Below are 144,179 nucleotides of genomic sequence, written 5' to 3'. Positions count from 1 at the left end.
AACAGCGAATGATTGAATCATGCCTCCTAAATTACGTTGTAATCTCACGTATTGATGACATTCTAACACTTGTAAGTCCCAAGCTAGGTCTGTGCCGTTAAAATAGAGGGTTGGAATCAAAATTCAATCATATATCATCTGATCGTAATGTCTGCTTCGCGCACACGTATACAGTCAAGGAGAAATGGACATCGTCAAATGGTTTCTTGACAACGGACGTAACCTGCATCAGGCCAAGAGAGTTTTCCTTATCCAGGAAAATGGTACGTCAATGGGACCAGGATTTTGAACACTTACTAGGCAATGGCAGGGGTACCGATTCTAGGAAGAAGAGTCTATTCCATTAGATAATGCCGTGTTTGAGTGGGTTTTGGACGAACTTGTCGAGGGACGAGCCGTTCCAACTATCAACTCAAGCCCAAGGGGAGAGAACTCGCAAGTCAGCTCCGGGTAGAGAACTTCATGGCATCGGATTGGTGGTTTCGACGATGGAAGCGACGATTCAACATTGGAATCCGCAGAGGGACCAATGACAAGTCAGAAGCTCCCTGCCGACTACAAGGAGAAAATCACAGCTTTCCTGCAAGGCCTAACGACGCCGTCATACCTATACCACGTATAACATCGCCAACATGGACCAGGCAATGGTACGTTTTGACTCCATCAACATCTCGACAAATGCCATGGTTAGGGAGAAAACGGTCCGCATCACCAACACTGGAGGGACAACAAACGTTGCACGGTGGCTTTGTGTGGTACGACATCAGGCCATAAGCATATTTTAAGGTATGTACAGTAGGTAAAACATCAGAAGAAACACACATTTCATTTTTATCGTTGTGCATTATGGAATCAAAACAATAAATCATGTAGTAATAATTGTATTAATTTCATCGTTAACGAAGTATTTCAAATAATTATTTAAAATACACACATAATAACTTTATTCTGAATTTTTCAGGCGTTTACTTTTTTATAATTGATCAAGTAAATATGATATAACTAAATCGTTGAAAAAAACCCAGTGTGTTTTTATTCATAAATTATATATGTGTATTTTATTTTGTTTCTCTGGTGAACCTAGCACTAGCATACGATCATCGGTGACTTTTTCGTCCAATGTCAGGATTTCAGCCACGCCGAACGGATGGATGACAACTGCCGAGGTATAGAAGTGGGTCACTTGTGGTTGGAGTCCTATCAACGATGATGTCCGTCGACAACTGACACTGGAACGCTACAGATTGCACACTTGTCGTTGTACGATGGATATGTTCCATCAGAGAGAGACAGACATTGTGAAAATTCCCGGAGGTAAATATATAACTTCAAATAATCTGTATTATCGTAACTATTTCATCTCTATGTTTACCGTGTGTAATTTAAACATCTTAACTAATTTTGTATTCATCGAATACTGGTCAAAGATAAATGACGTAATATTTACATATTTACCGAAACAGCGTGTAGATCTACTATTGATAATTGATCCAGTGTGATATTTAGATATATTTTTATGTTTGTGTGTGCCGATTTCTAATGTACCATTTCTAGTTTCAGGTTGTTTTGGTTTGTTTATTTTTACGTCCTATTAACAGCCAGGGTCATGTAAGGACGTGCCAGGTTTGTTGGTGGAGGAAAGCCGGAGTACCAGAAAAACCACCGGCCAACGGTCAGTACCTGGCAACTGCCCCACATGGGATTCGAACCCGCTTCCCAGAGGTGGAGGGCTTGTGGTAATATGTGGGACATCTTAACCACTCGGCCACCGCGGCCCCTTTTTCAGGTATTTAGATATTATGTTTGTGTGTGCCGATTTCTAATGTACCATTTCTATTTTCAGGTTGTATTGGACTCATTCAGGCTATGGACACAAACGCGAACAAGGTTTTCAAACGTTGGATGAGATAGCAGTGGGCCCGGTGGTTTTAGAATGTCGAAAGAAACAAGAGGGGGCTACATTCAACCAACGAGACAGCACATCATCGACTGGGTCAGCGAGGCATGTGTGTAGCCAACCACCGTTATAGGAGCGTTCCCGTCATGTGGTTTATCAAACTCCTTGTCTAGATTTGAGGACGACCTGACCCCTGCATGAATTAATACACGTTCGAACATGTAAAATGTGAGAAAAGTTAAAGCAGAAATTTATATTAGATATAAATTCATTCAATGTCATAACTAGGGAAAAAGTGAAATACTGATTTTTCTTCAGTAATCTATCGAAACTATCAGGTTTAATAAAATAAGCTGTGAAGAAATACACTTAAGATATAAGCCTTATATATGTTTAGATAGAAACAACTAGTGATGTTCACTGTAAAAATGTCAAACGAAACTGTAGACCACACCTTGGTTTCGTGGTCTGACCGTAAATATGATGTATGTATTATGTGAGGATGTGGGCCTTGACGTCACTTAGATCGACATACCTACAGGAGGAGCTCGACTACCCGTGCACATGACATTCTTTTTGACAGAAGACGAGACTCTTTTGTTTTGTTAAGTGGATTTGTTAAATTGTCATTGTTATTCTGTAATAAAACGTTATTTAATTTTATTTCTGGTCTATGTTGTTATAAGCAATGTTAGTACTTCATAAAAAATCACCTACATAAAAAATCACCTACGACATAACTTGTAGGATCCTGTCGGAACAGTCGGGCAAACAGACCTAATTCCTCGGATACACATACAAGTATTTTGTTTGTTTGATTTATTAATGTCCTATTAACAGCTATGGTCATGTATGGCATGTATGGACGGCCTCCCAAGTATGCGGTATGTTGTGCGAGGTGCGTGTTTTGGGAGACTGCGGTATATTCATGTTGTGTCTTTTTATAGTGCTATATCACTGAAGCATGCCGCCGAAGACACCAAGCAACACACCCCACCCGGTCACATTATACTGACAACGAACCAGTCGTCCCACTCCCTGTATGCTAAGCAGGAGCAGTAACTACCACTTTTATAGACTTTGGTGTGTCTCGGCCAGGGGCGAACGCACAACTCAAGGCAAAAAGTGAGGCGGTGTCAAGGGAGGCATTAGGAAAGATAAAGTCAGTTAGGAAGAAGAGAAAAGATAAGATCCTAAATTTACTCGCCTTTTACGATCATGCAATAGGGGCAGCAGGTACAATTCTAACACCCTACCTGCAGGGCAGACATACAAGTAAACATCTATAAATTAATTAGGGATGAGTTTATGTTGACCGTGGGTAGTGTAGTCAGGGACACTGTAAAGGACTCCCGAAGTGGTGAACCTGTGTAAATTTAGTGTGTTGCAATTTGTGACTGTGATGTTGGCATAGTACAAAACACAGGTGGGAATGATCAGGTAGACTGTATGATTGCTTTACTTCAGAATTGAGTAATATCATATTTGTGAAATACCCAAGTCTGTGCCAAAATTATTTCAGGAATTCTGGAAATCCTTAGTTGAGCGTTCGCCCCTGTGAGGAAGGCTCTGGGTTCTGTCCCCTGGCCGAGACACACCAAAGTCTGTAAAAGTGGTAGTTTCTGCTCCTGCTTAGCGCTCAGCAAAAAGGGAGTGGGACGACTGGTTTGCCCGTTCTCAGTATAATGTGACCGGGTGGGGTGTGTTGCTTGGTGTCTTCGGCGGCATGCTTCAGTGATATAGCACTATAAAAAGGGCAAAAGTTCCACTATACAAGAAGACACAACATGAATATACCGCAGTCTCCCGAAACACGCACCTCGCATAACATACAAGCAACACACCGCATACATGGGAGGCCGTCCTTACATGACCATAGCTGTTAATAGGACGTTAATTAATCAAACAAACAAACAAACCTGTAGAAATTTCCTTAGATTATTAATTTAAAAGTAAACACAAGCTACTAAATACATCTACCGGACCGGTCATGTAAAAAGAAGAGACTAGGCTCCACATCATCTGCGAGATCCTGTCTCTTAGATGACGCCGTGTTTGAGAGATTTTGGACGAGCGCGCCGGCCAAAGCACGAGCCATCTCAAACTTCCAGCTCCAGGCCAAGGGGAGAGAACTCGCATGTCAGCTTAGGGTATAAAACGTCATTGTATCGGGTGGGAGACATTGACGATGGGAATGGCGATGCAGCGCCGGCCTACGTAGAGGGACCAACGACAGCCAGAAGCTCCCTGCCGACTATAAGCTTTCCTAGATGGACTACACAATATACAACATTGCCAACATGGGGCAGACAATGGTTCGTTTTTACTAATCCCATAGTAGTTGGGGAGAAGACAACGTGCATCACAAACACGAGATTAGTATGTATAAGTAACAAGAGATCCCAGAGGGATCTTGGCGCCCACCAAAGATTGATCTATGTCTGACAAATGAAAGAGGGATCTTTTCTCTGCTTTTCAAACTTACACTTCTTTTTTCTGCTTTTCAAACTTTAAACTATCAAAATCCAAGATGGTGGTCGCAAAATGCAATAGGCAGAACTAGGGTCCTAGGGGAACCTACATATGAAATTTGAGAACAATCCCTTCAATACTTTCTGAGAAATAGCGGTAACAAACTTTAACTATCAAAATCCAAGATGGCTGCTGGTCGGCCATCTTGTTGACCGATCAGTCCCAAAATGTAATATGCAGAACTAGGGTCATAGAGGAGCCTACATATGAAATTTGAGAACAATCCCTTCAATACTTTCTGAGAAATAGCGGTAACAAACTTTATCTATCAAAATCCAAGATGGCCACCGGTCGGCCATATTGTTGACCGATCAGTCCCAAAATGCAATATGCACAACTGGGGTCCTAGGGGAACCTACATATGAAATTTGAGAACAGATCCCTTCAGTGCTTTCTGAGAAATAGCGGTAACAAACTTTAACTATCAAAATCCAAGATGGCCACCGGGCGGCCATATTGTTGACCGATCAGTCCCAAAATGCAATATGCACAACTAGGGTCCTAGGGGAACCTACATATGAAATTTGAGAAAGATCCCTTCAGTGCTTTCTGAGAAATAGCGGTAACAAACTTTAACTATCAAAATCCAAGATGGCTACCTGGCGGCCATCTTGTTGACCGATCAGTCCCAAAATGCAATATGCACAACTGGGTCCTAGGGGAACCTACATATGAAATTTGAGAAAGAATCCCTTCAGTACTTTCTGAGAAATTAGCCGTAACAAACTTTAACTGTCAAAATCCAAGATGGCGGCTGGTCGGCCATCTTGTTGACCGATCAGTCCCAAAAATGCAATATGCACAACTAGGGTCCTAGGGGAACCTACATATGAAATTTGAGAAAGATCCCTTCAGTGCTTTCTGAGAAATAGCGGTAACAAACTTTAACTATCAAAATCCAAGATGGCCACCGGTCGGCCATCTTGTTGACCGATCAGTCCCAAAATGCAATATGCACAACTGGGGTCCAAGGGGAACCTACATATGAAATTTGAGAAAGATCCCTTCAGTGCTTTCTGAGAAATAGCGGTAACAAACTTTAACTATCAAAATCCAAGATGGCTACCTGGCGGCCATCTTGTTGACCGATCAGTCCCAAAATGCAATATGCACTACTAGGGTTCTAGGGGAACCTACATATGAAATTTGAGAAAGAATCCCTTCAGTACTTTCTGAGAATTAGCCGTAACAAACTTTAACTATCAAAATCCAAGATGGCGGCTGGTCGGCCATCTTGTTGACCGATCAGTCCCAAAATGCAATATGCACAACTAGGGTCCTAGGGGAACCTACATATGAAATTTGAGAAAGATCCCTTCAGTGCTTTCTGAGAAATAGCGGTAACAAACTTTAACTATCAAAATCCAAGATGGCTGCCTGGCGGCCATCTTGTTGACCGATCAGTCCTAAAATACAATATGCCACAACTAGGGTCGTAGGGTAACCTAAATATGAAATTTGAGAAAGATCCCTTCAGTACTTTGAGAAAATTTAAAAGTACTTTTAGAGAAATAGCGGTAACAAGAATTGTTAACGGACGGACGGAAGGACGGAGGGACCACGGACGAAAGGCGATTTGAATAGCCCACCATCTGATGATGGTGGGCTAAAAACAACAACAAAAAAGTATATAGAGATGCAAAGGAGAATTATTGTTATACCATCATTTGGTTTATAAAAACATCGCCGGGTGCGTATACTGGGCATATGATTGTTATTTTTCTAACTCCAAATCACTGACAGTAGTTTCGTGGTGTACTATTATTTCCTTAATGTGACCGGATGGGATATGTTGGTGTCTTCGGCGGCATGCTTCAGTGATATAGCACTATAAAAAGGACAACAGTTCCACTATATAAGAAGACACGAAACTAACATAACACACTTTCCCAAAACACGCACCTCGCTCTTCTCACACGCTACACACTGCATGCAATGGACGCCGTCCATACATGACCGTTTGTTTGCTTGATTTATTCACGTCCTGTTAACAGCCGAAGACACCAAGCAACACACCCCATCCGGTCACATTATATTGACAACGGACGAACCAGGCGGTTTAATTATATGGTATGTAGTATTCAATATTCCGGGGTTATTAATTGAATATACTAATAAACACATACATTATTTAAAACAAAGAATATATATACCAAAGAAACATAATTTAACAAAGGATGAAAACTAATTGACCCGTGCCATATCTGGGCTTCGAACGCACGATCTACAGCGCCTAATCGCGTAGCCAAACATAATTTATCATATGCACTATGTGCTGTTAATGCAAAGGTTAAATTGTAATTTCCTGTTGAAATTGAATATATGTATATCCGTTCCATGTTCTTCAACCCTGCAGGTAGGGCGTTCGAATTGTACCTGCTGCCCCTATTGCATGATCGTAAAAGGCGACTAAATTTAGGATATTATCTTTTCACTTCTCCCTAACTGACTTTATCCTTCCTAATGCCTCCTTTGCACCGCCTCACTTTTGGCCTTGAGTTGAGCGTTCGCCCCTGTGAGGAAGGCTCTGGGTTCTGTCCCCTGGCCGAGACACACCAAAGTCTATAAAAGTGGTAGTTTCTGCTCCTGCTTAGCGCTCGGCGAAAAGGGAGTGGGACGACTGGTTCGCCCGTTGTCAGTATAATTAGTGACCGGGTGGGGTGTGTTGCTTAGTGTCTTCGGCGGCATGCTCAAGTGATATAGCACTATAAAAGGGCAAAAGTGCCACTATACAAGAAGACACAACATGAATATACCGCAGTCTCCCGAAACACGCACCTCGCACAACATACACGCAACACACCGCATACATGGTAGGGCCGTCCTTACATGACCATGGGGCTGGTAATAGGACGTAAATTAATCAAACAAACAAACAAACAAATCTTTAATGAATCGATCCGAAATGTTAGTAACATATTGTTGTAGATATAAAACAATAACTGCAGCTGGTATAGGCGATATTTCGATTAATGTGACGTGCCTAATTCTAAATGTAACAAGAGGCCAAGAGGGCCTGTATCGCTCACTGGTTTGAAATGCCAAGTAATGTTCTGAATACAGGTTCATTGCTTCTTTTGTAAAGGAATTTTAATATTAACCTCTAAATCCCCTATTGGGCCCCGCCCCTCTGCCCTCAGGGGGTCAGAGCCAAAATTTATACATGTTCTGTTCCCCTTCCCCCAAGGATGTTTATGGCCAGATTTGGTCACTATCCAAGCAAAACTCTAGGACAAGTAACGATTTATAGGATTTACCTCTATTTCCCCTATTGGGCCCCACCCGTCCTGCCCCCGGGGAGCCAGAGCCAAAATTTATACAAGTTATGTTCCCCTTCCAAAAAGGATGTTTGTGGCCAAATTTGGTTACAATCCATGCAGAACTCTTGGGACAAGTAGCGATTTAAAGGATTTACATCTATTTCCCCTATTGGGCCCCACCCCTCCAGCCCCGGGGGCCAGAGCCAAAATTAATACAAGTTCTGTTTCCCTTCCAAAAAAGATGTTTGTGGCCAAATTTGGCTACAATCCATGTAGAACTCTGACTAGTAGCGATTTAAAGGATTTTACCTCTATTTCCCTCTATTGGGCCCCGCCCCTCCTGCCCCCGGGGGACCAGAGCAAAAATGTATACAAGTTCTGTTTCCCTTCCCCCAAGGATGTTTGTGGCCAAATTTGGTTACATTCCATTCAGAACTCTATGTCTAGTAGCGATTTAAAGGATTTACCTCTGGGGTGTGTTGCTTGGTGTCTTCGGCGGCATGCTTCAGTGATATAGCACTATAAAAAGGGCAAAAGTTCCACTATACAAGAAGACACTACATGAATATACCACAGTCTCCCAAAACACGCACCCCGCACAACATACACGCAACACATCGCATGCATGGGAGGCCGTCCTTACATGACCCTGGCTGTTAATAGGACGTTAACTAATCAAACAAACAAACAATGGTTACAATCCATGCAACACTCTAGGACAAGTAGCGATTTAAAGGATTGACGTCTATTTCCCCTTTTGGGCCCCGCCCCTCCTGCCCCTCGAGGGGGGGGGGGCAGAGCCAAAATTTATACAAGTTCTGTTCCCCCTCCCCCCCTCCCCCAAGGATGTTTGTGGCCAAATTTGGTTACAATCCAATGCAGAACTCTAGGACAAGTAGCGATTTATAGGATTTACCTCTATTTCCCCTTTTGGGCCCCGCCCCTCCTGCCCCTGGGGGTCAGAGCCAAAATTTATATACAAGTTCTGTTCCCCTCCCCCAAGGATGTTTGTGGCCAAATCTGGTTACAATCCATGCAGAACTCTATGACTAGTAGCGATTTAAAGGAAATGTTGACGGACAGAAGGACGACGCGCCATGACATAAGCTCACCGGCCCGGTGAGCCCTTCGGGCCAGGTGAGCTAAAAACGTGACGAATAGGATAAAACTAATAACACTATCGAATTACTCATCAGTGTTTATCGGAGGATACCACAGTGTCCGACCAGTTGAAATTTGGCTGTTTTCCGATGTGTTTGGATACCTAGTGACATTTATACTTCATTATATATATTGCATCATATACCCAATTAAAGATAAATTATCTGGCTGTCGATTGAGAGTATTCCAATTGTGAACACTTTTACGGCTTGTTAAAAATCATACTTATTCTGAAAATTGGTAGTGTAATGTGGCCGGCCGAGTTATATACCTTGACATAGTATTACATATATATAGAGAGAGAGACAAGATATCCCAGAGGGATCTTGGCGCCCACCAAAGAATGATCAATGTCTGACAATGGAAAGAGGGATCTTTTCTCTGCTTTTCTAACTTAATCAAACATACTACATACAAATCGTGAGACAGATAGCTTCAGTACTTTTGAAGAAATAGCAGTAATAATCTTCAACTATCAAAATACAAGATGGCACCCTGTCAATCTGATTAAAACACAGATCCTTATAACCAATCCGTTCAATAGAGGCCTCTTTTCCAACGTAGTGATAATAAGGATCTGTATTTTAATCAGATTGCTTTATATCAAACACAAGACCAGACGAATTATTATTGTGCTTCAGTTACAAAAGCTACTTACTTCACACTATTAGCACCATTGAAAAGTTTGAGCTTCTCATTTTAGTTCTATATAAAAAATATGAAAAACTAATTACTTGCATCCCGAAAAAAATCCGTGACACTATGTCCTATATGGAATAAAGTACTGATTAAGCATATACCAAAAGCTAAGAAAAAATAAATTATATATGTACATTTGAGTTAATTAGACACATGTATGCATGATAAAATACCAGTTATTGTCAAATGATGAGTATCGCTTATGCTCTGTCCGCGGTGGAGCATCTATAAGAAATGATTTTTATTTTTGATGTCCTTATATTTACATTTCAAGCGACTATTTCTTTTAAATTCAATGTTCCGATAGAATAAAACTTCGTTTTTTAACGTTATACGATTGATGTAACAGTCGAATAAATGATGGAATCATGGAACAGCTGACTCCATTATGGCAGAAAAAATTCATAAAGTACACAAAATTTATTTCCATAATAACACTTTTTTATTCCATTCCAAGATAAATTAAAAAAAATACAAAAAACAATATAGGCCAAATCTGATGCACATTAACACTACTTGCGGAAGTCAGTGTTCTGGTGCATATGTCTTAGCGCGACAACCGACTGCGTTTACACAAGTGTAAACCATTTATTCAGCTGGTAAGGTTATAAAGCAAAGGAAAAACGGAAATGTTAATGCTGAGGTTATTAATTGGATATACCACTAATCATACACGTGTTATATGTATCCTTCCCATGATTTTAATGAAATCATCGATCCTTAATGTTAGTAACATATTGTTGTAGAAATATGGGTAAATAATGTTTTTTATTGCAGCGAATATGGTGATATTTCGGATTATGTAACGTGCCCACTTCTAAATGTTAAAACGTGACGAATATGATTAAACTAATAACACTTTCGAATTATTAATCAACAAATTTGTAATCGACGCGACAAATATCCATATAGGATATAGTGCGACGGATTTTTTTCGGGATGCAATTAAAGTGAACAGTCGGGCAAGGATGGCTAAAGTCGGTAAAAATATTGTGAATGTATCCAGTATAATTTCCTATGAAATAGAAAAATAAAATCTCTCGTCATAATCTATCTGCGTACGAAGAAATTAATTTAAAGTATAGGAATCCTAAAACGTCCTCCCGGCTGACTATGTCCGTGGTTACATTTCCAGGCAGCCTCGCTTTCAATTTTTTTTTTCTTTAAATGGTCAGAACTGGGAAACGTAAGCAGAAACTTGACCGTCGTCATTAATATATGAGAAACTTTTGGAAGGCCCAAATGAACGCATTTAGACTGGTATTCTTTGCCCGAATTATTCACTTTAATTATTTTTCATATTTTAACTTTAAAGTAACAAGAGGCCCATGGGCCTTAACGGTCATCTGACTCATTGCACAAAACAACAAAGTCACAGTATAAAGTATTGGTTAACGATTAATATAAACAATACAAGGAACTCCTTAGTTGAATATGTAAGTTTCTGAAATAGGTAAATGTCATTCGTTGAACAAACTTGGTAGCCCTTCATCCACATATGGTTGTAACCCATTTACGGATTTTAAAGCCAAATTTCAGCAAAGCTTCCATTTTGGACATCCGCCATACTATCCCCATGGGTCTTAGCTCGGTCCTTTATAAAATATGATTGTCCTCACCTAAAGTTCCCCTTCAGAATCAATTAAAACCCCTATAGACCAATTTTCCTTGAGATTGGAGACTGAAACCTGAAAACAGGAAGTGGGCCAGCGGCCATCTTGGAAAACCAAAGACTTAATGAAAAATGTTTGCATGTTGTTCGGCATTAATTTAAACCCCCTATAGACCAATTTTCATTGAGATTGGAGACCAAAATCTGAAAACAGGAAGTGGGCCAGGTAACATTAAGAAAATTTGCCCTTTTGGGCCCCACACCTCAGCCCCTAGGGGTCGGACCAGACTCATATATATAAAATGCGATTGTCCTTCCCCAATGATGTTTCACACCAAATATGGATGAAATCCATCCAAGGATGAAGGACTAGTAGGATTTTTAAGCTTCAATTTAAGAAAATTTCCCCTTTTTAGGCCCCGTCCCTCTGTCCCTAGGGGTCGGACCAGGCTCATTTAGATAAAATATGATTGTCCTTCCCCAATGATGTTTTACACTAAATATGGATGAAATCCATCCAAGGATGAAGGAGGAGTAGGATCTAGCTTAAATTAAGAAAATTTGACCTTTTGGAGCCCCGCCCCTCTGCCCATAGTGATCGGATCTATTTCATTTATATAAAATATGATTGTCCTTCCCAAATGATGTTTCACACCAAATATGGATGAAATCCATTCAAGGATGAAGGAGGAGTAGGATTTTAAAGCTTAAATTAAGAAAATTTCCCCTTTTGGAGCCCCACCCTCTGCCCCTAGGGGTCGGACCAGGCTCATTTATATAAAAATATGATTGTCCTTCTTCCCCAACGATGTTTCACACCAAATATGGATGAAATCCATCCAAGGATGAAGGAGAAGTAGGATTTTAAAGCTAAAGTTAAGAAAATTTGCCCTTTCGGGGCCCCACCCCTCAGCCCCTAGGGTTCGGACCAGGCTCATTTATATAAAATATGATTGTCCTTCCCCAATGATATTTTACACCAAATATAGATGGAATCCATTCAAGGATGAAGGAGGAGTAGGATTTTAAAGCTAAAATTAAGAAAATTTGCCCTTTTTTGGGCCCAATCCCTCAGCCCCTAGGGGTCGGACCAGGCTCATTTATATAAAATATGAATGTCCTTCCCCAATGATGTTTCACACCAAATATGGATGAAATCCATCCAAGGATGAAAGAGGAGTAGGATTTTAAAGCTTAAATTAAGAAAATTTGCCCTTTTGGGGCCCCGCCCCTCTGCCCATAGTGGTCGGATCTATTTCATTTATATAAAATATGATTGTCCTTCCCAAATGATGTTTCACACCAAATATGGATGAAATCCATCCAAGGATGAAGGAGGAGTAGGATTTTAAAGCTCAAATTAAGAAATTTCCCCTTTTCGGGCCCCGCCCCTCTGCCCCTAGAGGGTCGGACCAGGCTCATTTATATAAAATGTGATTGTCCTTTCCCAATGATGTTTCACACTAAATATGGATGAAATCCACCCAAGGATGAAGGAGGAGTAGGATTTTAAAGCTTAAATTAAGAAAAATTTCCTCTTTTGGAGCCCCGCCCCTCTGCCCCTAGGGGTCGGACCAGGCTCATTTATATAAAATATGATTGTCCTTCTTCCCCAACGATGTTTCACACCAAATATGGATGAAATCCATCCAAGGATGAAGGAGAAGTAGGATTTTAAAGCTAAAGTTAAGAAAATTTGTCCTTTCGGGGCCCCACCCCTCAGCCCCTAGGGATCGGACCAGGCTCATTTATAGAAAATATGATTGTCCTTCCCCAATGATATTTTTACACCAAATATAGATGGAATCCATTCAAGGATGAAGGAGGAGTAGGATTTTAAAGCTAAAATTAAGAAAATTTGCCTTTTTTGGGCCCAATCCCTCAGCCCCTAGGGGTCGGACCAGGCTCATTTATATAAAATATGATTGTCCTTCTTCCCCAACGATGTTTCACACCAAATATTGATGAAATCCATCCAAGGATGAAGGAGAAGTAGGATTTTAAAGCTAAAGTTAAGAAAATTTGCCCTTTCGGGGCCCCACCCCTCAGCCCCTAGGGTTCGGACCAGGCTCATTTATATGAAATATGATTGTCCTTCCCCAATGATATTTTACACCAAATATAGATGGAATCCATTCAAGGATGAAGGAGGAGTAGGATTTTAAAGCTAAAATTAAGAAAATTTGCCCTTTTTTGGGCCCCCCCCTCAGCCCCTAGGGGTCGGACCAGGCTCATTTATACAAAAATATGAATGTCCTTCCCCAATGATGTTTCACACCAAATATGGATGAAATCCATCCAAGGATGAAAGAGGAGTAGGATTTTAAAGCTTAAATTAAGAAAATTTGCCCTTTTGGGGCCCCGCCCCTCTGCCCCTAGGGGTCGGATCTATTTCATTTATATAAAATATGATTGTCCTTCCCCAATGATTTTTCACACCAAATATGGATGAAATCCATCCAAGGATGAAGGAGGAGTAGGATTTTAAAGCTTAAATTAAGAAAATTTCCCCTTTTGGAGCCCAGCCCCTCTGCCCCTAGGGGTCGGACCAGGCTCATTTATATAATATATGATTGTCCTTCCCCAATGATGTTTCACACCAAATATGGATGAAATCCATTCAAGGATGAATGAGGAGTAGGATTTTAAAGCTTAAATTAAGAAAATTTCCTCTTTTGGAGCCCCGCCCCTCTGCCCCTAGGGGTCGGACCAGGCTCATTTATATAAAATATGATTGTCCTTCTTCCCCAACGATGTTTCACACCAAATATGGATGAAATCCATCCAAGGATGAAGGAGAAGTAGGATTTTAAAGCTAAAGTTAAGAAAATTTGTCCTTTCGGGGCCCCACCCTCAGCCCCTAGGGATCGGACCAGGCTCATTTATAGAAAATATGATTGTCCTTCCCCAATGATATTTTACACCAAATATAGATGGAATCCATTCAAGGATGAAGGAGGAGTAGGATTTTAAAGCTAAATTAGAAAAATTTGCCCTTTTTTGGGCCCAATCCCTCAGCCCCTAGGGGTCGGACCAGGCTCATTTATATAAAATATGAATGTCCTTCCCCAATGATGTTTCACACCAAATATGGATGAAATCCATCCAAGGATGAAAGAGGAGTAGGATTTTAAAGCTTAAATTAAGAAAATTTGCCCTTTTGGGGCCCCGCCCCTCTGCCTATAGTGATCGGATCTATTTCATTTATATAAAATATTGATTGTCCTTCCCAAAATGATGTTTCACACCAAATATGGATGAAATCCATTCAAGGATGAAGGAGGAGTAGGATTTTAAAGCTTAAATTAAGAAAATTTCCCTTTTGGAGCCCCACCCCTCTGCCCCTAGGGGTCGGACCAGGCTCATTTATAATAAAATATGATTGTCCTTCTTCCCCAACGATGTTTCACACAAAAATATGGATGAAATCCATCCAAGGATGAAGGAGAAGTAGGATTTTAAAGCTAAAGTTAAGAAAATTTGCCCTTTCGGGGCCCCACCCCTCAGCCCCTAGGGTTCGGACCATGCTCATTTATATAAAAATATGATTGTCCTTCCCCAATGATATTTTACACCAAATATAGATGAATCCATTCAAGGATGAAGGAGGAGTAGGATTTTAAAGCTAAAATTAAGAAAATTTGCCCTTTTTTGGGCCCAATCCCTCAGCCCCTAGGGGTCGGACCAGGCTCATTTATACAAAATATGATGTCCTTCCCCAATGATGTTTCACACCAAATATGGATGAAATCCATCCAAGGATGAAAGAGGAGTAGGATTTTAAAGCTTAAATTAAGAAAATTTGCCCTTTTGGGGCCCCGCCCCTCTGCCCATAGTGGTCGGATCCAGGCTTTCATTTATATAAAATATGATTGTCCTTCCCAAATGATGTTTCACACCAAATATGGATGAAATCCATCCAAGGATGAAGGAGGAGTAGGATTTTAAAGCTTAAATTAAGAAAATTTCCCCTTTTGGAGCCCAGCCCCTCTGCCCCTAGGGGTCGGACCAGGCTCATTTATATAATATATGATTGTCCTTCCCCAATGATGTTTCACACCAAATATGGATGAAATCCATTCAAGGATGAATGAGGGAGTAGGATTTTAAAGCTTAAATTAAGAAAATTTCCTCTTTTGGAGCCCCGCCCCTCTGCCCCTAGGGGTCGGACCAGGCTCATTTATATAAAATATGATTGTCCTTCTTCCCCAACGATGTTTCACACCAAATATGGATGAAATCCATCCAAGGATGAAGGAGAAGTAGGGATTTTAAAGCTAAAGTTAAGAAAATTTGTCCTTTCGGGGCCCCACCCCTCAGCCCCTAGGGATCGGACCAGGCTCATTTATATAAAATATGATTGTCCTTCCCCAATGATATTTTACACCAAATATAGATGGAAATCCATTCAAGGATGAAGGAGGAGTAGGATTTTTAAAGCTAAAATAAGAAAATTGCCCTTTTTTGGGCCCAATCCCTCAGCCCCTAGGGTCGGACCAGGTTCATTTATACAAAATATGAATGTCCTTCCCCAATGATGTTTCACACCAAATATGGATGAAATCCATCCAAGGATGAAGGAGGAGTAGGATTTTAAAGCTTAAATTAAGAAAATTTGCCCTTTTGGGGCCCCGCCCCTCTGCCCATAGTGATTCGGATCTATTTCATTTATATAAAATATGATTGTCCTTCCCAAATGATGTTTCACACCAAATATGGATGAAATCACATTCAAGCGATGAATGAGGAGTAGGATTTTAAAAGCTTAAAATTAAGAAAATTTACCCCTTTTGGAAGCCCCCACCCCTCTGCCCCCTAGGGGTCGGACCAGGCTCATTTATATAAAAAATATGATTGTCCTTCTTCCCCAACGATGTTTTCACACCAAATATGGATGAAATCCATCCAAGGATGAAGGAGAAGTAGGGATTTTAAAGCTAAAAGTTAAAGAAAATTTGTACCCTTTTCGGGGCCCAACCCCCTCAGCCATTCAGGGTTCGGACCAGGCTGTCATTTTATATAAACATTTGATTGTCCTTCCCCATGTACTCACTTTTATCATCCAAAATATAGATTGAAATCTCCATTCAAGGATTGAAAGAGTATTAGGATTTTAAAGCTTAAAGTTAAGAAAATTTGCCTCTTTTGGAGGCCCCCTATCGCACTCAGCCCCATAGGGGTCGGACTCAGGCTTCATTTATATATCTAAAATATGATTGCTCCAATCCCCAAATGATGTTTCACACCAAAATATGGATTGTTTATGGGAATCCATCCAAGGATGAAGGAGGGGATAGGGATTTTAACAGCTTAAAACTAAAGAAAAATTTGCTCTTTGGGGCCCCGCCCTTCAGCCCCCTAGGCGGTCGGCACCTATTTCTTCTTTTCATATACAAATTTGATTATGTCCTTCCCAAATGAATGTTTCACAACCAAATATGGATGAAATCCATCTCAAGGATGATAGGAGGAGTAGATTTTAAAGCTAAAATTAAGAAAATTTCCCCTTTTGGATATGCCCAGACCCGCCGCCCTAGGCAGGTCGGGACCAGGCTCATTTATATAATATACTGAGATTGTCCTTCTCCCCCCCAACGCTGAGTTTCTACACCAAATATGGATGAAATCCATTCAAGGATGAATGAGGAGTAGGTTTTTTAAAAGCTAAAATCTAAAAAAATTTGGCCCGTTTTTGGAGCCCCGCCCCCCTCTGCCCCCTACGGGGTCGGACCAGGCTCATTTATATAAAATATGATTGTCCTTCTTCCCCAACGATGTTTCACACCAAATATGGATGAAAATCCATCCAAGGATGATAAGGAGAAGTAGGATTTTAAAGCTTAAAGTTAAGAAAATTTTGTCCTTTCGGGGCCCCCCCCCCTCAGCCCCTAATGGGCGTCGGACCAGGCTCATTTATAGAAAATATGATTGTCCTTCCCCAATGATATTTTCACACCAAAATATGTGATGAAATCCATTCAAGGATGAAGGAGGAGTAGGGATTTTAAGAGCTAAAATTAAGAAAATTTGCCCTTCTTTTGGGCCCAATCCCCTCAGCCCCTAGGTGGTCGGACCATGGCTCATTTTATTATAAAATATGAATGTCCTTCCCCAAATGATGTTTCACACCAAATATGGATGAAATCCATCCAAGGATGATAGAGGAGTAGATTTTAAAAGCTTAAAAAGATAAGAAATTTTGTCCTTTTCGGGGCCCCGACACCACACCCTCAAGACCCATAAGTGGTCGGGATCTATTTCATTTATTAAGAAAATAATGATTGTCCTTACCCCAAAATGATAATTTTAACTAAACACCAAATATAAGTGAATATGAATATACATCCTATGATGCATGAGGTGGAGTAGGATTTTAAAGCTTAAATTAAGAAAAATTTCCCCTTTGGAGCCCAGTGCCACTCATCTGCAGCCCTAGGGGTCGGATCCGATTGCCATCCATTTTAAGTATAATAAAAAGGATTGTCCTTCCCCAATGTGATGTTACACAAAGGGAACAAAGTCGCGGTCCAGTCACCAAATATGGATGAAAATACCATCCAAGAGGAAAGATGGAAGGAGGAGTAGGATTTTAAAGCTTAAATTAAGAAAATTTGTGTGCCCATCTTTTGGGAGCCCCACGCCCCTCTGCCCCTAGGGGTCGGACAAGGCTCATTTATATAAAATATGATTGTCCTTCTTCCCAACGATGTTTCACACCAAATATGGATGAAATCCATCCAAGGATGAAGGAGAAGTAGGATTTTAAAGCTAAAGTTAAGAAAAAATATGTCCCCTTTCGGGGCCCCACCCCTCAGTCTCCTAGGGATCGGGCCAGGATCATTTTATATAAATATATGATTGTCCTTCCCCAAATGATTGTTTCACACCAAATATGGATGAAATCCATTCAAGGATGAATGAGGAGTAGGATTTTAAAGCTTAAATTAAGAAAAATTTGCCACCTTTTGGAGCCCCGCACCCTCTGCCCCTAGGGGTCGGACCAGGCTCATTTATATATAAATATGATTGTCCTCAATTCCCCAATGATGTTTCACACTCCTTATAGAGGAGGTAAAATCCTTTACAATGGTGATGGAGAAGTAGGTTTGTTAAAGCTAATGATTCAAGAAATAGTTGTACCATTTCGGGGCCCACACCACCATCAGCACCTATGGGTTGGTCCAGGTTCATTTGGTGATTATAAAATATGTTTGTTCGCCTTCCCAAATGATTAGTTTACACCACTCATGAATATAGATTGAAAGATCCATTCAGTAGGATGATAAAGAGGAGTAGGAATTTTTAAAGCTTAAGAATTGTAAGAAAAATTTCGCCATTTTTTTGGCCCCATCCCTCTGACCCTTTGGGGTCAGAGCCAGGCCTCATGTTATTTAAAATGATAGAATGTCCTTACCCAAATGATATGTTCACACCAACAAACTATGGAGGAAAGTCAATAAATGGATGAAGGACAGGCAGTAGGATTTTATAGCATAAATTTAGGAAATTTTGCCCTTTTTTGGGCCCCATCTCTCAGCCCATACGTGTTCGGACCAGCTCATTTAATTTTATAAAATATGATTGTCCTTCCTCCCAATTGATGGTTTCACACCATATATGGATGAAATCCATCCAAGGTATGACATGGAGGTCAGTAGGAATTTAAAGCTTAAAAACTTAGAAAATTGCCCCTTTTGGAGCCCCGCCTTCACTGCGCCTAGGGGTTCGGACCTATCCTCTCATATATATCTAAAAAATATGATTGTCCTTCTTCACCTATCTGATGTTTCCATCGAAATATGGAAGAAGTATCGTGCAAGGGTAGTAGGAGATGTAGCTAGTTTAAAGATAAAGGTTAAGGAAATTTTGCACCTATTTGGGGCCCCGCCCCTCCGCCCTAGGGTTCAGATCACGGGGCTCCATTTTTCAACATACACTATGATTGTTCCTTCCCTAATGAGGTTTTCAAACCTTAATATAGTATGGATTCTCATTACTCTCTCCGGGCCCATAATATGATGAGTATGTAGTAGTTTTATAAGCTAAAATTTATAGATTAAAATTGATGCTCCATCTTTAGGGAGGATGACCGATCGTTGTACACTGAGGGGTTTTAGACGTCTACTATACCTAGTATCTCAGTTGTACAATGAGTGTTGTAATGAGTCCTTCCCGTAGATTATGATAGTTTGTCTAGCCTAATATAGAATGAGTTCAATCCCAAGGAGTATGTAAAGAGGTGTAGGATTTTAAAGCTTAAGAAGTAAGGAAAATTGCACTTTAGGGGCCCCAACACGTAAAGCTGCCCCCTCAGTGCGTCAGGACTATCTAGAGACTCTATTTTATATAGAAGTAAAATGATTTGTCCTATTCCTCTTAGATTATTAAAGTTCGCTATCATACTGCGTAATATGTGGATGAGAATCCACCCAAGGATGAAAGATGGAGTAGGATTTTAAAGATTTAAAATATAGGAAAATTTTCCCATTATGGAGCCCAGACCTCTGCACCTAGGGTCTGGACCAGGCTCATGTTATATTAATATATGGCATTGGCCCTTCCCTGAAGATTGATTCTAATACCAAATATGGATGAAATCCTGTTAAAGGTTGAATTGAGACGTAGGAGGATGTTTAAGAGCACTTAAGTATGAAATATTTCCTCATTTGGAGATCTCCGCCCCTCTGCCCCTAGGGTCAGGACCAGATTGTCATTTATAGTAAATTATGTTTGTTCTTCTTCCCTAACGATGGGTTTCTCCACCATATATGGATGAAAATCCGTCCAAGGATCAAGGATAAAGGGAGGCGATTTTATAGAGCTTAAATTAAGTAAATTCGTCCTTAGTGTGGGGCCGCGCAGTTCATCCTGCCCTATGGGTGGGACCAGGGCTGTGTTTAGATTATGAATATGTGATGATTGTCCTTTCCCCAATGTTGTTTAACACCAAATATGGATGATTCCATTCAAGGATGAAGGAGGAGTAGGATTTTAAAGCTTAAATTAAGTAAATTTCCCTTTTTTGAGCCCAGCCCCTCAGCCCCCTAGGGGTCGGACCAGGCTTCATTTATATAAAATATGATTGTCCGTCTTCCCCAACGATGTTTCACACAAATATGGATGAAATCCATCCAAATGGATGAAGGAGGAGTAGGATTTTAAAGCTTAAAGTTAAGAAAATTTTTGCCCTTTTGGGGCCCCATCCCCCTCAGCCCCTAGGGGTCGGACCAGGCTCATTTATATAAAATATGATTGTCCTTCCCAATGATGTTTTCACACCAAATATGGATGAAATCCATCCAAGGATGAAGGAGGAGTAGGATTTTAAAGCTAAAATTAAGAAAATTTGCCCTTTTGGGGCCCCACCCCTCAGCCCCTAGGGGTCGGACCAGGCTCATTTATATAAAATATGATTGTCCTTCCCCAATGATGTTTCACACCAAATATGGATGAAATCCATCCAAGGATGAAGGAGGAGTAGGATTTTAAAGCTTAAATTAAGAAAATTTGCCCTTTTGGGGCCCCACCCCTCAGCCCCTAGGGGTCGGACCAGGCTCATTTATATAAAATATGATTGTCCTTCCCCAATGATGTTTCACACCAAATATGGATGAAATCCATCCAAGGATGAAGGAGGAGTAGGATTTTAAAGCTAAAATTAAGAAAATTTGCCCTTTTGGGGCCCCACCCCTCAGCCCCTAGGGGTCGGACCAGGCTCATTTATATAAAATATGATTGTCCTTCCCCAATGATGTTTCACACCAAATATGGATGAAATCCATTCCAAGGATGAAGGAGGAGGAGTAGGATTTTTAAAGCTTAAATTAAGAAAATTTGCCCTTTTTGGGCCCCCTATCCCTCAGCCCCTAGGGGTCGGACCAGGCTCATTTATATAAAATATGATTGTCCTTCTTACCCCAACGATGTTTCACACCAAATATGGATGAAATCCATCCAAGGATGAAGGAGAAGTAGGATTTTAAAGCTAAAATTAAGAAATTTGCCCTTTTGGGGCCCCACCCCTCAGCCCCTAGGGGTCGGACCAGGCTCATTTATATAAAATATGATTGGTCCTTCCCCAATGATATTTTACACCAAATATAGATGGAATCCATTCAAGGATGAAGGAGGAGTAGGATTTTAAAGCTAAAATTAAGAAAATTTGCCTTTTTTGGGGCCCAATCCCTCAGCCCCTAGGGGTCGGACCAGGCTCATTTATATAAAAATATGATTGTCCTTCCCCAATGATGTTTCACACCAAATATGGATGAAATCCATCCAAGGATGAAGGAGGAGTAGGATTTTAAAGCTAAAATTAAGAAAATTTGCCCTTTTGGGGCCCCACCCCTCAGCCCCTAGGGGTCGGACCAGGCTCATTTATATAAAATATGATTGTCCTTCCCCAATGATGTTTCACACCAAATATGGATGAAATCCATCCAAGGATGAAGGAGGAGTAGGATTTTAAAGCTAAAATTAAGAAAATTTGCCCTTTTGGGGCCCCATCCCTCAGCCCCTAGGGGTCGGACCAGGCTCATTTATATAAAATATGATTGTCCTTCCCCAATGATGTTTCACACCAAATATGGATGAAATCCATCCAAGGATGAAGGAGGAGTAGGATTTTAAAGCTAAAATTAAGAAAATTTGCCCTTTTGGGGCCCCACCCCTCAGCCCCTAGGGGTCGGACCAGGCTCATTTATATAAAATATGATTGTCCTTCCCCAATGATGTTTCACACCAAATATGGATGAAATCCATCCAAGGATGAAGGAGGAGTAGGATTTTAAAGCTAAAATTAAGAAAATTTGCCCTTTTTTGGGCCCCATCCCTCAGCCCCTAGGGGTCTGACCAGGCTCATTTATATAAAATAAAATTGTCCTTCCCCCAAGGATGTTTCACACTAAATATGGATGAAATCCATCCAAGGATGAAAGAGGAGTAGAATTTTAAAGCTAAAATTAAGAAAATTTGCCCTTTTTTGGGGCCCCGCCCCTCAGCCCCTAGGGGTCGGACCAGGCTCATTTATATAAAATATGATTGTCCTTCCCCAATGATGTTTCACACCAAATATGGATGAAATCCATCCAAGGATGAAGGAGGAGTAGGATTTTAAAGCTAAAATTAAGAAAATTTGCCCTTTTTTGGGCCCCACCCCTCATCGCCCCTAGGGGTCGGACTAGGCTCATTTATATTTATTGTCCATACCCAAATGATGTTTCACACCAAATATGGATGAAATCCATCGAAGTATGAAGGAGGAGTAGGATTTTAAAGCTAAAATTAAGAAAATTTGCCCTTTTTTGGGCCCCATCCCTCAGCCCCTAGGGGTCTGACCAGGCTCATTTATATAAAATATCATTGTCCTTCCCCCAAGGATGTTTCACACTAAATATGGATGAAATCCATCCAAGGATGAAAGAGGAGTAGAATTTTAAAGCTAAAATTAAGAAAATTTGCCCTTCTTTTAGGCCCCCATCCCTCAGCCCCTAGGGGTCGGACCAGGCTCATTTATAAAAAATATGATTGTCCTTCCCCAATGATGTTTCACACCAAATATGGATGAAATCCATTCAAGGATGAAAGAGGAGGTAGGAATTTTAAAGCTAAAATTAAGAAAATTTGCCCTTTTTTGGGCCCCCCCCTCAGCCCCTAGGGGTCGGACCAGGCTCATTTATATAAAATATGATTGTCCTTCCCCAATGATGTTTCACACTAAATATGGATGAAATCCATCCAAGGATGAAGGAGGAGTAGGATTTTAAAGCTAAAATTAAGAAAATTTGCCCTTTTGGGGCCCCGCCCCTCAGCCCCTAGGGGTCGGACCAGGCTCATTTATATAAAATATGATTGTCCTTCCCCAATGATGTTTCACACCAAATATGGATGAAATCCATCCAAGGATGAAGGAGGAGTAGGATTTTAAAGCTAAAATTAAGAAAATTTGCCCTTTTGGGGCCCCACCCCTCTGCCCCTAGGGGTCGGACCTATCTCATTTATATAAAATATGATTGTCCTTCCCCAATGATGTTTCACACCAAATATGGATGAAATCCATCCAAGGAGGAAAAGAGGAGTAGGATTTTTAAAGCTAAAATCTCAGTAAAATTTGCCCTTTTTGGGCCCCATCCCTCAGCCCCTAGGGGACGGATCTAGGCTCATTTATTGTCCATACACCCAAATGATGTTTCAACCAAATATGGATGGAATTCCATCGAAGTATGAAGAAGGAGTAGGATTTTAAAGCTGAAATTAAGAAAATTTGCCCTTTTTTGGTCCCCATCCCTCAGCCCCTAGGGGTCTGACCAGGCTCATTTATACAAAAAATATGATTGTCCTTCCCCGATGATGTTTCACACCAAATATGGATGAAATCCATCGAAGTATGAAGGAGGAGTAGGATTTTTAAAGCTAAAATTAAGAAAATTTTGCCCTTTTTTGGGCCCCATCCCTCAGCCCCTAGGGGTAGTCTGACCAGGCTCATTTATATAAAATATGATTGTCCTTCCCCCAAGGATGTTTCACACTAAATATGGATGAAATCCATCCAAGGATGAAAGAGGAGTAGAATTTTAAAGCTAAAATTAAGAAAAATTTGCCCTTCTTTAGGCCCCATCCCTCAGCCCTTAGGAGTCGGACCAGGCTCATTTATATAAAATATGATTGTCCTTCCCCAATGATGTTTCACACATAAATATGGATATATCCATCCAAGGATGAAAGAGGAGTAGAAATTTTAAAGCCAAAATTAAGAAAATTTGCCTTTTAGGGGCCCCATCCCTCAGCCCCTAGGGGTTCTGACACAGGCTCATTTATATAAAATATGATTGTCCTTCCCCAATGATGTTTCTCACACTAATATGGATTAATCCATCCAAGGATGAAAGAGGAGTAGGATTTTAAAGCTAAAATTCAGTAAATTTGCCCTTTTTTGGGCCCCATCCCTCAGCCACCTAGGGGTCTGACCTGGCTCATTTATATAAAATTTTCATTGTCATTCCCACAATGATGTTTCACACTAAAATATGGATTAAATCCATCCAAGGATTGAAAGAGGAGTAAGGATTTTAAAGCTCTTTAATTCAGTAAATTTGCCCTTTTTTGGGCCCCATCCCTCAGACCCCTAGGGGGTCTGACACCAGGCATCATTTATATATATAAAAAATATTAATTTGTCCTTCCCACAAGGGATGTTTCACACTAAAATATGGATGAAATCCATCCAAGGATGAAAGAGGAGTAGAATTTTAAAGCTAAAATTAAGAAAAATTTGCCCTTCTTTAGGCCCCATCCTCAGCCCCTAGGAGTCGGACCAGGCTCATTTTATATCAAATATGATTGTCCACCTTCCCCAATGATGTTTCACACTAAATATGGATGGAATCCATTCAAGGATGAAAAGAGGAGTAGAATTTTTAAAGCCAAAATTAAGAATAATTTGCCATTTTAGGGGACCTATCACCTCAGCCCCTAGGGGTCTGACCAGGCTCATTTATACAAAATATGATTGTCCTTCCCCAATGATGTTTCACACTAAATATGGATGAAATCCATCCAAGGATGAAAGAGGAGTAGGATTTTAAAGCTAAAATTCAGTAAATTTGCCCTTTTTTGGGCCCCATCCCTCAGCCCCTAGGGGTCGGACTAGGCTCATTTATGTCCATACCAAATGATGTTTCACACCAAATATGGATGAAATCCATCGAAGTATGAAGGAGGAGTAGGATTTTAAAGCTAAAATTAAGAAAATTTGCCCTTTTTTGGGCCCCATCCCTCAGCCCCTAGGGGTCGGACCAGGCTCATTTATATAAAATATCATTGTCCTTCCCCCAAGGATGTTTCACACAAATTATGGATGAAATCCATCCAAGGATGAAAGAGGAGTAGAATTTTAAAGCTAAAATTAAGAAAATTTGCCCTTCTTTAGGCCCCATCCCTCAGCCCCTAAGAGTCGGACCAGGCTCATTTATATAACATATGAATGTCCATATCAAATGATGTTTCACACCAAATATGGATGAAATCCATCCAAGAATGAAAGTGAGGTAGAATTTTAAAGCTAAAAATTAAGAAAATTTGCCCTTCTTTAGGCCCCATCCCTCAGCCCCTAGGAGTCTGACCAGGCTCATTTATATATAAAATATGATTGTCCTTCCCCAATGATGTTTCACACTAAATATGGATTAAATCCATCCAAGGATGAAAGAGGAGTAGGATTTTAAAGCTAAAATTCAGTAAATTTGCCCTTTTTTGGGCCCCATCCCTCAGCCCCTAGGGGTCTGACCAGGCTCATTTATATAAAATATAATTGTCCTTCCCCCTAGGATGTTTCACACTAAATATGGATGAAATCCATCCAAGGATGAAAGAGGAGTAGAATTTTAAAGCTAAAATTAAGAAAATTTGCCCTTCTTTAGGCCCATCCCTCAGCCCCTAGGAGTCGGCACCAGGCTCATTTATATAACTATGAATGTCTATATCAAATGATGTTTCACACCAAATATGGATGAAATCCATCCAAGGATGAAAGAGGAGTAGAATTTTAAAGCTAAAATTAATAAAATTTGCCCTTCTTTGGGCCCCATCCCTCAGCCCCTAGGAGTCGGACCAGGCTCATTTTATATAAAATATGATTGTCCTTCCCAAATGATGTTTCACACTAAATATGGATTAAATCCATCCAAGGAGAAAAGAGGAGTAGAATTTTAAAGCTAAAATTAATAAAATTTGCCCTTCTTTGGGCCCCACCTCTCAGCCCCTAGGAGTCTGACCAGGCTCATTTATATAACATATGATTGTCCTTCCCCAATGATGTTTCACACTAAATATGGATTAAATCCATCCAAGGAGAAAAGAGGAGTAGGATTTTAAAGCTAAAATTCAGTAAATTTGCCCTTTTTTGGGCCCCATCCCTCAGCCCCTAGGGGTCGGACTAGGCTCATTTATGTCCATACCAAATGATGTTTCACACCAAATATGGATGAAATCCATCGAAGTATGAAGAAGGAGTAGGATTTTAAAGCTGAAATTAAGAAAATTTGCCCTTTTTTGGTCCCCATCCCTCAGCCCCTAGGGGTCTGACCAGGCTCATTTATACAAAAAAATATGATTGTCCTTCCCCGATGATGTTTCACACCAAATATGGATGAAATCCATCGAAGTATGAAGGAGGAGTAGGATTTTAAAGCTAAAATTAAGAAAATTTGCCCTTTTTTGGGCCCCATCCCTCAGCCCCTAGGGGTCTGACCAGGCTCATTTATATAAAATATCATTGTCCTTCCCCCAAGGATGTTTCACACTAAATATGGATGAAATCCATCCAAGGATGAAAGAGGAGTAGAATTTTAAAGCTAAAATTAAGAAAATTTGCCCTTCTTTAGGCCCCTAATCCCTCAGCCCTAGGAGTCGGACCAGGCTCATTTATATAAAATATGATTGTCCTTCCCAATGATGTTTCACACTAAATATGGATATATCCATCCAAGGATGAAAGAGGAGTAGAATTTCAAAGCCAAAATTAAGAAAATTTGCCTTTTAGGGGCCCCATCCCTCAGCCCCTAGGGGTCTGACCAGGCTCATTTATATAAAATATGATTGTCCTTCCCCAATGATGTTTCACACTAAATATGGATTAAATCCATCCAAGGTTGAAAGAGGAGTAGGATTTTAAAGCTAAAATTCAGTAAATTTGCCCTTTTTTGGGCCCCATCCCTCAGCCCCTAGGGGTCTGACCAGGCTCATTTATATAAAATATGATTGTCCTTCCCCAATGATGTTTCACACTAAATATGGATTAAATCCATCCAAGGATGAAAGAGGAGTAGGATTTTAAAGCTAAAATTCAGTAAATTTCCCCTTTTTTGGGCCCCATCCCTCAGCCCCTAGGGGTCTGACCAGGCTCATTTATATAAAATATCATTGTCCTTCCCCCAAGGATGTTTCACACTAAATATGGATATAAAATATCATTGTCCTTCCCCCAAGGATGTTTCACACTAAATATGGATGAAATCCATCCAAGGATGAAAGAGGAGTAGAATTTAAAAGCTAAAATTAAGAAAATTTGCCCTTCTTTAGGCCCCATCCCTCAGCCCCTAGGAGTCTGACCAGGCTCATTTATATAACATATGAATGTCCATATCAAATGATGTTTCACACCAAATATGGATGAAATCCACCCAAGGATGAAAGAGGAGTAGAATTTTAAAGCTAAAATTAAGAAAATTTGCCCTTCTTTAGGCCCATCCCTCAGCCCCTAGGAGTCTGACCAGGCTCATTTATATAAAATATGATTGTCCTTCCACAATGATGTTTCACACTAAATATGGATGAAATCCATCCTAGGATGAAAGAGGAGTAGAATTTTAAAGCTAAAATTCAGTAAATTTGCCCTTTTTTGGGCCCCATCCCTCAGCCCCTAGGAGTCAGACCAGGCTCATTTATATAACATATGAATGTCCATTTCAATATGATGCTTCACACCAAATATGGATGAAATCCATCGAAGTATGAAGGAGGAGTAGAATTTAAAAGCTAAAATTAACAAAATTTGCCCTTTTTTGGGCCCATCCCTCAGCCCCTAGGGGGTCTGACCAGGCTCATCTATATAAAATATGATTGTCCTTCCCCAAAAGATGTTTCACACTAAATATGGATGAAATCCATCCAAGGATGAAAGAGGAGTAGAATTTTAAAGCTAAAATTAAGAAAATTTGCCCTTTTTTGGGCCCCATCCATCAGCCCCTAGGGGTCGGACTAGGCTCATTTATATAACATATGAATGTCCATATCAAATGATGTTTCACACCAAATATGGATGAAATCCATCGAAGTATGAAGGGAGTAGGATTTTAAAGCTAAAATTAACAAAATTTGCCCTTTTAGGGCCCCATCCCTCAGCCCCTAGGGGTCTGACCAGGCTCATTTATATAAAATATGATTGTCCTTCCCCAAATGATGTTTCACACTAAATATGGATGAAATCCATCCAGAGATGAAAGAGGAGTAGAATTTCAAAGCTAAAATTAAGAAAATTTGCCCTTTTTTGGGCCCCATCCCTCAGCCCTAGGGGTCGGACTAGGCTCATTATATAACATATGAATGTCCATATCAAATGATATTTCACACCAAATATGGATGAAATCCGTCGAAGTATGAAGGAGGAGTAGGATTTTAAAGCTAAAATTCACAAAATTTGCCCTTTTTTAGGCCCCATCCCTCAGCCCCTTGGGGTCGGATCTATCTCATTTATATAAAATATAATTGTCCTTCCCCAATGATGTTTCACACCAAATATGGACGAAATTCATCCAATGATGAAGGAGGAGTAGGATTTGAAAGCTAAAATTAAGACAAGAGGCCCAGAGGGCCTGTATCGCTCACCCTGGTTTGTAATGCGAAGTAATGTTCTGAATACAGGTTCATTGTTTCTTTTCTGAAGGAATTTTAATATTAACCTCTAAATCCCCTATTGGGCCCCACCCCTCCCGCCCCCAGGGGTCAGAGCCAAAATTTATACAAGTTCTGTTCCCCTTCCCCCAAGGATGTTTATGGCCAAATTTGGTCACAATCCTAGCAAAACTCTAGGACAAGAAGTAATTTATAGGATTTACCTCTATTTCCCCCATTGAGCCCCACTTGTCCTGCCCTCGGGGGGCCAGAGTCAAAATTTATGCAAGTTCTGTTCCCCTTCCCCAAAGGATGCTTGTGGCCAAATTTGGTCACATTCCATTGAGAACTCTATGACTAGTAGCGATTTAAAGGATTTACCTCTATTACCCCTATTGGGCCCCGCATCTCCTGCCCCTAGGGGACCAGAGCCAAAAGTTATACAAGTTCTGTTCCCCATTCCCAAAGGATGTTTGTGGCCAAATTTGGTTACATTCCATTCAGAACTCTATGACAAGTAGCGACTTAAAGGATTTACCTCTATTACCCCTATTGGGCCCCGCCCCTCCTGCCCCTGGGGGATCAGAGCCAAAATTTATAGAAGTTCTGTTCCCCTTCCCCCAAGAATGTTTGTGGCCAAATTTAGTTACATTCCATTCAGAACTCTATGACTAGTAGCGATTTATAGGATTTACCTCTATTTCCCCTATTGGGCCCCGCCCCTCCTACCCCCAGGGAGGTCAGAGCCAAAATTTATACAAGGTCTGTTCCCCCTCCCCCAAGGATGTTTGTGGCCAAATTTGGTTACATTCCATTCAGAACTCTATGACTAGTAGCGATTTAAAGGATTTACCTCTATTACCCCTATTGGGCCCCGCCCCTCCTGCCCCTGGGGGACCAGAGCCAAAATTTATACAAGTTCTGTTCCCCTTCCCCCAAGGATGTTTGTGGCCAAATTTGGTTACATTCCATTCAGAACTCTATGACAAGTAGCGATTTAAAGGATTTACCTCTATTTCCCCTATTCGGCCCCGCCCCTCCTGCCCCCGGGGGACCAGAGTCAAAATTTACATAAGTTCTGTTCCCCTTCCCCCAAGGATGTTTGTGGCCAAATTTAGTTACATTCCATTCAGAACTCTATGACTAGTAGCGATTTATAGGATTTACCTCTATTAACCCTATTGGGCCCCGCCCCTTCTGCCCTCGGGGGACCAGAGCCAAAATTTATACAAGTTCTGTTCCCCTTCCCCAAAGAATGTTTGTGGTCAAATTTGGTTACATTCCATTCAGAGCACTATGACGAGAAGCGATTTAAAGGATTTACCTTTATTACCCCTATTGGGCCCCGCCCCTCCTGCCCCCGGGGGGTCAGAGCCAAAATTTTTACAAGTTCTGTTCCCCTTCCCCCAAGGATGTTTGTGGCCAAATTTGGTTACATTCCATTCAGAACTCTACGACAAGTAGTGATTTAAAGGATTTACCTCTATTTCCCCTATTGGGCCCCTCCCCTCCTGACCCGGGGATCAGAGTCAAAATTTATACAAGTTCTGTTCCCCTTCCCCCAAGGATGTTTGTGGCCAAATTTAGTTACATTCCATTCAGAACTCTATGACTAGTAGCTATTTATAGGATTTACTTCTATTTCCCCTATTGGGCCCCGCCACTCCTGCCCCCGGGGGACCAGAGCCAAATTTTAAACAAATTCTGCTCCCCTTCCCCCAAGGATGTTTGTGGCCAAATTTGGTTACATTCCATTCAGAACTCTATGACTAGTAGCGATTTAAAGGATTTACCTTTATTACCCCTATTGGGCCCCGCCCCTCCTGACCCGGGGGATCAGAGCCAAAATTTATACAAGTGCTGTTCCCCTTCCCCCAAGGATGTTTGTGGCCAAATTTGGTTACAATTCATGTAGAACTCTATGACTAGTAGCGATTTAAAGGATTTACCTCTATTTCCCATATTGGGCCCCGCCCGTCCTGCCCCCAGGGGACCAGAGCCAAAATTAATACAAGTTCTGTTCCCCTTTTCCCAAGGATGTTTGTGGCCAAATTTGGTTACATTCCATTCAAAGCTCAATGACAAGTAGCGATTTAAAGGATTTACCTCTATTTCCCCTATTGGGCCCCACCCCTCCTGCCCTCGGGGGACCAGAGCCAAAATTTATACAAGTTCTGTTCCCCTTCCCCCAAGGATGTTTGTGGCCAAATTTGGTTACATTCCATTCAGAACTCTATGACTAGTAGCGATTTAAAGGATTTACCTCTATTTCCCCTATTGGGCCCCGCCCCTCCTGCCCCCAGGGGACCAGAGTCAAAATTTATACAAGTTCTGTTCCCCTTCCCCCAAGGATGTTTGTGGCTAAATTTGGTTACAATTCATGTAGAACTCTATGACAAATAGCGATTTAAAGGATTTACCTCTATTTCCCCTATTGGGCCACGACCCTCCTGCCCCCAGGGGACCAGAGCCAAAATTTATACAAGTTCTGTTCCCCTTCCCCAAAGGATGTTTGTGGCCAAATTTGGTTACATTCCTTTCAGAGCTCTATGACAGTAGTGATTTAAAGGATTTACCTCTATTACCCCTATTGGGCCCCGCCCCTCCTGCCCCCGGGGGATCAGAGCCAAAATTTATACAAGTTCTGTTCCCCTTCCCCCAAGGATGTTTGTGGCTAATTTTGGTTACAATCCATACAGAACTCTAGGACAAGTAGTGATTTAAAGGATTTACATCTATTACCCCTATTGGGCCCCGCCCCTCCTGCCCCTGGGGGACCAGAGCCAAAATTTATACAAGTTCTGTTTCCCCTCCCCAAAGGATGTTTGTGGTCAAATTTGGTTACATTCCTTTCAGAGCTCTATGACAAGTAGTGATTTAAAGGATTTACCTCTATTACCCCTATTGGGCCCCGCCCCTCCTGCCCCCGGGGGATCAGAGCCAAAATTTATACAAGTTCTGTTCCCCTTCCCCCAAGGATGTTTGTGGCTAATTTTGGTTACAATCCATACAGAACTCTAGGACAAGTAGTGATTTAAAGGATTTACATCTATTACCCCTATTGGGCCCCGCCCCTCCTGCCCCTGGGGGACCAGAGCCAAAATTTATACAAGTTCTGTTCCCCCTCCCCCAAGGATGTTTGTGGCCAAATTTGTTTACAATCCATGCAGAACTCTATGACTAGTAGCGATTTAAAGGAAATGTTGACGGACGGACGGACGGACGGATGGACGAATGGACAGACGGACGGACGACAGACGCCGCACCATGACATAAGCTCACCGGCCCTTCGGGGCCGGTGAGCTAAAAATTTCCCCATTTGGGCCCCACCCCTCAGCCCCTAGGGGTCGGACCAGGCTCATTTATATATAATATGAATGTCCATACCAAATGATGTTTCACACCAAATATGGATGAAATCCATCGAAGTATAAAGGAGGAGTAGGATTTTAAAGCTGAAATTAAGAAAATTTGCCTTTTTTGGGCCCCACCCCTCCCGCCCCCAGGGGTTCAGAGCCAAAATTTATACAAGTTCTGTTCCCATTCCCCCAAGGATGTTCATGACCAAATTTGGTCACAATCCAAGCAAAACTCTAGGACAAGAAGTGATTTATAGGATTTACCTCTATTACCCCTAGTGGGCCCCACCCGTCCTGCCCTCGAGGGGCCAGAGTCAAAATTTATACAAGTTCTGTTCCCCTTCCCCAAAGGATGCTTGTGGCCAGATTTGGTTACATTCCATTCAGAACTCTATGACTAATAGCGATTTAAAGGGTTTACTTCTATTATCCCTATTGGGCCCCGCCCCTCCTGCCCCCGGGGGACCAGAGCCAAAATTTAAACAAATTCTGTTCCCCTTCCCCCAAGGATGTTTGTGGCCAAATTTGGTTACATTCCATCCAGAGCTCTATGACGTGAAGCGATTTAAAGGATTTACCTTTATTACCCCTATTGGGCCCCGCCCCTCCTGACCCGGGGGATCAGAGCCAAAATTTATACAAGTTCTGTTCCCCTTACCCCAAGGATGTTTGTGGCCAAATTTGGTTACATTCCATTCAGAACTCTATGACTAGTAGCGATTTAAAGGATTTACCTCTATTTCCCCTATTGGGCCCCGCCCCTCCTGTCCCCAGGGGACCAGATTCAAAATTTAAACAAATTCTGTTCCCCTTCCCCCAAGGATGTTTGTGGCCAAATTTGGTTACATTCCATCCAGAGCTCTATGACGTGAAGCGATTTAGAGGATTTACCTCTATTACCCCTATTGGGCCCCGCCCCTCCTGCCCCCGGGGGACCAGAGCCAAAATTTATACAAGTTCTGTTTCCCCTCCCCCAAGCACTTTTGGGGCCCCACCCCTCAGCCCCTAGGGGTCGGACCCACCTCATTTATATAAAATATGATTGTCCTTCCCCGATGATGTTTCACACCAAATATGGATGAAATCCATCAAATGGTGAAAGAGGAGTAGGATTTTAAAGCTTAAATTAAGAAAATTTGCACTTTTGGGGCCCCACCCCTCAGCCCCTAGGGGTCGGACCAAGCTCATTTATATAAAATATGATTGTCATTCCCCGGTGATGTTTCACACCAAATATGGATGAAATCCATTCAAGAACGAAGGAGGAGTAGGATTTTAAAGCTAAAATTAAGAAAATTTGCACTTTTGGGGCCCCACCCCTCAGCCCCTAGGGGTCGGACCAAGCTCATTTATTTAAAATATGATTGTCCTTCCCCGCTGATGTATCACACCAAATATGGATGAAATCCATCCAATGGTGAAAGAGGAGTAGGATTTTAAAGCTTAAATTAAGAAAATTTGCCCTTTTGGGGCCCCACCCCTCAGCCCCTAGGAGTCGGACCAGGCTCATTTATATAAAATATGATTGTCCTTCCCCAATGATGTTTCACACCAAATATGGATGTAATCCGCTCAAGGGTTAAGGAGGAGTAGGCTTTTGTATAAATAGTCTTACACACGGCACACGGTGCACGACGACGGACGAAACACGATGACAATAGGTCATCCTGACCTAAAAAGTACAAAAAGTGAAAACCTTAAGATATCAAAAGGCACTACTAGACCATAAGATAATGTGCTTATGAAGTTCCGTGCATATATCTCAACCGGTTTTCCAGTTATGCTGCGGAAACGAACCTGGTACAAAAATATGATATTTTCAGCAATGTTTCCATGGTTACGGAAAAAGTGCAAAAAATGAAAACCTGAAAATAGCAAAAGGCACTACTAGACCATAAGACCAATGTGTCTATGAAGTTTAGTGGAATATCTCTTCTGGTTTTAGATTTAAATGCTCCGGAAACGAACCTGGTACAAAAATATGATATTTTCAGCAATGTTTCCATGGTTACGGAAAAAATGCAAACAAGAGGCCCATGGGCCTAAACGGTCACCTGATATCAGATACAGAATGAAACAAAGACATGCATATAAACACTATATATTTGCCCATCAGGCCCTTGAAGTCAGTCAGTGATTTTATAAATTTGACTTTTTAATCTATGAAGATTATTTGGATACATCAAATCAGTGAATTCAGAAGTAAGATTTTTGAAATGTTATCCATTTTGACCCCTTTTGGCCCACCCCTCTGGCCCCTGGGGGTCGGCCAGGACCAATTTGGATATGATGTTAAAATGCTATCTCAGGCTAATAATTCTAACCCAGATTGACTAATTTCCTATGAAAACTAAGCAAATAATGTTCCTAAATGTGTTTTTCCTATATAAACTATAGTAAATTTGACCCCTTCCCCAGGGGAAAATCTGAGATCCCAGGGCCATGAAATTCACAAATTTTTGTAAAGGGCCTTAAGCCCTTCCAATCTATCAAGAGTATATGGTTCCATCAAATCTGTGAATTCAAAAAGAAGATTTTTGAAATTACCATTTTGACCCCTTTTGGCTCCGCCCATCTGGCCCCTGGGGCCATGACCAATATGGATATGATGTTAAAATGCTATTTCAGACTAATAATTCTAACCCAGTTTGACTAATTTCCTATGAAAAATAGGTAAATAATGTTCATAAATGTGTTTTTCCTATATATATAAAGTAAACTTATCCCCCTCCCCAGAAGGGAAACATGAGACCCCAGGGTAATATTATTCACAAATTTTGTAAAGGACTTTAAGACCTTTCCATCTATGCAGAGTATTTGATTCTACCAGTTCCAGAATTTCAGAAGAAGATTTTTGAAGTTTTAGCCTATATGACCCGTTTTGGCCCCGCCCCTAAGGCCCCTGGGGATCAGTCATGGAAAATTTGGTAATAAGATTCAATGGCCATCGCATAGGGATAATTCTGACTACAATTGACTAATTTCCTATTATAATGACTAAATATTGCTCAAAAATGTGTTTTCCCTATATAAACTACAGTAAACTTAACCCCCTCCCAAGGGGGAAACCTGAGACCCAAGGGTCATATAATTCACAATTTTCATAAAACACCTAAGACCTGTCCATCTATGAAGAGTATTTGATTCTACCATTTTCAGTATTTAAGAAGAAGATTTTTAAAGTTTTAGCCTATTTGCCCCTTTGGCCCGCCCCTCTGCCCAGAGGGGGTTGACCAGGACCAATATAGATATAATATTAAAATGTTATCTCAGGCTAATAATTCTAAACAAGTTTGACTCATTTCCTATGAAAATTGAGCAAAAAATGCTCATAAATGTGTTTTCCCTATATAAACTATAGTAAACTTGACCACCTCCCCAGGGGGAAACGTGAGACCCCAGGGTCATATAATTCACAATTTTCATAAAACACCTCAAGACCTTTCCATCTATGAAGAGTATGTGATTCTATCATTTCCAGAATTTCAGAAGAAGATTTTTGAAGTTATAGCCTATTTGACCCCTTTTGACCCCGCCCCTAAGGCCCCTGGGGATCAGTCATGGAAAATTAGTTAATAGGATTCAATGGCCATCACATAGGGATAATTTTGACTACAATTGACTAATTTCCTATTATAATGACTAAATATTGTTCAAAAATGTGTTTTCCCTATATAAACTACAGTAAACTTAACCCCCTCCCCAGGGGGAAACCTGAGACCCAAGGGTCATATAATTCACAATTTTCATAAAACACCTTAAGACCTGTCCATCTATGAAGAGTATTTGATTCTACCATTTCCAGTATTTAAGAAGAAGATTTTTAAAGTTTTAGCCTATTTGCCCCTTTTGGCCCCGCCCCTCTGCCCAGATGGGGTTGACCAGGACCAATATAGATATAATATTAAAATGTTATCTCAGGCTAATAATTCTAAACAAGTTTGACTCATTTCCTATGAAAATTGAGCAAAAAATGCTCATAAATGTGTTTTCCCTATATAAAACTATAGTAAACTTGACCACCTCCCCAGGGGGAAACGTGAGACCCCAGGGTCATATAATTCACAATTTTCATAAAACACCTCAAGACCTTTCCATCTATGAAGAGTATGTGATTCTATCATTTCCAGAATTTCAGAAGAAGATTTTTGAAGTTATAGCCTATTTGACCCCTTTTGACCCCGCCCCTAAGGCCCCTGGGGATCAGTCATGGAAAATTAGTTAATAGGATTCAATGGCCATCACATAGGGATAATTCTGACTACAATTGACTAATTTCCTATTATAATGACTAAATATTATTCAAAAATGTGTTTTCCCTATATAAACTACAGTAAACTTAACCCCCTCCCCAGGGGGAAACCTGAGACCCAAGGGTCATATAATTCACAATTTTCATAAAACACCTTAAGACCTGTCCATCTATGAAGAGTATTTGATTCTACCATTTCCAGTCGTTTAAGAAGAAGATTTTAAAGTTTTAGCCTATTTGCCCCTTTTGGCCCCGCCCCTCTGCCCAGATGGGGTTGACCAGGACCAATATAGATATAATAATAAAATGTTATCTCAGGCTAATAATTCTAAACAATTTTTACCATGAGTTATTCCTTTCCTCGGTAATACTCCTAGACGCTGGAGACGTTTTCTTATAGCATTCGAACTAAATAAAAATATATATTGGTTCACAAGGATATTACTAATTAGTTATACAGAGGTTCAGTCTGATTAAAACACAGATCATTATAACCACTCCGTTCAATATAGGATCTGAAAATATCCCATAAGGGGTCACGTCCAGATGACCTTTATACCACGTGTACTTCAGAGCAAATGCAGTTTCGACACCTTACAACATCAATTGAAAACGTCTTTTCGGTGTAAGGTAGTTTCAAATGTGTTTTGTGCTAGGCGAAGAGCAGTCTTGGCTGCTTTATCGGCCTTTTCATTTCCCTTTATACCCACATGGCTGGGAATCCAGAGATAAGTAATTTGAGTTTTAGAAGAGAAAGGAAATCTTCGGATCAAAAGGTTTTGGATTAATGTGTTTCTATGGTTTCTATGTTTCTTGATTTCAGAGCCTGAAGATTGCCTTTTTAATGCGGTTTTCTTCGATATGGTCAAGCGCCAGACCGATAGCACATGCTTCCGCATAGAAAATGGAGGCAACATCCGGGAGTCGGATAGAGGAGCAGTGATTAGATGTATAGCACGCTGCCGCAACATTATCACTGTCTTTTGATCTGTCAGTGTAGATTTGAACATGGTCAGGGAAAGCCCTAATGCACTCCCGAAAGGAGGCTTTGTGTTCTTCGGGTAATGCACTGGATTTTGCCCTCTCATGTAGAGACAAATTGATATCAGGTGTTTGAATGAGCCATGGTGGTACATCCGAAACGGTGTACTCGGCAATGGTGTCGAAAATTACATTGAATTCCAGCAAATATTTTGAAATTCTGATGCCAAATGTTGGTATGAGCTTTTGATTTTGTGTAAATATTTCTTGATGTTGTGGATTGAATACAAGGTTAAATGCGGGATTTTTGGGGTTGGATTTCATTTCAGTTGAGCAGCATACTGTAATGATAATTTCTTTCGTCGATCGTCTAGAGATGTCTCATTAGCTTCCACATGGAGACTCTTTACAGGTGTTGTTCGAAAAGCTCCAAGTGCGAGACGCAGTCCCTGATTCTGTATAGGGTCAAGCATCTATAGATAGGAGCTGCGAGCCGATCCATAGACAATAGAGCCGTAGTCAAGTTTTGATCTAATATATGCCCGATAGATACGTAGAAGCCTTTCACGGTCTGCACCCCAATCAGAATGAGCCAAGACATTTAGAACTTTGGCAAATTACCACGTATACCGATATCATGGAGATCGTTCATGATTCCATATTGCCAAGCTGTGTCGTATGACTTTTCAAGGTCAAAGAATATGGCCACAAGATGTTCTTTCTTGGCAAATGCTTCTCGTATAAATGTTTCTAGTCTAAGTGGTCTACCGCTCCCCTGCGGTTTCTAAAGCTGCTTAAAAAAGGACTTAAAATATGTTTTAAAATATTTCTTTGTTTGTACAAGATGTTTTAGTGTTCGCTTTAAATCTGCGTATGTTCCATTGTATGATAGTGTTTGTCTCTATGTTGCTCCCTGAGGATAGTTTGTCGGACCGACAGGACTACTTGAAGTAGGTTGTTTGGTGGCGATAAATGTGTTGTCGCCAAACTCGCTGTCGTCCGATAGAACATCTTAGATGTTCCGTCCAAGGATAGGGTCATCTGATCCCTTACTGGGTTTGTTGTTTAGTGCAGGGAGCCTCGCCAACTTTACCTTGGTGGTTTTGGTCTAGCGTTGCTCCTATGGTGGTGTATTTGCTGGTTGCTTGGCGTTATCAGGAGTAGTAGTAAAGGGATGGGGCCACTGCCCCACCTGCCCCACCCAAACCGCGGGAAGGTACTTCCCGCCATATTGTACCAGCCCCACCCCGACCCTCCCCCCATTTCCAACCCCCCCCGCCATTTCCAACCCCCCCGCCATATTTAGTTCGGAAAAGATTTCGCGGATTTTTCAGTGTGTCTAAGGAATTATGTTGGAAGGGATTAGGAGACCTCGATCACACCAAAAAGCTTAAAATTTTAACTATCTATACACGGACCCATACATAGCGTTGACCAATTTAAATGTCCATGTAGGTTAACTTTTTAAACAAAAATCAAACCCTTTTTTGCCAAACTTAATCCACAACATATTTATTAAAACTACGTTTGCACTCCTAATTTCAAGAATGATCGTTTGATTAATATTCTATGTGAAAAAAAACCTCAGCAACAAGTTTCTTTTACTTGCTCCCTTATTATTTCAGAATATCTACATAAGACTTAAAGGAATCCATTATTGTATCAGAATCCATTTGATCAATATTTTATAATTCGTGTCACGACTAAATTCCAATATCACACTCCAGTAAGTTCTCTACGAAAATCTGCTTATGGACGAGCGAGTGATCCATTCTATCGACGTGTGTATGTGTACTAAAGGTATTAGATTCAAGGTCAAATACACGTTAATTTGCACAGGAGATTAACTTCGTCCACCATTATCGCCATCTTTAAAACCACACAGAGTTTTAAATCATTTAACGATCCAAACATTTCTCATCTTTTCTTGAATTATTGATCATACATTTTTCCCAAGATGAAAAAAAAAATTAAAGCAAAATGTATTTTTACTTCAACAATTTAAAAATATACATATGATTCTTCATTAACACTTTTAACAAACCATTCACTACATACTTTCAAAAATAATTTTTAGGATATGTACTAACCACTATTTTAAACTTCAACAATTAACAAATTAGAAATATTCTCTAAGAACTATCAAACAAAACAAACACGGTGATCATTCGTACCCATAGCGCACGGGAATTTTTCGAATCCTTCCTGATCGTCGCGGTGGTTGAGATGAAGGAGCAGGAATAATCTATACTTCAATATTTTATTTTGATATATTTAATTGAAGTATAAACATACTAAATATGGAGATAGTCACGGTGTTGATGGGTAAGGTGGTAGAAGTAGAAGTAACGGTGCTAACCTACACAAAATTTGTCGGTCACCACCGTTATGTAAGAATCTAACTTCGGTGGAAGGCAAAGCACACGCACACGCCGAAGCCTTACGTTGATTAACTAAATATAGTCACACACAAACAATTTAACTTAATTTTAAGTTTTCGAAATGCTTTCACGTCTCAGAGCTTATCACAAAACGCTGCGTATTAGTATGAGAATGTATAGGATACCTAAATATAAAATCATCCTTACTGCAAACAAATGTCATAAGAGGGATTAAAGTAACGTCACCTCTATAGAAAGTTTTAGCGTTACCAACCATATAAAGATATCTTGTAAAAAAAATCTCATGATTAAATCGGTCAGCACCATTATGCAACATTTTGACCTTGGTGGATTATATAGTCTCAAACAACCAATTGACAAAGAATTTACATTAGAGATATTAAAGTAGCGTCATCTCAAAGTAGCGTCATCTCTATGCAAATTTTAGCGTTATCACTCAAATTAATGGATTTTGTAGAAACGTTACCAGTCGCCCCCTCCTCAACCAATCATTTTCCAGAATGATTTTCTAACGGCATTATTCATATGTTTCAAAATGTAAATTAGAAACCATTCCTACCTTTTTCGATGATTCTATTTACCAAAAATTTTAATATTCCCCACCTTCCAACCAATCGTTTTCCAGATTCGCCCCCTATAAAAGAGACCTATTCCACACAGTCCAACACAGATTTTCATCTTAAAATCAATATGGCAGAACGGTTTTTTTTTTGGTTCTGGGCTATATGCCCAATTTTCAAATTATAGAGGGACAACATATGTCCACATAAATGGACGAAACGGGAGGTGCGCTACCGTGAGCGCACCTGAATTCCTGGACTTAGCCGCAAATTACAACCTCCTCACCGAGGTTCAAAAAAGGATGGATCAGGTAAGTGTGAATACTACTATCATTTTCTCATTAACAAGTTCTGTTGTTTATTCTGTATATGCTGGTACTATAAATGCTTAAACTATTTCTGTGCTTAGGAGTCATCCAAACCAGCAGCAGCTGTCCCACAGGCACCGATACCGCAGACGGTGGTCCCACAGGCACCGCAGACGGTGGTCCCACAGGTACCGCAGGTGGTGATCCCACAGGCACCGGTACCGCAGGCGGTGGTCCCACAGGCAGTTCAGATGGTGAGTATTTTTTGTTTACCTCTGTAACACCTAATGTTGATGTTATACGCTTTTAATGGTGCATGGTAGCTTAAATAAGGATTTCCATTTGTTTCAGAAAAGGAAGAGAGAGGATTTGGAAGAAGAGGTGACGAAAAGAAGGCGGGTAGCCTCCCCGACACCATCCCCCACCTCATCAAACACTGTGGTAAGTTTTAATTTACCACGATGAATGAGTTTGTAGCTATTATTTCTAAAGATTTAAAAGTTCTCATAAAAGATAAAAGCAACAGTTTATGTTTTATATTCAGTGAAAATTTAGAATTTATTAATTTTCCATTTCAGATCACCTCCGACTTCCAAGAGATACACTTGGACGAGGATGTGATAAAGGCTCTCCTCGCCTCATTAGACATGTAAAGTGAGTAAACCATTTTTTAAACTGTTCATTTTGAATAAATGATTTTATTTATTTCTTTCATTCCGATTCAAAATTTCTTTTATTGAAAAATATGTAACAAACATTTTTTATTTTGTCTTTTCAGATATCCCAAATAAATGAAACGAACTCTAAAAGATGTGTTTGTTCTATCTGTAGTAATAACCAGGTAAAGTATTGATGACTGTTAAATACTACTCTTGACAGACTATTCAGACTAATGCTGACCACGTTAACCTTCAGTAGTTTTGTCAATAGACTATTCTTGACTCAACGACCAATGACTATGACTTTTGATCGTGTCAGTACAAAAGGAAGGATCGCTAGGTGGCGCTCACGTCGAAGCATGCACAGTCTTCCACCACGCGGTCAGTCCACGCAGACAGAATGTATGATTCATAACAAAGGTAAGTTTTTCTTTTTACATTTTATTACACAAAGTACTACGTAGTATTTACATATTCGGCAAACTTCCACACTAAAATATACAAGCATAACTAACAATCCTTTTCACTAAAATATTTACAAATCAAAAATGAATCTTACGATAAATATTTACACAAAAGTGAAACATGAACTGAACGAAAACTATTTGCGAAACGTAAATGAAATCCTAAAATTTGGCAAAACAAATGTGTTGAAGAATTTAAAGTCAATAAATTATTTTCCGATTTTGTAATGTCCGTAGGGTAGAGTGTTGATTCCGTCTAAGACATATCTCTTATCGTCAAAACTGTTTAGAGTTACTTTGTTCTGGTTGAGGATATGGAGTTGGTGTTTCGTGGATTGAATGCGATGCATGTTGGCGTAAAACACAGTCTGGTCAAATAAACATTCTTTATAGAGTTTGTGGTCTAGGTCATGTTCGATGACAGCTCTAGCTACACCTTTAGCGGTACGTTTTTCTTTTTCTCCGTAGATGTAAGAGTACATTTTAGCTCTAAGTCCAACAAACTCCCTGATCGGTTTCCCTCCCGTCTCATCTTTCATTTTCCCGAGCACTTTTTTATTGTTTGTACTGTACAACAAGTCATCTGTTGGGTAGTTTGAGGTGTCAAACAGGTCCAAGTTAACAAACATATCAGCGTAGATGTCGTCCGTACGTGTCCAGTAGGTAAGCGAATCCGTGTCCGTAAATAACAGTTTCGTATTCTGTCCGTAGTTTCTTTTCATATAATTGTAGTGAAAGTCATACATGATAATCTTGGAGAGGTCGAGAACAGTAAATCCAACGTAGACGGGGCGATTTAATACTAGATTTGTTTTGCGCATTTGTACACCTACTAAATCCTCGTTGAAAACTGTACAGTGTTGAAATGAAGGTTTGGCACAATATTTGCAGAGTCTGTCTTCTGAATGTATGAGCTTGATGTCGACCCTGTTGCGTAGATTCTCCATTGTCTTGCCGAAAACTGCATTGTTCTTTAATTTGTAGTAATCCTTTTCAAAATCGTTGGTGGCTTGTTTTCTTTTTTCGGTGTTAAAGTCGATGTAAGGTTTTAGCCAAGGGCTTTGTCTGAATTGAATGGCGCGATGTATTTTGGTGAGGATCATGCCCTGGTCTAAATAAAATTGTAGATTTCTGTAGTGTACAACATAGCGTTCTTTGTCGTGTAGATTTGGAATGAGTTTTGATGTCGAATGATAGTGGTCTAAGCAGTCGTGATCCTGTGTACAATTTGGTAAACTTCTCCATAAAGTCTTACTGTAGTCTGATAGCTCATCTTTGTTGACGATCCTGTTTTCTGGTGCCAAAGGATAATTTGAATGTTCATTATGCAAATGCTGGGGATAATGCATATTTATTTCAAATATGTACCCGTATTGACCCTCTTTTGGAATAGTGGATATGTCTAGGTGATTGATTTTAGTGTCAGACATCCAAGTAAATCCACCATGGGGGAGATAATCGCTCATAGCGCAACCGTACAAGTTGTTTGCATCGTAGGAAGTGATGTAAGATGTCGGTTTGGAGGGATCGTACGTTTCCGGTATGTATCTGTTGTTGGCGTCGGCAAAACGATGCATAATACCGCTGACCCCACCTCGTATCCCCATTTCCACCATTTGGTGCATGTCGATGTCCGTCAATAAGTCTAAGGTCACGCCGGTCATCTTCAGGGCAGCACTCCACGCTAATCCAGGCGAAGTATAGTAGTGACATGGGTCGAGCTGGTAATTGTCTAGGTTTAAAGTTCTGTAAGCCTCGAACACGTCGGCTAACAATAGACAGTCACATTTTAAATACAAGTCCGTATAATCCCCCAGGGTTTTAACATCACACATTTGCCATACTTTGTGTGCATGGACGAAATCCTCTTGTGTTATGTCCTTTTCAGATAGTTCACTATAGAAAGATGACTTTGGTGGTAATTGTGTGTCTGAAAATTTAGTATAGTCCGTCAGGTATTGGTATGGATAGATCCCTTTTCTCAGTAAGACTTCTCTCTGTTCCGGTCGAGTAAACTCTCTGTTGAAATATTTGAAATTATCATGTCCTTTGTCCTTGAGATTGTTCACCAGTGCATCCAATGAACTAGGCATGAATCGACACGAGTCCAGAAAACGTAAATTCCCAAGTGAGAATGAGATGTAGTTTTCCATGTTCTGTGCTATACACGAGATATTTTGCTCCTTGTATTTTCCTATAGCTTCACACAGTATGTGTCCATCGAACCGCGACATGTTGTGTAGAAAAACTGGAATGTGTTTGGGATGTTGAAAATTTAAATTGCACTTGTTACAGGCAGCTCCCCTAAATTTTCCCGTCACGTGGCAATGGTCTCGCACTTAATCTTTGTTGTGCTTGAAATAATTGTTGCAAAGGTAACATTTTGTTGTGTTGTCAAAAGTCTCCTGGTCTTCTTGGGTCATAACCATAGGTTCTATATCGCCCAAAATCTGCTGAATCTCTCTTTCTTCTTCCATGAGATAGTTGATAAACGTATCTACGACGTTAGGTCCTCTGTAGATGATGGGTGATTTGTCGTAGCGCTCGTCAATGGAAGCACGCACGTATCCAAAAGAGCATGGTGTTAATTTAGTCGTCACGGTCGAGTTGGATTCTGAAGGGTCGGGAGAACAGGTGTGTACAGGTTCAGAATAGCATTCAAAGTCGGCATAAATCACAAATGGTGTTTTCATCTGTTTGTGAAACTCTTTAAACTGGAGAACCGATTCCATGCTCCCTTCAGCGGGTAACGTGGTTTTCTGGGCACCAAATTTCCCACAGTATTCCTTATGTGCATTCAATAGGTCTTTTCTTCTAAATCCGTGCAAACAATAGGGGCAAAAGAAATGTTCGTTCTGTCGAGTTTTAGTTCTGGACAGGAAACGGTTTAAATCCCTGATCAAACAATAGTGTGTTTTCTTTCCCTCCGTCAACAATAACAAATCCACGTGAAATGTGTTGGTTTTCTTGGTAATTCTCAGTGGATAGATGTTCTTGTCAAATCCAAACACATTGATTGAGATGTTGTTTTGGTCCTCAATCTTGTCGATCTGTTGCACCGTTACTGGGTAAGTAATCCCCGCCATGTTGAGTTCGTCTTGGTACGGTATGTAGTGGTCCAATAAATGACGGTCATGCTGTACGGGATGTAAAGCAGCCAATACACTCCACAGGAAACATTTTTCATCCGTGTTGTGTATGTTTAAAATACAATGTGACTCCCGCAATGTTCTTGAGAGGTCGATGTAACTAGATCCACCGAGGGGTCTGTAAGGTAGTACGTGTAGTTTCAACTTGATCACTTTCTTTAATTTCCAATTACTACCATGTTTGATGAATTCTTCAAAACTCCAATACATTTTCTGGTAGGCTTCGTTCAACTCGTGATCGTTGACATCATTGGGGGTCATGTAGGTATAGTTCTTGGACCTAAAATGTGGCTCTGCTCTGTCTACGATACCTTCAAGTGAATGCTTCTCCAACTTCACCTGAACACTCAGATACCATTTGATGGATTGTCTTCTTCTCTCCAACTCCGATTTTAACATGTATTTGATCATGTTTCTAGAGTTTTGGAATGATTGCAATAAATCATACTGTTCTCCACGTTTTGGTATATACAGAAATTCTTTGACTAACCCATTGATGGCTTCCTGGTCTACTTCCATGGGCTCTGGTATTGGTGGCGGTGGAGGTGGTGGCTGCAAATCAGGTATGTTCTGTAAAGGTTGTCTCCCTCCCTGTTGTATGTGGAGCGTCTGATGATCTTCCAAGTCTTTTTGTGTGTCGAAATAGGCTGGACAATCGTTACAGCGTATTTTTTTGGCGTTAGGAACGTCAGAGTAATCATCGGCAGGTCTTTTCAAGATTTTGTGAACGCTTCTTCTATGTCTGGTGAAGCAATCTGTACTGTTATCACAGTTAGAATGGTACATATAGCGTGCGGTATAGAGCAAGTCAGAGATTTGAGTAAGAGTTACTCCCCTTGAATCGACAGGTGGCGCTCTCTCCATGCCATTACAGTATGGCCGCCATATACGAAGAAGAAATGTGTGTGTAAACAAAACAATCAAAATTAGCTACCTTAGAAGTATCACCTATGTAAGTTTTTATTGGTATTGTGTAATATAAACACTTATAAAGAGAAATATATCTATCTGTAGAACTATCATTTCAGTTTAATGTAATAATTTCTGATGTGTAGACAATCGTTCGACGCCTCGTGGTATAACTTCTCCGACCACGTGGTTTACATAAAACTTCGTGACAACATAATAGTGTACTACATTGTATATCATTATAATAATTTACTGCATATCTACAGTTAATATGTTCATAATACTCAAATTTCTAGTATTATTTCTTTGTTTATCATTGCTGGAATTACCGTATTTGTCATAATATACTCAGTGTTTACGATATTGGTTTGTAACAAATTGTAAGAATACGTTTGTTTACTTCACAGCTTTTACGATGTCTTGATGGAATAAAGGCAAAATTAACCTGTCAAGCTTCGTTGACTTTCTGTCTAATCGACCAAACGCATCTGGAAAATTGTGGCAGAACAGTAAAAGATAGCACCTTCAACGGTAACTAATCATCCCGAATTGGCCGGACACATTAAAATCAAGATGGCCGACAGCAACACAAGAGTGAAAGAAGATGAGGATGCCAGAACAAGAACAAAAACAGCAAAGGGTAAACAGTACCAGATTGAAATTAAACTGAAGAACAGACTGAGTGGCATCAAGGCTCTCGATAAACTCTCCAGTGACATTGAGATACTTTTGTCCGAATCAAATGATCAAAAGAAAATAAAAGATATGTACTCACTTTGGCTTAACCAGTACGAAGAAATTTTACAGATACATGATGAATTACAATGTTTAATGGAGGAAACAGAAAGCGTCACAGACGGCAATTGGTTCAAGGGAAAGAACTCCATGTATGTTGATCTTAAACATGCAGTTGAAAGGTGGTTTCTGGATAAAAAGGAAATTCCTGCTTTATGTGCGAGCAGGGATAAAAGTGACACTGTTTCTCAAACCAGTTCAAGAACAAGTTCAAGGGCTAGTCAAATTTCAATTGCCAAACTAAAAGAAAGTCAAAGAAAAGTAGAACTTTTGACTAGAAAGGCAGCATTAGAACAACAGTTTGAACTTGAAAAAGAACGCTTAAGATTAAAAATCAAGGAAGAAGAACTACAGATAAACACAGAATTGAACGTTTCAAATGCCAAAGCTAAAGTTCTAGAGGACCTTGAAAACAGTATGGCAGAGGACCAAAGGATAGAAGATGAGATAAGGTTCAGAGGAATGCCATCAATTCCTCCATCTACGGTACCACCTCACATAGCTTCACGTATGACGTCATCACATACACCTCCTACGTCATACATGACACAGCCCAACCCAGTGATGCCAATCACCGCTCAACTTTATTCGCCAACTCCGAACGGAGTTCCCTCCACCGCGCCCTTTCCTTTCCCTCAATTTGCATCATCCGTACCATATATGGAGCCACCAGTCCCACAACGAACCATTCCACATGATCAATTGGTGACACCATCCAAGGGATCTGTTCATTTCATGTCAATGAATCAACCACCTGTCATGACCACATCAATAGCCTCGACACCATACATGAGACCACCGCACTTCGGGATGGAGTCTGGCTTCCCACCGATACCTCAACCTACTGGTCAGACTGTCCTATCTCCTAACGCTAGACCCTTTGTACAATCTGCACCTACTACAACAACCATGGGACAAAACTTTGATGAGCCGGCGTCCGAGTCACTAGCCATTACCAAATATTTGGCCCGGAAGGATCTAAATATGGCAAGATTTACCAGGTTTGACGACGATCCAGCTACCTACACAGCTTGGAAAAATTCATTTCAAGGTATTGTGAAAGAACTGAAGTGCATAAGACCTGTTGAAGAAATAGACTTGCTCATAAAATGGCTTGGACCAAAATCATCACAACAAGTTCTCAGTCTAAGGACTTCAAACTCATATAACCCGGAAGCAGGGTTAACAAGAATTTGGGCGAGATTAGACGAAAGATATGGGGCACCAGAGTTAATCGAGAGTTCCTTAAGAACAAAGATTGCCAAGTTCCAAAGGATAGTTACAAAGGATTACAGCAGACTGTACGACATCTTGGATGTATTGTCAGAGATACAATCCCTCAAGGAGGATCCAAGGTATGAGTCACTTCTCTCATATTATGACTCATCGACAGGGATCAATCCAGTAGTTGCCAAACTTCCACTACACCTGCAGACAAAATGGACAGAAAGGGCAACTAGGTATAAAGTTACTCACAAAGTACCATATCCTCCATTCAGCCATTTTGTGAATTACATTTCTGATATGTCCTCTATGTCGAATGCCCCAAGTTTTAAGTACACTTACGAGGGCCAAGAAGGAATACAGAGAAAGAACTTCCAAACCAAGAAAACAACTACCTTTCAAACTCCTGTAACATCCGAACAGGACAGACCAGCCTGTCCCATCCATACTTATGCTTCTCACAAGCTCAGTGAATGTAAGCAATTTCGACAAAGGCCAATAGAAGAGAGAAAAAATATTCTACGTGAAAACAGAAGGTGTTTCAAATGCTGCGAAGACTCCCACACTGCAAGAGATTGTGATAGGAAAATTAAATGCGACGAGTGTGGCTCTTCTTTTCATGCCACATGTATGCACATAACAAGACCTCCAGCTGAAGGCCACCGAAAAAGCAATGGTAAAGTCCAAAGCAAAGGACAGAGTCAGAAGTCAGTGGAAAAGCACAATTCCAATAGTGAAAGTCCTCAAGCCTGCAATCATCACGACAGGGAGGATGTCAACACAAAATGCACAACTGTATGCGGTAACTTTAGTGGACGGTCATGTGCAAAGGTCATTCTAGTGAAAGTGTTCCCTAAACATCACCCAGAGAACGCAGTCGAGGTATATGCAATATTAGACGACCAAAGCAACCAGAGCCTTGCATCACCAAAACTTTTGGATTCTCTCAATGTTGATAGTGAAGAGGTTAACTACACCCTATCATCTTGTTCGGGAAGTTTCAGAATGTCTGGACGAAGAGCCCTTGGCTATACAGTGGAGTCTATGGATGGTACATATAAAAGGACTTTACCAGCCTTGATTGAATGCCCGGATATACCCGACGACAGATCCGAAATAGCCTCTCCAGATATCATAAAACACTTGCACCATTTGAAGGACATACCTATATTACAATATCGTGCAGATTGTGATATAGGCCTTTTGTTGGGACGAGACATACCGGATGTACACCAGGTGAAAGAGCAGGTCACCGGTCCTAGAAATTCTCCATTTGCCCAGAGATTAGGTCTGGGTTGGGTAATTGTTGGAGATGTTTGCATGGGAAATGTGCACAGACCCACCGGATTTGAAATAAGCACACGGAAGACAACCATACTCCAGAATGGCCGTGGAACAATTTTTGAACCGTGTCAAAACCAACTGTTTGTTAAGGAAGACGCAACGCTGGACAGAAATGATCTTCTTTTCCAGAGAACGAAGGAAGATGACAAAGTTGGCACTTCCGTAGAGGATAGACAGTTCATAGCCATAATGGAGAGGGAGATGTTTCGGAACGAAGAAGGAAACTGGACAGCACCTCTACCATTTCGAGTACCACGTTTGAAGATGCCCAACAATCGCGCCATGGCTTACAAACGTGCGTTGATCTTAGAAAGTTCTCTGAAAAGAAATCCAACTAAAAAAGAACATTTCGTCACATTCATGAGCAAGGTTTTGAGTTCCGGAGCAGCGGAAGTAGCCCCACCCCCAACAGGAGAGTCTTGGTACTTGCCCATATTTGGTGTATATCACCCGCAGAAACCCGACCAGATAAGGGGAGTGTTTGACTCGTCCGCAACGTATGATGGCACATCTTTAAATCAAAGCCTACTTTCGGGACCTAATCTCACAAACGAGCTGTTGGGTATATTACTACGCTTCCGAAAGGACGAAGTCGCATTTGCCGCCGACATTGAACAGATGTTCTATTCATTCTTGGTAAGAGAGGACCACCGCGACTTTCTTAGATTTTTCTGGTACAGGGACAATGACCCTAGCCGGGACATTATCGAATATCGTATGAGGGCGCATGTGTTCGGGAACAGCCCCTCACCTGCCGTGGCGAATTTTGGATTAAAGAAAAGTGTAGAAGGCCAGAATGTCGATCAAGCAGTAAAAGAATTGGTCAATCGCAATTTCTATGTAGATGACGCCCTCGCGTCTGTGCCAAAGGAAGACGAGGCTATAAGTCTCTTGGAGAGAACCCAAGCAGCTCTCAAGGATGGTGGCAATATTAGACTCCATAAAATTGTATCGAACAGGTCTAAGGTCGTTGGGGCCTTCCCATTGGAAGATCTTGGGAAGGAATTAAAGTCCCTCAAGCTAGAGCAGGACCCCTTGCCAACACACCGCAGTTTGGGCCTTGAATGGGACATGAGTACAGACAATTTCATATTCGATATGGAGGTGAAAGCCAGCGATAAACCATTAACAAGACGCAGCATGCTATCAGAGTTAAACAGCATCTACGACCCCCTTGGGTTTGTGGCACCAGTTTCTGTACTAGGAAAAATTCTCATGAGGGATATTACCAAAGGGTACAACTGGGATGATCCTATCAATCCAGCTCTAGAGGAAAAGTGGAACATTTTCAAGGACGCGGTCAAAACGTTGAAAGACCTCCAAATTCCTCGCATGATGATACCTGTATCTCTCAGCACAGCAAACGACATAGAGCTACACATTTTCTCTGATGCCTCAGAAAAAGCTGTTGGTGCCGTTGCCTATCTCAAGGTGGAATCTACGGAAAAGCAGCACACTGGTTTTGTCATGGGAAAAACCAAGTTAGCCCCTTCTCATGGTCACACCATGCCAAGGTTAGAACTTTGCGGAGCCGTGTTAGCTACAGAACTGGCGCACATCATCATCGACAGCTTGGATGTTGAACTGAAAACGGTTCAGTACTACACAGACAGCAAGGTGGTACTGGGCTACATCAACAACAAAACCAGAAGGTTTTATAATTATGTCAGCAACAGAGTGGAACGAATACTTAAATATTCAAGTCCCAAACAATGGAACTACATTTCTACAAAGAACAACCCTGCTGACTGTGGCACTAGAGGTGTATCTTCAGTCGACGAGCTTCAGAAATGGTTGGAGGCACCTAAAATTCTCTGTAAGGAATCAGACGATTTAACACATGTACATGCTGAGGAGTTCCCACTGATTTCTCCTGAAGATGACAAAGAGATCCGAGTTGAAGTTCAGAAAACTGGCATTAAGAACATTTTCTTGGACAACTTCTCAAACAAATTTTCAAACTGGAAACGCTTGGTGAATGTAATAAAACGCATCAAAGAAATGGTCAAGAATTTCAGGAATCGTCGCAAAAAACATGATCCAAACGACGCTACTGAACAAGTCACTCCTAAGTCAGTTGAAAGGCTTCTTCTGTGTATACACCAGCAGGAACACTTTCCTGAAGAAATCGAGTCCTTGAGGACAGGTAGATCAATACCTTCAGCATCAACCATTATCCGACTGTCGCCTATTCTCGACTCGGATGGTTTACTTCGAGTTGGAGGACGCTTGGGACTAAGCTGCTTGCCGATAGGAGAAACGAACCCCATCATCGTGTCGAACAAGTCTCCAATCTCAAAACTTCTTGTAAGGCACTACCATGAGAAAGTAAAACATCAAGGGAGACTATTCACAGAAGGATCTCTCAGAAACCATGGATTATGGATCATCGGTGCAAAGCGATTGATTTCAAGTGTACTTTTCAACTGTGTACCATGCAGGAAACTAAGAGGAAAAACAGAATTTCAGAAGATGGCAGATCTACCATCAGAGAGACTTGTACCAGCACCACCCTTCACCAATGTTGGCATTGACGCGTTCGGGCCCTGGAATGTTGTAACAAGAAAAACTAGAGGAGGCTCGGCAAACTCAAAACGCTGGGCTATTCTTTTCACGTGCCTCGGTACTAGAGCAGTCCATATCGAAGTAGTAGAAGAAATGAGTACTTCTTCGTTCATAAACGCCTTGCGTCGTTTCATTGCCATCAGAGGCAATGTGAAGGAACTACGATCAGATAGAGGAACAAACTTTGTTGGAGCCGCGCACATATTCAAGGACATGAACAAAATGCAAGTTGTGAATGTCGAAGACGAGCCAATGAAGGAATTCTTAAAGAACTCTGATCTTGTTTGGAAGTTCAACCCGCCCCACTCCTCTCATATGGGAGGGGTGTGGGAGAGGATGATAGGTATGGCGAGGAAAATTCTGGACGCCATGTTAATGACAGACAATCTCACATCACGAAACCTCACACATGAGGTTCTGGTAACCTTAATGGCCGAAGTGAGTGCCATTATGAACTCGAGACCAGTGGCAGGGATTTCGACTGACCCGGAAGTACCACATATCATGAGTCCAGCTACTCTTCTAACTCAAAAAACATCATCAGAAGCGATGTATGATTGTGCGGACCTGGACACAAAAGATATGTACAGAGAGCAATGGAAAAGAGTAAAATTGCTCTCCGAAATGTTTTGGAGACGTTGGAAGGATGGCTATCTTCAAAGTCTTCAGACCCGCAGGAAATGGAATCAGGTTACTAGAGACATTAAAGAAGGCGATGTGATCCTCCTCAAGGATAAAAACTACTCAAGGATGGAATGGCCGGTTGGAATCGTGGTGAACGCTATTAAGAGCGACAGTGACGGAAGGGTTCGAAAAGCTGAAGTCAGGATTCGAAAGGATGGGTCGGATGTCCAGTATGTTCGTCCAGTCAACGAGATGGTCATGCTTCTTGAGAACTAAAAACGTGAAACTTGTACTTGCCAAACCATGTAAATGTGAACTGTTAGAAATCTCTAATACTCAGACATTTATTTGCGCTTTATTAAATGGCCAGATGGCCTATATGTGTTTTTCTAGAAACCTTTGTAATGTTAGATTTTCAATTCATTTTTTGGTTAGAATCTTATATTTTAGTGTTAAGAATGTGACCAGTATTATAATGTTCATAGATCGTAAGAATTTGGTTGTCATTAATTGATTGAGAAATAAGCACTTTTTCTAGTCCCAGTTGTATTACTCTAGTCATTTTGTGTGTTTCATTTTTCATACATTTTACTTGTTAAAATTTTCACTTAAATACATTTATTACTTTCTAGTCCTATGATCATAGAGAAATATCAAAAGAGATTTGTCTTCGCTAGTGTATCCTAGTCATGATCCATGTTCTTCAATGACTTTGCATTTTAAAAAAAATGTATTAAGGTAGTATGTTATATTTTTTGACATTGTATTAAGGTGGTATCCTACATTTTGTAGTTTTACTATTGAGAGTTGTTATGTTTTGCCATAATGTGTTTAAACATGATAAGCTATAGTCAATGTTTTGATACTGTTTATATTAAGTGATATGCTAGATATCAGACAGGGAGTGTACTGTTATCACAGTTAGAATGGTACATATAGCGTGCGGTATAGAGCAAGTCAGAGATTTGAGTAAGAGTTACTCCCCTTGAATCGACAGGTGGCGCTCTCTCCATGCCATTACAGTATGGCCGCCATATACGAAGAAGAAATGTGTGTGTAAACAAAACAATCAAAATTAGCTACCTTAGAAGTATCACCTATGTAAGTTTTTATTGGTATTGTGTAATATAAACACTTATAAAGAGAAATATATCTATCTGTAGAACTATCATTTCAGTTTAATGTAATAATTTCTGATGTGTAGACAATCGTTCGACGCCTCGTGGTATAACTTCTCCGACCACGTGGTTTACATAAAACTTCGTGACAACATAATAGTGTACTACATTGTATATCATTATAATAATTTACTGCATATCTCCCGGCTGTAGATTTTCCACAAAAAATTGATTTGCTTGTTAATTTTCCACAGAATTCCATGGAATTCCACACATTTTTGTGGAAATTCTTACGGAATCCATGGAATTCCACAAACGTCTGCGGAACTTTTCCACAAATCTTTATTTCCACACTTTTTCCATAAAATTAATCCACACCTTCGGAAAAATGTTCCATAGATGTGGATTTTTTCCACGGATCTTTTCCACACTTTCAGAAATTAAAGCCACAGTTGTGGATTTTTTCCACAGATGTCCACGTAACTGCAGAAACTCAAAACCAAATGGACAAATTCCATGGAAAGTTTGGACTTAGAGTAATTTCTTCACATTTCTGTAGCTGTGGACTCAGAAAATTGTATGATGTATGATAAAATGACTAAGTCCAAACTTTGCCTAATGGACATGAAATTTTAAAAAAAAATCAGCAATTCTGCGTTTTTGCAAGAAAATATATTAAATGACATATCAAAATTATCAGTAATCTATACTGAATATTAATATACAATTTTCATTTTTTTTAAGTGAACATTGATTATTGTCAACTTTTACATTATTGTTGTGGTTTGAAAGCATGCACATGTTTCCATCCAAGATATTCAACTTCAAGTAAATATGTTGTTACATTGTGAAATAAACATGCAAATTATGACAATCCAGAAGTCTTTTTCTTGTTTTTCCTGTGTTCCCATAAAATCCATTTATACACAACAACTGTTGTAGACCTGTAGTGCTCTATTAATCCCTTTCATTGTTGTTAGGCAACAATGCTGCATAAACTGATGACCTATTCTTCACCACCATCATTGTCTCTAGAAGGTTTTCTGCTGGTATGGCATACAATCTGTCCCTAAGAAAGAGAAAAAAATATCAACCTTTAAAAGCAGAACTTCAGCATTTCTGTATGTAGCAGTAATTTTATATTTATTTTATAACTGTATGCTTTTTTTATGCATTTAACAATTATACGAAGACCTATAGCATTTCAGCCATTCCTTAGATAACAAGTATTTGGCCACAATATATATGATGCTTTTATATAAATAATACAGAATAAAATACTGTTAAATACAACTGCATGCTCACAGCTGTCATTGGAAATTGACTAGAGCCCAACAACCTGAGGCGCTGTATCTTAAAATCAACAGAAAATTTGTTATCAACTACTCCCAGACGTTGTATAATATACCTTGAATTCCTGATTCAGAAGACTTATAATTAGGTTTGAAATATTCAGCTTCAATACAATAAACAAATTTTCTATGAACACTTATATAACTTTTCACTGTTCATGTATATTCTTTTCAAATACACTTACCCTACAGACTCAATTTTCTGCATTTGCGGCATTCGTCGAGGGATAATGGAGCCTGAAAATTCCATGACTCTTCCAATTGCAAACACCTTTCTTGAAGACTTAACCATCACATAGCTCTGAACTTCAAGTAATTGGCACGTTTTGTCTTTCATTTGAACTGGCCTCTCAAGTTTGATGGTGTAAGAGTTCTGTTTCTTCACTCTTAGGCATGACTTACTGTACATCTGAAACCCATTCCTGGCAATTTTTGAAATGTTAATGTAGTCGGCCTCCACATCTGTTCCAACCCTCTCTTTTAGATATTCCTTGACCTCGTCAGGTAATTTTACGGTTGGTGATGAGTTTTTTTACCACTGCACACTGAAAGGCTTCACAATCATTTGTAAATGTCTCTGATCTTGGATCAAGAAGGGACTTCAAGAACTCCTGAACTTTCAATGAGCTAACAATAGATGACTTTGATTCAACACGCCTGAAGGGACCAAAAGATCTGTTTACATACGTTTCCTGTGCCATGTACTGACTGTTTAATTTCTCCGTTGAAGGATTCAAATGGGAAACACGACCAAGCCCATAAGGGGCCCCACTGTTTCACAAGTTTAACAAGATGTGTTAAATTGTGAACATTTAGGCTCATAGCCGAGTCTCCATACAGGATTTGCACCTTTTGTACAAAAGTCAGCAGAAGCAAATCAGCTCTTGTGACGTCATCAGTGGTGATACCTTCTGTGAGAAGCAGGTAAGTTCCTTCGACAAGACAGCTGAAATGAGTTAAATAAACATCTGGAAGGATATTCTGAAGGCAAGGAATGGAATAAAACAAAAGCCAGTTCCTTAGTTCTGATGCCTTCCAGTGATGGTATGTGTCCGACAGTATCCTTGGTAGACGGTGAATCATGTACGGAGGGCGGATTTCCCTTAACATCTGATCAACATCTTTGATTTTCTTTCCAATGTAGAAATCTTGGTTTGAAAATTTGTTGTCAAACCAGTATTGCAGAAATTTCTTGGTTACACCCAAGAGTGTCCCATGCATATAGTCAATAACAATAGAATTTGTCATTGAAAAGTAAGGCAGAAACCAAAGCACACTTTCTCCCATGAATCCTTTAGTCCTGGTGCTTGACTCCTGTGCCTTTGCTGCACTGATCCTTGCCTCCTCATCTGTGCGCAACTTTGGTGATTGGTCTCTCTGCAAGTAAGCTCTGCAATAAGCCTTTCCACTTGGTACCATCTGTCCAGGCTCCATGCAATACAGGCAACCGTTCTCACCATTATGCTGGGTCATATTGGTTACATATGCACGAGCTTGTAGATCCATTGTTGCAACTATAAGCATAGCCTTCACTATGACTTCTTGAGTTTCTTCAGTATTCTCTCCTGTTTGCACAAAGACAGGGATCCCATCAACGTAAAGTTTGATTAGGTCAACAACTAATGGCCTTAAAAACATGTTCATGTTTGGCTTTCCAACTCCTTGCCAAACACCCCAAAGGAGCATGTTTTTGGTACTCGGCGGGAACTCAGGGTTGCCTGCCAGTATAAATAGGTATTAAATAATAGCAACAGAACCCTTTAATTTACAGACTTACAAAAACAAATTTTGTGAAATTGATGATTACTTATTTATAAAACTGCATAAGAATACATTTGTCTATAGTATCACCGTGTCACTGTGAGTTTATGTATTTTGTGGTAATGTACAGTATTGTAATAAATTGTAAGATATATATTTTAATCAGTTTTGATTATCTTTTTAATTAAAGGGAAATGGTACCCCCGGTAACTCTAGATCCGTTGGAAATGAATCTGCTCCAGCTTCGTCATCTGGCTCGCTACCGCCATCGGAACCGGTACCAGCAAAGAAACCGCGTAAAAGCCAAAAAGAAGTAAGTAGTGCAAGTTCATTGATAATAATGTTATATTTCATTTATTCCCCAAACATGAATTGGGAAAGGAATGTAGCATTTAACTATGTCTGCTATTAATTTGAAATTTATATTTGTATGCACAGCTTCTCCTAAATTTGATCAGCAGATCAGGTCAGCCAACAAGAATTATTAAAGTATAATTAATATATATGCAAGTGTTATTGAATTTGATTTACTTTATAAATGGACCCTTGTACTTGATATGAACTTAATCACAATTTTTATTTCTTGTAGAACTCAAAAACTGCTGACAAAAAACTGGAAGCTGTTGCCTCTCAACTGGAGTTAACGGAATTGGCTTCAACAGTGCTGAATACGTAATGTTATTTATTGTTATCAAATATAATGTAGCCCACTTAAAAATCACAATATACCTAACGATCTGCAAAAGTAAAGTTTAATTCAATCCTGTTGCCGAACGTAAATTGGAAAATTCATGACCATTTTTAGAAGAGTTTGGAAAGAGGTCACAAGGTGTTCTCAGCAACAATGTTACATTATGTTGTCTATATTTGTTTCATTTAAAAAGTGGAATAAAAAGTGGAACCCACTTAAGTTTTTTTAAATATTTATTTGAATTTGAACATTTTACAAAAGTTTCTGATTCGTTGATTTTTTTTTCACTATCGACATGCAAAAGATATAAAGTGACATACAAAATAATAATTTTAATACAGTGGTTCTTTTTCTTTATTGAATATTAATCCTGTTTGCTGCAATCTGACAATTTATTAAATACTATTATTTAATTTACATGTTTTAAAGTTGAATATTCTGCTCATTTCAAGACCAAGACTAGTGAAACCAGCTTGCTTGCCCAGCCTGAAAGCGATGGTCTTATAACAGTGACATCCACCTTGTTACGGGACAGTTTGGACGTGGTGAATTCCACTGGAGGTATTTAGATTTGGACATCATTTCTTCATTCAACTCTAATACTTTTGGAAACTGCAGTTGATTTGTCGAATAGCTATTCTTGGTATCAAAACATTGCTTGGGGCATTTAAGCTTGTTGATCTCAGAATTTACTGTAAATTATACTGGTGTTAAATCTGAACTTAAATTATTACATTGAAATTCTGCTTTCATCAATATCTGCAGTCTGGCAATAAAGAGTTTTGACAAAAGTAGTTATGATAACATTGGAACAGATGACCTTAAAACTTCTGTGTGCATAATTGGGGCTGAATGTAAAAGCTTTTGTCATAGTGAAATTCTATTGTAATATCCACACATTCCATTGTATTACTCCAATAAAATATTGAGTGTTTCATTGGTTTAATATATTTACTTCCTAATAACAGCCAGAGTCATGTAAGAGCAGATTGTGTTTTTATAAGAATTAAGACCAAAATAGTATTTTCTAAATTCAAATGGTACAGGCTGCTAAATTATCAAACATAATCACTGACATTGAATCATATCTTGAATTTTAAGCAGGTCCAAGTGCAACAGAACACAGCTCACTTTTAGAAGAAATTGCTGCACTTAGAAACGAATGCTCCAGGGGAAAGCTGCAGATATGCAGTTTACAAAATAAGGTGCAGTCATTGGAAAGTACAGTTTCAAGCTTGTGGAATTGGACAAGTCAGGTTTGTTTATCTACATTGGGTTAAAATCAAGATCTTGCATAGGTTTTTGTATCACTACACGCCTAACATCACCTCAGATGATCAGTGTTAAGTTTTCATTTATATTCCCCTGCTCTCAAAAGCTATTGATCCATATAATTGTGTGGTCTAAATTAAAGAGCAAGTTAAAATCAATAAGCCATTTAATCAATTCTAAATGAATTCAAAAGTAAGTCTTATTACACAGCTTTATATGTGCAATATTCTTTACAGATTCATCAAGAAGTGCGATTCAATCATCAATTGGCACAGTCACATCAGCAGCAACCACAACAGCAACTGCAGCAAGAGCAACAGCAACTGCAACAACAACCGCAACAGCAACCGCAACAACAGCAACAGCAATCTCACTCTGTTGCATCATCAAATGAAAGAAACACACCCTCAGATACGTCCGAGTGTCCTGCTTCGTCCGAGGTGTGTATTTAAATCATTGTTTTCCAGCTTTTCAACTATAAATCATCTATTAACAAAATACCTAACATTTGGGTTTTCAAAACTTAGCTGCTTATTCTAATTGGTGGAAAATCACATAGGACATTTTCATCAATATCAGTTTAAGAAATGAATAATTTCACAACATTATCATAATCAAGATCGGATAGTACTGAATCAAAATAAAAGTCTATATGCTCCTCTCTCGTTAATACATGACAGCACACAGAGTTTGAAATGTTCATAGTGATTTTTTCAACAGTTATTGAGATAAGGGAATGCCACATATCCTTCAATATATCTTCGCGTTCCACTTCATCACACACTATCTCCATCCTAGTCCGATGATTTTCAGGTAGATACAGTCTGGTGAGTAATGCTTGTGTTGTACGTAGGGGGTGTGGTAAGGTGACCACTGTGATATTTGCACACCACAGTAAAAACAAACCACGTTATCACAGATCCCAGAGTAGAAAAACCCTGCAGATGCTAAGTCCTTGGAGTGTTGTCGTACTTGAGGGGGCCAGTGTTGGAATGACTTCACTCTGTCTTGGTAGAACAAGTAGTCTGAATGAATTGGTCTGATATCAGTGTATGTCCATTCCATTGTCTTAGAAAACACGCTCTAGATTGATCAGGCGGTGGATGGTGTCAAAAATGTCGCACTGACTGTCTTCTGATTTCCATGTAGTTTCACGCCAATCTTTGGAATAAAACTTTTGCTTGTAAATGTTAAAAAAGTCTGGTGGTGTAGTGGATTTCAATACTCGTTCTTCAAATTCTGCTAACACCTTTTCTTCGTTCAGCGATTCTAATGCGTCGGTGAAATAACAGAAGAGATTATCTTCTTCATTGTGTATAAGACAAGAGTGTTGTCTTTGGCTAGGGTGATCAATCTCACAGCCGTAGCATTTGGTGGTGGCGACTTCTTGGATCTTCTGTCTTAGTGCTTCGCAGTAGACGATCTTCCATTCGCTGTCTATGTAGTGTGCATGGTTCTGTTCCATGTCGAAAACTGGTGATGCTGGTTGAAAAGTCTTGGTTTATATGTGGTAATATGGCGGGAAAAAAAATCCGCGAATAATTTCGCGGGAAAAAAAATCCGCGAAATAAGATTAAAAGCGGGAGGCTTCAGATATGGCTGTATTGACATGTTCCCATAATGTATGCAAATAATTCCACTGTGAAACATTAAAAACAATCCCTTTGATGGTTGGTTTTCCATTGATAAATCTTCTAAGGTCGATTCTCACTTGATTTTGATAGCGACAAATACTCACATAGGATCCATGTGGTAAAGGATATTGTTTTAAATAGGTACAGAGTGTCGAATTAAACCGGGTGGGTGGTTCTATCTTTTCGCAATTGGAAGAAGAGGTTGAATTAAATCTTGTTTCGATTTTTATACAATCTGATGTATTGACGTGGTGTGTATTGGTAGATATGCATAAGCTGGTAATGGTGAATGACAGTAGTACGATAACTCCTGTTATCTTCAGTATCGTAAAATGGATCTTGTATCTGTCCGATATGCTGTCAAGACTGGTAGATAAACCTGTAGTGATCATAACACTTTCACAATCCTTCTGATCCATGTTCTCAGTAGCGGTGATACTTGTGGAATGAATCATTTACTGGTTTTATCTTCATATATAGCCGACAATATGTCGAACCGTTTCAACAGTATTAAACTGTTACAAAATTCTTTAAATGCGTTTGGTCCTCTACGTGGTAAAATGTCTAATAACTTTCTGACTCTGTCGAATCGGTTGTTTTCTACGATGATATCTTCCACCATATACTTGGATAAAATTTTAGATTTAAATAAATGATCTGTCACTTCTAAAGTCGGTAGTTTTTCTACTCGCAACACACGGTTCTTTCTTAGCGTCCGTCTATCTTTTGTTTGTTTGTTTGATTAATTAACGTCCTATTAACAGCTATGGTCATGTAAGGACGGCCTCCCATGTATGCGGTGTGTTGCGTGTCTGTTGTGCGAGGTGCGTGTTTCAGGAGACTGCGGTATATTCATGTTGTGTCTTCTTGTATAGTGGAACTTTTGCCCTTTTTATAGTGCTATATCACTGAAGCATGCCGCCGAAGACACCAAGCAATACGCCCCACCCGGTCACATTATACTGACAACGGGCGAACCAGTCGTCCCACTCCCTTTTAGCTGAGCGCTAAGCAGGAGCAGAAACTACCACTTTTACAGACTTTGGTGTGTCTCGGCCAGGGGACAGAACCCAGAGCCTTCCTCACAGGGGCGAACGCTCAACTCAAGGCCAAAAGTGAGGCGGTGCCAAGGGAGGCATTAGGAAGGATAAAGTCAGTTAGGAAGAATAGAAAAGATAAGATCCTAAATTTAGTCGCCTTTTACGATCATGCAATAGGGGCAGCAGGTACAATTCTAACGCCCTACCTGCAGGGCCAGTCCGTCTATCTCTTTCATCCATGATTAAATGATAATTGGTTTGATGGACTTTGGTTGTCATTAAAGCTTGGCTCGATAGGTTTTGGTTTTAAATAAACTTTGTGTCATAATGATTAGTTGATCGTATATTGGTTTAATAAACAATTTGGATTGTAATCAGTAATATTGCTGGGTTTGATTTACTTCATTGCTCTGGTACTTTTGGTTTTTGATAACCTCCGGGTCATAATGATTAGTTGATCGTATATTGGTTTTATAAACAATGCTGTTATTTTGGATTGTAATCAGTAATATTGCTGGGTTTGATTTACTTCATTGCTCTGGTACTTTTGGTTTTTGATAAATTTGATTATTGCAAATTGAATGCTCGAGGTTGTACTTAATCCTCTACATAACCCCTTAGACACACTGAAAAATCCGCGAAATCTTTTCCGAACTAAATATGGCGGGGGTGTTGGAAATGGCGGGAGGGTCGGGAGGGGCTGGTACAATATGGCGGGAAGGACCTTCCCGCGGTTTTCCCTCGGTTTGGGTGGGGCAGGTGGGGGGGTGGGGCAGTGGCCCCATCCCTTTACTACTACTATCAGGCAGTTTTTTAACGTCAATAGACGGTGAAGATAAAGCACGTCTATGACGAGCGGCGGTAACTTTTTTCCCCTTTGTTTGGTGTTTGAATTTGGTGTTGTGCAAGTCCTGGAGACGCCGTTGGAATTGGTGTTTTAGCTCTAGGTGGCCAAGCAGGTGGTTTTTGTTATGGTTTAAATTGCGGTTTAGGTGGACCCGACTTGAACCTATCCGGATCCCCCATGATTACTTTGCAGGCCTTAGCATCAGCCATGTCAAAATATAACCTTAATAAACGTCAACGATAAGATATATTACAACAAGGGCCCAATGGGCCTGAATCGCTCACCTACAATCTGGTAATCATGCATGGTTCATACTTAACAAATAGAGTAAATAATAATTTATATCATCTTTAAGCACATTAGAGTCCCCTTTGCCTCTTGGTTATTAAATAGAAGTCGTTTAAAGATTTTAGCCTATTTGACCCCTGTGACCTTGAATGAAGGTCAAGGTCATAATTTTGAACAAACTTTGTAGCCCTTGATCCCAGTATGCCACAGGCCCAATATCAGGTACCTATGCCTTTTGGTTTTTAAGAAGTCCTTTAAAAACTTTAGCTTATTTGACCCCTGTGACCTTAAAGAAAGTCAATTTGAACAAACTTTGTAGCCCTTTATCCCAGCATATGACATGCCAAATAACAAGTCTCTATGCCTCTTGGTTATTAAGAAGAAGACGTTTAGAAATTTTAACCTATTTGTTTTTTATCGTTTACTTCATTTCCAATTACTCGAGTATAGTTTCGTTTACAGGTGTTGTTCTCAGTCTTTGAATGGTTTCGTCTACAGGTGCTGCTTTTGGTCTAACATTTAACCTTTCTCTATAGGAAAATGTTCTCTTAATCCTTCTCGGAGAAGACGGTATAGTTGGCTGAGATAGATTTCTAACCAACAGGTCCAGTTCTAGTTACTTGTTTTGCAATTGCTGCAGATCGTCTAAAACATACAATGCCTTGGGCATTCTATGCTTGCTTCAAGTCTATTAATTTGATGGCTATTCTCTTCCACTTTTTCTCGAAGATGTTGCAGTTCTATATCTGTTTTATGCCACTTGATTGTGGATTCTTTGCTTACACAGTGGCCCATGTTGATCAGGGTACAAGTTGAAATAATTTGACTGAATAGAACACAAGTGAACTCTATATATAAGATGCACTCCGACGTGGTGGAAGACATCATTATTTCCTACTAAATTTTGACTTCTTCATTTGACTTCTTGAAACATTACACATTCAAATACCAAAATAGACTGCTGCAGACAGTACATGCTAACAATGAAAACTTTATCTTTAATTTCTTTTATTTGTGTGTGATTTATTTTCTATGTAATTCTCAATGAATGATTAAAAGGTTGAAACTACCTACTATAACCAAAAGCGTTTTACTAGTTTAGTAGTGTTAATATACTTGTAGAAATCATACATATACACACCAGGAAAAAAAGTGAAGAATATAAAAAGGGTTGTTTTTAGTTTCTCCTTGTTTCCTTGAAATACTTATAGCGTACCCTGTTCCTGATATAAACAAACAAAAATAAGCGATATTGTAAAAACAAATCTACAATCTTCGGCTTAATTAAGGCAAGGAAACAAATCGATAAACAATCATTTTAGAACAAACACATAACTATAACATGTATATGATCGATAATTGAATAGTAATAAAATGCACGTATTGAAGTTAGTGTTAACATACATTCAATAACAAGATATCTTTCTAATTAATATATTATGTATATAAACACTTTTTGATTTTATTTGATTATTTTCTACTCAATAACATAGAGTTAATTTAATTGAAATGCTAATGAAATACTAACATACAAAATATTTTTGATGCAGTAAATTAACGTTTATTGTTAAAAACACGATATGTGTTATAGTTAAGGTTTTTTAATTGTGAAATAAATTCAATCAATTAATAATTAATGTAGGAAAATTATTTCATACATTTTACAGACATAAGATTTGGGGTTTTTTTTTCTGCAGACGTAAAAATATTTTCTCATTGGAAAAACACTTCTTTGTACAATTTCATTTTTTAAACGATAAGAAAGATTTAACATTTTAAGTGTCAGTAAATTAACATTTAATGTCGACAATTAACCCGTTATTGTAGGTACTCGCAAAAAATACTTTTTCGAACGTAATGTATATAAACACATTTTAATATTCTTTAATCATTTCAGATGATATTCCACACATACGACTGGGAAAGATTGATATTCCCCACATACGACTGAGAGAGATGATATTCCCCACATACGACAAAGCTAGATATTCCCCACATACGACTGGGAAAGATTGATATTCCCCACATACAACTGAGAGAGATTGATATTCCACACATACGACTGAGAGAGATGATATCTCCCACATACGACAAAGATAGATTTGATATTGATATTCCCCACATACGACAAAGAGAGATTAATTTTCCCGACATGCGACAGGGAAAGATGATATTCCCCACATACGACTTAGAGAGACTGATATTCCCCACATACGACAGAGAGATTTATTATTCCCCACATACGACAGAGAGAGATGATATTCCACACATACGACTGTGAGAGATGATATTCCCCACATACGACTGGGAAAGATTGATATCCTCCATATACGACAGAGAGAGATGATATTCCCCACATACGACTGGGAAAGATTGATATACCCCACATACGACTGAAAGAGATTGATATTCCCCACATACGACAGAGAGAGAGATGATATTCCCCACATACGACAAAGAGAGATTGATATTCCCCACATACGACAAAGAGAGATTGATATTCCTCACATCTTCCTCACATACTTTATAGAGGTTGATGAGAAACGTAAATGATGACGTTCAGAAGAGAATTTCTTTAAAGGGAAGAAGAGAATGGGATAGTGGGTATGATGGTTTACGAATAAGCGGTGCAACAATTGAATAGCATGATGGGAAAGTGTATTCCCCATAATGATAGTTGTTTTCCTAATTCCCTGTTAGCATAGCTTCTCGAGTAAGAGAAAGATCCGGGTTCTGTCCCCTGGCCGAGACACACCAAGGTTTATAAATCTGGTAGTTGCTGCTCGTGCTTAGCGCTGAGCATACCGGGAGTGGGACGACTGGTTCGCCTGTAGTCAGAATAATGTGATCTGGTGTTGACCCTAGTAGGACGTTAGAATTGTACCTGCTGCCCCATTGCATGATTGTAAAAGGCGACTAAATTTAGGATCTTATCTTTTCTTTCTAACGGACTTCATCTTTCCTAATGTGACCGGGTGGTGTGTGTTGCTTGGTGTCTTCGGCGGCATGCTTCAGTGATATAGCACTATAAAAAGGGCAACAGTTCCACTATACAAGAAGACACAACACGAATATACCGCAGTCTCCCAAAACACGCATCTCGCACAACATACACACAACACACCGCATACATGGGAGGCCGTCCTTACATGACCATAGCTGTTAATAGGACGTTAATTAATCAAACAAGCAAACAAAGCAGCCTTCCTTGGCACTGCCTCACTTTTGGCCTTGCGTTGAGCGTTCGCCCCTGTGAGGAAAGCTCTCTGAGTTCTGTCCCCTGGCCGAGACACACCAAAGTCTATAATAGTGGTAGTTTCTGTTCCTGCTTAGCGCTCAGCAAACCGGGCGTGGGACGACTGGTTCGCCATTTGTCAGTATAATGTTGTGTTGCTTGGTGTCTTCAGTGATATAGCACTATAAAAAGGGCAACAGTTCCACTATACAAGAAGACACAACACGAACATACCGCAGTCTCTCAAAACACGCACCTCGCACTTCACAACAATCTAATTAAAATACAGATCCTTATTATCACTACGTTGGATAAGAGGATCTGAGAACATCCCTTTAGGGGTCACGTCAAGATGACCTTTTGAAATGGCCAATCAAATTAGCACTGCCAGAATCTTGACTGAGGACGAAATAGTTTGAAAAAGCTGTCCAAATGATTAGCTCACCTGGTCCGAAGGACCAAGGTGAGCTTATGCCATACCGTGGCGTCCGGCGTCCGTCGTCCGTCGTCCGTCCGTCCGTCCGTCCATCCGTCCGTCCGTCAACAATCGACTTCTTCCCCATAACCGCTGGTCGGATTTCAACAAAATTTGACTGGTAGCACCCTTATGGGCTACTAACTGAAAATTGTACAAATGATGGGGCTGACCCCCCAGGGGCCTGAGGGGCGGGGCCAAAAGGGGTCAATTTGGCTATTTCCATATAAACGACTTCTTCTCTGAAACCAAGCATGGGATAGCACCCATAATGCAATGGTAGCATCCTTATAGGGTGGGGATTCAAAATTGTACAAATGATGGGGTTGACCCCCCAGGGGCCTGAGGGGCGGGGCCAAAAGGGGTCAATTTGGCTATTTCCATATAAACGACTTCTTCTCTGAAACCAAGCATGGGATAGCATCCATAATGCAATGGTAGCATCCTTATAGGGTGGGGATTCAAAATTGTACAAATGATGGGGCTGACCCCCGGGGGGCCTGAGGGGCGGGGTCAAAAGGGGTCAATTTGGCTATTTCCATATAAACGACTTCTTCTCTGAAACCAAGCATGGGATAGCACCCATAATGCAATGGTAGCATCCTTATAGGGTGGGGATTCAAAATTGTACAAATGATGGGGCTGACCCCCCGGGGGCCTGAGGGGCGGGGTCAAATGGGGTCAATTTGGCTATTTCCATATAAACGACTTCTTCTCTGAAACTAAGCATGAGATAGCACTCATAATGCCATGGTAGTATCTTTATAGGTTGGGGATTCAAAATTGTACAAATGATGGGGCTGACCCCCGGGGGGCCTGAGGGGCGGGGTCAAAAGGGGCCAATTTGGCTATTTCCATATAAACGACTTCTTCTCTGAAACTAAGCATGGTATAGCACCCATAATGCAATGGTGGCATCTTTATAGGGTGGGGATTAAAAATTGTGCAAATGGTGGGGCTGACCCCCAGGGGGCCTGAGGGGCGGGGTCGAAAGTGGCCAATTTGGCTATTTCCATTTAAACGACTTCTTCTCTGAAACTAAGCACGGTATAGCACCCATAATACAATGGTAGTATCCTTATAGTGTGGGGATTCAAAATTGTGCAAATGATAGGGCTGACCCCCCGGGGGCCTGAGGGGCGGGGTCAAAAGTGGTCAATTTCCATATATATATGACTTTTTCTCTGCAACTTAACATGGGATTACGCTCATAATGCAATGGTTACATCCTTATAGGGTTTGGATTCAAAATTTTGCAAATGATGGGGCTGACCCCCCGGGGGCTGAAGGGTGGGGTCAAAAGGGGTCAATTTAGCTATTTCCATATAAAAGACTTCTTCTCTGCAACTAAGAATGGAAGAGCACTTATAGTGCAATGGTAGCATCCTTATAGGGTTGGGATTTGAAATTGTACAAATGATAGGGCTGACCCCCGGGGCCTTAGACGGCAATAGATGCGAGGTCAAAAGGTCAATTAGGCTACTATTTTCATATAAATTACTTTGTCTCTGAACCTATGTATTGGATAGCATATTTGTATGGTATCAATAGCATCATTGTATGGTTGTGATTCAAAATTAAACTTTGGGAGTCAATTTTGCTTATTTTTCTAATTGTCAGAGTCTTGTGATAATTACTAACAAAAAACCAGGTGAGCGATACAGGCCCTCTGGGCCTCTTGTTTTCGTGTATGTAGTCATCTCGCCCGAAGTGCACAACAAAGCTAATTGTGTATGTATAATGGGGCGAAAAGACGTTTTCAATTGATGCTCTGAAACACACGTGGTATAAAGGTCATCTGGACGTGACCGCTTATGGGATATTGTTAGATCCTCTATTGAACGGAGTGGTTATAAGGATCTGTGTTTTAATCAGATTGACTTCACACACGCTACACACTGCATATATCAGAGGCCGTCCTCACTTGACCCTGGCTGTTAATAGGACTTTAAAGTAATCAAACAAACAAATGATGTCTGATTTATTCTTATTTGAATATCTACATTTTTTTAGTTCTACATGAATATTCTGAGCAATTCCTGGTCCTTCCGAGATGTCGCAGAGTTGAATTTTATCTCGATTGGCCCCGAGTATTGATCAAAATTATATAGGCCATCAAGTTTGTAAAACAACTTATTAGAAATAACAGGTCGCTGTTTGAAAAATTTTTTTGCTGCGTCAAGCCAAATATGAAAAAGTAACATATATTGGAATATTTGGTCCGTGTCAGTATTTGTTGTTCTATTGTTGTTATGTTGATACCTCATTTGTCTAATTCGATCGAAAAATGTCAAATTTATGACTATTTCTCCATTTTTGTGAAATTCGACATGGCGGTCATCTTGATGACGTCATAACTGGAAGTTCATCCCAACTTATGCAAAGTTAACATTTTGATTTATGATCAGTGGGTCATAGGGGTTCAGAACAAAATATTGATTCGGAGGTTGTTATGTGGGACCCTACTAGGCTTTGGTTTAGACACAGATTATCATACGCGGTTAGATTACTTTTCTGCATTTTACAAAAGAATTATGTATTCACTTGGCTCTTTTTGCCCCTCAAATTCATCGATGTTTTCAACAAGGTGTTAGGTAGTCCGCTTAACCCGACTAATTTCAGAGTTGTTTTTTTCTTTTCAATAATTGGGGAGGTAAGCCCGATTCTATTAGGCATTTTAGCGGACTAAGTTTTAGGTTATACATTGTATGAAATATTTAGTACATCCATGATTCATTTCCATTGCAAGTTGTCTTATTTTCTGCTTTATTTGGCTTTTGTATGTTTTTCCTAATTTTGATGGTTGTTATCTAGGAATCAATCAAGCGCAATTTTTATCAAACTTAATATATATTTACTAAGACTATGAAGACACGTAAAACTAATATAAATATAAATTGTAAAAGATGCGCTCTCTTATAGATGAAAACCTTTACACTAACAATAAGGCCAAAGTTTTCACAGTTTCGTAATTGATGCATGATTCGGATGGTTACTATAACATGTATAGTTGAAATAATACTCCACCATCATGCCTATTGTATCAAGGATGTACTCGATATTTACAATTTAATTACTAAATGGCAGTTATGACAAGGATAAAAATGATAGCCAATACAAGTTAGGGCAAGGAGATTTAATACAAGTTAAGGTTAACAAAAAACAATAATCTGTGGGTCTTAACCGTGACTTTATTAGTCTCAGTGCCTTGTCATGCTTGAAATATGTCCTCTTTCAATCGTAGTTGTCTCCCCTTCTGAACATATGTATTTCATCAGTTTATTCAGTATCACCTCCCAATTTTCACATGTTAGAGTAATTAACACGGTTCAATGTTATGTAATTATCTCCCCTGCATACAGAATTATTCGTTTTGACTTCGGTTGTTTTACTTCGTAAGATCGATTGTATGCCCAGCCATGTCACATTGGTTGTTATAATCACTGTGCCACACCATTCCATGATTACAATCAAATTGGATCACCTTGCAGTCGTCTCCGTAACTAATGACCCCAGCATGGAATCCGTACCTACAAAACGATTAACGAAAATCTTAAGTCCTGAATCAAAAGAGATTCATCAAGTAATGATAAAATGCTTGCAAATGCTTACAAAATCTAAATCTGTCAAAATTTCCTATGATAATGGTATCCGACCTACAAAAACGATTAACGAAAAACAGACCAAACAGAATAAGCCCATGTTTTAGTTAAACTGGACATATTTTTTGTATCACTTCTTACGTGTCATTGAATATACTATACTAAGACGTCTGTATGCATCGGGTCGTAAGTTAGGTATTACTGTTGACTCGTAGATCATTGTGTTGCGTGTAAATTTGGTAACACATGCAAACAATTAAATTGTAAATTTAAGTTTAACAAGTCCGACGGGTTCGGTAGTTTTTTGTCTCCAAGTATCTATGCAGCTGGTTACAACTGTCTATTTGACCGGATTCGACTTTACAAAAGCATACACATCTGGCTAAAAACATATGTTTAACATGTATGTTCCTTACCCGCAACAGAAGTACGCCCCTTGTGATTCACAGGTACACTCCTCACAGTTGCCTGTGTCCCATGTATCGCCTTTATTATACGTCTGGCCATTATAATGGCAAACGTTCGGTTCTGGGTGTTCTTAAACAAATAAATTAGGCATGTTGAGTATAGTATAAAACTTGTTCGTCCTCTCTGAAAAATTGCAAGTACTATCAAAGCGGCCTTTGTGACCACTGCTGTATAAGGTCTACCTGCTTAATAAGGCCACTTTGTCAAAGTTCCAAATGATGAAGTTGTCTTGGCATTGTCTTTGTCCCTTTGACGGTCATTACAGATTAAAAGAATCTCCTTTTGGTATGAGACAGGAGAAACTCAACCCAAGAAGTAAGATTTCTAAGTTGTCAAAAACTAGGCTTTACCGAGTGTTTGGCAGCTTAAGAATCTTATTCCGTAGGTTGAGATCCCCTGACTCACCCCAAAGAGAGTTAATGTGTTTTTTTTATTTTTGTGAGCACGTGCAAAGATCTCATGTAGCTTGTCTTTACCCTTTATTGAGATATAAAGAAAGTATCACTCCGGTAAAATTCCGGATTTTCCTATCCAGGGTAAGAGAACGGGTTTTCGCACCTCGGACAGACATTAAGCGATATGACGTGGTACTCGGTGCACAGATTTGTCAATTATGATCTGTCTGGTACGTGACTTTTGAGTCGGAGGGGCGGAATTTTATACTAATTTACATAAGGGACGTAATACTACTCCTAATCTATGACAGTTTCCAACGCTCTAGATATCTAGTATTAATTTTTTTCATTGTATTTATTGTTAGATTCATGTTGTTATTATACTTTCAGTAATCTGTAAAATACCCTTTTGACAACATAGTTCTCTATTTTGTCACAAATGTTTTGTTTTGAAAATGAAATATTTTTCTTTTACTAAACTATTAGGTCTCCAGACGAATTACAGATCGAACAATTTCATTATTGTAACCCGATGTATCAAAAAACCACTAAAAGTGTTACACATAATCCACTATTAGGGCGTATCAAGCATTGATTAGAGAAAGTTAATTATGAATAACAGAACAAATCAGATAACATGAATTTGGAAGTCTATTTTAACTAAAAACTAACCATCCGTAATCGTCTCTTCAATGTTTAATTAAATGTTCCGTGTCATAATTAGTGTAATTTAAATTGACTTTATACTTCCCGAGTTGCAATTAATCCACTTTTTTTAACTCTAATCCCTAAATATTTTAATCGAAAAACAAAATGTTAGTGAATTAACACAAGATGAAAATATTAACAAAGAGTTCCAATAATACTACATCTCATGACACCTGCTTGCTTTCATTGAATAGTATAATGAGTAACGTGGCTGACATATAGTGTCCATGTATTGTTCGAGTATCTATCAAAACTTAATAAAATCACAGGATACATTACCAAGTAGCTTAGTTTTGTTTGATATAATCAACATATTATAACGACATAATATTTTCCTCGATTTTCGTTATTTGTCGCAGCGGGAAGAGTATGCGAAATTTCCTCAACGATGGAAAATCTAGGCACCAACTTTAAGTATGAAAAAGGACGTTTGTGATATAAGCATTGTAGCAAATACAGTCGCTCCAACTTAAACAGGGGAGTGGGTCGGACTAGAGTTCTCAACCGTATGTCAGTATATTGTGATTACCGGGTGGGGCATGTGTTTGCTTGGGTTCTTCGCATCGGCATGCCTTCAGTGATTGTAGACTCTAAAATAAAGGGACAAACAGTTCCATTAATAACAAGAAGACACAAACTTGAATATACCAAAGTCTCCCAACACGCACCTCGCAAAAAATTACACGCATCACACACATACTTTGGAGGCGTTCCTTCAATGACCATAGGCTCTTAATTGGAGTTAATTAATCAAACAAACAATACAATTCCTGAAAGTTCGAAACTAAATACTTCAATAGTAAATATAATTAACATAATAATAAATATCTTTTTATGCAACTGTAATTAAAAATAAGCAAAATAAGTTAAACTTACACATTTAGACCTACCTACTCAAAGAGCGATTTTGACTCGCTGGCGCACCGCGGCGAAACAGTAAGCCTGAAAAATATGATTGGCTGTCATCAGTGTAACCATGGCGAACAGGAGTACGTGATTCAACATGAATTATGCGGAAACTGGAAATCAAATAGATTAAATTATAAATTGTCCTTGGGGGATAGTGCTCACACAATAAGTATTATTATTAAAATCTGTACATGTATATCCACCTATTGATTAGAATGCATGACCTTTGTAAGACTAGAATGAACATGAATTTGGTTTGGGCTAAATCAAGGCTGATACTGACAAGCTGACAAGGCGCCACTTTGTCTACATCAGATATTGTTATAATGAATTTTGGGCAAAGTGGACATTCATGTACTATTGATAAAGTAAAATTGCAGTTTTCCCCGCCAATGTCTTGCACACAAAAATTTAGAGCTAGAGTAATTTCAATTCAGAACATTTGTTCCAGTATCTCGGAGTGTGCTACACATTATCACAATAATAATTTAATATACAAATGCTTGTTAGTGTTGTCTTCACATCGTAGTTGTTTTGTATTTTGGAAATGAATAATATATGCTATTTATGGCTATCTTTGGTTCAATATGGAAAACTGAGTGATGGTCACATGTCAATGTATTCTATAGGTGAGTTTGATCAAGGAATCGACATCAGTTAGAAATGAATATAACCAGTGACTTGTATAGCTCGCTCTTTACGCTATCAAAGAATTCCCGTCATTTTCCCACAACAATGGCCCAATTGATTAGAATAGCACATCCTTATAACCACTCCCCGTCTAAAACATAGTAGAACGTAGTGGACACATGAGGATTGTATGATTTAAATCAGATTAGAACAATTGAAACTATCATATTCACATAAAACTAAGACCAGAATATATTGAAAATAACAACGCGAAAAATTTTGGAAAAAAAATATCCACAAAACGCAAAACACCAAAAGTTTTTTTTTTTTAATTTTTAATTTTATTAGATCTCGTGAGGATCACAAAAGTGTCCAATATAAAATGAGAACACAAACGCATTGTAACATTACAGATCGTTCGTTTTACACTACTGCCCTTTTGACCCGTGTTGGTTTTGTTGGGAAAGATTGACAGTTTATAAGGTTTTATGACACGTAGAACAAAAGATATGCCTGGTTTGAGAATCGCGTATAGGCGAGTAATTGATGTAATCCGACAGGGTTCAAGTGACATTTGTTTACAAACAGCATGAATTATAATATTCTTAGTAACAAAGCTGTTCCTCGTTAATTGTAATAGACACAAAATAATGTATATCTCCATATTTGGAAAATTGTTTGTGAATTTAACCCATTAAGCATCAAGAATGAAGTTTAATGATATCTAAATATTTTAGAAATTTACAATTATGAAATTAATAACAGAAGGAAAACAGACGGCAAATGAAGGAACATCGGAGGAGGACATCAAAAAGTGGAAAAATGATGTAATACCCGCTAGTGATGTAATATGTACTGTAACACATATTTCACACTAATTATCATCAAACTAGTACAGTAGATAATAAAAATAAAAAAATAATTTAGAAACAAATTAATTAACAATATCGTATAAATAAGTATGCAATACAGAACTAATGTATATTTGGGGGAAAACATATGAGTACTTCCCCCCAGAAAAAATTGTATCAAAAATTATTAATCAGAATTGAAACCAAGTCTGTATCAAAAACCTTGCTCGAACTTCCTGTTTTTCAAATAAATGCACACCAGAATTTCTTTTAATTTGGCGAAAATACAATTGATTTGTTCACGTTAAGCATCGTTGTAGTATACTACTGTGTGAGAGCGAGCGAGAGCGGCAGCGGCAGAGTTTATTCTGTTCATTCGACATGATGACATGAAGGTAAAAAACCATTCATAGTAAACTTATATCTTATTTTTTAATACTAAAGAAATGTTACCAATCTGTTGGAAGATAAAAAACCTTGTAGAGCAAATGCTTTATCAATTCCTAGAGTCCCTACAGTTTGTTGACAACACATTTAACTAACATACCTCTTTAATATAGTTCAACAAGCACATTTTACCAAAAAATGTCCATAACATTAACGGTTGCAATTGCATTTAAATTAAAGTATTAATTATTGTAAATATTAACAAGGACAGCTATGGTTTACTGAGTTATAACGTATTTCTTGCTGACATCATGAGCAAAAGTAGAGTTCTGCCACTCATACATTTTATTTGCATTATAAATCAATTTTTAAAAACACAAAACAAAAATTATTGAACGTCGTAGAAACAATGACTATTAACTAGAGTACGCACTGGAAGACGTAAGTTACAGCTGTATTCAGTTGATGATGTCAACTCTGGCTGATTTAATGCCTACGGCCTGTTTTATATTCCACAGCGCCCACGTCTAAACAGGAAACGATCGAATTGGAATTTACACACTGGCAATGACTTCTAAAATTGATAACAATCGTTATCAAGCAAATCACACAACGTACAATTTGTGTCAAATTACTCGTGATTTGTCATGCAGTATCTTCCCCCTTGTAAATCATTATACAATTCAACATTGCAGTGTACCAACGTTTTACCATGCTGTGCTGGTAATAAGCATCTTAGTCAACGCCATGTTGCAGATTTCTGGAAAATTTTCTAGATAACAGCTTTCTAAACTTCTTATAATATATTTTTTCTTACACGTGCTCCTATAATTATATATTGACATTTAAGAAATATATCCATTGTTCCTAGTTCTTCGTGTCATTTTATTATGGTTTCGTTTTCTTACTACCGTGCTTGCTAATAGCTAACTGTTTGACACAAATAATAAATCATTAATTTTTACTATCCGTACTAAACGTTTGCTAGACACGCGACACATTACTGAACCGATACGATATAACACTGGTTATTTTTTTATTTATATTTGGCGCGCCATAAACTTACCAAGTGGTTAAAGTCCTAAGTTAAACTACCTACGCTAACCAAATATGTAACAAAATACACTTGTTTGTTTTTTATCATTTAAAAGTTATATACATCACGCATTTATTATTTGGCGTCCCGTGGACGGTCGTGTGCATATATCATTAAAGGCATTGAGAATAATCAAAAATCAGTAGTTATCAATCACAGGACTAAATTGACGTAAGCAAATTTTTAAAAGAAATTATTTTTTCAAAGTTGCGAGCATAGTATTTCCAAGTTTTGAAATTAATACTATTAAGTCCTTACTTGTATCCGTAATAATGTTCTCACCATTCCGAATTAAAAAAAAAAAGACCTATTAATATTTTATATTCAACAATCATTTGTGTAATCGCAATACATACAATGTACAGAAGTTTTTAATTTCATATGGTACAAAAAAGATGTGGAAACCGATTTACGCAGTACACAATCATACTTATATTTCACATCAACAATGCAGTGAAATGTGTACATTCACTTGGTTTAAAGTTTAGATCATTGAAGCTAAGTTGTGGTCTAACCATCTTTTTCAATTCTAATTCCGTCAAAGTTCGATTAGTAAATATAAAAATATGTGGTGCAGGTATTCTTCTATCTAAACATACTAATAATAGAATAATAAAAAAAACCAAGATTTTATGATCAATTCATCGGAATTATTATTCAACAACTAACTCATCAAAATCTGTGTGTAAAAATTACATGTAACAATGTAATGACAATAATATAATTATGGTTAGTCGAGTCTCAGAATCCTCAGAATGACCTCAAGCCGACCAGAAGCACTATGTATAACTAAGGAATCTCATATTTGTGTTACGCTCCATTCAGTTCCCCATACCGTTCAGTGATGACTTGGTCATGACTTGTATTATATTACTTATATTAGAATTAACTACATTATCCGAGTTCGTATGGTCCAATGTATTTCTAGTTATAGTTTTATGTTTCGAAACCAACATTTTCTTGCTTTTTGTTGCGTCTTTCGGGAGATTTGACTGGTTTTGCAGGTTCCGGTGCCGAATTTACCCGTAATAACATTAATCACTACATTATATATTGATGGCGTTCTTGTGACGTAAAATATAACGATAACAAATGATATTAATTCCAACAGATTTATTGCTTTCAGCTATTTAGTAATTCCTTATATCTAAGTATATTTCAAATATTTCTAATTTTAAAGTCAAAAACAACGTGGAGAACATTTGACAGTTTTATAGTGGTATCTAAACTAAAGATATATAAAACATCCTATACTCGGTCACGGTTATATACTTATAACGGATAATCCAAATACCATTTGTCAGCGGTGGAGGCATCTAATTTAATATATTAAAATAGATGCTAAGCATAACTAAAATAAATAAAAAATTAGATAAAAAACGATTGAAAAATGATGTATCCCGGTACTGCATGTTCACGTCTTAATTTAACTATCGCGTAGTTTTGCGAATTTGTCGGTAATTCGTATATGATATTACTTTTATTCCTGTTCGTCACGTTTTTAACATTTAAACGTTTTTACACCCATAACACTGCAATTATTTATTTTTTTATATCTACAATATGTTACTAACATTCGGTATCGATGGCTTCATAAAAGCACATAGGAAAGGATATGTATATATTCTCTAAAACCATTGCATACATAGTATGTGAAATAGTATATATCCAATTAATGACCCCAGGATTATTGAATAGTAAATACCATATCCTCTATAACTAAACCAACCTGTGTATCTATCGATTTACCTGCTAAAATAGCCAAGTTCCTAAGATTCATCTCCTCTCGTTATCGAAGTCCGGAGGGGTCAATGGTGCCACGTGTTGCTCTGATGAGAATTATAATTCTATATACATTACGATTAACTTTAAAGATGCTCCACCGCTGACAAATGGTATTTTTTCACTATCAAAAACAGGAACAGACGATTAGTATTTTTCTTCAGTTACAAAAGTTACTTACTTAGTACACCATGAAAAGTTTGAGATTCTAATTTACTTTAAGTTGAAAAATAATTCAAAAATCCGTCGCCCTATATCCTTAAAATGAAGTAATGAATTTACACCAAAGAATATGTTTCAGTCATAAACACAATTAAACTCCAATTTTTGTGAGTTCATTGGCCTTTTTATTCTTAAAAATTTGTTCTCCTTATAACAATATTCATCAATACCACGTTATCTCAGTTTCTTACGTTTTTCTTTAGTTTCACTGTTGACGGTATACACGAAAATAAAAGTTGAAAGCTTTTGAGGAGAGTTCGCTGGAGTTTATGGATTTTTAACTCATGCTCTCATAACTTCAATGCATATGCATTCTTTGAAACACAATAAAAAACTATTAGTTCATTTCTATTGAATAAGGAAAAAATTTATTTTTTCTAGTGGAGTAGTAATAGGAAAAAAAAACTCTTTCTTAAAGCCTGTTTTATGTTATTTTATTATATATTCTGCTGACTTGTGGTTTAACTAAAGACATATATGTAAATGTTTGTATTATTTTTAAGTTTGATTCTGACAAGACCGACTACCACAATTCTGCTAGCCTACCTTCTCCTTTCTCAATATTTATCTTTACACCCCTTTTGTTATATTGTCTCTATCAATATATACTATACATCTTAACTTACATCTAATTTACTATTACCACCTTACTAATAACCGCTGAGTGAGTGAAATATAGTATAAGAGTAAATATGATTAAGTATTTTTCTTTTTCATGTGTGGATGGGATAGTGTGATGTTACTTAAAGATGCTCCTTTTGTTTGTTTGTTTGATTAATTAACGTCCTATTAACAGCTATGGTCATGTAAGGACGGCCCTCCCATGCATGCTGTGTGTTGCGTGTATGTTGTGCGAGGTGCGTGTTTTGGGAGACTGCGGTATATTTATGTTGTGTCTTCTTGTATAGTGGAACTGTTGCCCTTTTTATAGGGCTATATCACTGAAGCATGCCGCCGAAGACACCAAGCAACACACTCCACCCGGTCACATTATACTGACAACGGGCGAACAGTTGTCCCACTCCCTGTGTGCTGAGCGCTAAGCAGGAGCAGAAACTACCACTTTTATAGACTTTGGTGTGTCTCGGCCAGGGGACAGAACCCAGAGCCTTCCGCCGACAGAGCATAAATGATATTCATCATTTGAACAATAATAGGTGTTTAATCTTGCATGTGTATGCCTAATAAACATTAAAATAATATAAAACAATTTATTTCGCCTTTGGTGCATGTGCAATCAGTACTTCATTCCATATAAGGTATAGTGTCACTGAATTTTTCGGGATGCAGTTAATCATTTTTCATAATCTAAACTTGAAGTAAAATTAGAAGCTCAAACATTTCAATGGTGGTAATGGTGTAAAGAAAGTAACTTGTGTAACTGAAGAAAAATACTAAATCGTCTGCTCCTGTTTTTGATAGTGAAAAAAAACACCATTTGTCATCGGTGGAGCATTATTAAAATGATTAGTATAAGAAGTATGAATATGAAGAACGATAAGGGACAGTATGTGAAGATAATGTGAGTAAGTATTTTGTTTTTTTTGCAAATGAAAAATAAATAAAAAATAAATAAATGATATATATATAGAATGTCATATTTGTCGCGTCGATTACAAATTTGTCGAGTAATTCGATAGTGTTATTAGTTTTATCCTATTCGTCACGTTTTAACATTTAGAATTGGGCACGTTACATAAACTGAAATATCAGCTGCATTTATTTATTTCATATCTACAACAATACGTTACTAACATTTAGGATCGATGGTTTCATTAAAGGGCATGGGAAGGATACATATAACACGTGTATGATTAGTGGTATATCCAATTACTAACCTCAGCATTAACATTTCCGTTTTTCCTTTGCTTTATAACCTTACCAGCTGAATAAATGGTTTACACTTGTGTAAACGCAGTCGGTTGTCGCGCAAAGACACATGCACCGGAACACCGACTTCCGCAAATAGTGTTAATGTGCATCAGATTTGGCCTATATTGTATGTTTTTAATTAAACATTAATCTTGCATCAATGGAATGAAAAAGTGTTATTATGGAACTATTTTTTGTTTACTGAAATTTTCCCGTCATATTGAAGCCAGCTGTTTCATGATTCCATCATTAAATCGACTGTTACATCAATCGTATAACGTTAAAAAACGAAGTTTTATTCTATCGGAACATTGAATTTAAAAGAAATAGTCGCTTGAAATGTAAATATAAGGACATCAAAAATAAAAATCATTTCTTATAGATGCTCCACCGCGGACAGAGCATAAGCGATACTCACCATTTGACAATAACTGGTGTTTTATCATGCATACATGTGTCTAATTAACTCAAATGTACATATATAATTTATTTTTTCTTAGCTTTTGGTATATGCTTAATCAGTACTTTATTCCATATAGGACATAGTGTCACGGAATTTTTTCGGGATGCAAGTAAATAGTTTTTCATATTTTTATATAGATCTAAAATGAGAAGCTCAAACTTTTCAATGGTGCTAATAGTGTGAAGTAAGTAGCTTTTGTAACTGAAGTGCAATACTAATTCTTCAGGTCTTGTGTTTGATATAGAGCAATCTGATTAAAAAACAGATCCTTATTATCACTACGTTGGATAAGAGGCCTCTATTGAACGGAGTGGTTATAAGGATCTGTTTTAATCAGATTGACAGGGTGCCATCTTGTATTTTGATAGTTGAAGATTATTACCGCTATTTCTCCGAAAGTACTGAAGCGATCTGTCTCACGTTTTGTATGTAGTATGTTTGATTAAGTTAGAAAAGCAGAGAAAAGATCCCTCTTTCCATTGTCAGACATTGATAATTCTTTGTTGGGCGCCAAGATCCCTCTGGGATATCTTGTCTCTCTCTATATATATATGTAATACTATGTCAAGGTATATAACTCGGCCGGCCACATTACACTACCAATTTTCAGAATAAGTATGATTTTTAACAAACCGTAAAAGTGTTCACAATTGGAATACTCTCAATCGACAGCCAGACAATTTATCTTTAATTGGGTATATGATGCAATATATATCATGAAGTATAAATGTCACTAGGTATCCAAACACATCGGAAAACAGCCAAATTTCAACTGGTCGGGCACTGTGGTATCCTCCGATAAACACTGTTGAGTAATTCGATAGTGTTATTAGTTTTATCCTATTCGTCACGTTTTTACATTTAGAATTAGGCACGTCACATTATTCGAAATATCACCTATACCAGCTGCAGTTATTGTTTTATATCTACAACAATATGTTACTTTTTTGTTTGTTTGTTTGTTTGTTTGATTAGTTTAACGTCCTATTAACAGCTAGGGTCATGCTAGGACGGCCTCCCATGTATGCAGTGTGTAGCGTGTGTGAAGTACGTGGTGCGTGTTTTGGGAGACTGCAGTATGTTCGTGTTGTGTCTTCTTGTATAGTGGAACTGTTGCCTTTTTATAGTGCTATATCACTGAAGCATGCCGCCGAAGACACAAAGAAACACACCGATCAATTCATTAAAGAACATGGGACTGATATACATATATTCAATTTCAACAGGAAATTACAATTTAACCTTTGCATTAACACCACATAGTGCATATGATAAATTATGTTTGGCTACGCGATTAGGCGCTGTAGATCGTGCGTTCGAAGCCCAGATATGGCACGGGTCAATTAGTTTTCATCCTTTGTTAAATTATGTTTCTTTGGTATATATATTCTCTGTTTTACATAATGTATGTGTTTATTAGTATATTCAATAAATAACCCCGGGATATTGAATAATACATTCCGCCCGTTGGAATTTTAGGGACATGAAGTTGGACGACTGGTTCGTCCGTTGTCAATATAATGTGACCGGATGGGGTGTGTTGCTTGGTGTCTTCGGCTGTTAATAGGACGTTAATAAATCAAGCTTGTTTGTTTTGATTCAATTAACGTCCTATAAACAGCTATAAGCAAACAAACAGTCATGTATGGACGGCGTCCATTGCATGCAGTTTGTAGCGTGTGAGAAGAGCGAGGTGCGTGTTTTGGGAAAGTGTGTTATGTTAGTTTCGTGTCTTCTTATATAGTGGAACTGTTGTCCTTTTTATAGTGCTATATCACTGAAGCATGCCGCCGAAGACACCAACATATCCCATCCGGTCACATTAAGGAAATAATAGTACACCACGAAACTACTGTCAGTGATTTGGAGTTAGAAAAATAACATTTATATCCCCAGTATACGCACCCGGCGATGTTTTTATAAACCAAATGATGGTATAACAATAATTCTCTTTTGCATCTCTATATACTTTTTTGTTGTTGTTTTTACTTATACATACTAATCTCGTGTTTATGATGCACGTTGCCTTCTCTCCAACTACTATGTGATTAGTAACAATAGGTTCAAGGGCCTTAACGGCCACAGTATAATGGAGTGGTTAACAATTAATATAAGCAATACAAGGAACTTTTTTTGAATATGTAAGTTTCTGAAATAGGTAAAGGTCATTTGTTGAACAAACTTGGTAGCCCTTCATCCATATATGGTATTAACCCATTCAAGGATGAAGGAGGAGTCGGATTTCAAAGCCAAATATCAGCAAAGCTCAGGCTCATTTGTAAAAAATATGATTGTCTTTCCCAAATGATATTTCATACCAAATATGGATGAAATCCATCTAAGGATGAAGGAGAAGTAGGATTTTAAAGCTTAAATTAAGAAAATTTGCTCTTTTGGGGCCCTGTCCCTCTGACCCTAGGGGTCCAACCAGGCTCATTTATATCAAATGTGATTGTCCTTCCCTAATGATGTTTCACACTAAATATGGATGAAATCAACCCAAGGATGAAGGAGGAGTAGGATTTTAAAGCTTAAAATAAGAAAAATTGCCCTTTTGGGGCCCCACCCCTCAGCCCCTAGGGGTCGGATCCAAGCTCATTTATTAGGTCACCTGAGACGAAGTCTCAAGTGACCAATTATAATCGCCTTTTGTCCGTCGTCGTGCGTCGTCCGTCGTATGTCCGTAAACAATTTACATTTTCGACTTCTCCAAAACTGCCGAAGCAATTTCAATGAAATTTTGCACAAACCTTCTAAGGCATAAGGCCAATCAAAATTGTGAATTATATGGTCCCCACCCCCCAGGGAGCTATGGGAGGGGCCAAAAGGGATAAAATTGACTAAAATTTCAAAAATCTTCTTCTCCACTCACAGATGTGATGGAATTAAATACTCTTCATAGATAGAAAGGTCATAAGGTCCTTTACAAAAATTGTGAATTATATGACCCTGGGGTCTCAGGTTTCCCCCTGGGGAATGGGGTTAAGTTTACTATAGTTTATATAGGGAAAAACACATTTTTGAGTATTATTTGATCATTTGTAATAGGAAATGAGTCAAATATTGTCAGAATTATCAGTATGAGATTGCCATTGAATCCTATTAACCAATTTTCTATGACTGACCCCCAGGAGCCTTAGGGGCGGGGTCAAAAGGGGTCAAATAGGCTATATCTTCAAAAATCTTCTTCTGAAATTCTGGAAATGGTAGAATCACATACTCTTCATAGATGGAAAGGTCTTGAGGTCCTTTACCAAAATTGTGAATTATATGACCCTGGGGTCTCACGTTTCTCCCTGGGGAGGGGGTCAAGTTTACTATAGTTTATATAGTGAAAACACATTTATGAGCATTTTTTTGCTCAATTTTAATACGAAATGAGTCAAACTTGTTTAGAATTATAAGCATGAGATAACATTTTAATATGATATCTATATTGGTCCTGGTCAACCCCCTCGGGGCAGAGGGGTCAAAAGGGGTCAAATAGGCTATATCTTCAAAAATCTTCTTCTGAAATTCTGGAAATGGTAGAATCACATACTCTTCATAGATGGAAAGGTCTTGAGGTCCTTTACCAAAATTGTGAATTATATGACCCTGGGGTCTCACGTTTCTCCCTGGGGAGGGGGTCAAGTTTACTATAGTTTATATAGTGAAAACACATTTATGAGCATTTTTTGCTCAATTTTAATACGAAATGAGTCAAACTTGTTTAGAATTATAAGCATGAGATAACATTTTAATATGATATCTATATTGGTCCTGGTCAACCCCCTCGGGGCAGAGGGGCGGGGCCAAAAGGGGCAAATAGGCTAAAACTTTAAAAAATCTTCTTTTTAAATACTGGAAATGGTAGAATCAAATACTCTTCATAGATGGACAGGTCTTAAGGTGTTTTTATGAAAATTGTGAATTATATGACCCTTGGGTCTCAGGTTTCCCCCTAGGGAGGGGGTTAAGTTTACTATATATAAGTTTATACATTGAAAAACACATTTTTGAGCATTATTTAGTCATTATAATAGGAAATTAGTCAATTGTAGTCAGAATTATCCCTATGTGATGGCCATTGAATTTTATTACCAAATTTTCCATGACTGATCCCCAGGGGCCTTAGGGGCGGTCCCAAAACCGGTCAAATAGGCTAAAACTTCAAAAATCTTCTTCTGAAATTCTGGAACTGGTAGAATCAAATACTCTGCATAGATGGAAAGGTCTTAAAGTCCTTTACAAAAATTGTGAATAATATGACCCTGGGGTCTCATGTTTCCCCCTGGGGAGGGGGTCAAGTTTACTTTAGTTTATATAGGAAAAAACACATTTATGAACATTATTTGCCTATTTTTCATAGGAAATTAGTCAAACTGGGTTAGAATTATTAGCCTGAAATAGCATTTTAACATCATATCCATACTGGTCATGGCTGACCCCCAGGGGCCAGAGGGGCGGAGCCAAAAGGGGTCAAAATGGTAATTTCAAAAATCTTCTTTTTGAATTCACAGATTTGATGGAACCAGATACTCTTGATAGATTGGAAGGTCTTAAGGCCCTTTACAAAAATTTGTGAATTTCATGGCCCTGGGATCTCAGATTTTCCCCTAGGGAGGGGGTCAAATTTACTATAGTTTATATAGGAAAACACATTTAGGAACATTGTTTGCTTAGTTTTCATAGGAGATTAGTCAATCTGGGTTAGAATTATTAGCCTGAGATAGCATTTAACATCATATCCATATTGGTCCTGGCCGACTCCCAGGGGCGAGAGGGGTGGGGCCAAAAGGGGTCAAAAAGGATAACATTTCAAAAAAACTTTCTCCTGAATTCACAGATTTGATGGAACCAAATAATCTTCATAGATTAAAAATTTATAAAATCACTGACTGACTTCAAGGGCCTGATGGGCCAATATATATTTATAGTGTTTATATGCATGTCTTTGTTTCATTCTGTGTCTGAACTCAGGTGACCGCTAAAGCCCATGGGCCTCTTGTATAATATATGATTGTCTTTCTCCAATAATGTTTCACACCAAATATGGATGAAATCCATCCAAGGACGAAGGAGGAGTAGGATTTTAAAGCTAAAATTAATAAAATTTGCCCTTTTTTGGGCCCCACCCCTCAGTCCCTAGGGGTCCAACCAGGCTCATGTATATAAAATATGACTATCCCTCCCTAATGATGTTTCACACCAAATATGGATGAAATCAACCTAAGGATGAAGGAGGAGTAGGATTTTAAAGCTTAAAATAAGAAAATTTGCCTTTTCGGGGCCCCACCCCTCAGCCCCTAGGGGTCGGACCAGGCTCATTTATATATAATATGACTATCCTTCCCTAATGATGTTTCACACCAAAATATGGATGAAATCAACCCAAGGATGAAGGAGGAGTAGGATTTGGGGCCCCACCCCATCAGCCCCTAAGGGTTGGACCAAGCTCATTTATATAAAATATGATTGTACTTCCCCAATAATGCTTCACACCAAATATGGATGAAATCCGCTTAGTGGTTAAGGAGGAGTAGCGTTTTAAAGGAAAAAGTTTACGGACGGCGGACGACGGACGAATCACGATGACTATAGGTCATTCTGACCCTACGGGTCAGATGACCTAAAAACGAACCATTGTCTGCCCCATGTTGGCGATCTTGTATATTGTGTAGTCCATCTAGGAAAGCTTATAGTCGGCAGGGAGCTTCTGGCTGTCGTTGGTTCCTCTACGTAGGCCGGCGCTGCATCGCCATTTCCATCGTCAATGTCCCCCACCCGATACAATGACGTTGTATACCCTAAGCTGACATGCGAGTTCTCTCCCCTTGGCCTGGAGCTGGAAGTTTGAGATGGCTCGTGCTTTGGCCGCCGTGCTCGTCCAAAAACTCTCAAACACGGCGTCATCTAACAGATAGGATCTCGCAGATGATGTGGAGCCTAGTCTCTTCTTTTTACATGACCGGTCCGGTAGATGTATTTAGTAGCTTTTCATTGTGTTTACTTTTATATTAATAAGCTAAGGAAATTTCTACAGGGAAGGATTTCCAGAATTCCTGAAATAATTTTGGTACAGACTTGGGTATTTCACAAATATGATATTACTCAATTCTGAAGTAAAGCAATCATACCGTCTACCTGATCATTATACCTGAATTTTGTACTATGCCAACATCACAGTCACAAATTGCAACACACTAAATTTACACAGGTTCACCACTTCGGGGGTCCTTTACATTGTCCCTGACTACACTACGTACGATCAACATAAACTCATCCCTAATTAATTTATAGATGTTTACTTGTATGTCTGCCCTGCAGGTAGGGTGTTAGAATTGTACCTGCTGCCCCTATTGCATGATCGTAAAAGGCGAGTAAATTTAGGATCTTATCTTTTGTCTTCTCCCTAACTGACTTTATATTTCCTAATGCCTCCCTTGACACCGCCTCACTTTTGGCCTTGAGTTGAGCGTTCGCCCCTGTGAGGAAGGCTCTGGGTTCTGTCCCCTGGCCGAGACACACCAGAGTCTGTAAAAGTGGTAGTTTCTGCTCCTGCTTAGCGCTCAGCATACAGGGGTGGGACGACTGGTTCGCCCGTTGTCATTATAATGTGACCGGTTGGGGTGTGTTGCTTGGTGTCTTCGGCGGCTTGCTTCAGTGATTAAGCACTATAAAAAGGGCAACAGTTCCACTATACAAGAAGACACAACATGAATATACCGCAGTCTCCCAAAATACGCACCTCGCACAACATACCGCATACATGGGAGGCCGTCCATACATGACCATAGCTGTTTATAGGACGTTAATAAATCAAACAAACAAAATACTTGTATGTGTATCCGTGAAATTAGGTCTGTTTGCCCGACTGTTCCGACAGGATCCTACAAGTTATGTCGTAGGTGATTTTTTATGTAATAACATTGCTTATAACAACATAGACCAGAAATAAAATTAAATAACGTTTTATTACAGAATAACAATGACAATTTAACAAAACAAATCCACTTAACAAAACAAAAGAGTCTCGTCTTCTGTCAAAAAGAATGTCATGTGCACGGGTAGTCGAGCTCCTCCTGTAGGTATGTCGATCTAAGTGACGTCAAGGCCCACATCCTCACATAATACATACATCATATTTACAGTCAGACCACGAAACCAAGGTGTGGTCTACAGTTTCGTTTGACATTTTTACAATGAACATCACTAGTTGATTCTATCTAAACATATATAAGGCTTATATCTGATATGTATTTCTTCACAGCATATTTTATTAAACCTGATAGTTTCGATAGATTACTGAAGAAAAATCAGTATTTCACTTTTTCCCTAGTTATGACATTGAATGAATTTATATCTAATATAAATTTCTGCTTTAACTTTTCTCACATTTTACATGTTCGAACTTGTATTAATTCATGCAGGGGTCAGGTCGTCCTCAAATCTAGAGAAGGAGTTTGATAAACCACATGACGGGAACGCTCCTATAACGGTGGTTGGCTACACACATGCCTCGCTGACCCAGTCGATGATGTGCTGTCTCGTTGGTTGAATGTAGCCCCCTCTTGATTCTTTCGACATTCTAAAACCACTGGGCCCACTGCTGTCTCATCCGACGTTTGAAAACCTTGTTTGCGTTTGTGTCCATGGCCTGAATGAGTCCAATGCAATTTGAAAATAGAAATGGTACATTAGAAATCGGCACACACAAACATAACAATATCTAAATATCACACTTGATCAATTATAAATAGTAGATCTACACGCTGTTCCGGTAAATATGTAAATATTGCATCATTTATCTTTGACCAGTATTCGATGAATACAAAATTAGTTAAGATGTTTAAATTACACACAGTAAACATAGAGATGAAATAGTTACGATAATACAGATTATTTGAAGTTATATATTTACCTCCGGGAATTTTCACAATGTCTGTCTCTCTCACACATATATAATTTATGAATAAAAACACACTGTTTTTTTTCAACGATTTAGTTATATCATATTTACTTGATCAATTATAAAAAAGTAAACGCCTGAAAAATAAAGTTATTATGTGTGTATTTCAAATAATTATTTGAAATACTTGGTTAACGATGAAATTAATCCAATTATAACTACATGATTTATTGTTTTGATTCCATAATACACAACGATAAAAATGAAATGTGTGTTTCTTCTGATGTTTTACCTACTGTACATACCTTAAAAATATGCTTATGGCCTTATGCCGTACCACAAAAAACCACCGTGCAACGTTTGTGTGTCCCTCCTGTGTTGGTGATGCGGACCGTTTTTCCCCAACCATGGCATTTGTCGAGATGTTGATGGAGTCAAAACGTACCATGTTGGCGATGTTCTACGTGGTATAGGTATGACGGCGTCGTTAGGCCTTGTAGGAAAGCTGTGATTTTTCTCCTTGTAGTCGGCAGGGAGCTTCTGACTTGTCATTGGTTCCTCTGCGGATTCCAATGTTGAATCGTCGCTTCCATCGTCGAAACCCACAATCCGATGCCGTGAAGTTCTCTACCCGGAGCTGACTTGCGAGTTCTCTCCCCTTGGACTTGAGTTGATAGTTGAAACGGCTCGTCCCTCGACAAGTTCGTCCAAAACCCACTCAAACACGACATTATCTAACGGAATAGACTCTTCTTCCAAGAATCGGTATACCTGCCATTGCCTAGTAATTGTTCAAAAGTCTGGTCCCATTGACGTATCATTTTCCTGGATAAGTAAAACTCTCTTTGCCTGATGCAGGTTATGTCCATTGTCACGAAACCATTTGACGATGTCCATTTCTCCTTGACAGTATACGTGTGCGCGAAGGAGACATTATGATCAGATGATATATGATTGAATTTTGATTCCAACCCTCTATTTTAACGGCACAGACCTAGCTTGGGACTTACAAGTGTTAGAATGTCATCAATATGTGAGATTACAACGTAATTAACGAGGCATGATTCAATCATTCGCTGTTTGATAGTAATAACACTTTCTGAAAAAAATAAATTGACACCTGAAGGCCAGTTTCTAGAAAACGGGAAAATATAGGGGTCTCATTTTCAGACATTTGGCAATTTGTCAATAAGGGTGGCGGTGTTATTTACGGTGAAATACGGTAGTGTGAAAAATAATTTTTTTCCTGTCGCCAAGGCTGCAATAAATTGGTGATGGCTGTATGTTAGAAGGAAGTTTTTTTTTGTTAAAGTACGTATCTAGACCTGTTTTAGAAAGTGAATCTTGATATTTTGCATAAAATAGGAGGTCTGTTATACTACGAGCTCCATTCCGTCTGGGCGGGGTTCTCTCAAACGTTTCAGATTCGTGTAGGGTACAGCCATCCCATAACTCAAAACCGTATTCATAACTAGGCAAAATGAAAGATTTGTAAACTTTCAAAAGACTATTTTTTTCATTACGGAAGTATATATTGCCTTTATATTGTCTGCTAGCTTGGCATTACAATTACTAATAACTCCCAAGTGTCCATGACAATGCTACCTTAGTTTCTTCGGGCTTAGATAAAAATAGCCAGGTTTTAGACCACAAATTCAAATATTCCAGATATTTTTTTAAACGGACTTGAAGAACGCCCTAGTTGCGCATATTCGATTTTGCGACCGATCAGAAAAAAAAACAAACATGGCCGCCAGAAAGCCATCTTGATTTGTGCAGTTCATGTTTGTTACCGCTAAATCTCGAGAAATAATCCACGGATATTTCTCGAATTTGTCATGCATGGTTTCATTGGCCCTTTAGAACGAATATATGTACCCGGCCTACTATAACTTTCGACCGGGTATGAAATGGTGCCTATGTGTCGTAGTGGAGCACTGCCTTGGAAAATCACTCATTTTATAACCTATAAATAATATGAAACCTACAACAAAGTATAGATAATTGTGCCCGATTGATTTTCTTTGGAAGTGATCCACTAAATTACATTATAAGAATGTGCCTTCCGTTATCGCGTGCGCAACTGGAATCTATGCATGGCAGTTTGATTTGATGTCTGCATTACACTAAAGGACTATGTATGGTTTAGGTCATCCACAAATGTTTTCAACTATTGCGATAGTCATTTGTCCGTGTCCTTGTGAACACAATAATTTGAGTAAATATCAATAGAGTTATTGCCCTTTGCTCTAATAATTATTAATGGACTATGTGAACCCAATAACTTGAGTAAATAAAGCTTAATAACACTTTGTATGTGGACTAACATAGGAGAAATCTTATATACATATAATTAGATTTGTTCAGCTTGATTCAACTGAACTTTACAGTGTTATTGCCCTTTGCAATAATAATTAATGAGTATTGCGAACACGATAACTTGACTAAGTATACACTCGGCTTAAAGAAACTTTGTATTTAGGCTTATATTAGAATATCTCGAACGAGGTTGAAAATCAGCATCATGCGACGGTAACTTACGGAGGTATTGGCAGTTGCAATAACAATGACTACTAGACCTTGTGAACACGTTAACTTGGTTAAAGACTTACTCAGCTTCGTTAAACTTTAGCATTGAAAACATCTTGGAATCACCTTCATTCAACTTAACATACGGAGGTATTGCCCTTTGCAATAATAATTATGGAACCTTTCGAACACGATAACTTGGGTAAATATGCACCGATCTTAAAACCCAGCTAGTAAAGTTTCCTTTGTTGTATATGACCATTATATTACATAATGGACACCTAGGAGTCCATTATGTAACTCACTGTCCATTATTATAGGGCCCCTGTCCATTATTCCACAAAATAATGGACAGTCTATTTTGAACAAAGGAAAAAAACCGCTGCTGTATGGAAAACTAAACATGTTTATTTGACTATCCAAAATTTTACATTTAAGTTCACTCCTCCATCGAAATTATTACTTCCCCTTCCTAGCTGTTACTGTTCTGAAAATAAAAAAAAAACATAATTAGATTCTTGCATTATTATTTGTTACATCTTTTTAAAAACTTGTAATTGACGAGGAATAGGAACTCTATATTCTTGACTGAGGTGGGATAATATGCAGTCTTTTAGATCAGATATCTCACAACCCTTATAACATATAATCTGATGATTATGGTTAAACATAATATACTTAAGAGCGAAACCTGTCTAATCTGACACCTGCTTTCCCTATCCTATCTGTAACTGTTCCGTATTCAACAATAGCAACAATAGTATACAACAGTATCTGACTTTCCTACACCCTGAATAATCTGACCAAACACCCACGTGGTGTCGGATTAGACAGGTTTCATTGTATTCCAGTGCAATGCTATCATAGCAATCAGATATGGGTTTTTTTTATCATATCTATAACATGCGTATGGTAGATTTTTTTTAGGAAAAACAGTTATGTTTAAATTGTAGCGAAAACTCACCTTGCTTGTATGTATTTGATGTAAAGTTAGACAATGCACCTGTCCTTGTGCGAATAAATAGGTCACTTCAAACAGGCAAACAATCTGAATCACAGCTGCGTACATCCCTACATGTAAATGATGGCCGAGTAAGGAAATATCACTATCCGACATGTTCAAAAACACTGTTGTACCTCCAAAGGTGTAAAACTAAATGACTGTGCATGCATCTCAACATTGTTAGTCCATTATTTGTCACAGGTGAGTGAACACCTGTGCAATTCCTGAAATGGGATGTCCCATTTCTCAAACAGGGTACGCAAGGTAGTGAGTAGTGGTATGATGGGTTTTAACCTGGGATAATAGCTGGGTTTTAAGTAGGATAATTTCCGAAAACCTGTCCATTATTAGAGAGAATGGATAGTACCGAGCCCGCAGGGCGAGGTACAATCCATTCTCTCTAATAATGGACAGTTTGAGTAAATATGCACTTGGGTAAATATGCACCGATCTTAATGAAACTTTTAATATAGACTACCATTGGAAAGATCTCGGACAAATTCGATAATCAGCTTGATTCGCAGATAGGGCGTTAGAATTGTACATGCTGCCCCTATTGCATGATAGTAAAAGGCGATTAAATTTAGGATCTTATTTTTTCTCTTCTTCCTATCTGACTTTATACTTCCTAATGCCTCCCTTGGCACCGCCTCACTTTTGGCCTTAAGTTGAGCGTTCGCCCTTGTGAGGAAGGCTCTAGGTTCTGTCCCCTGGCCGAGATACACCAAAGTCTATAAAAGTGGTAGTTTTTGCTCCTGCTTAGCGCTTAGCATACAGGGAGTGGGACGACTGGTTCGCCCGTTGTCAGTATAATGTGACCGGGTTAGGTGTGTTGCTTGGTGTCTCCGGCGGCATGCTTCAGTGATATAGCACTATAAAAAGGCAACAGTTCCACTATACAAGAAGACAACATGAATATACCGCAGTCTCCCAAAACACGCACCTCGAACAACATACCGCATACATGGGAGACCGTTCTTACATGACCATAGCTGTTAATAGGACGTTAATTAATCAAACAAACAGCTTGATTCGACTGTCACTTACGTATATACTAGGTTATTGCCCTTGGTAATTATAATTGCCATTGGATTTTCAAAGGTAGATGTTGAGGCGGTATGGAGGTGGGATTGTGCTGATGGATGCAACGTATGGAACAACACGGTATAGGATGCCAATGTACAATTTGTGCGTTGGCTCCAACAGTGGTTATTTAATAGTTGGAACCTTCTTTATCAGCCTAGTCACAATGAGTAAGGTCCAAGAAGGTGTGGAAATGCTAATGAGTTGGAATCCAAACTGGAATCCTCAGTACTTCATGTGCGATTTTGATTTGAGGGAAGTAGGAGCTTTGGAGTCCATATTTAAAGGTAGAAGTTATTCAAATGACAATGATAACTTGAAGTTAATGTTAATGTTTTCCCCTAAAGTGTTTATGTTAAAAACATGGTTTCATCACATTCAGGGTAATACTAGTGTGGAATTCGTTTAAGCTTACTAGACATGACGTGCCAGTGAGCTCATATCATATGGTGAGGCATCCATTGTGTGTCCTGTCGTCATTCATTCCATTGTCCGTCAAAGTTTCCTTTACATTGTGACTTTAATAAGTCATAGATATATGCATGAAGGAATATCATACAATTTGACCAAGAACATCCTTGTTGCAGGGGGAGAAGAGTTTGTATAAGTCTTTAAAATTCTTGAGTAAATAACTCTTCGCCTCTATGGTTATAACTTGACTGAATATACTAGATGTGCAATGCAGGCCCTCAGAGATTTGTTTTACTTCTATACAGCAATGCTCATAAGTTTACAAGTGAAAATAATCAAGCAATTGAGATAATTATCAAATATGTTAGTTTAATGTCAATAAAGAAGTTAAGTAGGGAATGTGATTTATAGCAAATGAAATATGATCGATAAAATGAAATGTGATCTTTAAATATAGACTACCATTGGAAAGATCTCAGACGAATTCGATAATCAGATTGATTCGACTGTCGCTTACGTATATACTGGATTATTGCCCTTGGTAAATACAGTTGTTATTGGATCTTTCATAAAAATCTTCCATTTATTTATTATTTTCATTTTGTTATATCTACTTAAATTATTGTTCTCTCTTTCTCAATGAATTTGACATAGGTATAAAATTTTCTCTTTCTAGAATCCAATAGTTTCCAATAGGAGAAGATGAGTAGTCATAACATTTTGGCATTATTTTATCAAACAACCTTTTGGGAATGAGAAATTTGTTTGTTTGTTTGATTTATTAACGTCCAATTAACAGCTATGGTCATGTAAGGACGGCCTCCCATGTATGCGGTGTGTTGCGTGTATGTTGTGCGAGGATTTTGTAAAGTGACTCAACCGTTGTTTCGGTTTCTATTTCACCAAATATTTGTTTTCCCTCCCTCTTGTTATAATTTGATGAAATTATTTTCAGATGATCGTTAAGGCCCATGGGCCTCTTGTTTATTAGCTGAAGAGAGATGTTCTTTGGAACCTGTACAACAACTGCAGTTGCTGGGTTTTTGTATGGGATAAATACAAAGGGTCATTCAATGCTTAAACAATTTAGAGTTTCAGCTGAATTCAGGTAGGCGTGTTGTAAGTGTCAGATTCTTGGCGTCCATCCTTGGACAGTTGATTTCAACACATGCAGTGTTAGGAAACTGTGTACGCTTTCATACGCATAGTATGTACAGGTGTGTTTATGGAAAGATTATCGTGGAACTCAGCAGTAGTTGACTACAGATGCTGAAAGAGAGATCGTTTTTGGCGGGAAAATATTTAAGCAACGAACGAAGAGGGTTCAAACAGAAGTTATTTGACTACAACATACAACTTCAGATTTGATACTGTTCACAGATGCTTCATTTGAAGGTTACGGTGGCTAATTGGTTACCGATTTGTTTGTTTGCTTGTTTGATTAATTAACGTCCTATTAACAGCTATTGTCAATTTGTCAACCTACAGGGGGACAGGTACAATATACACTTGTAACACCCGCGGGGCTCGATAAAGTGGACTGAAGGATTACAGACAGGTGTGAACTCACGCCACAGGACGCCGTACTGCTGGTCATAATATATATATAACTCACTGGTGCATACATTATAAAAAATTATATCCGACTCATCACTGTTAGCATTGGATCACATTATTTTCTAGTGATACACACTACTCTAATAATAAAATAACACAATTAATAATATCTCAACCATCGCTTAATACAGTATTTAAAACAAATACTTTTTTTTACATATTTTATGTGAAATTAAGAATGTACCGAAGTCAATAGATATCAAATCATAATTGACTTATATATATATACATATACAACACGAACTGACAGTTGATACATGTGTACATTCAACTGTATCTCTGTATTTACACGTATTGGCCATTGATATGATTGATCATGTATTTTATTGGTATGTTGATGTAACAAAACACACGAGGAATAAAACACCATAGAGCTGGTTTTCTGTAATGACTAGAATAACACAAAATTGTTGTTTTTGTGGTATGCTTTGGTACATGTACATGCACGGGGTCACGTACGCGTATTATACATGTACATCGTAGCCTAATTAACAAACATGTGAGGGGCCGTGCGCGTCTGAGGCTATCAGTGAGCCATTGTTCATGGGTGACTGCACTTGACTAGGTGTGATACAAGTTGATACAAAATCAAAATATGCCGCTGTCAAATAACAAATGGTATAAATGAAAGCAGGTAAATCGAGAGGGGGAGTGGGGATGGAGAGGGGTAGAGTGTTGTACATGTGTTGTCCGTGAATTATAAAGCAAATTTATATAAGACCTCCAAAATGGGTCGGGTAAATGCTACAGGTGAGTGTTCACATTGATATCTATATAACGGCCGGTACGGGGACCTCCTCTGGAGTCATATATATATACATGTAAAAATATAACTACCTAACCGCTAGACCTAGGGTTTATACTTGCAGTAGTCAAACGTACATGTACACAATACCTACACTAAAATAAGAAATTCTTCTGAAGTGTTTTCTTTTCTGAAACTGATAATTTCTATAAAACAGTACTAGTATGTGTGACAAATTCAGAGCAGACTTATAGATACTAGCATTGATTGAAGACTATTTGTACACATGTATGTTTTATAATTATTTTTAAAATCTCGCTTTATAAGTTAAAAAAAAAGTATTAATGCTTGGATATATATACGTAATCACATACTTATTGGTAATATATTTATAACAATTGCATATTTTCTAAGACAAGATATATTTTTATTAATGATAAATCGTACTAAATCAAAATTGCGAACGTAATAATAATTATAGACATCGCTTTCAGAATCCGGATCACTATAAGCTACCGGAGTCCCGATCGACATTTATAATTGAATTCTGTCCTTCCGGTCACGCTTTCACTTCGTTTACGTTTTTCGTTTTTCGTTTGCGTTTTTCGTTTTGCGTTTAGCGCTTGACGAAACGCGTTTTTCGTTTTACGCTCTTCGTTTTTCGTTTGCGTTTTTCGTTTTTCGTTTGCGTTTTCGTTCGTTTTCGTTTAACATTTCGTTTGCGTTTTGCGTTTCGCGCTCGTTTCGAGGGAACGTTACACGCATTAAGTACTGTAAATGCAAAGTACACATCACATAATATATATTTGTGTTTGTTGTTGTTGTTTTAACAGATTGATAAGAGGTCAAATAACTGATTGTGAATAATAATTTATTGTTGGGAAACAATTTTGCTGCGTCAAGCCAAGTTTGAAAAAATTGCTGAAAAATTACCATTTTTGAGCTTAAAATATTTTTTTTCATTTCCTGCGTTCAAATCACTACATATATTGGATTATTTGGTCCTGACATGTATATGTTGTTCTATTGTGGTCATTTTGATACCTCATTTGTCTTCTTCATTTGAAAAAATGTCAATGATATGACTATTTTTCATTTTTCAGTGAAATTCGAGATGGTGGCCATCTTGATGATGTCATAACCGGAACTTATACGATGTTTACATTGGTTTTGGTTGGTTTTGTTGTTGCTTAAACTGATTGACAAGTGGTCAAAAAACTTACAAGAGAATAATAGATTGCTGTTCTTGGGAAACATTTTTGCTGCGTCAAACAAATGAATATGAAAAATTTGCTGAAAAATTACCATTTTTTGAGCTTTAAATCCGATTTTTTCATTTCCTGCGTAGAAATCACTACATATATTGGATTTTTTGGTCCTTATAAGTTTAGTTTGTTGTTCTATTGTGGTCATTTTGATACCTCACTTGTCTACTTCGGTTGAAAAATGTTAATGTTATGACTATTTTTTTCAATTTTTAGTGAAATTCGAGATGGCGGCCATCTTGATGACGTCATAACCGGAAGTTCATCCCAAACTTTATGCAATGTTAACATTTGGATTTGTGATCAGTGGGTCATAAGGGTTCAGAAAAATATTGGTTCGGAGGTTTGGGGGGGGGGTGCATGTGGGACCCTCCTAGCCCTTGGCTAAAAGTATACACTATTAAAGTCCCAATATCCTTTTTCATCATGATTTAGAAGAAAATTATTTCAAGGTGCCTCATGGGTAAATTTGGACGTGTACAATTAACGTCATCTGACATTTGTCATTCGCCCAACCTCATATACTTCATTTAGATCGAACTGTTTCACTCAAGAAATATAATCTATGTTATAATTGTTTGTTTATTTAATTAACGTCCTATTAACAGCTATGGTCATGTAAGGACGGCCTCCCATATATGCGGTGTGTTGCGTGTATGTTGTGCGAGGTGAGTGTACTGGGAGACTGCGGTATATTCATGTTGTGTCTTCTTGTATAGTGGAACTTTTGCGAACGCTCAATGTTATAAATACCTATCAAACTGGAACTTTTTTATGCTGTCAGACAAATATAGGGGCGACCAATTGAATTCAATCAAGTTGCAAAAGAACGTATCCGATATGGGCAAGATAACCTCGGAGGAGATCTACTATGTCTTCAAAGGATTTGATCAAAAACCTGCCAGAAAGTGGACTTAAGGTCAGCGATAGGACGATGCTGAAAATCGTCGCAGCTGCAAAATCTTCACAACATACACGCAACAGAAAGCATACATGGGAGGCCGTCCTTACATGACCATAGCTGTTAATAGGACGTTAATTAATCTAAATAACTAACAAACAAATAACTTAAAACAATTTGAGTTTTGCCTAGAATTGATCGTGATAAATGAAAATTTCGGTGACGCAATATTCACGGATGAGTCGACCATTCAGCTACATGACAACATAACAGACCGATTAACGGAATTGCTACTCCCCAGTGTAGACCGAAACAATCTCTAAAGATACATCTATGGGGAGGAATTAGCCGTCAAATCAATTTGAATAAATGCACGACTCGACTAATTAAAGGGGGGATATTATAACTTCCATATACATCTGTGGGGAGGAATTAGCCGTCGAGGTAAGACATCACTTATATTTGAAGGGATCATGGAGAAGACCTTCTACACGGTGGAAATCCTTTATATATTACCCTTCATCCGTTCATACAGAGGAAGTTCGCTGATATCCACATATTTGTTTAGGACAACGACTCTAAGAACACATCATTACATGCCCGCCAATTGATGACGGATAAAATCATCAACTGATGGAAATGGCCAGCTGGTAAGAACATTTTAGTGGTTTTTTGTATATTGTGTGTAGAGTGTGCGTGATGGAGTGTGTACAGTGTGCGTGATGGAGAGTGTATGTGTGTTGGGGGAGGGGGTTGTTGGTTGGTGTTAGTTTGGACTAAAAATAAATTGAACGTATTGATCAATTTGAATAAATGCTTGTTTGTTTGTTTGTTTGTTTGATTAATTAACGTCCTATTAACAGCTATGGTCATGTAAGGACGGCCTCCCATGTATGCGGTGAGGTGCGTGTTTTGGGAGACTGCGGTATATTCATGTTGTGTCTTCTTGTATAGTGGAACTGTTGAGCTTTTTATAGTGCTATATCACTGAAGCATGCCGCCGAAGACACCAAGCAACACACCCCACCCGGTCACATTATACTGACAACGGGCCAACCAGTCGTCCCATTCCCTGTATGCTGAGCGCTAAGCAGGAGCAGAAACTACCACTTTTAAAGACTTTGGTGTGTCTCGGCCAGGGGACAGAACCCAGAGCCTTCCTCACAAGGGCGAACGCTCAACTCAAGGCCAAAAGTGAGGCGGTGCCAAGGGAGGCATTAGGAAGGATAGAAAAGATAAGATCCTCAATTTAGTCGCCACTCGACGAATTAAAGGGGGGGGGGGGGGGGTATTATAACTTTTATACATCATTTGATCAAACGTGATTAATCATTCATGTAATAACAATTGTCATAGAGACTACATTTTCTACATAAATGAATAAAACATATTAATATTTTTCAGAGTTGTGCTTTGAACCCAATAGAGATGGTGTGGAACATGTTGAAACGAGACGTTCCGGAACGCCAGCCAACAACCAAGGAGGAGCTCATCTCATTCCTACATGTCTTTTGGCGAGATCGACTCACTCAAGAAGTGTGCAACACATTTATAGACCATGTTTTTTAAAGTTGTGCCGGTGGTGCGAGCTGTAATTGGGCGAGCATATGGAAACATTCAAAAAAACTCTTCAGAGAACCGTCAAGAGGAAGAAGTATGAAGGGTGACAATGAAATTGTTATTCTCGAGCATTTTTTGGGATTCTATTGATATTGATGGCGTGTTTTATTGATGCTGTGAAACAGCAATCATAGGTATGCTTGTTTGTTTGTTTGTTTGATTAATTAACGTCCTATTAACAGTTATGGTCATGTAAGGACGGCCTCCCGTGTATGTGGTGTTGCGTGTATGTTGTGCGAGGTGCATGTTTTGGGAGACTGCGGTATATTCATGTTGTGTCTTCTTGTATAGTGGAACTGTTGCCTTTTTTATAGTGCTATATCACTGAAGCATGCCGCCAAAGACACCAAGCAACACACCCCACCCGGTCACATTATACTGACAACGGGCGAACCAGTCGACCCACTCCCTGTATGCTGAACGCTAAGCAGGAGCAGAAAACTACCACTTTTATAGACTTTGGTGTGTCTCGGCCAGGGGACAGAACCCAGAGCCTTCCTCACAGGGGCGAACGCTCAACTCAAGGCCAAAAGTGAGGCGGTGCCAAGGGAGGCATTAGTAAAGATAAAGTCAGTTAGGAAGAAGAGAAAAGATAAGATCTAATGCCCTTCCTGTAGGGCAGATTTGACAAAAGTATCTGGCTATAATTTATAAGTCAAAAGTCGGCAAGGATACACATGCAAGCACCAATGTTTGTCTTTCTTATCCGGAAATCGCATTATTTCTGTTGTTGTTAAATTGATATTATTTTAAAGAGACATTGATGAAATTGATAATTGCAGTAATTAATGTATGTATATAGATTACTTACATGTATTAACGTTAACGAAAAAGGCATTCAGATTTTTAGTTGAATTTTTACCAGATTTATTGATTGTAGTATATACGATGAAAACAATTTGAATTTTTACCAGATTTATTGATTGTAGTATATACGATGAAAACAATTTGAATTTTTACCAGATTTATTGATTGTAGTATATACGATGAAAACAATTTGGTCAAGGCTGTTTAATTCGTGGTCAGCAGATTTACAATAGACACAGATGTTCGAAATTGCATTTACAAAAATGTATTTTGCATCAAGTAATGCAAAGCATGATTTGAAAATTATGAGGTCTTACGTCTTACCCAGGAAGTTACCAAGCTTATTATGTTCTGCAATAAGAAACTTCAGTAAAATTTACGGCTTTATAATTTTGAGGCCAGTGTGTATGAAGAGATTATCTCCTGTTGTAAGTTTCTGGCTTCCAGTTTATAATATCGAGTAGGATATACAATATTCCCTTTTGGAGTGTAGAATGAGCCAAATTTTCTATGATTGCAAGGTAAGTGAAAAAAAAGACATTCTGTCGAGTAAAAAAGAAATACTATTTCAAATTTGACATTTAAAGATGATATTGTATAAACAAAAAAAATAGATTTGACATGGTGTATTTTAATGGTAAGCATTTTTATCCTCGTTTACGTCTAGGCCAAATCCAGGTAAAATTACATACTTTACAACTCTAAATAAATCGCCTGAACTCCAGTCGTGTTTATTTATAATTACGGAAGTTGTAGTCTAACAGAGACCGCAAGCGCAAGTCATCAAGAGTAGGTAATATTAATGCTATACATGTGTGGCACACGAAGATCATGATAAACTACATTACTAAGAAAACTGCTCTGATTCATTAGCTGTAATGTAAAATATGTCCTATCAATGTGATGTTTATTTTAATGATATATATACAAGAAGTTACTAGAAGAACCTTCTGTAATTAAAATGACGGCAGGTTTTACATAGCCTTCATAAATGTACTTAGCTTTGCAGTCAATCTTATAATTTGACCAGGCTCCGATTTCTCAAACCAAAATTGCTGACTTTAAGTCAAAACTTAAGTTTTTCTCCTTTTGTAACTTATATTAAAACTTAAAACTAAAGTCAATTTTGGACTTTTTGGCATGTGGGAGGATGCTCCCTTCTCAATAGATTTTGTTTGTTTGTTTGATTTATTAACGTCCTATTAACAGCTATGGTCATGTAAGGACGGCCTCCCATGTATGCGTAGTATTGCGTGTATGTTGTGCGAGGTGCGTGTTTTGGGAGACTGCTGCGGTATATTCGTGTTGTGTCTTCTTGTATAGTGGAACTATTGCCCTTTTTATAGTGCTATAACACTGAAGCATGCCGCCGAAGACACCAAGCAACACACCCCACCCGGTCACATTATACTGACAACGGGCCAACCAGTCGTCCAACTTCCTGTATGCTGAGCGCTAAGCAGGAGCAGAAAACTACCACTTTTATAGACTTTGGTGTGTCTCGGCCAGGGGACAGAACCCAGAGCATTCCTCACAGGGGCGAACGCTCAACTCAAGGCCAAAAGTGAGGCGATGCCAAGGGAGGCATTAGGAAAGATGAAGTCAGTTAGGAAGAAGAGAAAAGATAAGATCCTAATTTAGTCGCCTTTTACGATCATGCAATAGGGGCAGCAGGTACAATTCTAACGCCCTACCTGCAGGGCCATCTCAATAGATAGGAATGTGTAAAATATGGAGGTAGGTGTAGTAATTGTATTATTCATCCCAAGTATCTCTCCTGCTAAGTATCTCTCCTGCTGTTTATAAAACAAACTGTTGAAAACAGTTGATCAAATTGTTTTTCAAATGAATCTTTATGAATTCTTCATTCTAGAGAGAAAGGCCCGACTGTCCCCAAAAGACATGTCAGATGTAATGATGGTGAAAACTAAAACTGCCGCTGTCAAGGAGTTCAATCCTGATGCTGCAATAAATCGGTTCTTGGTAAGAATCAAGTCTTAAGCTTTTTATCTACCAAATTCAACACATAAGAGAAAAGACAATCATTACTGCCAAAAATGGCATTTCCCTGGTCAGGAGAAAAAAACCAGTTCAGCACACTTTGTAATTTTTTCAATTATATTGCCATTTTTGGGAAAATTGAAGCAGTTGGAATTTTTACAATGTTATTTTTGTTAGACTAAAAACTCCTCTTGGTGGACAGAGGAGGCCATACTTCTGTTGAAAGCTAAAACCCAGTAAAGTGAATGAAGAACCTGGACAGGGATAGTGCCAGTGGATGTTGTTTGTATGATTCAATGGATGACGCAGAACAGGAGCATGCGGAAGTGGACTCGGAATCCGTGATGAGGAGTTTGATGAGAATACCTTAATCTCCAAACTAACATGTGTGGTCATTGAAATTGAGAAGAAAGAGAAAATGTGTAGATGAATTTGAAATTTATGTAATAATCAATAAACATATGAGTAAAATAACATTGAAAAACAGAGTTTGGTATTATTTTGACCATCCATTCCATGATGGAAAAGTTGTGGTCTATGGGAAAAATGCTGGGTCTATGCAATTTGAAATATCCATAGACATATTGTCTATGGATTTGTTTGTTTGTTTTATTAATTAACGTCCTATTAACAGCTATGGTCATGTAAGGACGGCCTCCAATGTATGCGATGTGTTGCGTGTATGTTGTGCGAGGTGCGTGTTTTAGGAGACTGGTTTATTCATGTTTGTGTCTTCTTGTATAGTGGAACTGTTGACCTTTTGTCTATGGAACTTCATGGAATACTTTCGCAGACTGTGATTATCGTGTATAGATAACCCAAATAATCATACTTAAAAATTGCAAGCCAACTGTTTGTTTGTTTGATTAATTAACGTCCTATAAACAGCTATGGTCATATAAGGACGGCCTCCCATGTATGCGGTGTGTTGCGTGTATGTTGTGCGAGGTGAGTGTACTGGGAGACTGCGGTATGTTCGTGTTGTGTCTTCTTGTATAGTGGAACTGTTGCCCTTTTTAGCTCACCTGGCCCGAAGGGCCGGTGAGCTTATGTCATGGCGCGGTGTCCGTCGTCCGTCCGTCCGTCCGTCGTCCGTCCGTCCGTCCGTCCGTCCGTCAACATTTCCTTTAAATCGCTACTAGTCATAGAGTTCTGCATGGATTGTAACCAAATTTGGCCACAAACATCCTTGGGGGAGGGGAAATAGAACTTGTATAAATTTTGGCTCTGTCCCCCCCGGGGCAGGAGGGGCGGGGCCCAATAGGGGTAATAGAGGTAAATCCTTTAAATCGCTACTTGTCCTAGAGTTCTGCATGGATTGTAACCAAAATTAGCCACAAACATCCTTGGGGGAAGGGGAACAGAACTTGTATAAATTTTGACTCTGGTCCCCAGGGGGCAGGAGGGGCGGGGCCCAATAGGGGAAATAGAGGTAAATCCTTTAAATCGCTACTAGTCATAGAGTTCTGAATGGAATGTAACCAAATTTGGCCACAAACATCCTTGAGGGAGGGGGAACAGACCTTGTATAAATTTTGGCTCTGACCCCCTGGGGGCAGGAGGGGCGGGGCCCAATAGGGGAAATAGAGGTAAATCCTTTAAATCTCTACTTGTCCTAGAGCTCTACATGAATTGTAACCAAATTTGGCCACAAACATCCTTGGGGGAAGGGGAACAGAACTTGTATAAATTTTGGCTCTGATCCCCCAGGGGCAGGAGGGGCGGGGCCCAATAGGGGAAATAGAGGTAAATCCTTTAAATCACTACTTGTCATAGAGTTCTGAATGGAATGTAACCAAATTTGGCCACAAACATCCTTTGGGGAAGGGGAACAGAACTTGTATAAATTTTAGCTCTGCTCCCCCAGGGGCAGGAGGGGCGGGGCCCAATAGGGGTAATAGAGGTAAATCCTTTAAATCGCTACTAGTCATAGAGTTCTGAATGGAATGTAACCAAATTTGGCCACAGACATCCTTTGGGGAAGGGGAACAGAACTTGTATAAATTTTGGCTCTGACCCCCGGGGGCAGGAGGGGCGGGGCCCAATAGGGAAAATAGAGGTAAATCCTTTAAATCGCTACTAGTCATAGAGTTCTACATGGTTTGTAACCAAATTTGGCAACAAACATCCTTGGGGGAAGGGGAACAGAACTCGTATAAATTTTGACTCTGGCCCCCCGAGGGCAGGACGGGTGGGGCCCAATAGGGGAAATAGAGGTAAATCCTATAAATCACTTCTTGTCCTAGAGTTTTGTTTGGATTGTGACCAAATTTGGCCATAAACATCCTTGGAAGAAGGGGAACAGAACTAGTATAAATTTTGGCTCTGACCCCCTGGGGGCGGGAGGGGTGGGGCCCAATAGGGGATTTAGAGGTTAATATTAAAATTCCTTCAGAAAAGAAACAATGAACCTGTATTCAGAACATTACTTGGCATTACAAACCAGGTGAGCGATACAGGCCCTCTGGGCCTCTTGTTATAGTGCTATATCACTGAAGCATGCCGCCGAAGACACCAAGCAACACACCCCACCCGGTCACATTATACTGACAACGGGCGAACCAGTCGTCCCACTCCCTGTATGCTGAACGCAAGCCAACTGACAAGATTAATTATTTCGTTTGTACAAACATTCATCGATGGTAGCGCCGACATTTGCAAGCTGGCTAGGCCTGTCGTATCGGTTATCAATTAATGACAACAAGCACTGTTATCATCCATAGCCACAAACTTCTAGGCGACATAGCTGTTTTTAATGCACACCCAGTGTACGTCTTTCATTCGTCATCACATTATTTTAACGAGTACTGTGCCTAGTGTGTGTAGCTTCAAATGAACCATATTTTCTTCCACTTTATTTGTTAAAAATTCTATAATAAATTTCTAATATCTTTATAATTGGCCCGAGTATCGACTACCACATTTTCTATCCAATCTGAATTTCCGACATTGTTTACATCTAAACAGTTGTGATCATTTGGTTTGGTTTGGTTCTTTAATTAACGTCCTATTAACAGCCTCACACTTTGTAATTTTTTCAATTATATTGCCATTTTTGGGAAAATTGAAGCAGTTGGAATTTTTACAATGTTATTTTTGTTAGACTAAAACTCCTCTTGGTGGACAGAGGAGGCCATACTTCTGTAGAAAGCTAAAACCCAGTAAAGTGAATGAAGAACCTGGACAGGGATAGTGCCAGTGGATGTTTTGTTTGTTTGATTAATTAACGTCGCAGAACAGGAGCATGCGGAAGTGGACTCGGAATCCGTGATGAGGAGTTTGATGAGAATACCTTAATCTCCAAACTAACATGTGTGGTCATTGAAATTGAGAAAGAAAGAGAAAATGTGTAGAAGAATTTGAAATTTATGTAATAATCAATAAACATATGAGTAAAATAACATTGAAAAACAGAGTTTGGTATTATTTTGACCATCCATTCCATGATGGAAAAGTTGTGGTCTATGGAAAATATGCTGGGTCTATGCAATTTGAAATATCCATAGACATATTGTCTATGGAGTCTATGGATTTGTTTGTTTTATTAATTAACGTCCTATTAACAGCTATGGTCATGTAAGGACGGCCTCCAATGTATGCGATGTGTTGCGTGTATGTTGTGCGAGGTGCGTGTTTTAGGAGACTGGTTTATTCATGTTGTGTCTTCTTGTATAGTGGAACTGTTGACCTTTTGTCTATGGAACTTCATGGAATACTTTCGCAGACTGTGATTATCGTGTATAGATAACCCAAATAATCATACTTAAAAATTGCAAGCCAACTGACAAGATTAATTATTTCGTTTGTACAAACATTCATCGATGGTAGCGCCGACATTTGCAAGCTGGCTAGGCCTGTCGTATCAGTTATCACTTATCAATTAATGACAACAAGCACTGTTATCATCCATAGCCACAAACTTCTAGGCGACATAGCTGTTTTAATGCACACCCAGTGTACGTCTTTCATTCGTCATCACATTATTTTAATGAGTACTGTGCCTAATGTGTGTAGCTTCAAAATGAACCATATTTTCTTCCACTTTATTTGTTAAAAATTCTATAATAAATTTCTAATATCTTTATACTTGGCCCGAGTATCGACTACCACATTTTCTATCCAATCTGAATTTACGACATTGTTTACATCTAAACAGTTGTGATCACTAATCATTCCAACAAACAGTTAATCATCATCAGTGTCAATATCAACAATATTAAGGTACCTTTATTTGCTTTAGAAAAGCACGCAACCGCAAAATGGTTTAATCCTCGCAATCTGATTAAAAAACAGATCCTTATTATCACTACGTTTGCTAAGAGGATCAGACAACATCCCTTACGGGCACGTCAATATAAATGGCCATCAAATTGGCACTGCCAGAATCTTGACTTGGGACGAAGTAGTTTGAAAACAAGAGGCCCAGAGGGCCTGTATCGCTCACCTGGTTTGTAATGCCAAGTAATGTTCTGAATACAGGTTCATTGTTTCTTTTCTGAAGGAATTTTAATATTAACCTCTAAATCCCCTATTGGGCCCCACCCCTCCCGCCCCCAGGGGGTCAGAGCCAAAATTTATTCTAGTTCTGTTCCCCTTCTTCCAAGGATGTTTATGGCCAAATTTGGTCACAATCCAAACAAAACTCTAGGACAAGAAGTGATTTATAGGATTTACCTCTCTTTCCCCTATTGGGCCCCACCCGTCCTGCCCTCGGGGGGCCAGAGTCAAAATTTATACGAGTTCTGTTCCCCTTCCCCCAAGGATGTTTGTTGCCAAATTTGGTTACAAACCATGTAGAACTCTATGACTAGTAGCGATTTAAAGGATTTACCTCTATTTTCCCTATTGGGCCCCGCCCCTCCTGCCCCCGGGGGTCAGAGCCAAAATTTATACAAGTTCTGTTCCCCTTCCCCAAAGGATGTCTGTGGCCAAATTTGGTTACATTCCATTCAGAACTCTATGACTAGTAGCGATTTAAAGGATTTACCTCTATTACCCCTATTGGGCCCCGCCCCTCCTGCCCCTGGGGGAGCAGAGCTAAAATATATACAAGTTCTGTTCCCTTCCCCAAAGGATGTTTGTGGCCAAATTTGGTTACATTCCATTCAGAACTCTATGACAAGTAGTGATTTAAAGGATTTACCTCTATTTCCCCTATTGGGCCCCGCCCCTCCTGCCCCTGGGGGATCAGAGCCAAAATTTATACAAGTTCTGTTCCCCTTCCCCCAAGGATGTTTGTGGCCAAATTTGGTTACAATTCATGTAGAGCTCTAAGACAAGTAGAGATTTAAAGGATTTACCTCTATTTCCCCTATTGGGCCCCGCCCCTCCTGCCCCAGGGGGTCAGAGCCAAAATTTATACAAGGTCTGTTCCCCCTCCCTCAAGGATGTTTGTGGCCAAATTTGGTTACATTCCATTCAAAACTTTATGACTAGTAGCGACTTTAAGGATTTACCTCTATTACCCCTATTGGGCCCCGCCCCTCCTGCCCCCGGGGATCAGAGCCAAAATTTATACAAGTTCTGTTCCCCTTCCCCCAAGGATGTTTGTGGCCAAATTTGGTTACATTCCATTCAGAACTCTATGACTAGTAGCGATTTAAAGGATTTACCTCTATTTCCCCTATTGGGCCCCGCCCCTCCTGCCCCTGGGGACCAGAGTCAAAATTTATACAAGTTCTGTTCCCCTTCCCCCAAGGATGTTTGTGGCTAATTTTGGTTACAATCCATGCAGAACTCTAGGACAAGTAGCGATTTAAAGGATTTACCTTTATTACCCCTATTGGGCCCCGCCCCTCCTGCCCCGGGGGGGGGGGGACAGAGCCAAAATTTATACAAGTTCTATTTCCCCTCCCCCAAGGATGTTTGTGGCCAAATTTGGTTACAATCCATGCAGAACTCTATGACTAGTAGCGATTTAAAGGAAATGTTGACGGACGGACGGACGGACGGACGGACGACGGACGACGCCGCGCCATGACATAAGCTCACCGGCCCTTCGGGCCAGGTGAGCTAAAAATGTCCGAATTATTTTCGTGCACGTGGTCATCTCGCCCAAATTGCACAACAAAGCAAAATATTTATGTATACTGGGACGAAATGGCGTTATCAATTGACGTTGCATTAGCTTCCCAAAAAGCTTAGTTGGCTACGCTGAGGCTTAACAAATTCGTAGAAAAGATATTATATATAATAGTCCAGCGGAATCGTGAAAAAATTTTTGCACATTTTGATAAAAGCATGAAACTTGGCACACATATACTTAAGCATATAGGAAATAAAATAAGGACCCCGCCCACCTCAGTTTTTTTCTAAATATAGAAATAGCGGCCATTTTCCAAGATGGCCGCCAATTTATAAGAAAAATCACTATATCTCCTTTATATGACTATTTTTTGTTGGACTTTTACATATTTTCTGGTATTTTTACTGAAGTGTTTCAGCAATTTGAATTAGATTATAAATTGATGCTTTTAATCCCAATAAGTTGACTTATGGCAATATAAAAGACATTTTCCAAGATAGTCGCCAATTTATAAGGAATAAGGAAACATCATTATATCTTATGTAATTGAGAATATGTGTGTTGTGCCTTGACACATTTGGTATTAAATTTACTAATGGACATACGCATTTATTTAAGTACAATGCAGTCTCTAATTGACATTTTCCAAGATGGCCACTAGTTTATAAAAAAATCTGAAACTGTTATGTATATATCTATTAAAGGTTAATATCCTTCATATACATGTATATATATACTAAAGGTTAATATCCAATCCAACAGGAATAGATAGTTGCAAAACTTCGGAAGTGAGATTTCCATGAAAGATATGAATGATAAATTTGTTCAATATATTTCAATCGTTTAACTAGCCTCCCGAGGATGGGGGGGGGGGTGTAGTTATCTGTATTATTAAGTGTTGTGATGGGTAGGAACAATCATTTTAAGGAAGAAAATGCCGAATTTTGATAACTTCAAGATGTCCAATGGGTCGAAATACTAAGTTAAGGTTTTGTTGCATATTGTGAAATGCTATACATGCATTATCTGAGCAATGATATGGATTTAAACACAAATATTGGATTATAAGTATTGTTTTCGGTATGGGCAAATATTTAAAGGTAAAATGTAGAATTTCGAGAATTTCAAGATGCTCATGGGGCCAATCTGTACTTTACTTTTCCTCACCAACTGACATTGATTTCTGCATTGGTATATGGTCTTAGGATTACATTATATGGTTTTCTGGATATAAGCAATCATTTTAGGGATAAAACATATTATTTTTAGAATTTCAACTTCTTCTCTGAAACTAAGCATGAGATAGCACCCGTAATGTAATGGTAGCTTCCTTATAGGGTGGGGATTCCAAATTGTACAAATGAAGGGGCCTGAAGGGCGGGGTCAAAAGCGCTCAATGTGGCTTTTTCTTTGAAACTAAGCATGGAGTAGCAATCATGATGCAATGGTAGCATCCTTATAGGATGGGGATTCAAAAGTGTACAAGTGATGGAACTGACCCATCCGGGGGCTAAGGGGCGTTGTCAAAAGGGATCAATTTGGCTGAAACGACTTCTTCTCTGCAACCAAGCATGGAAGAGCACTCATAATGCAATGGTAGCATCCTTATATGGTGGGGATTTGAAATTGTACAAATGATAGGGCTAACACCCCGGGGCCTTAGACGCGGGACCAAAATGGTCAATTAGGCTACTATTTTCATATAAATTACTTCCCCTCTGAATCTATGTATTGGATAGCATATTTGTATGGTATCTATATCATCATTAAATGGTTATTATTCAAAACTGAACAAATTTTGTAGTCAATTTCGTTAATTTTCTAATAGTCCCGTTTCACAATGCCCGAAGCACAGAAGTAATCAGAGTTGTCGTTCCTGATTTGAAATCAAAACGAGGCTATCAATTCCGGGTCAGGATTGTTGACATCGACTACGATGACAGCAGGTTAAGTTGCAAGTGACAGTTGTCGATAATATCTATGTTTGCGTGTGTTCAGGAATTAAACGGTATGTATCAAATCTTTATATTTCTATTGTATCTTTGTTCTTTCATTCGAACCGACTATATTGAGTCATTCAGATCAAATAGAGTAATTTTGTTAGACCGATTGACCTAGATATAACGTATGCTGTACTGAACAGTCGGCGTGAACGTATGTTTGTGTAACTAACTAGTCTTTGTAAGGTACGAAATTTGAATAAGCAAGCTAGTATGCTCATAAATACTGTAAGTCTAAACGACCTGTACAAAATATGTAGGCCTAGTACATGTACTGTAACATGTCACATGACCAGTCAGTTAAGAAATTCTACTTTCACTTTCATTGTTTATGTCATATCGCTCGTTCGTCCAAAAGATACAATTATCAAGTGAGAGATTGACATATGAGAATAACTTGCAATATAGGTATTATGATAATTTACAATTAACTTTACTCTTTTGTAGTATTTCTTACTAATATAGATCTATGTCCTTTATTTATACAGATATCCATGGATACTAACAGGTCTTCATCAAAGAAGTCAAAGGCCTGGCAAGGGCGTGGTGCAATGTGCTGTGTGTATGGATGTTCAAGCAGAACATATACAAAAGAAAACCAACTTTCACAACATCATTTCTTTCGCATTCCTTCCCGTGTCCTCAAATCCACATCACTTCGAAATCGGTGGTGTTGTTTGATTAAAAGACAAGATGGTCGAGATGGGTTCAACCTAAAGCCAACCACAGTTATATGTGATAAACATTTCACGACACAGGACATCAGTATATCTCTTGTATCAAAGAAGTGGAAACTAAAAGATTAATCTGAACCATCAATATTTAGTTGGAAAGAAGAAACGACAGCCAGAAAACCACCAAAGCATAGGTGTAAATTATCTTTGCAAGAAAGTATACATGAAGTTGAAGATGAAAGTCATACAGAGGTAAATAGAAGTTTAAAAAAATGAATACAATGTAAAATTAAATCAATATATTATATGAAGTAGTTACATTTTTATAAATTAAACTAATCTAATGTATTGAATCTTGCTGATCATCATGTTTATAATGAAGTTTAGGGGCTGCGGTGACCAAGTGGTTAAGATGTCTCGACATATTACCACAAGCCCTTCCCCTCTAGGTTCCGAGTTCGAAACCCATGTGGGCATTTGCCTGGTACTGACCGCTGGTCGGTGGTTTTTCTCAGTGTACTTCGACTTTCCTCCACTAACATAAATAGCACATCCTTACATGATCCTAACTGTTAATATGATTATAAATAAACCAAACCAAATAATGAAGTTTAAGAATGAAGAGACAATCTTGATTATATCTGCATTTTTTAGTTTAATTTAGCAATCAATATCATGATTATCTCCTGGTCTACATATTCATATGCTAAGGATAGTTTTTACTTTATATTTTACAGGTACTCCAATGTAAAAGTTTTACATCAGCTGCCTGTCAAACAGAAGCAAATTATTGTTCCGAGGACAAATCTTGCCAGACCACCCAAGAGGATTTTCCAAATTCAGTTACTGATCATCATTATTTTGAACAACCAGAGTCCAATTTATTATCTGAGATTTCTAAATTAAATCAACAAATGTTTCATTTGAAAGAGTGTATAGCAGAGCTAGAAAATGAAATTGAAGCAAACAAATTTTCATATGAAAAAATACAGGATGAAAAGAATGCAGTGCAATTTTACACAGGTTTTCCTAATGCAAAAGTCTTCAACTCTTTTTATGAATACATATCCAATAAAACAGAAAAACTCAATTACTGGAGAGGTCGAAATGAATTTGATGAATCTATTCCCAATTATCAGGAGAACAAAAGAAAACCAGGAAAAAAACGTGCATTAACTGCAAAGGAGGAATTATTTATTGTTTTAGTACGTTTGAAAGTGGGTTTGTTTGTAAGAGATTTGTCCGACAGGTTTCATATTTCTCAAGGACACATGTCAAAAATATTCACAACATGGATCAACTTTTTGCTGTACGAACTTCATGAGTTGTTTCCCTTCCCAACCCAACAACTTACAAGACAAAATATGCCACCAGAATTCAAGGATTATGAAACAACAAGATTGATTATAGACTGCACAGAAATATATGTTGAAGTTCCGTCATCTATGGTTGTCCAGTCTCAAACATGGTCATCATTCAAGCATCATAATACTTTCAAGGTTTTGATAGGTGTAAATCCAAATGGATGTTGTACATTGTGTCTGATCTTTGGGGAGGACGAGTTAGTGATAAGGAAATAACAATGAAGTCTGGTGTGCTTGATCTTCTACAGCAGGGTGACAATCTCATGGCAGATCGAGGATTTGATATAGAAAACATTCTTCCTGCTGGTGTTTCTTTGAACATACCACCTTTTCTTGGGGGACGGAGTCAGTTTACTGCTGAAGAAGTGGACAAAACTATGAAAATAGCATCTCTGAGAATTCACGTAGAAAGGGAAATAGGAAGGATTAAAAACTATCATTTGTTAGATGGTGTATTACCACTCAGTTTAGCTCATGTTGCCGGACAAATTGTAAAAGTATGTGCACTTTTGACCAATTTTTTACCCCCTTTGCTTCCACCCACCACCACGCATGAGAGTGACAAAAAATTGATACATGTATATACATAGCTAGCTATATATACGTATATAGGTGTAAGACCAAGTTCAGCCACACAGCTACAACACATACTATTATGTTTATCTATGGATCCAGAATTTTCTTATAATTTTTATTAAAATATATAATTGATCATACTGTAATTGTATATATTAAAGAGCAACTCATCATTTGAACAATAACTGCTTTTTAATTGTGTATACACTATGTGTCTATAATTATCAGAAAAATATGTATGCATATAAAGTAATTTATTTTTCTTTTGGTGCATACATGATCAGTTTTCATTCCATATAAGTCTTTGATTTTTGTCGTGACACAATTTTAAAAAATATTTTCATATAAGTAAAATATAAGCTCAATAATACACTGTGTATGAAGCTGGCAATAGTCAAATTCCATAAGTAGATTTTAGCATTTAATTTGCATGATAAAACTAGTACATGAACACATTTTGGGATAAAAGTCTTGAAATTACATTAAAGTCATTGAAGATATTTTGTGTGTTTGTGATTAGTATGTGTTATTGACTATGGTAAATACAAACACTTGTCATCTGCCTATAAGCTAATGGACTACAGTGGTTAAAGTACCTGACAGTAAAATGACCTGACATTCTTATAGTGAAGCCTGGTAAAACAGGTCCTTGTCTAATTAGGATCCCTGTCTATTACAGCTAGATTGTATGGAATTTTCGTTCACAACTATATTTTATAAAAAATGTAATTAAAACCTGAATAATCTGGAAACATGCATAAACTAGCGAACTATACCGATATCAATGAAATCTGGTTTAGACAAGTTCTACTGTATTCTGACTATTCTCTGTAGCTTTCTGCATCTAAGCAGCGAGTTTAAAATCTAGTTGCCTGGTATTTACCACTGCATGTTGCATTTAAACTAAGTAACATACATGGTGTTCACATTAGAATTAAGCGAGTCGGTCAAATATAACAGGACAATAGAATTTGAATACACTATTGCATGTCTGTATTAACATACGATTAAAAGATTTGGGGCTGCACATGAAGTCAGAGCAGCTAGTATGCATGGTTAGTTTCGATACAGATTTTATACATATTGTATAGGACTCTTATATATGCATTTGTATATATATATATGTGGTAACTAGGTAAAGTACTAAAGTTAATATCACACTGACATATATGATAAGAATATATTGTAGCACAGAGTGGGCACAGGTCTATATAATGCCATTGAACTTATAATTACTTAAGCTACTTTTGCATACTTCGTTTAATCCGTCTTGTGAGTAGTTCGGGAACAAACTCTTTTGTGTAGAAATGAAGAATTTTAGGCATGAGGAGAGAATGCCAAAGATCATGGTCAAATTTCAAACGTTCAATGAATATTTCATTCCCCAGCCACACTACAAAGTCGGTCCATTCCAAGCCAGAAATAAACATCTGACCTTGTACTTGATAAAAGTAATCATGAGATATTTTCAAATTAATTTTTTCCATTTTCATTTTTTAGATAAAATCCTTTCTGTTCACATGCTTTTTCTATGGTCATGCCTGCCTTAGACATGGGGCATTTAACCTCCAACCCACCAAACTCATGGCTCACTGCATCATATACCTTTCCATCTTGGCTAGCTCCAAGTCCAGGTATTTCACCATGCAGTATAATGCCACTCTTTTGCACAGTGACAGGCCTATCATTTGCCTCCATTTTCGCAACATAGGATTTTATAGCATTGTCTTCATTTTCACGGCCATACTTTATTGCAGGTAAGTTGGATATGTCATTATACAAAATAGCACGTACAACACTATCTGGGTTCTTAGAACATTTAGCTGCTTTTCCAAAGTTGGAAGATGTCAAAACAAAGTCGTGCAAAGTACACCAAATATCTGACTGATATTGGTTTCTTGTTTCCAACTCTATAGTAGAAATCATATCTTTATGTAATTGAAGATAACACACATCACTTTCCATATATGAATTGACAACACTTCCCATGCTGTTAGCTTCATTTTCAACCATAGTATCAAGCAATCTCCTTTTCAAAGCAAGGTATTCCATTATATTTTTTCTGTTTTCACTAGCATTATAGAGTGGAACAGAGTAATTCTCTGTATACACATCAACAAATTCTGACACAGGAATATTTTCCTCATTTTCAAGATTAGATTGTGAATCAACTGGGTTAGAATGAAAAAGGAAGAGACCTGAATGTGGGAAATCTTGTTCCAAATTTTCATATAACGTAGAGAATGCCTGCATATCACGAGTTCTGTCCTTGGGTGCACGTGGGTCGTAGGCAGACACTGGTGATACATGATGATCATTTTCATTGGCATTACCATGCCTGTGTTTGTGAATGGTCATATCTTTGAGGGCACTAGCTGGTAGATTAAGTTTTCTAGGCACAACCCACTGGTTTAGCTTTGAAGTACAAATCTTCAATGTAAAAAAGAAGACCGCCAGCATGGTTGCACTTTCCTTCTGCACCGATACCAATCCTTTTAAAATAAAAGCAAAGATACACGTAATATTTGTGACAGGAGCGAGACGGGCCCAGTTTGTACACAGCGACAAACTACACCCGGCTCTCTACCTGTGTGGGTTTCAAATAGGTTCGATGAGTTTATGCTTGACTTTTGTCGTTGAATGAAAACGCTAGACACAGACTTGCAACAAGTAAATATTTATTGATAAGAACACATTTAACGATATACTAGACAGTATATACATATACATATCTACAGTATATACTTGCCATACTAACCATGCAAGTACATGTACAGTACTTGCAGACTTTAATTATGAAGTGTTATAATTTGGACATTAATGATACATAATCACATGCACATACTATTGTACAGCTACAATATTAATGTACCTACCCTACTGGACAATCACAAGCAGCATACTTCACATCTCCATTAGCATTGAAAACAGTTATAACACTGTATCGCAACTTCCGCATAGATGCTACAACTTTAGCTCTGACAAAGACCATGCCATCGGTTCTGTGTGCAACCTTCACGTCATTAACATGTCCCTCTTTGAAAAACCCATATGCCCTCTCCTTCTTATACGCCGTTCCTTTCATAGTAGTGTTACCATATTTCTTAGTCTGAACAACCAGATATTCATATATTTGATGAAAGTTTGTGTTTGACAATGTTCTTAAGTCATTCCTCCATTCAACGTCGCCAGCATACACCATTAAATCGGCAAAAGTACTACCAATAACATCGCCTTGGACACTGACAGTTCCAGACGAGTTTCCCTTTGGCTTTACTTCGCAGGCTGATTTTGAGGTAAATAGAGCGAAAGATCTGGACACCAACGATGATTTGTTACCTTCAATACTAGCGTTTTCATTTTTCAGCCAAGATCTTAGTTGTTTCACAGTCAAAGCCTTAAAATCTGACAGAGAATGAGGAGACGTATCTATCTCCATGGGCGCAGCCATCTTTGTTGACAAAACCCGGAATGTATAGCCTCGTTTTGGATTTGATATTTTTTCCGCGGGAAAACAAGACGGTAATGTGAAACTCGACTATTGTAAGTGTCTTTGTGATAATTACTAAAAAAAAACAAGAGGCCCAGAGGGCCTGTATCGCTCACCTGGTTTGTAATGCCAAGTAATGTTCTGAATACAGGTTCATTGTTTCTTTTCTGAAGGAATGTTAATATTAACCTCTAAGTCCCCTATTGGGCCCCACCCCTCCTGCCCCCAGGGGGTCAGAGCCAAAGTTCTGTTCTCCTTCCCCAAGGATGTTTATGGCCAAATTTGGTCACAATCCAGGAAAAACTCTGGACAAGTAGCGATTTATAGGATTTACCTCTATTTCCCCTATTGGGCCACACCCGTCCTGCCCCCGGGGGGCCAGAGCCAAAATTTATACAAGTTCTGTTCCCCTTCCCCCAAGGATGTTTGTGGCCAAATTTGGTCACATTCCATGCAGAAATCTATGACTAGTAGCGATTTAAAGGATTTACCTCTATTTCCACTATTGGGTGCCCACCTCTCCTGCCCCCAGGGTGTCAGAGCAAAAATTTATACAAGTTCTGTTCCCCTTCCAACCAGGGTGTTTGTGGCCAAATTTGGTTACAATACGTGCAGATCTCTATGACAAGTAGCGATTTAAAGGATTTACCTCTATTTCCCCTATTGGGCCCCGCCCCTCCTGCCCCCAGGGGGTCAGAGCCAAAATTTATACAAGTTCTGTTCCCCTTCCCCAAAGGATGTTTGTGGCCAAATTTAGTTACAATCCATGCAGAACTCTAGGACAAGTAGCGATTAATAGAATTTACCTCTATTTTCCCTATTGGGCCCCGCCCCTCCTGCCCCCGGGGGGTCAGATCCAAAATTTATACAAGTTCTGTTTCACTTCCAAAAAGGATGATTGTGGCCAAATTTGGTTACAATTCATGTAGAACTCTATGACTAGTAGGGATTTATAGGATTTACCTCTATTTCCCCTATTGGGCCCGTCCCTCCTGCCCCTGGGGGATCAGAGCCAAAATTTATACAAGTTCTGTTTCCCTTCCCCCAAGGATGTTTGTGGCTAATTTTTGTTACAATCCATGCAGAACTCTAGGACAAGTAGCGATTTAAAGAATTTACCTCTATTTCCCCTATTGGGCCCCGCCCCTCCTGCCCCGGTGGGGTCAGAGCCAAAATTTATACAAGTTATGTTCCGCTTCCAAAAAGGATGTTTGTGGCCAAATTTGGTTACAATTCATGTAGAACTCTATGACTGGTAGCGATTTAAAGGATTTACCTCTATTTCCCCTATTGGGCCCCGCCCCTCCTGCCCCCGGGGGGTCAGAGCCAAAATTTATACAAGTTCTGATCCCCTTCCCCCAAGGATGTTTGTGGCCCAAATTTGGTAACATTCCATTCAGAAGTCTATGACTAGTAGCGATTTAAAGGATTTACCTCTATTTCCCCTATTGGGCCCCCGCCCCTCCTGCCCCCGGGGGACCAGAGCCAAAATTTATACAAGTTCTGATCCCCTTCCCCCAAGGATGTTTGTGGCCAAATTTGGTAACATTCCATTCAGAACTCTATGACTAGTAGCGATTTAAAGGATTTACCTCTATTTCCCCTATTGGGCCCCGCCCCTCCTGCCCCCGGGGGGTCAGAGGCAAAATTTATACAAGTTCTGTTCCCCCTCCCCCAAGGATGTTTGTGGCCAAATTTGGTTACATTCCATGCAGAACTCTAGGACAAGTAGCGATTTAAAGGATTTACCTCTATTTCCCCTATTGGGCCCCGCCCCTCCTGCCCCCGGGGGTTAGATCCAAAATTTATACAAGTTCTGTTCCCCCTCCCCCAAGGATGCTTGTGGTCAAATTTGGTTACAATCCATGCAGAACTCTATGACTAGTAGCGATTTAAAGGAAATGTTGACGGACGGACGGACGACGGACGACGGACGACGGACGGCCGCGCCATGACATAAGCTCCAGGTGAGCTAACCAGGTGAGCAATACAGGCCCTCTGGACCTCTTGTCATGTTGTTTCTTCTTGTATAGTGGAATTATTGCCCTTTTTATAACCAGTCGTCCCACTCCCTTAATGCTGAGTGCTAAGCAGGAGTAGAAACTACCACTTTTACAGACTTTGATGTGTCTCGGCTAGGGGACAGAACCCATAGCCTACCTCATAGGGGCGAGCGCTCAACAGAAGGCCAAAAGTTGGGCGGTGCCAAGGGAGGCATTAGGAAATTATAAAGAAGAGAAAAGATAAGATCCTAAATTTAGTCGCCTTTTAAGATCATGCAATAGGGGCAGCAGGTACAATTCTAACACCCTACCTGTAGGGCTAAATACTTAACAAATTTGTAAAATACTGGAATAAACATGAAGGGCAGTAAGATTCTGAAGTGTACCAAGTGGATAATATGTTATAGTATATAGAAAATACACATATATAGGTATGTTATGGTATATGACAACAATACAATCTGTTATAAGGATGATACAGGTATTTGGCAAATAAAATGAACACAAGTTGCTGTTAGTTGGCAATTTATATAAAGAAAACTAGAATACTTACATATACATTGATGCTTGTCATGCTGATGCATTATGCAATTTCATTGTATATCAACTATATATTTTGCGGGGTTGCTGTTTATTTGCAGCAGACAAATTTTCACAATTACTACAAATTTATAACAAATTATTTATGAAATACTAAGCAATAGTCCTGATGTTACATGCCTAGCTGTGGTTAATAAATCAAGTACTTATGCATGTTATACACAAAACGACTTGTGTGGATTCCATATACATGATTGTTTTTATACACATTGATACATCGTGGTATTTGCTTCAATATATTGATACTTCAGATGTATATCAATGACAGCAGTGAAATAAATGATTTTGGCAATGGCGCTTTCTAATGGGAAGAAACTTGCGTGAAATTTTGAGGTGTCATATGTAGTTACATTGATGGCTGCTGAGGAGTCCGTATTTATCAGAGCAGGCACTTTGCCCTCATCGTCAAAGGTCGAGGTGACTGTATCGTCAAAGGTCGAGGTTACTGTATCGTCAAAGGTCGAGGTGACTGTAAAGTGTTTAAGCTGGATCACATCTCCTCTGGAGAATTGTTGTTCAGCCGGCTTTCTCCAAAGGCATACAGATACTAATCCGTCTTTGTCGGCAACTTTTATCTTTTTGAAAGAAATGTCTTCACCAGTAGCACGTACTCTTTTCTTGTCAACAGGGGAAGTCTGTAAACCACAAAATAATTCTTCTACATAAGGTTGTGTACCTGCTGCCCCTATTGCATGATCGTAAAAGGCGACTACATTTAGGATTTTATCTTTTCTCTTCTTCCTAACTGACTTTATCTTTCCTAATGCCTCCCTTGGCACCGCCTTACTTTTGGCCTTGAGTTGAGCGTTCGCCCCTGTGAGGAAGGCTCTGGGATCTGTCCCCTGGCCGAGACACACCAAAGTCTATAAAAGTGGTAGTTTCTGCTCCTGCTTAGCGTTCAGCATACAGTGAGTGGAACGACTGGTTCGCCCGTTGTCAGTATAATGTGACCGGGTGGGGTGTGTTGCTTGGTGTCTTCGGCGGCATGCTTCAGTGATATAGCACTATAAAAAGGGCAACAGTTCCACTATACAAGAAGATACAACACGAACATACCGCAGTCTCCCAGTACACTCACCTCGCACAACATACACGCAACACACCGCATACATGGGAGGCCGTCCTTACATGACCATAGCTGTTAATAGGACGTTAATAAATCAAACAAACAAACAAACAAAAGGTAACAAATAAAACAAGAGGCTCATGGAGCCTTAACGGTCATCTGACTATTGGCACAATACAACATAGTCATTAAAGATGCTTCACCGCTGACAAATTGTATTTTTCCACACCCTAAAACAGGAGCAGATGATTTAGTATTTTTACTCAGTTACAAATGTTACTTACTTTACACCATTACCAACATTGAAAAGTTTGAGCTTCTTATTTTAATTCAAATTAAAAGTATGAAAAATAATTTATTGCATCCCGAAAAAAATCCGTGGCACTATATCCTATATGAAATGAAGTACTGATTGCACATGCACCAAAGGCAAAATAAATTATTTCATATTATTTTTTGTGTTAATTAGACATATATATACATAATTAAACACCAATTATTATTCAAATGATGAATATCATTTATGCTCTGTCAGCGGTGGAGCATCTGTAAAAGATTTTAGCCACTTTGACCCCTGTAATTTTGAATGAAGATCAAGGTCATTTAAAAAAAATATGGTAGCCCTTCATCCCAGCATGTCACAGGCCAATCTCAGGTCTCTAGGCCTCTTAGTTGTTCACAAAAAAATTGTTTCAAGATTTTAGCGTATATGACCCCTGTGACCTTAAAATGAAGGTCATGGTCATTCATTTGAACAAACTTGGTAGCTCTTCATCCCAGCATGCTACATGCACAATATCAGTACCCTGGGCACTCTGGTTCTAGAGAAGAAGCCGTTTTAAGATTTTAGTTTTTTTTATCCCTGTGACCTTGAATGAAAGTCAAGGCCATTGATTTGATCACATTTGATAGCCCTTCATCCCAGCATGTCAGGTGCCTATTATCAGGTCTCTAGGCCTCTTAGTTATTCACAAGAAGTCATGTAAAAAAATTAGCATATTCGACCCATGTGACCTGAAATGAAGGTCAAGGTCATTCATTTGAACAAACTTTGTGTAGCCTTTCATCCCAGCATGTTACATGCCCAATAAGAAGAAGCCGTTTTAAGATTTTAGCTTCTTTGATCCCTGTGACCTTGAATGAAGGTCAATGTCATTGATTTGATCACATTTGATAGCCCTTCATCCCAGCATATCAGGTCTCTAGGTCTCTTAGTTATTCACAAGAAGTCGTGTAAAAATTTTTAGCCTTTTTGACCCCTGTGACCTTAAATGAAGGTCAAGGTCATTCATTTGAACAAACTATGTAGCCTTTCATCCCAATCTGATTAAAATACAGATCATTCGTTTGATAGAGAGGATCTGAGAAAATCCCATTAGGGGTCATGTCCAGGTGACCTTTGGAAATGGCCAATCAAATTGCTACTTGCAAAATTTTGACAGTAAATTTCTGGGGACGAAATAGTTTGAAAAAGCTGTCAGACGTATGTTGCTTTACGTAATCATCTCAGCCCAAAGAGCAAAACAAAGGTAATTGTATATGTATTTTGGGACGAAATATCGTTTTCAATTGATGTGACAAGTGTAGAAAATGTATCTGATACGAAGACCACGTGGTATAAAGGTCATCTGGATGTGACCTCCTATGGGATATTGTCAGATCCTTTATTTAACGGAGTGGTTATAAGGATCTGTATTTTAATCAGATTGCCTTTCATCCGAGCATGTTACATGCTCAATATCAGTACCCTGGGCCTTCTGGTTCTTGAGAAGATTTTTTGTTTGTTTGATTAATTAACGTCCTATTAAACAGCTATGGTCATGTAAGGACGGACTCCCATGTATGCGGTGTGTTGCGTGTATGTTGTGCGAGGTGCGTGTTTTGGGAGACTGCGGTATGTTCGTGTTGTGTCTTCTTGTATAGTGGAACTGTTGCCCTTTTTATAGTGCTATATCACTGAAGCATGCTGCCGAAGACACCAAGCAACACACCCCACCCGGTCACATTATACTGACAACGGGCGAACCAGTCGTCCCACTCCCTGTATGCTGAACGCTAAGCAGGAGCAGAAACTACACCACTTTTATAGACTCTGGTGTGTCTCGGCCAGGGACAGAACCCAGAGCCTTCCTCACAGGGGCGAACGCTCAACTCAAGGCCAAAAGTGAGGCGGTGCCCAGGGAGGCATTAGGAAAGAGTGGCGCAGAGGAAAATGCACTGTTGGTGTAGTTTATGAATTGGTATTAATGAATTCAAAAACGATTCAAAAGATTTCAAACATTGACATTTATTAAATACGAGAGGAACGATTCCCTGTCATGATTACCACAAAGTTAAGAAAAGTTTTTTTTTGTCCCCTTGGTTATTGATTAGAAGTACTTATGCTTATTTGACCCGTGAGCTTAAATCAAGGTCAAGGTCATTCAGGTCCAATGTCAGGTCTCTGGGCCTTTGTTAAGAAGTTGTTTATATGGAAAAGTTGATGCCGGGCGGACGGACACCGCGCCACGACATAAGCTCACCTGCCGGTGAACCTAAAATGGTTGTCTGTTGTCAATTTTGTTTTCGGGTCAGTCTCAAAACAGATCATACACAACTTGGGAAATCTGAGGAGGATCCATCTAAGAACTTTCTGAGAAATAGCAATAACATGAATTGTTTAAGGACGGACGGACAGACACCAAATGAAGGGCAATTTCAAAGTTGGTTCCTTATAAGGTTGAACAAAATTTATGAATGTTCTTAAAACTTTGTGTACACAATAATTTGGCACAATGCATCTCTCCAGATATTAAATTTTCACTTGTGGTTCTAATATCCAATAAATGCAATATGATAAAACATTATTTTTTGGGTGTATTAGGCACACAAAAACATTACAATATTATGGGTTGTTTGTCAATAAACCACAGTATTGAATTGAAAAATTGTTTCAAACTGTTTTATTTATAATGACAAAATGAGATTATGATATAATGAAACACACATACATGTATATATACAAGATGATATTGTATAATCAAGGCTTTGGCACACTGCAACAAGAATTTAAAAGATTACCTTGATGAAAAAGTTATAATCATTTTGTTTGTTTGTTTGATTTATTAACGTCCTATTAACAGCTATGGTCATGTAAGGACGGCCTCCCATGCATGCGGTGTGTTGCGTGTATGTTGTGCGAGGTGAGTATACTGGGAGACTGCGGTATGTTCGTGTTGTGTCTTCTTGTATAGTGGAACTGTTGCCCTTTTTATAATGCTATATCACTGAAGCATGCCGCCGAAGACACCAAGCAACACACCCCACCCGGTCACATTATACTGACAACGGGCGAACCAGTCGTCCCACTCCCTGTATGCTGAACGCTAAGCAGGAGCAGAAACTACCACTTTTATAGACTTTGGTGTGTCTCGGCCAGGGGACAGAACCCAGAGCCTTCCTCACAGGGGCGAACGCTCAACTCAAGGCCAAAAGTGAGGCGGGTGCCAAGGGAGGCATTAGGAAAGAGTGGCGCAGAGGAAAATGCACTGTTGGTGTAGTTTATGAATTGGTATTAATGAATTCAAAAACGATTCAAAAGATTTCAAACATTGACATTTATTAAATACGAGAGGAACGATTCCCTGTCATGATTACCACAAAGTTAAGAAAAGTTTTTTTTTGTCCCCTTGGTTATTGATTAGAAGTACTTATGCTTATTTGACCCGTGAGCTTAAATCAAGGTCAAGGTCATTCAGGTCCAATGTCAGGTCTCTGGGCCTTTGTTAAGAAGTTGTTTATATGGAAAAGTTGATGCCGGGCGGACGGACACCGCGCCACGACATAAGCTCACCTGCCGGTGAACCTAAAATGGTTGTCTGTTGTCAATTTTGTTTTCGGGTCAGTCTCAAAACAGATCATACACAACTTGGGAAATCTGAGGAGGATCCATCTAAGAACTTTCTGAGAAATAGCAATAACATGAATTGTTTAAGGACGGACGGACAGACACCAAATGAAGGGCAATTTCAAAGTTGGTTCCTTATAAGGTTGAACAAAATTTATGAATGTTCTTAAAACTTTGTGTACACAATAATTTGGCACAATGCATCTCTCCAGATATTAAATTTTCAATTGTGGTTCTAATATCCAATAAATGCAATATGATAAAACATTATTTTTTGGGTGTATTAGGCACACAAAAACATTACAATATTATGGGTTGTTTGTCAATAAACCACAGTATTGAATTGAAAAATTGTTTCAAACTGTTTTATTTATAATGACAAAATGAGATTATGATATAATGAAACACACATACATGTATATATACAAGATGATATTGTATAATCAAGGCTTTGGCACTGCAACAAGAATTTAAAAGATTACCTTGATGAAAAAGTTATAATCATTTTGTTTGTTTGTTTGATTTATTAACGTCCTATTAACAGCTATGGTCATGTAAGGACGGCCTCCCATGCATGCGGTGTGTTGCGTGTATGTTGTGCGAGGTGAGTGTACTGGGAGACTGCGGTATGTTCGTGTTGTGTCTTCTTGTATAGTGGAACTGTTGCCCTTTTTATAATGCTATATCACTGAAGCATGCCGCCGAAGACACCAAGCAACACACACCCCACCCGGTCACATTATACTGACAACGGGCGAACCAGTCGTCCCACTCCCTTTTTGCTGAGCGCTAAGCATGAGCAGAAACTACCACTTTTATAGACTTTGGTGTGTCTCGGCCAGGGGACAGAACCCAGAGCCTTCCTCACAGGGGCGAACGCTCAACTCAAGGCCAAAAGTGAGGCGGTGCCAAGGGAGGCACTAGGAAGGATAAAGTCAGTTAGGAAGAATGTAAAAGATAAGATCCTAAATTTAGTCGCCTTTTACGATCATGCAATAGGGGCAGCAGGTACAATTCTAACGCCCTACCTGCAGGGCAAGCCCATCATACAATAATGCATACAGATGTACACTGCCTGTGTGGCAATGTCTGTCGTTGCTATCTCGCACCCTCTTTCGATCAACATGGCTGAAGCAGTCACATTTTTCTCTCCAATTGCGCTAATGACTTTGCCGAGGCGAATCTATTTTGTTTCGACCGTGGCATGGAGTATATATGGAAACAGTTAACATTGGTTCCCATACTTTAGTTTTGGTGAATATGGCACTATTGATAGACATTTAGATTTCAATCTTGATAGGGGTTTCATGTGCATCGTTTTCGTTGTGGTGTAGTCTACAGTTTGCTATGGATCTCTTACGAGATTCTAGAGTCTTTTGTGAAATTGATAATAGTAATTAATGTTAAAATATGACCCTTAATTTTGGTGATTCCTTATAATGGTCGTCACACTTCTTGCTTAGCGCTCAGCAAACAGGGAGTGGGACGACTGGTTCGCCCGTTGTCAGTATAATGTGACCGGGTGGGGTGTGTTGCTTGGTGTCTTCGGCTGAATGCTTCAATGATATAGGGCACCAGTTCCACTCTACAGGAAGACACAACACGAATATACACGCACTTCGCACACATACAAGCACCGCACTTTGTGCATGGGAGGGCATGACACCCCAACTGGTCACGTTATACTGACAACGGGCGAACCAGTCGTCCGACTCCCGTTATGCTGAACGTTAAGCATGAGCAGAAACTACCACTATAATAGACTTTGGTGTGTCTTGGCCATATATAATATGTAATCCAGGAGTCTAAATCCTTAGTTTAGTTTCAACATTAACCGTTTGTGAGCAATCTTGTGGACTTTTGTTTGATTTATTTACGTCCTATTAACAGCTGTGGTCATGTAAGGACGGCCTCCCATGTATGCGGTGTGTTGCGTGTATGTTGTGCGAGGTGAGTGTACTGGGAGACTGCGGTATGTTCGTGTTGTGTCTTCTTGTATAGTGGAACTGTTGCCCTTTTTATAGTGCTAAATCACTGAAGCATGACATTGAAGGAACTGCCCGTCAAACTCACTGATTTCCAGCTGTAATATATTTGATGTGATATCAATTTTAATGTTTATACAGGTATATTTATAGTTGTTGTTCATAGTATATAGTTTAATAAACGTTATAAATTATGTACATAACGTACATTCAAAAAGGAGGTATAAATACATACATATACATAGCGTAAACTGACTGACCCATTGTGCATTACAATTACAAAGTGTATTCCGTCATGCAAAAAATGAAATTATTTTTAAAACATTTCTATCTCATAGATGATATATGGACGGCCGATACTGCCCATCATACTTGTTTGTTTGTTTGATTTATTAACGTCCTATTAAAAGCTATGGTCATGTAAGGACGGCCTCCCATGTATGCGTAGTGTTGCGTGTATGTTGTGCGAGGTGAGTGTACTGGGAGACTGCGGTAAGTTCGTGTTGTGTCTTCTTGTATAGTGGAACTGTTGCCCTTTTTATAGTGCTATATCACTGAAGCATGCCGCCGAAGACACCAAGCAACACATCCCACCCGGTCACATTATACTGACAACGGGCGAACCAGTCGTCCCGGTCCCTGTGTGTGCTGAACGCTAAGCAGGAGCAGAAACTACCACTTTTATAGACTTTGATTTAAAAGATTTACCTAAATTTCATTATTGGGCTCCGCCCCTCTTGCCCCCAGGGGTCAGAGCTAAAGTTTATACAAAGTTCCCCTTCCCCCAAGAATGTTTTTGGCCAAATTTGGTTACATTCCATGCAGAACTCAGTGGCAAGTAGTGATTTATAGGAAATGTTGACCGACGGACGGACAACGGACGCCGCGCTACAAGATAAGCTCACCGGCCCTTCGGATCAGTTGCACGAACAAGGATTTAGTGCTATCAGAAAGAAATTTGAATCGGAAGGATTGACTGTTACAAGTGCTCAAATATATTATACTTTAAACAACCTAAATCTGGAAACTTGTTTGTTGTAAGAGAGTCTCATGAGTGAAGGAAAAGGAAAATGAAAATAAGTGCTTTGAACACCGACTATGTACATAAACTAATTGATAAAATGAACACTATGAAAGAACTAACGAATTTAGGATGCTATCTCAGAAAAATTTCGGTAAAACGAGTTATTAAAAGGGCTTGATTTAAAAGTGCTTAACCAAGATATGGACATATGGTGCGTGACGTAAACAAAGCCAAACGTGTTGATTATTGCAAACAGTTGATTGAAGCAATGGCATTATTAATGATGTCATCTTCACCGACGAAAGCACAATCCAAAAAAGTTTATAAACATAAAGGACGAGATGCAAAGGACCAAAATAAAAAACAATTTTCGACGGAATAATGGAGTCAACGTTCTTTACGTCAAAAATACTGGGTGAGAACTTAGTTCCCTTCATATTTTTTAAGAAGAAATTCCCAAATGGTCCCTTCATAAAGAAGAAATTCCCAAATGGTCATCGTTTTCAGCAGGGTAACGACCCAAAGCATAGATCAAAAATGGCAAAAGAGTTTCTTCTAGATAACAACATAAACTGGACAACGTAGCCTGTAGGTAAACTTCGAAATCATTTAATATTATGTAGGAGTTTCAAGTATTTCTAAGTCGAAATTTCATCGTTCGGAAATAATCAGTTTTGCGCCATTTTATACAAGTGGACAGTGACGTCACTGATTAGAAAGTTATTTATATAACATGTTTTGGATAGGTATTTATAAGACTCTTTTGTTTGTTTGATTATTTTAACGTCCTATTAATAGCCATGGTCATGTAAGGACGGCCTCCCATGGATGCAGTGTGAAGTGCATTTTTTGGGAGACTGCGGTATGTTCGTGTTGTGACTTCTTGTATAGTGGATCTATTGCCTAGTTTATAGTGCTATAAAACTGAAGATTGCCGCCGAAGACACCAAGCAACACACCCCACCCGGTCAAATTATACGGACGACGGGAGAACCAGTCGTCCCACCCCATTTATACTGAGCGCTTAGTAGGAGCAAAAACTACCAATTTTATAGACTTTTGTGTGTCTCGGCCAGGGAACAGAACCCAGAGCCTTCCTCACAGGGGCGAACGCTCAACTTAAGACCAAAAGTGAGGCGGTGCCAAGGGAGGCATTAGGAAACAAAGTGAGTTAGGAAGAAAGACTTCACCAGTGTATTGGGCGTAAGTATTGCAAGGTGCATGTTTTTGGAGACTGCAGTATGTCTTGTACAGTGGAACTGTTTACCTTGCTACAGTGCTATATCACTAAATCATGCATCGGCAGACACCAAAAATCACACCCATCCGGCCACATTATACTGACAACAGGTGAACCAGTCGTAGAAACTACCACATTTATAGACTATACTAAGTATCGATGACCCCTACAGGTAAGGCGTTGGAATTGTACCCGACTATCGTAAACGGCGGCTAAATTTAGGATCTTTTCTTCCTAACTGACTTTCCTAATGCCACCTTGATGCCGAGGACATCAATGACAATAATGACTTGACGTTCATATGTGAAAACTGCTCCATGAAGCAAAAAACCAAAGACCTAAAAAGAAACATTGTTGGACATGTGAATTGCACAGACCAAGCTACCAAGAATGACTTGAAATTTGTTCTATTTGAACAAACCATTATCAACACCTTAACAACTGATCAGAAAGAACATTTACTACAAGATGCATACCTCCTAGAAGATTTCTTCCTTAAGAATCGACTCAAATCAGTGATGTGATTCAAGTTTGCGCTATCAACAGAGATTAATAATACATGTATACTCTTGCCACTATTAGCCTGACAGCAGCTGCGGGACTCTTTTGATATATGTATGTAGACTAATAATTATGCAATTGTTGATTGCTACTTATTTTAATCTTTGTTTCAGTTGTCCAATGGATATATTATATTTCCTTTAGCCTTGTTAAAAAACCGACAGTATAGTATTGTTACTATATACAAAACATTCTACAGAAATGCCTTACTTTCAGTTTCGGAAATCTTGAAAATTAATATGAAAACATGGCACATATTTGGGATTTACTTATAAGACAATGACCGTAGAACGCATAGATCATTAATTTTGATCATGTTAAAACAATTGAAAAATTTACTATGTGAATAATTGTCACATTTCTGTGACTTAATACAGAATATAAAGTTTTATGTAGCAATATATTTGCCCTTAATTTCCTTAAATAATTACAGAAATAAAACACGTTAGATTACTAGTACAATTCGAAACAACTTAGCATATTTTTCCATTGAATGAAGTAGTTTTTCTGATATTTATAAAAGATGCAAATTAAATAATGAATACATCATCTTTACAAATTAGAACTAGCTATAACTATTTCTAATACAAAAATAGGGTTTTCAGAAAATTTTATTTACTTATATCAAAAACAAATGACTTACATTATCATGAGCCACAATAAACGTAATATTAATTACAACAGATATTTCTGTAGAATGTCTCATTATATTGTTAGGCTGACAGCACACTATTGTCACTAATTACTACACTAAATAGTTTTCTTAATATTTGCTTTTGTTGTTCAGTAGTTATGTTATTGTTAGTATTAAAGCCAAATAAAACAACATATATATGTTTTCAGTAACTGCCTTAGAAACAAAAGCATCAGTTCAATTTTTTTTTCTCTTCTTCTTTTAGTTTATATTTAAATTATAAGCTGAAAAAAAGATTGACCGATTGTCTTGTATATGCACCATGACTTTGATTCTCCAAGTTTTATACTTATAACTATATGTTATTTTATGATAGAAGCAGTCTATCAAAATCCATTTTTTGCAAAACAACACATATTCCAAGTTCTTGTTTGTTTAATTGATTGTAAAACTTATAATTCCAAGTTCTTGTTTGTTTAATTGATTGTAAAACTAATACAGTGTTTTTGTTTAACCACTAATTTTAAAATCAACCACTTTACCAAATAACAAAAAAGGAAAAACAATGTTGTATAGCCTATAGCTATCAAAGCTGATAGTACAGTGTTCAATTAAAGTATTTTTTTAAACATTATATTGTTAGACTGATTGTATAGTCTTATTACCATATAAGCTTGACACCAGCTGCTTTGCTAATTTGCTACATACATATAATTTAATTAAAGGATACTTTTGTCAATTACTAGTTATCTTAATCTTTGTTCCAGATCTTCAAACTTATATCTACACTTTCAACATTCTTAAGCTGACAGTATATATATAAATTTGTTGTCACTTTCGATTCTATAAGCCTGATAGCAGCTGCTCATTTGCTACTAAGATATGCTTTGAGACATTGCCAGTTTTCTTAATCTGAATTTTCACGCAGTTAAATATTGTTCTTACTTCCCATATTGTTATACACTGACCATACAGATCTACTCTACATATAATATGCAAGTCTGACAGCGGCTGCGGGGCTCATTTGCTACATGAAAATACTTTCGTTAATTGCCAGTTTTCTTAATCTTAGTTTTCAAACAGTTCTATGTTGTCTTTACTTTCAATATTGTGACACTGACGGTATATAGTACTAGTCTTGTCACTATATGTAAGCCTGACAGCGGCTGCAGGGCTTATTTGCTGTGTAATTATAATTTTGTTTATTGCTAGTTTTCTTCATATTTGTTATAGATTTTTACAATAAAAGCCCGACAGCGGCTGCGGGGCTCATTTGCTACATGAAAATACTTTTGTTAATTGCTAATTTTCTTAATCTTAGTTTTCACAATAGTTATATCCTTTCAACGGCCGGCAGGATTCGAACTTGACTCAATCTTGATAGTAGGTTATTACAAATGCCATCTATGCAAGCAGTTTGCATCTAGATTTCGGTTTGATGCCATTTTCACGATGATATCAAACAGTACACACTACAAACAAGCAAACACAGTCACCGGGAGTCCCCTAAATGTCACCACGCACGGGTCATGGGAGGCAGAAACCTGCGCGTGGGACTTGTTTTTTTTTTTTTTTTAAATCGGTGCTATTTCCCCCCTTCCTTTTCCCTTTCTCTCTATTTTCTCTGACTTTGATATCTCTTCTATCGTTTAAGACCATCTGCATGTCTGTATCTCGATAATTAAGCTCACAACGACAGGTTTCCGGGCACACACTAAAATCCGGATTTCAGACCTCAATTTTTGACTTATTTGGGCATGTTCAAAGGTGATTTGTGACGTCACTAATGCAATGACCGAATCGATATTGACATGCTGTGTAGGGATGAACATCTCCTTTTCAAAAAACTAGTATTTAGTTTTCAACGGTCTCAGTGGGGCTCCAGAAGGGTGCATGAAATGGGGCAAATGAATAATTACGCATAAATACGTTATGGCCGTCCAAAGGATATATTGTCTTTGCTTTCAATAATGTTAAGCGGACAGTATTGTCTTGTCATTGAAAACCAGCTACAAATCTCGTTTGTTACAAATAATCAAATACCATTGTTAAATTCTTTATGTTGGTTTTAATTTTTCAATGAATACAAATATTTCCTATAAACTTTTTTACACTGGTAACATATATGTTTAGATTTTTGTTTGTTTGATTAATTAACGTCCTATTAACAGCTATGGTCATGTAAGGACGGCCTCCCATGTATGCGGTGTGATGCGTGTATGTTGTGCGAGGTGCGTTTTTTGTGAGACTGCAGTATATTCATGTTGAGTCTTCTTGTATAGTGGAACTTTTGCCCTTTTTATAGTGCTATATCACTGAAGCATGCCGCCGAAGACACCAAGCAACACAAACACCCCACCCGGTCACATTATACTGACAACGGGCGAACCAGTCGCCCCATTCCCTGTACGCTGAGCGCTAAGCAGGAGCAGAAACTACCACTTTTATAGACTTTGGTGTGTTTCGGCCAGGGGACAGAACCCAGAGCCTTCCTCACAGAGGTAATTCAAGGCCAAAAGTGAAGCGGTGCCAAGGGAGGCATTAGGAAAAAGACAATCTGATTAAAATACAGAGGATCTGACAATATCCCATAGGGGGTCACGTTCAGATGACCTTTATATCACATGTACTTCAGATCAAATGCAGGTTCTACACCTTGCTACATCAATTAAAAACGTTATTTCGTCCCAGTATACATATACAATTAGCTTTGTTGTGCTCTTTGGGCGAGATGACTACACACGAAAATAATCCTGACAGCATTTTCAAACAATTTCGTCCTCTGAAATTCATCTTCAAGATTTTGTAGGCAGCAATTTGATTGGCCAATTCCAAAGGTCACCTAGACATGACCCCTAATTGGATATTGTCAGATCCTCTTTTGAACGGAGTGGTTAATGGATCTGTATTTCAATCAGATTGGGAAGAAGAAAATAAGATTCTAAATTTAGTCGCCTCTTACGATCATGCAAAAGGGTTAGCAGGTACAATTCTTACGCCCTGTTGCCCTTTTTATAGTACTATATCGCTGAAGCATGCCGCCGAAGACACCAAGCAACACACCCCACCCGGTCACATTATACTGACAACGGGCGAAGCAGTCGTCCCATTCCCTGTATGCTGAACGCTAAGCAGGAGCAGAAACTACCACTTTTAAAGACTTTGGTGTGTCTCGGCCAGGGGACAGAACCCAGAGCCTTCCTCACAGGGGCGAACGCTCAACTCAAGGCCAAAAGTGAGGAAAGATAAAGTCAGTTAGGAGAAGAGAAAAGATAAGATCCTAAATTTAGTCGCCTTTTACGATGCAATAGGGGCAGCAGGTACAATTCTAACGCCCTACCTGCAGGGCCATCATATTTAGGTTCCACTAGGGCCCTAGTTGTACATATTGTATTTTGGGACCAGTTAACAAGATGGTCGCGAGGCAGCCATCTTGGATTTTGATATTTAAGGTTTGTTACCGCTATTTCTCAGAAAGTGCTGAAGGGATCTTTCTCAGATTTCATACATCTATGTAGGTTCCCCTAGGGCCCTAGTTGTGCATATTGCGATTTGGGACGGATTTATCAACAAGATGGCCGCCAAGGACCCATCTTTTATTTTGATAGTTGAAGTTCGTTACTGCTATTTCTTCGAAAATACTGAATCGATCAGTAGTATGTTTGAAAAGTAGAGAGACATGTTCCATCTTTACATTGTCAGACATAGATATTTCTTTGGTGGCCTTCAAGATCCCTCGAGGATATTTTGTTAAGAAAGTAGGGTTTATTTTCTTTAGACTTGACTAGCTTTTCTTATAATTCTCCCTGAGCATATCAATAATGTATTGACCTAACGATGGAATCTCCCAATTGTTTTCAAAAGAAAACCAGAATTAGATAACCTCAAACGTTGATATTGACAGAGTTGCCTTCTTATAGCTTACTTTTTTGTCACCTCAATGTTTGTTTACGTAAAAAGTTTCAGTACTTTGATTATAGTCTTGCTTTGTGTCACTAGATGATTTGAATAGTGGTATTCCATCAGTATTCCAGCTCATTGTTATATCATTTGGGAATTAGAATAAAAAAATTACCTTCACTTCTCAACTTTAAGTATTCTGGTCCCGTGGTGATGTCTTAATGACTTTGTTTCCAAATGCCTCCCTTGGCACCACCTCACTTTTGGACTTGAGTTGAGCGTTCGCCCGTGTGAGGAAGGCTCTGGGTTCTGTCCCCTGGCCGATACACACCAACGTCTATAATAGTGGTAGTTTCTGCTCCTGCTTAGCGCTCAGCAAACCGGGAGTGGGACGACTGGTTTGCCCGTTGTCAGTATAATGTGACCGGGTGGGGTGTGTTGCTTGGTGTCTGCAGTGATATAGCACTTTACAAGAAGACACAACACGAACATACCGCAGTCTCCCAAAACACGCGCCTTGCACTTCACACACGCTACACACTGCATATATTAGAGACCGTCCTTACATGACCCTGGCTGTTAATAGGACGTTAAAATAATCAAACAAACAAATGATGTCTGATTTATTCTTATTTGATTATCTACAGTCTTTTTTAGTTCTACATTGATATTCTGAGCAATTCCTGGTCCTTCCGAGATGTCGCAGAGTTGAATTTTAGCTCAAATGGCCCGGAGTATTGATGAAAGGTATATATGCCATCAAGTTGGTAAAACAACTTACTAGGAATAACAGGTTGCTGTTTGAAAACATTTTTTGCTGCGTCAAGCCAAATATGAAAACGTAACATGTTTTTGAATATTTGGTCCGTGTCAGTATCTTCTATTGTTCTTCTATTGTTGTCATGTTGAAACCTCGTTTGTCTAATTCGATTGAAAAATGTCAATTTTATGACTATTTTCTCCTTTTTTGTGAAATTCGACATGGCGGTCATCTTTATGACGTCATAACCGGAAGTTCATCCCAAAGTTAACATTTTGATTTATGATCAGTGGGTTTATAGGGTTCAGAACAAAATATTGATTCGGAGGTTGTTTTTTGGGGGGATGGGGGTGCATGTGGGACCCTACTAGGCTTTGGTTTAGACACAAATTATCATACGCGGTTGGATTACTTTTCTACATTTTACAAAAGGATTATGTATTCACTTGGCTCTTTTTGGCCCTCAAATTCATCGATGTTTTAACCAAGGTATTAGGTAGTCCGCTTTACCCGACTAATTTAAGAAGGTTTTTTTTCTTTTCAATAACTGGGGAGGTAAGCCCAATTCTATTAGGCATTTTAGCGTACTAAGTATTAGGTAATAAATTGTATTTGAAATATTTAGTACATCCATGATTAATTTCTATTATATGTTGTCTTATTTTGCTGCTTTCTTTGCCTTTTATTTTTATTTTCCTAATTTTGATGGTTGTTATCTACGAATCAATCAAACGCAATTTTTAACAAACTTGATATATATTTACTAAGACAATGAAGACATGAAAACTATTTAAGAGAAATATAAATTGTAAAAGATGCGCTCTATGGTTTATAGATGAAAACTTTTACAATAATAATAATGCCAAAGTGTTCAGTTTCGTAATTGATGCATGTCAATCTGATTAAAATACATATCCTTATTATCACCATGTTTGATAAGAGGATCTGAGAAAATCCCATTAGGGGTCATGTCCAGGTGACCTTTGAAAATAGCCAATCAAATTGCTACTTGCAAAATTTTGTCGGTGAATTTCAGGGGACGAAATAGTTTGAATTATTTTGGTTTACGTATTCATCTCACCCAAAGAGCACAACCAAGGTAATTGTGTATGTATAGTGGGACGAAATATCGTTTTCAATTGATGTAGCAAGGTGGTGTAGACAATGGATTGGGTATGAATAACACGTGGTATAAAGCTCATCTGGACGTGACCCCCTATTGGATTTTCCCGGATCCTATATTTAACGGATAATATGGATCTGTATTTTACGGATTATATGGATCTGTATTTTAATCAGATTGTATAACATGTATAGTTGAAATAATACTCAACCATCATGCCTATTTTATGAAGGATGTACTCGATATTTACAATATAATTACTAAATGACAGTTATGACAGGAATAAACATGATAACCAATACAAGTTAGAGCAAGGAGATTTAATACAAGTTAAGATTAAAAAAAACAATAATTTGTGGGTCTTAACCATGACTTCATAAGTCTCAGTGTCTTGTTATGCTTGAAATATAAGTTTCCTCTTTCAATCGTAGTTGTCTCCCCTTCTGAACATATGTATTTCATCAGTTTATTCAGTATCACCTCCCGATTTTCACATGTTAGAGTAATTAACACGGTTCAATGTTATGTAATTATCTCCCCTGCATACATAATTATTCGTTTTGACTTCGGTTGTTTTACTTCGTAAGATCGATTTCATGCCCAGCCATGTCACATTGGTTGTTATAATCACTGTGCCACACTATTCCATGATTACAATCAAATTGGATCACCTTGCAGTCGTCTCCGTAACTCATGACCCCAGCATGGAATCCGTACCTACAAAACGATTAACGAAGTCCTGAATCAAGAGATTCATCAAGTAATGATAAAATGCTTACAAAATCTAAATTTGTCAAAATTTCCTAAACCACTCGATGATAATGGTATTCATACCTACAAAAGCGATTAACGAAAAACAGACAAAACAGAATAAGCCCATGTTTTTAGCGATCACTTCTTACGTGTCATTGAATATACTATACTAAGACGTCTGTATGTATCGGGTCGTAAGTTAGATATTACTGTTGACTCGTAGATCATTTTGTTGCGTGTAAATTTTGGTAACACATGCAAACAATGATATTGTACATTTTAGTTTAAAAAGTCCAACGAGTTCGGCACTTTTTTGTCTCCAACTAACTATGCAGCTGTTTACCAATGTCTATTTGACCGGATTCGACTTTACTAAAGCATACACAATTGGGTTAAATCTTAACGATATGATTTACATGTATGTTCCTTACCCGCAACAGAAGTACGCCCCTTTTGATTCACAGGTACACTCCTCACAGTTGCCTGTGTCCCATGTATCGCCTTTATTATACGTCCGGCCATTATAATTGCAAACGTTCGGTTCGGGGTGTTCTTAAACAAATAAATTAGGCGTGTTGAGTATAGAATAAAACTTGTTCGTCCTCTCTGAAAAATTGCAAGAACTATCAAAGCGGCCTTTGTGACCACTGCTGTATAAGGTCTACCTACTTAATAAGGCCACTTTGTCAAAGTCCCAAATAATCAAGTTGTCCTGGCATTTTCTTTGTCCGTTTGACGGTCAATACAGATTAAAAGAATCTCCTTTTGGTATGAGACAGGAGAAACTCAACCCAAGAAGTAAGATTTCTAAGTTGTCAAAAACTAGGCTTTACCGAGTGTTTGGCAGCTTAAGAATCTTGTTCCGTAGGTTGAGATCCCCTGACTCACCCCAAAGAGAGTTAATGTGTTTTTAGATCATCTGACCCAAAGGGTCAGGATGACCTATTGTCATCATGCACCGTCCGTCGGCGTGCGCCGTCCGCCGTGCGTAAACTTTTCATTCAAACGACATCTTCTCAATAACCAGAAGGCCCAGGGTACTGATATTTGGCCTGTAGCATGCTGGGATGAAGGGCTACCAAGTTTGTTCAAATAAATGACCTTGACCTTCATTCAAGGTCATGGGGTCAAATAGGCTAAAATCCTTTAAACAACTTCTTGTGAATAACTGAAAGGCTTAGAGACTTGATATTAGGCCTGTGGCATGCTGGGATGAAGGCTAATAAGTTTGTTCAAATGAATGACTTTGATCTTCATTTCAGGTCACGGGCGGCAAATAGACTAAAATCTTTAAATGACTTCTCAAGAACCAGAAGGCCCAGGGTACTGATATTGAGCATGTAGCATGCTGGGATGAAGGGCTACGAAGTTGGTTCAAATGAATTACCTTGACCTTCAATCAAGGTCATAGAGGTAAAATAGGCTAAAATCTTTAAACGACTATGTTGTATTGTACTAATAGTCAGATGACCGATAAGGCCCATGGGCCTCTTGTTTATTTTTGTGAGCACGTGCAAAGATCTCGTGTAGCTTGTCTTTACCCTTTATTGAGATATAAAGAAAGTATCACTCAGGTAAAATTCCGGATTTTCCTATCCAGGGTAAGAGAACGGGTTTTCGCACCTTGGACAGACATTTGAATATGACATGGTACTCGGTGCCAGATTTGTCAATTATGATCTGTCTGGTATGTAACTTTTGGCGGAATTTTAACTAATTTACATAAGGGATGTAATACTCTCAAATCTATGATGTTTCACGCTCTAGATAATAGTATTATTTTTTTCATTGTATTTATTGTTAGATTCATGTTGATATTATACTTTCAGTAATCTGTAAAATACCCATTTGTCAACATAGTTCTATTTTGTCACAAATGTTTTGTTTTGAAAAATGAAATAATTTTCTTTTAATAAACTATTAGGTCACCAGACGAATCAGATGAATTACAGATCGAACTATTTCAATATTGTAACCCGATGTATCAAAACCACTTAAAGTGTTACACATAATCTCTTAGTAACAAGCATTGATTAGAGAAAGTTAATTATGAATAACAGAAAGTGTCATGTATTGTTCGATTATCTATCAAAACTTAATAAATCAGGATACATCCAAGTAGCTTAGTCTTGTTTGATATAATGAACATATTATAACGACATAATATTTTCTCGATTCTCTTTATTTGTCGCAGCGAGAATATGCGAATTTCCTCAACGAATGGAAAATCTAGGCACCAACTTTAAGTATGAAAAAGACGTTTGTGATATAACATTGTAGCAAATACAGTCGAAACAAATACTTCAAAGAAATATGATTAACATAATAATAAATATCTTTATATGCAGTAATTAAAATAAGCAAAATAAGTTAAACATAACATTTAGACCTACCTCCAAGAGCGATTGTCGCTGGTTCACCGCCGAAACAGTAAGCTGAAATATGATTGGCTGTCATCAGTGTAACCATGGCGAACAGGAGTACGTGATTCATGATTATGCGGAACTGGAAATCAAATAGATTAATTATAAATTGTCCTTGGGGGATAGTGCACACAATAGTATTATTATTACAATCTGTATGTATATCCACCTATTGATTAGAATGCATGACTTTGTAGACTAGAATGATTGAATTTGTTTGGCTAAATCAAGGCTGATACTGACAAGCTAAAAAGGCGCCTTTGTCTACAATATTGTTATAATGAATTTTGGGCAAAGTGATCCATGTATATTGATAAAGTAAAATGCAGTTTTCCCCCATGTTTTGCACACAAACATTTATATAGAAAAGGCAGAGTACATTTCAATTCGACATTTTTTCCAGTAGTGTTGTCTTCACATCGTAGTTTTGTATTTTGGAAATGAATAATAAATGTATTTATGGTATCTTTGTTCATAAGTGATGGTCACTGTCAAGGTATTCTACTGGTCTGTATTGAAATCAGATTGAGCAATTGAAACTATCATATTACATAAAACTAAACCAGAATATTTGAAAATAACAACGCGAAAAATTTAGAAAAAAAAATATCACAAACGCAAAACCAAAATTTTCAAAGTTTAAAATTAGATCTCCTGGTATCACAAAAGTGTCCAAATAAAATGAGAACAAACGCATTGTACATTACAGATCGTGTTAATACTGCCCTTTTGACCCGTGTGGTTTTGTTGGAAAGATTGCAGTTTAAAGGTTTCTTGACACGTAAACAAAAGATATGCATGTTTTTGAGATCGCGTATAGGGATAATTGATGTATCATGGTTCAAGTGACATTTGTTTACAAACAGCATGCATTATATATACTTAGTACAAGCTGTTCACGTAATTGTATAGACAAAATAATGTATATCTCCATATTTGGAAAATTGTTGTGAACATACCCATTAAGACAAGAATGAAGTTAATATATTAATATTTAGAAATTACATTATGAATTGATAACAGAAGGAAACAGACGGCAAATGAAGGAACATCGGAGGAGACATCAAAAGTGGATAAATGATGTAATACCGCTAGTGATGTAAATTTCAGTACACATATTTCATAATTACATCAACTAGTACAGTAGATATAAAAAAATCATAATTTAGAAACAAATTAATTAACAATATGTATAAATAATATGCAATTAAAATGTATATTTGGGTAAACATATGGTACATCCCCCCAAAAAAGTTGATAATAATTATTAAACAGATATACCAGTCTTATCAAAACCTTGCGCGACTTCTGTTTTCATATAGCACCAGAATTTTTTAATTTGGGAAAATACAATTGAATTGTTCACGTTTAGCACGTTGTAGTTTACTGTGTATATTAGCTCATTATTTATTCTGTCATTCGTCTGTCGACTGACGTAAACTCCATTCATGTAACTTTCTTATTTTTTAATACTAATGAAATTTTCATATGTTGAAGATAAAACCTTTGTAGCAAAGCTTATCATCCTAGAGTCCTCTGTTAGTAACATTAGATAGTCGCTTTAATATATATCACAGCAATTTACATAATTGTCATAACATTACGGTTGCATTGCATTAAATTAAGTATTAATATTGAAATTTAAACAAGACAGCTTGTTTACTGGTATAGTATGCTGAATATACACTTGCAAGCTGTAGCCATACATTGCATTAAATCATTTATAAAAAAAAAAATACAAAATTATTGACGTAGAAACAAGGATTACTTACGTGAGCCGTACGTTACAGCGTATCAGTTGATGATGTGTGGTGATTATGCCTACGGCCTGATTTATATACCACGCGCCTACGTGTAAACAGGAAACGATCGAAATGGATTTGATGGCTATTTAATTTGACAATCGTTTCAAGTAATTACACGTCATTTGTAAATTACTCGTGATTTGTGTGAGTATTTCATTGTAATCATATAGAATTACATTGCAGTGGACCAACGTTTACCAGACTGTGCTGGTAATAGCTCTTAGTCAAGCCATGTTGTAGAGTTTGGTAAATTTTGATAGTTTAATTTTATAATATATTTTTCTTACTCGTGCTCTATAATTATATATGAGTTTAAGAAATTTATCCTGTCCTAGTTTTTGTCATTTATTATGTTTCGTTTTTACTACCGTGCTAATAGAATGTTAAAATAATAAAACAAATTTTACTACCGTACTACGTTCCTACCGACATTTGAACCGTACGTATACATGTTTTTTATTTAATTTTATATAAACTTAACAAGTGGATTAAGTTAAATACACGCTAACCAAATATGTACAAATACACTTGTTTGTTTTATTCATTAAAGTTTATATCATCGCATTTATTATTTGGTCGTGAGTCGTGTGCATATACATTAAAGCATAGAAATAATCAAAAACAATAGTTATCAATCACAGGACTAAATTGACGTAAGCAAATTTTAAAAGAATTTTTTTCAAAGTTGCAGCATAGATTTCACGTTTTGAAATAATATTTTTAAGTTACATGTTACGTAATTAATTATCACTTCCGAATTAAAAAGACCTTTTAATATTTTATTCACAATCATTTGTGAATCGCAATACATACAATGTATAAGTTTTAATTTTATATGTACAAAAAGAGCTGAAAATGATTTTAGCAGTACACAATCATTATATTCACATCAACAATGCAGTGAAATGAGTACACTTGGTAAAATTTAGATCATGAAGCTAAGTTGTGGTCTACCATTTCAATTCAAATTCCGTCAAAGTTATTAGTAAATATAAAAAAGATGTGTGCAGGTATTCTTCTATCTAAACATACATAAAGAATAAAAAAACAAGATTTTGACATTCATAGGAATTATTTTCACATCAAATCTGACGGTTTTCAATAGTGTAAAAATTACATGTAACAATGTAATGACAAAAAAATATTATGGTTAGTCGAGTCTCAGAATCCCAGAATGCCTCAGCCGACCAGCAAGCACTATGTATAACCTAAGGAATCTACAATTTGTGTTACGCTCCATCCCGTTCCCATACCGTTCAGTGATGACTTGGTCACTGACTTGTATTATAATACATATATAGTTAACTACATTATCCGAGTTCGTATCAACCAAGGTCCAATGTACTTTCTAGTTATAGTTTTATGTTTCGAAACCAACATTTTCTTGCTTTTTGTGCGTCTTTCGGGAGATTTGATGGTTGCAGGTTCCGGTGCCGAATTTACCCGTAAACAATTAACACTACATTATATATGATGGCGTTCTTGTGACGTAAAATATAACGAATAACACTGATATTAATTCCAACAGATTTATTGCTTTCAGCTATTAGTATTCCTTATATCTAAGTATATTTCAATATTCTAATTTTAAAGTCAACAACGTGGAGAACATTTGAAGTTTTATAGTGGTATCTAACTAAAGATATACAAACATCCTATACTCGGTCACGTTATATACTTATAACGGATAATCCAAATACCATTTGTCAGCGGTGGAGCATCTTTAATATATTAAAATAATATAAGCATAACTAAAATAAATAAAAAATTAGATAAAAAACGATTGAAAAATGATATCCCGGTACTACATGTTCACGTCTTAATTTATCGCGTAGTTTGCGAATTTGTCGAGTAATTCGATAATGATATTACTTTTATTCTGTTCGTCACGTTTTAACATTTAACGTTTTCACCCATAACAGCTGCAATTATTTATTTTTTATATCTACAATATGTTACTAACATTCCGGATCGATGGCTTCATAAAAGCACATGGAAAGGATATGTATATATTCTCTATTTTGCATAATGTATGTGAATAGTATATATCCAATTAATGACCCCAGGATATTGAATAGTAAATACCATATCCTCTATAACCAAACCACCTGTGTATCTATCGATTTACCTGCTAAAATAGAAAGTTCCTAAGATTCATCTCCTCTCGTTATCGAAGTCCGGAGGGGTCAATGGTGCCACGTGTTGCTCTGATGAGAATTATAATTCTATATACATTACGATTAACTTTAAAGATGCTCCAACGCTGAAAAATGGTATTTTTTTCACTTTCAAAAACAGGAACAGAATTAGTATTTTTCTTCAGTTACAAAAGTTAGTTACTCAAGATTCTGGCAGTGCCAATTCGATTGGCCATTTCAAAAGGTCATCTTGACGTGACCCCTAATGGGATGTTCTCAGATCCCCTTATCCAACGTAGTAATAATAAGGATCTGTATTTTAATCAGATTGCAACTTCATCACTTATATCTCACCTATCTTTAGTTTCCTGTTGACGGTATTTGTTGAACTTTTGAGGAGAGTGGGTTTATGATTTAACATGCTCTCATAATTCAATGCATATGCATTCTTTGATTAACACAATAAAAAAACTATTAGTTCATTTTCTATTGAATAAGGAAAAAATTTATACAGAGTGGAGTAAATAGGAAAAACTCTTCTTAAAGCCTGTTTTAATGTTTATTTATTATATATTCTGCTGACTTGTGGTTTACTAAAGACATATATGTAAATGTTTGTATTATTTTTAAGATTGATTCTGACAAGACCGACTACCACAATTCTGCTAGCCTACCTTCCTCCTTTCTCAATATTTATCTTTACACCCCTTTTGTTATATTTCTCTATCAATATATACTATACATCTTAACTTACATCTAATTTACTATTACCACACTTACTAATAACCGCTGAGTGAAATATAGTATAAGAGTAAATATGATTAAGTATTTTTCTTTTTCATGTGTGGATGGGATAGTGTGATGTTACTTAAAGATGCTCCTTTTGTTTGTTTGTTTGATTAATTAACGTCCTATTAACAGCTATGGTCATGTAAGGTACGGCCTCCAATGCATGCTGTGTGTTGCGTGTATGTTGTGCGATGGTGCGTGTTTTGGGAGACTGCGGTATATTTATGTTGTGTCTTCTTGTATAGTGGAACTGTTGCCCATTTTTATAGGGCTATATCACCTGAAGCATGCCGCCGAAGACACCAAGCAACACACTCCACCCGGTCACATTATACTGACAACGGGCGAACCAGTTGTCCCACTCCCTGTGTGCTGAGCGCTAGAGCAGGAGCAGAAAACTACCACTTTTATAGACTTTGGTGTGTCTCGGCCAGGGGACAGAACCCAGAGCCTTCCGCCGACAGAGCATAAATGATATTCATCATTTGAACAATAATAGGTGTTTAATCTTGCATGTGTATGCCTAATAAACATTAAAAATAATATAAAACAATTTATTTCGCCTTTGGTGCATGTGCAATCAGTACTTCATTCCATATAAGGTATAGTGTCACTGAATTTTTCGGGATGCAATTAATCATTTTTCATAATCTAAACTTGAAGTAAAATTAGAAGCTCAAACATTTCAATGGTGGTAATGGTGTAAAGAAAGTAACTTGTGTAACTGAAGAAAAATACTAAATCGTCTGCTCCTGTTTTTGATAGTGAAAAAAAACACCATTTGTCATCGGTGGAGCATTATTAAAATGATTAGTATAAGAAGATATGAATATGAAGAACGATAAGGGACAGTATGTGAAGATAATGTAAGTATTTTTTTTGCAAATGAAAAAGAAATAAAAAATAAAAATTTGGCCAAAACCCATAAATGAAATTTTGGCTCTGTCCCCCCGGGGCAGGAGGGGCGGGGCCCAATAGGGGAAATAGAGGTAAATCCTATTAAATCGCTATATATATAGAATGTCATTGTATAAATTTTGGCTCTGGTCCCCCTAGGGGCAGGAGGGGGTGGGCAGGGGCCCAATAGGGAAAAAACAAAAAAAAACAAATTGAACACCAATAGCGTGCTAAATCCTTTAAATCGCTACAAGTCATTAGAGTTCTGTGGCTATGGAATGTAACCGAATTTTGGCTCACAAACATCCTAGGGGGAAGGTGGAACAGAACTTGATATAAATTTTTGCTCTGACCCCCCCGGGGGTCAGTGAGGGTGCAGGGGGACCCAATGAGGGGTAATAGAAGGTAAATCCTTTAAATCGCTACTTGTCCCTAGAGCTTATTCAATGGAATGTAACCAAATTTGGCCACAAACATCCTTTGGGGAAGGGGAACAAGAACTTGTATACAATTTGTGCTACTGACACCCCAGCAGGGGCAGGAGGGGCGGCAGGCGGGCCCAATATGGGAAATAAGAGGTAAATCCTTTAAATCGCTAGCTTTGTCAATAGAGTTCTGGTCATGAATTGTAACACAAAATTCGGCCACAAACGATCCTTGGGGGAAGGGGAACATAGAACTTGTATAAAATTTTGACTCTCCTGGTCCCCTCGGGGGCAGGACGGGGCGGGGCCCAATAGGGGTGAAATAGAGGTAAATCCTTTAAATCGCTACTAGTCATAGAGTTCTGAATGGAATGTAACTAAATTTGGCCACAAACATCCTTGGGGGAAGGGGGAACAGAATTAACTTGTATAAATTTTGCTCTGACCCCCCGGGGCAGGAGGGGCGGGGCCCAATAGGGGAAATAGAGGTAAAATCCTTTAAATCTTCTACTAAGTGTACCTAGAGCTCTACATGAATGTAACCAAAGTTAGCCACAAACATCCTTGGGGGAAGGGGAATTAGAACTATGTATACCCATTATTTTAGGCTGCAGTCCGATCGCCCAAGTGGGGGCAGAGAGGGCGCGGAGGCTCAATGATGGGGAAAGATAGAGGTAAGATTACTTTAAATCGCCACTAACCGACTTATGTCAAATAGAATTCTGAAATGGGAATTGTAACCAATTTTGGGCCACGAAACACACCTTCGGCATTCGCATCCGAAAGAAGGACAGAATCATACAGACTTGTATAAATTTTTGCTGCTCTGACCCCCAAGGGGCAGGAGGGGCGGGGCCCAATAGGGGAAATAGAGGTAAATCCTAGATAAATCGTGCTACTATGTCATAGAGTTCTTGCATGGA

At 38.6% G+C, this 144,179-nt stretch overlaps 3 protein-coding genes, 3 long non-coding RNA genes and 1 pseudogene across 7 annotated transcripts; 3 read left to right on the top strand and 4 right to left on the bottom strand.

Moving 5' to 3' along the window:
- Positions 1–45,445: 45,445 nt before the first annotated feature.
- LOC138308613 (uncharacterized) lies at positions 45,446–52,420 on the top strand. The gene is made up of 2 exons (XM_069249656.1): positions 45,446–45,635; positions 46,000–52,420. Exon 2 carries the CDS (start codon positions 46,166–46,168, stop codon positions 52,418–52,420), a length of 6,255 nt encoding a protein of 2,084 aa, XP_069105757.1. The 5' UTR covers positions 45,446–45,635; positions 46,000–46,165.
- A 2,694-nt stretch (positions 52,421–55,114) lies between these two features.
- LOC138308612 (uncharacterized) lies at positions 55,115–56,300 on the bottom strand (annotated as a pseudogene).
- Positions 56,301–57,410: 1,110 nt separating this feature from the next.
- On the top strand, positions 57,411–58,776 carry LOC138308430 (uncharacterized). Its single transcript, XR_011206131.1, has 3 exons — positions 57,411–57,627; positions 58,168–58,322; positions 58,575–58,776. It is a non-coding gene; the product is annotated as an uncharacterized lncRNA (long non-coding RNA).
- Positions 58,777–68,972: 10,196 nt separating this feature from the next.
- LOC138308428 (uncharacterized) lies at positions 68,973–139,105 on the bottom strand. 2 transcript variants are annotated; one of them, XM_069249411.1, is made up of 4 exons: positions 138,975–139,105; positions 137,173–137,284; positions 69,876–69,996; positions 68,973–69,387 (listed from the first exon to the last, which is right to left on the bottom strand). In XM_069249411.1, the coding sequence occupies exons 2-4, from the start codon at positions 137,270–137,272 to the stop codon at positions 69,246–69,248; spliced, it is 363 nt and encodes a 120-aa protein (XP_069105512.1). In that variant the 5' UTR covers positions 137,273–137,284; positions 138,975–139,105; the 3' UTR covers positions 68,973–69,245. The 2 variants fall into 2 exon arrangements, with proteins under 2 accessions (XP_069105512.1, XP_069105511.1); XM_069249410.1 differs by lacking the exons at positions 68,973–69,387; positions 69,876–69,996 and adding exons at positions 134,326–134,743; positions 135,211–135,331 and having other exon boundaries at positions 138,975–139,100.
- LOC138308429 (uncharacterized) lies at positions 90,051–90,952 on the bottom strand. The gene is made up of 2 exons (XR_011206130.1): positions 90,627–90,952; positions 90,051–90,149 (listed from the first exon to the last, which is right to left on the bottom strand). It is a non-coding gene; the product is annotated as an uncharacterized lncRNA (long non-coding RNA).
- LOC138309067 (uncharacterized) lies at positions 109,020–111,713 on the top strand. The gene is made up of 3 exons (XR_011206192.1): positions 109,020–109,148; positions 109,629–110,066; positions 110,552–111,713. It is a non-coding gene; the product is annotated as an uncharacterized lncRNA (long non-coding RNA).
- LOC138309066 (uncharacterized) lies at positions 112,474–115,259 on the bottom strand. Its single transcript, XM_069250194.1, has 2 exons — positions 114,631–115,259; positions 112,474–114,246 (listed from the first exon to the last, which is right to left on the bottom strand). Exons 1-2 carry the CDS (start codon positions 115,203–115,205, stop codon positions 114,147–114,149), a joined length of 675 nt encoding a protein of 224 aa, XP_069106295.1. The 5' UTR covers positions 115,206–115,259; the 3' UTR covers positions 112,474–114,146.
- Positions 139,106–144,179: the final 5,074 nt, after the last annotated feature.

Source organism: Argopecten irradians, chromosome 15 (assembly GCF_041381155.1).
Source record: "Argopecten irradians isolate NY chromosome 15, Ai_NY, whole genome shotgun sequence".
Lineage (NCBI taxonomy): Eukaryota > Metazoa > Mollusca > Bivalvia > Pectinida > Pectinidae > Argopecten > Argopecten irradians.
Note: the sequence above shows the minus strand (reverse complement) of the source record. Positions and strands in the feature narration are given on the sequence as shown.

What these genes read in the sequence shown, in the direction of transcription:
- LOC138308613 (XM_069249656.1), top strand. Translation starts at nt 46,166, where the DNA reads ATGGCCGACAGCAACACAAGAGTGAAAGAAGATGAGGATGCCAGAACA.
- LOC138309066 (XM_069250194.1), bottom strand. Translation starts at nt 115,205, where the DNA reads ATGGCTGCGCCCATGGAGATAGATACGTCTCCTCATTCTCTGTCAGAT. An exon ending in GCTTGTGATTGTCCAGTAGG is followed by an intron (nt 114,247 to 114,630) that starts GTAGGTACATTA and finishes TTATTTTAAAAG; the next exon opens with GATTGGTATCGGTGCAGAAG.
- LOC138308428 (XM_069249411.1), bottom strand. Translation starts at nt 137,272, where the DNA reads ATGAATCACGTACTCCTGTTCGCCATGGTTACACTGATGACAGCCAAT. An exon ending in AGCGACAATCGCTCTTGGAG is followed by an intron (nt 69,997 to 137,172) that starts GTAGGTCTAAAT and finishes TATTTGTTTAAG; the next exon opens with AACACCCAGAACCGAACGTT. An exon ending in GGGGCGTACTTCTGTTGCGG is followed by an intron (nt 69,388 to 69,875) that starts GTAAGGAACATA and finishes ATCGTTTTGTAG; the next exon opens with GTACGGATTCCATGCTGGGG.